The following is a 112,667-nucleotide window of genomic DNA, read 5'->3' on the forward strand; positions in this document are numbered from 1 at the left end:
CAGCCTTCTCGGATTAAAAAGACAATAACCAAAGGACAGACGATGTGCCATTTTGTTTCTTCATTAAAAATGAGTGACATGTTATCTACTTAAACCTTAAAAATTCGGGTTTTCGAAGTGAGATTTTAATAAATTTTAATTTGGTCATTGTTGTTTCAATTTAAGCTTAAACATCCTTAATTGAGACAAAACTAATTAATTTTATACAATTAGGTGTATTTTTCATAGTTTTTTTTTCAATTTGTTCAATTTAGTCCCTAATTAATCCTTAAACTTTAATTTTCTTCAATTTAGTCCCTGGAAAAGTTTTGTACAACCCCCAATGTTGCGCATCTTTTATAGACCAATTGTTGGTCTTAAATTTCTTCAATTTGGAAATTAATTGACCTTTAAAGTTTGATTTTCTTGCAATTTTATTCAATTAAGCTTGTAAAAATTAAATATAGTCCTTTAAATTCAAATTTTCTCAATTAAGCCCAAATTAAGCTTCCAAGCTTAAGTTTTCACTAATTAAATCCTTAATAAAATCAATTTGATCCATTAAAAATCTAATTAAGTCCTTGCATGTAATGAATTCTTTTAATTTTGGTCTAAATCAATTTATAAACTTCATTAAACCTTTAATTTGACCAATGATTAAATCAAATTAGCCTATTAAAAATCTATTTAAGTCTGGAGACTTAATTTTTATACAAGTTCTTCCAATATTTATTTTAAGTTAACCTTGAATTTGCATTGCCTTTCACATTTAGGTCCTTCAATGGTGCAATTAAGTTTCTAAAAATGTCAAAGATCAAGTGTGGTCCCTTCATCTCTTATTTATACATGTAGATCTCTATTCAATTTATTCTTGTCAACCAAATCGCTTGTCTTTCTGCATATTTTTTTTTTTTCAACCGTGTTTTCTTTTTTTAATTTACGTATAAAAGAAAAAAAATAATTTTGGGGGAATCCAAAATTGGATGGTGACAATAAAATGTAGAAAACTACTTACCTACTCGTGAGACTTGTATTTTGTTTATAATTAAGAAAAAATTCAGCATAGCCAAGTAAAACTAAGTTCATGAAAACTAGGATTGCAATAACTATTGAGAATTTGATTATAGCCAACTTTTTGACCTATAAAACATGAGAGAATGCAAGCTAGGAAATCCAAGCTTAAATCGTTTTCAATTATCATGCTTTTTGGAGCGAAAAAACAATTATGCCTTCAATTATTTTAAAGCTAGAAAAGGCTTGCATGACTCTTAAGCTTTCATATATTTTACAGTTTCTCAATTTAAGTATATAATAAAATTTTGATTTGGTGCATCCCTTGAAGTGAAATATGAAACATGCTACGAAAATAAAGCTCTACTAATATTAAATTAACCTAAAATTCAAAAAAGAATTATCAAAAGAATATCACTACTTTTTTCTAAATATTTTTGGATTTTCTCTTCATCTTTAATATGTTTTACTTTTCACTTATATCCTCAATAGTTAGATCCATGAATTCAATTTGTTATTTCCTTACATATATCTTTTTTAAAAAATAAAAATACACATAATAAATTGTTTTAACAATATCTTCAATTGATAATTTTTTATTTTTGTTGGTTATTGGATTAGACATAGTCTGTCCATAAAAAATGGATCTGGTCTAAGTATTTAGAAAAGTTACTAAAGAGAGTAACTAATTCCTCTACTTATATAAATAAGGACATAATCCATATGAGAAGTGATTTTTTTCATTTGGTTAAAAGAACAAACTTTATCTTTTTCTCTTCTCCCATCTTGAACTCTTTACATTATTTTGACAAGATCTATAAAGACGTTCGTACTAATAAATATTACTTTGGTTATAGTAATTGAAATGACACTGAAGTAATTGATCTAGGGACAAGAAAACAAATTCTCACAAGGAAGTTTCCTTCCGATTCTACATTGTTATCAGAGCTATGTTTTTAATATTTTTTTTGTGCAATACATTTGTTACTATATATATGTTAGATGTAGATTATGTGTTGAAAGAATGCTTCATTGAATCTTGGATTTACAAAACTTTAATAAAGTACTTTGTTTAAGATTTTATTTTTTCTATCATTCATTAGAAAGATTTTTCTGCAAAATAAATGGCAATTTTAGAACTGTTATTTGCTAACAACAAATAACGTGTGAGTTGTAATGGGACGCCATGGCAGTAGTAAATTATAAATGAAAACTGTTGTTTCCATTTAATTGCATTTCCAATTGACTACATAACAGTAGTCAATTATAAATAGAAACTGTCATTTAGCAGTTGAGAAGAAGAACAAGAAAGAAAAAACATGACGACGCATCTGGTTTGGCAAATTTGTAAATGCCATTTGGCAGTTGGAAAAAAAAATTGTATGAACACGTCGTAATTTGAGAGATGTGTAAAGTAACTGCCATTTGGCAGTTGAAATGGAATAATAAAAAAAGGGCAATTAATATTGATTCATTGTTAATATATATTGCTTAAATGTAATGTCAATTTATTCATTGTTAATATAAATTGCTTAATTATTGTGATAATTTAACTTTTAACAAAAAAAAATAAAAAATGATACATGACTTAATTAAATATTGATTACAATATTTATATGTTTATGCCATTAATCATGTTCATAAAATTCAAGAGCATATTGATTATATGTATAATTGGATGAGTAGACTAGCTATAAGTGGTGTTTATAAATTCTACATGGAACATCAAACGTTAATCGTTCTCAATTCTCTACTTGAGGAATGGATGTTGGTACGACTATCATTGGAATATAGGCTAGAATCCTTAGATTTCAACAATCTTACTGATGAAATGCTGCTTTAGAGGGAACATTAGTAGATCATAAGATTGAGTATCTCCTAAAAGAGCAAGAAAGGCTGGAGACAATCACGCAACCAATGGTTGAACATGAGCAAGGAAACATTGCTTAACACATGCTTGATATGGAAGCATATCAAACCTATAAACATAAGAATCATGCAACTCGCATTCTGATGTTGAGCAACATGAAAAATGATATAATGTTGTGTTTTGAAAGGCATCGTTTAACCCAATTTGTTTGGGACACATCAAAGATTCAATATAGAGAAACCTTCACTACTAGACTTCTTCAGTTAATCCTTAAATTTGATGGTTACTAAAAGCGCCAAAATTAGACGATGAGGCAGCATCTTACAGTCATGGCTAACGTGATTAGTGAATTAAAGGGTGCTAGGCATGAGATGACTAATGAACAACAATTCCAAGCAGTTATCCGTTTTTTGCCAAGCAATTAGGAACACATACGTGTTAACCTTACCCACAATGACAACATCAAGATATTTGATGATGTTGCTTTTCATGTCGAGCACGCTTTAAATACATTATCTTCATGATGTAATCTGCACTCTAGAAGTTTGATGGAATATTTGTGTGGTAAACTATTTGCTTGCTTTACTCCAATTGGACTTTAATATTGCGTTTGTTGATTGTTGTGTAAAAATATATCTGGATAATATTTTTTATGGTTCTGATTTTGTATTAAATGGTTTTATGGTGTTAGACATTGTTAATGTATTTGTTAATTATGATGCTTCAATTTATGTTGTTCAAAATTCCAGCATTACTAATGATAGTAATATCATAACTTGGAATGCTAGATTAGGACACATTGAGTAAGACCGATTATATAGATTGGAAAAAGTTAGTCTTTTAGGATCACTTACCAAAGAGAAATTGCTTGTTTGTGAGCATTGCCTTGCTAAAAAAACAACTAAATAACTATTTGGCAAAGCTAAAAGAGCTAGTAGTCTATTACAGCTTATTCATTCAAACATTAGTGGCCCAATGAATATGAGGGCAAGACATGGAGGAAATTATTTTATCTTATTTATAGATGATTTTACACAGTTTGGTCATGTTTATTTGATCTCACATAAGTCTGAAGCATTGGATTGCTTCATTCGATATACCAATTTAATGGAGAATAAACAAAGCACCAAGATCAAAGCTTTAAAAACTGATCGAGGACGTGAATACCTTTTGACATGGTTAGGTTAATGAAAAGGGTATAGCTAGACAAGTATGCTTCAGGTTACATGGTCCGTTCGTCAAGTATAAAATTCTTATACAAGTTTGAAATATAATATATTAGAAAGAACCAGTCTTTCATGGACGAGTGGGAGATGTTAGTTATTGGGTTAGGCTTGGTCCGCCCATGAAGAATAGGCTTGAACCAAGTATTTAGAAGAGTTACTAAAGGAAGTAATCGTCTCCTCTACTTATATAAATAAAGACATAACCCATATGAGAAGTTAAGTTTTTCATTTGGTTAAAAGAACAAAATTTCTCTCTTTCTTTTCTCTTATCTTGGACTCTTTACATTATTTTGACAAGATCTATAGAGACGATTGCACTGTGAAATATCACTTTGGTTCTACTAATTGAAGTGACATTGAAGTAATTGATCTAAGGACAAGAAAGTGAATTCTCACAGGTAAGTTTCCTTTTGATTCTACAATTTTGTTACCAAGTTAATATCACTTTTTTTACCTCATGTTTTCACATTAACGTTAATTAGGACTGATTTTGTTTCAATGATACGCAAAAAAAATACTATCTTGATTCATTTATTGTTATGTTTCATACTATCTTGCATTTTCTTCAAAAACCTCCATCACTTTTAATGATAAATGATACTAAAATTTTGATTCTTGTTTATCTTGGTTCCATTATTTGTATATTTGGCATAAAGAAAAAGAGTATGTGGATCTCTCTTTTCTTTTTTTTGTTGTTTCAAATTACAATTTCTCTATTTAAGTATGTCATAAACAAATATTTGCCCTCTTTAAAAATTAAAAAACAATACACCAAAAAAATTTAAAGATGAAATTTTTATAGGTTTTTGAAGAAGAAAAAGATAGCTATTAAAAATAACCAAAATACAAAAAAAATGAAAAGAATGAAAAATATGATTTGGAATAAAATTAGAAAAAAAAAATTTAAAAGAAAAAAGAAAAAACTTTGTCAAAATAGTACAATTTAGGTGGGGATAATTATGAGGAACAATTAAAGGTTTGCTCGAAAGGAAAATTAAAGAAAAATATTGAAATTGGCTAAATTTGCATGAATTATAAGACCAGGGGCCAAACTAAAAGAGTGAAAAAATTTAAAGGCCTTATTAATCCAATTAGGGTCTTTAGTGAAAAAAATAAAAATCTAAAGTCAATATGACTAGAAATAAATGAATTAAAGTTGCAAGCTCTAACAATAGTTTATACCTTCTTCTTCTTTTTTTTTCAAGATTGCTACTTTCTCTTAAAGTTAAGAAAATTTAGAGTTAGGCTATTGAACATTCACACTTTGGGTTTCTTTTTCAATATTATTATGTACTCTTTCTCTCTCCTTACTTTTTTTTTTCCTGCCCTAATTTTTCAAGGGGTATTTATAGGGTTTCAAGCTAGGATTTTTATAGATTTAATCAAAGATTAATCTTTATTCATCAAAGCTTGGCCCTTTGATCACGATGAGAGAGTTTTTGGTACGTTTTACATATGTGAGCTCTATAACTATGTTGGTTTTACAATGGTGGTTTTGTAGTTATCTTGGTTTTAGAGATTTTGGTGGTTTTCTCAAACTTGAAGACCAATGAGCTTGTTTCTAGTCATTTGATATTGAGAGAAATGCAGTTAACCTTTGATAAGAACCCACTAGGAAAGCTTGAAGTGTGAACACGCAAAAAAAATTAGTGGTTTTAAGAAATAGATATCACAATTATTGATGAGTGGGTTGCCCACTTTCGAGGTTTTGTTGAAGCAACTCTGACTCATAATTGTTGAAGACCACCTGAAGTTGGCAGGGGGAGCACACCTTTTGTTTGAATTTAACCTTGATTGATTTGGAGGTTTGTAGTTTCACATTCATTCTCTTATAGATGGTGAACCTAGAATCTGCCAATACAGTTATGGTTAATCAGGAACAAGTTGTTGTTGAGTTCATTGAAGAAAATTGGATGTAAATGATTGATGAAAGTAGTTAATCTTTGTAGAGAGAGTGTTTCTCAGTTGAATGGTGGTAATTACAATTCTTGAGGTGGTCGAAGACGCCACATTCATGCGTTTGAGAATGCCTACTTGATCAAGCCAAAAATGTAGAAGAAAAAAGGTGAACAATAGTTGAACGACGCGTCATTAATCCCTTCATTAAATTTAAGTGACGCATCATCGAGGTTAAACCCTAAAAGCTAAGGTTTTTAATTTTTTTTGACAAACTTCAATTTAGTCTATGTTTTTCCAATTTCTTTTAATTGTACCCGTGATTTTATCCCAACTTTTAATTGCATGCAATTTCACCCCTGTGTCAAATTCAATTATTAGCCCCAAAGTTCAGCGCCTTTTTCATCTTGTACTTTGGTTTCTGATTTGTGCATTTTGACCCTCAATTGATCAACAAACTTTTAATTTTTTTTAATTTAACCTTTAATTTGATCAATTTCAACCTTGCATTCACATGCCTTTTTCAGTTGGTCCTTGGTTTTAAAAATTTGTAATTAGGTCTTTAATTGGCCTTAAAACTTTAATATTTATGCAATTATGTCCCTGATTTGACCAAATTAACTCTTAAATATTGCAATTCAACCCTAGGACTTTAATTTCTCCAATTAAAGTCTAAATTGACTTCAAAAATCAATTTTTTGGCAATTAAACCTTCAATAAATTCAATTTAAACCTTGAAAAACTCTATTGTGTCCTTATTGACAAACTAGAATAAGACTTATTGATTCATCTTCTTCGGGCAAGTTCCAAGACAAAGATGATGAAAGGAAAATACCAGTGTGTTTACTAGTGGGTGTGGGAGGGGATCTGGGGAAGAGATGGTCTTGAGCTTAGAGGGAAATGTTAATCAGGCATCAAAAAAGTAAAGGGAGCATATCTATTTTCAGGAGAAACAATCAGAATCATGGCGAGCTGACAACAAGAGATCTAAATTCCTTGACGTTGTTATTGGCATTGTGTTCTTTGAGAATAATTTGAATATTGCAATGGCAACAATCCAACCTCCAATTCAGCTTGGAACATTTTCATAGTGTCTGTTTTCTATGTAAATAAGCAAGAAAATAATACCATGGCCTGAACATAAAATTGTCTTCAATTGTTCTTTGCTTGCTTTAGAACATTAGTAATTCTGAACAACTCATCTTCAGAGTTGATGTTTTTGTTGGGATGTTTGATCTTTCAACAGACGAAAGGTTCATGAAACTCTGTCTCATATGGTACCGTGTTTTTCATAGGATTTACTGATTTAGAGTAAATTATGATATTTACAGACATCATTTAGGAGGTTTTTGTCAAATTTTTAAATTTTTGATGATTTCTGTAATTTCATGATATTTGAGGGAGTTATTGTAATTTACCTTAGAGTTTAAGTTCCTTCTATTTTTCTTGTTTTCCATATTTATGTTTCAATGAAGTGAAATCACGAAATTAATAACAGCTAAATGCCATGTTGTACTCTTATTAGCTGGTTTCCTCTTATTTTTAGTTCACGGAAAGATTTGTTCCATGAAGATGTTCATGAAAAAATAATTTTTTTATATTTTAAAAATATTATTTTTAATATTAACACATTAAAATAATATAAAAATATTTAAAAAAAAAATTACCCAGGAACACAATACCTATCGAGACATAGATACAGTAGCTTACAATCCAAATAAATTTAAAGCGTTCCCTGAATTTAAAGTTAGAAAATGCTTACAATGACTCCTAAGCTTTCAAATTATTGTTTCTCTATTTAAGTGTATAACAAGAATTTGATTTGTTGCTTTTCTTGAAGTGAAATATGAAGCATGCTACCAAAAAATATATTAAATTCACCTAAAATTAAAAAAAAAATATATATATATATATATATATATATATATAAAGACTATCACTATTTTTTTCTAAATGTTTTTGTATTTTCTCTTCACCCTTGATTTGTTTTACTTTTCACTTGCATCCTTTATTCTAGTTTAAATATTTAGATCCTTGCACTCAATTTGGACTGACACCCTTGAGACACAATACTGAAAAAAGTATAACTTACTATTTGTAGCTTATCAAAATAGATTAATTATTTTTTGTAATATAAAAAACAATTAAATAATCAATTAAGCATTGCCAACCATGCTTAATTTTATAGTATTTTGTTTTACAAAAATAGTAAATTCTCTATCATATCTACTTATTTTTTTAATCCTTTCTATTTCCTAAAATAAAAAATATGAAAATAAAATAAAATAAAATAATTGTATAATGACTTGATTAAATCTGTATTTTGTGCTTGTCAAATTAGATTATCTACAATACTCGGATTGGCAAAACTAAATCCATTTAAACCCACCTAATGTATCCCTCACTTGTCAACTCACTTAGATTTTGTAATTATGATAATAAATGCTTGAGCTCCAAAGACTTAATTGTAAAGACTTTTTCGATTGAGGAACAAATTTGAATTTATCTTAAGAGTACGAGGACCAAAAACTACCAAAAAAATCCTAGTTGTACGAGGAACAGCTCCGAGATGCTTGGAACATACCAGCCGGAATGAGAAACTTAACCAAGACTAAATCAAAGGTTCAGACCATTCAGTAATCCGTTTCTGTCAATAGCAACGTTCAGGCCACCAACTATGCTTAACAGCATCAAATAACCATCATATCACAGCACTGCTCAACAGGCATCATCCCTTTCAAATTTCCTGCATCAATAATATTCTCATCGAATCCTAAAGATGAGCATGAACAGAATAGAACACGATTCCATTGAGCAGATTAAAGACAATACATGCTGACATAGGTTATTATAGAACAGAAGACAGTACATGTAGTTCCACAGAAGAATATTCACAGTCTACCGGGCAGGCGGACTGAAGGTAATTAAGAAATTGCATCTAAAAGATTACACATATGGAAAGAAAAGGACATTCTTTCCACTACCAGTATTTCCCAGCCAATCTACTCAAACCAGGAGCTGAAAATGAGAAAAGCATGCAATGTTTAGTCAAATTCTTTTATGTTCCTTTTATCCTCTCAAATCCCCCCCCCTAAAACTATGTACCTATGAAGTGTTTTCCTCCAGACCCATTTTAAATCATCTCTGACCTCCAATGCCTTCTCTACGCCTACGTCTCCTACCTGAACGCCCCAAAAGCATTCTGCCATGTCGACGAAGGCGGCTAACGAGTGACATGCCACTATCATCACCATTGTCATCATTGATGTTATTGCCATCATCTTCGTCGGACAAACCCAGCCCTTCAACAGGAGAAGTGTGATGAAAACTGACAGAACTCTCATCAGTCATTTGACGGTCTGTCCTCTCAGGATGCCTCAGCCGTCTGCTGTGATCATCCCCTGTTGGCCCAAACGCATGCAACAGCAGGAAGACATTCACCAGATTCCGATCAAAGCCCACCTCAAAACCTTCATTCCTCTCTGTGGCATCTGCATCGAAACCCCCATCTTCATCTGTATCAAAACCATAATGACTTCCTTCTATTACATAATCTCCAAAAACCATTGCGCCAGGCATTGTCGACCGAATTGTGCTGATTACATCGTCATGTTCACGCTCCCGCTCAAGCCTTCGCCATTTCTGTTCAAGAATGGGATCAACTGCACGTGGTCGTGCAGTGGGGTGATTTGTCTTCACGTGCTTCCTTAACTCCTTGTAAGTTCCAATGAATGAGCAGTCATCCTGCATGCAGCTTCTCTTTTTGGCATTTAGATACTCTCTTGCAGGTTCTACCACAGTCCACCCTTTCACCTGGCCCCTACAGAGTGGGCAAGCAAGCTCTGCGGCTTCACACTTCTCAGCAGGCTGGCTGGAATCGGAGACCAAGATTGGATTCTCAGCAGTACCAGTGGATGAGATAATTTTAGTGTATGCGTTCTTGTACTGGTCAAGGCAGTTGGAATAGCGGAAGCTGGTTCCACACATGTAGGGACGGCAACCTTTATCATGGGAGGAACAGAGCAGAAGAACAGCATTGTGTGGGCACTCCATGCAAACAGAACAAGTTACATCTACCCAGTCTTTCTTATCCGGAATTTTGGAGCAGTTCTTTGGGCACGAGTCTGAGGAAATATCCTGATTATAAGCTGGTGACAAGTAAGGTGCCTGCCTATATTGTCGAGAACCAAACCTACGCTTCGCCCTGCTACCTTTCGCCATTTCCAACTAAACCTGAAAACCCATAAAGTAGAATTCGAGTTAATTCCAGATATACAATAGTTAATCACAAATAACAACAAATTCATCACTAGTGTGACTAGGGAAAACTACTATGGACCTTCTCATTCCTCATACAATTACAAATGCACGACTCAAAGCTGAATAGCCTCCGTCGTTAAAATTACTTGGCATAATTATGTAACCACCCAAACAACTAATATTATTTTTTTATTACAGGGCAGAAACTTTAAAAAAAAAATGATACAGCAGTCTTTGCAACACTTCCCACATCTTAAATATCATGTTTCTACTTTACAGTGCAGTGAAAACTCACATGGCCCCATTGGTCCCTGAAGCTGTCAAATCATACAAAATTATCTAATAATACGACCACACTTGTTTGTAAGTCAATCATTTTCTCAGACAAGAAACTATGCTTGACACAAATGTGTCCATCTGAGATTTATTTTTTCCTTCAGAGAATCTTTATGGAACCTTAAGGCTTTATGTCACTAATATCCTAGGATCAAGGAAGAGCATGATGTATCGGATATAGATAAAAATCACTTCATGTTTAAACACTAAAACGGTCTTGTGTACTTAGAAAGATAGGACAACAAAATAACAAAAATTGACAATCTATCCATCGTTTCATGGAGATCATAATGATCTCAAAGTATTGTCGCGGTAACTGAAATAATATATCAATAAACACATAACAAAGCTAAATCTGCTGCTGCTCAATCTCAGCCGCATCAGCTGGAAAATACCTTGTTGCTACATTCAACAATAAAAATTCAAATTTTCCAACGAACCTTTGGGACCCACAAATAAATTAGGAGCATGTTATTATCATAAATAAGGGTTCAATTCAAAACACAAAGGTACTGGATGGAATAATATAAAACACGAAGCTATGCCGACATGCTTGAAAAGGAGCCCTCTTCAGATTTGATTGCAGTTTCGAGTTCCATTTAATCTATTATTTTTGCCAAGAAATATCAAAGGGTTCAATCATTATGATCATTATGCAATAAGAATATTAAAAAAATCTTCCTATACCCAGCAATTTCCACAAGTATATAACAGATTCTTGCTAATCACAAGAACTCTCAAATCCCAACAGTGCAATGGCAACCCTCCCTCCCTGTTCCCACCCCGCCCAAAACCATGCCCCACCATAATGAGAACACATGAAAGAATTTTAGAGTTTCTTTCCCTCTCTTTCAGAATCACTTTTCATCTATACAACCATGTACAAGTAAACAACAAAAATATAATGCTCAGAGAAAACAATAAATCGATACTGCCTATTTCAAAGTTAAAGTCCCCAAGACAGCAAGAAAACTTCCAGCTGATAAGGATACACTAATCAATAATCTAAGGACTACTGCGTATGCATGTCATATAACTGTTACAAAGTTCAGGATTTGGTGGTCACAGATTAGACAAACTGTATTCCAGATAGAAGCTGGAAATAGGTCGAGCAAGAGCTGTTTAAAAAACCTGGTCAGAATGCCGCATGACTTAAAAAGAGAACTTGAACACAAGGTGTAAGCCAGATCTGGTTATTTACTTTTACAGAATTTCCCAGTTTTCTAGAAAACAGAAAGCTATAAAAAAGTGTTTGCTAATTACTGTTTTCTTGGGATAGCATGTTTTCTATCTCCAACTGCTCAAAATTGTTTCCCAAATTCTCCATCTCCGAAAATATTGACCCTTTTTGGTTCACCTGTTACATAATCTCTCTAAAATGCATTATCTTAAAAGCAATCCAAACAAGGCCTTTATTTTCTATATTACAAGAGTTAGCAAACACATTTCCTTAAGGAAAAAATTTCTTTAGAGAAAAAAAAAGGATGAAAATTGGAAATTTGTTTTCTGAAAGTAAACACGACATCAATGTTTGGAACAAGAAAGCAAATTTGAGCTCAGAAGTAAAATTATATGTTACTTCTACTCACTGATTCTTCTTCGTTGTAATAACAAGGACCGCTCTACTGATTTGTCAGTCTCTCTCTTATAACTCTATTTTCGAATCTTTATTTATATGATTTGCTCATATTCATCACATAAGAACAAGGAAAAACTAATTATTTCCACTCCATTTCAACAGGCAGAAACTACTCCAAGCTCTCTTTATACAATGTTCCATTAATCATGCCACTTAATAATCAGCCTTGAAGTGTCAAGAAAACCACTCCATTCAAAACTGTTAATTAGCCTGAAATAGCACAACATGGAATTAGCTTGAAATTGATCAACATGCTAGCTAGGGACACACACTTGACTCCTCCATCACAGACAAAATAATTGATAGATTTGAAGCCTACTACTTGTATTAGACATTCCTCTTGGAAAGTAAGGATAACAGATAAGAATCACGTAATAAACTCATGCAAGAAATTTTAAGTTGCATTCAAGAAATTTTAAGTTGCATTTTTTCCATGTGACCAGTTCCACTGCCACATAAAAAATAGCCGTGGATAACTGCCCAGTAAACATCAAATCACTATGCGGCAAAATAATATTTATGGGCTTTCCTTCTCATTATTGTAATACCAAAAAACACATATAACTGAAATATGTATTACAGCCAAAACTACTCTCATTGAAGGCCAAAGTTGGATGGTTATCTAAAGATTAACTTGTGATGCTGATGACCTCATCAATCTCAATTCGATCAATGGTTTTAAGTAGCATTCATCCCTCATAAATTAACCGAAACAACCAGCAATTAAAACAAAATAAACCTAGTGCATCTACACCAACTCCAAAATCATATATTTGAAAAAAAACCCCAAAATCATATATTTGAAAAAAAAGGTCCAATTGAGTAGATGCACATTATACATTGTAGGAAACACAAATTACACAATGAGACCAGCATTAAAGTTTTGATAAATAGAAAGTTAAACCCCAATAAATTTTAAGGAATCAAGACAGAAGATTATTTTTGGCCTGATCATGTTAAATTTACTTCATTCAAGAGGAAGTAGAAAATCAAAGTCAAATATAAAATATCAAATCCAAACATCACCAACCAAAGACCAAATTTCACACCCTGGATTCAACAAGAAAACCAAGGAAATAGAGCTAAAACAAGATAAAATACAAAACCCATCTTCGAAATGAGAAAGTATTATGCACAAATGCACCAAAAAACAAGATTAAAAACGAAACCGATCTACAAAATGAAAGAATTACGTACAGGTAACAAAACCCATCTACGAAATGAAAGAATTACGCACAGGTGTAGCAAAAACAAGATAAAAAAAAAAAAAAAAAAAAAAAAAAAAAACCCATTTCTGAAATGAGAATGTATAATGCACAAATGCACCAAAAACAAGATTAAAAACGAAACCCATCTACGAAATGAAAGTAGGCACAAATGCATCAAAAACAAGATTAAAAAATAAAAAATAAAACCATCTACAAAATGGAAGAATTAGGCAGAAATGAACAGAGAAAAATAAACCAACCTTAGGTTCGTAAATAGTGCAAATCTAGATCAAAAGACGAGCAAGTTAGTTGAAGGGTGCAGCAATGGGCATCATCTGATTCGTTCCAGATACAAAAATTTATATATAAAAAAAAAATAAAAATAAAAAGTCAGAGATTCCCTTATTTTAATTATTAAATTAAAGCAAAGCCCAAGCATACTTTTGTACGAAACTGACACCTAATTTTTCATTTTAAAAAAATGAAGCTACGATTGCAGCCACATGCTCTTCTCTCCAATTATCTATCCATCCATCCATCTAAGATCCAGATTTCATCCAAAAATAATATTAAAAAAATACAGACACTCCGATATAAGAAAAAATCCATAAAAATTACAAAAAAAAAATTAATTAAAGAGAGAGGGAGAGACGTGCGTACCTTGAAATAAAAAGGAAGGAAAGTTTGTTGTTGTTACTATACAAAATCGAATCGAAAGCTAAGGCGATGAGATCGAGACTGGTAAGAGAGAGAGGTTGCTGGTTATAGGCGGGAGAGAGAGAACATTTTTTTTTCTTTTTTGAGGAAATAATAAAATTATTGGGGCATAAAAAAAGGAAGAGAGAAAATAGGGATGCTGTGGGATGGGATTCGTTGAGTCGTTTCTACGCTATTTATTTATTTTTAATTTTTTTCTCTCTCCCCCCTCTCTCCCTCCTCTCTGTTGCCTGTTTTCTCTTTATTCCTTTTGGCAGGCTAGAGGAGTTTGGGGAGAGGTGAGTGGATGGTTTGGATTTCTTAATTTAGTCCTTCTATTTTTTTGTTATTGACAAATCACCCTCGATGAGACATTTTTCATCACATTTACCCTTTTATTCGTTTGAATTTCGTCAATTCAATCTAGTTGGCCTGATTGTGTTTTGAGCTTAAAAAAAAAGGATTTTGGTTATTCTAAACGACCTCGTCTTCACTCAGCACGTGTCAACCACTTCATTTACAGCACAAAATTGTTAACTAAATAATTAAAACTATTTTTTTTCTATATATATATATATATATATATATATATATATGTCTAGTTTTGCATAATATATTTGTACCTGTATGCTATTTTTTTTGTGCACAAATATGATATGTAAGCTATTTAAATATTATTTTTTCTTTGTACTTTTATAAATTATATTTTACATCCTATATCAAATGAAAAATTCAAATAAAATACATTATTAAGGACTTAAATTGTTATTGAACATATAAATTACATTATGAAAAATATAATTTATAAAAGTATAAAGAGAAAGTAAAATTGTATCAAACTGTAGAAGTTTTTGTAATTATCTATATTATTAATTTATAAATATATTTCTCATTTCACATGCAATATTTTTTTTTTTTGTTATATTTATGGTTTTGGTTACAATTAGACAGGTGACCCTTATTATGCTGTGGGCTGCCCAAATTTTTCTCAAAGCAAAAAATAATATTCAAACAATGATAACTCGAAATAATTCGGGTTAAATTAACCAAAACACAACTCGTAATATAAGACCGAAACAACGTACATAAAGAAAATTAAAAAGAAATCATAAAGTTCATGATCTAATAATCTAATGTTATAGATGAAAAACAAATCTAAAAATATAGTGTTGAATAATTAAACCGAGTCAACTCGGCTTAACTTGATAAACCCACAACCCACAATATGAGATGGGAATAAAAAAAATCAAAATAAGCACCAAGCAAACAAAACAAAGTTCAACAAAAAAAAAAACTTTAAAAAAATTCCCGAACTAACCCGAGTTAACTTTACTAACCCGCCACCATAATAACCAAATAGAAAGAAAACCGAAAAAATAATAAAGCTCAAGTGCAAATTATTCCATGCAAGATTATGAAAATGATAATAATGAAAATTATTCCATCATAATAACTCCCAATGATATAATAATAAAAAATAATAATGAAACTGATAAAAAAAATAACAATCAAAAGAATGAAAACTGGATTGAATGAAAAAATATAATTAGATTTATTAATTAGGGAAATAAATTAAAAACAAAACAAACTTAAATAAACATTAAATCTAACAAAAATAAAAATAAAAAGAATGAGGGTCAAACCCAAAACAAATATAAACCAGAGGACACAAATAATTTTTTCAAAGCTTTGCACGTATACTGATGCCTGGGAGAGAGAAAATAAAGGGAGGAGGAAAAAGACCAAATGTCACCGAACTGCCGCTCAAATAACACAGCGTGCCACCCTAAAAATTGCGCTGCCACCTTCTGCATTGGGTGAGTAGGCGGCCAGCCTTGTTTACCATTGTATGTGCCCCCACGCGCCACCCAAATAGAGTGGGGAGCGACAATGCACTTACGTGCACACGCGTAGGCCAACTTTTTCAATTTATTAATATTATAATAATGCAAATTACTAAAACGACCATAAAGGTATACAAATATTATGAAAAAACCATGATGCAAATACAAAAATACCCTCGAACAACCTTTAATTTTATTGAAGTCAAATGGCAAAAGCAAAAAATTATTGTACATAAAATGTGCACAGATATAACAACCCTTTACTTAAAGGTCAATATTTCTCATACCTAAATGACACAAATGTTATTTCATTGTACAAATATACATGTTAAGATGTAAACGCCCTGAATTAAAAGCTAATTTTTTTGAGGCCCTGAGGTAATATAGTATTTTTATTGTACATAAAATATACAAAACAACAATTTTACCCCCCGATCAATTCTCAAATGGCATTTAAATCCCATGAAAAATATATTTATACCCTCAATACCAAAGCAATTGCTAGGAAAAATGAATGGCAAAATAATAATTATACTATTTGAATCCACAATGAATCTACTCAAATGTCATAATAAAACACTAAATCCTTTTAATTTTTTGTTAATTACACCAATAGCTTTAACTCTAGGTCATACACGTACTAAATTGTAAGTAAATTATGTCGAATTTATCATGAAAAGAGGCTATATTGCTCGTGGTTCAATATAATTATCTTAAATTTGACAAAGCATAATGGATATAATGATCAATTTGATATAAAAAAAATTATAGAGGTTACGATATAGATTAAAGCTATTGATAAAAAAAGTTTATTATATATTAACATCTTGAAGAACAAAAGCATAACTAAAATATTTAATTTTTATTTATTTATATCTCCACTTACTAAAAGATTATTACAACCTTTTATTGAAAAAAAAAACTAGAAAGCACTGATAATATTAAATATATAAAATAAACTAGGAAAAAATATCATTTAAAAAAAAAAAAATATATATATATATATATATATATTAAAAAAGCATTATAATAAATAATAGCAAAAACTAAAATTAAATAAGGAAAATATATATTTTTCTAATAAAGCTTCTACATCAATTTCTCTTAGTATAATGAAACTCTTCCTCAAGTTTAGTTTTTAATTAGAAATTATTCTTCATAAAAAAAAAAAAAAAAAACTATTATTTTATGTGTAGATCATTTTATCATGGGTCTCTAATACTTTTGAATTATAGATCATGATATCTTTACCCCTTCGTAGGTCTCTAATTACTGGAATTTTTTTATTTATTTTACGACCTTTTTTAGCTCGTATGTTAAATCTATCTATACAAAGCAATCCCAAATTTGCCCGTCAACTATGAATTGAACTTCAATTTACTCCTTAGCTGTCAATTTTTTATTATCATGCATTCTTTGATTGGTGTTTAGAGTATCTGCTTAAATTCTCCTTAAAAGTTTGTTGTTTTGTTGCATAACAATTTCAATTTAGATTAAAACACTAACAACAACAAAAGTACATAATTGAAAAACATGCAATGCTCTTACATCTAGTTGAGAAATTTGACAATCAAGGGATCTAGTTGAAAATTAGTAAAGTACTGGGTCTGATATTTTTTTTATTTTGAATGCTTGTATCGTTTCTTTCTTTTTTTTCTCTACACTCCAGATTTTTTCTACTTAGTTACATGTTTTTTTTTTCTGCTTTAAATCAAGATTTTTTTTATTTTTTTCCACTCCTTATATGAGAGTTTTGAACAAATATATATATTGTGTGTTTATTGTTTATTTTTTAGGTAGTTTTTGTGGTTGTGATTTAAAAAAAATAAGTTTAAAAAAAGTATGGTTAAGTGTAGTTAATTGGATTTAGATACGTGTTTGGTAAAAATTATAATTGAGGTTTATGTGGAGCAAAAAACATATATAAAATGTTTTGTTGTTTCTTTTCAAAAAGTATTTTTTACTTGGAAATGCATCAAAATAATTTTTATTTTATTTTTTAAAAATTACTTTTGATATCAGCGTATCAAAATGATCTCAAAATACAAAAAAAAAAATTGAAGTAAAGAAAAAAAATTTAAAATTTTGAAAAAAAGTGCTTTTGAAACGCAAAAACAGACAAAGTTTTATGATATTCAGTTAAAAAAACATATAAAAACTGCTTAGCAAAAATTGTATTTCAAACTCAATTTTTTTATGGGTTCCACGGTATAAAATGCAGTCTAGCGTATTACTAAATATCTAACTACGTTTTTTACACCATAAATACAAAAGCTAAAACTGAACAAACCCACCAGTTAAACAAATTTTTACAATACAGATCATTGACAAGAAAAGATAAATTGAAAAAATCAACAAGTAAATGAATCAACTTGGTAACTATATTTCACGAGGCCATTAAGTGTTCCTATGACATAAATGTGACTGATTTTCAATTGAATTGCAATCGAATAAAAAAAAAAAAAAATGGACTCTCAAGTATAAAAATTAAGTATAGACATCAACTAGATCATTTAATTGTTTTATGCTTTGGGCAAGATGAATTTTTTAAAACATCAAAAGAACTTTAGGCATCCCTACCATGTTTTTAAGAAGAAAAACAATTATACAGGATTGACCTGATCAACTTGAATAGTCTAGAAAAAACAATTTTGGCTAAAAAAAATTTAAAACAACATATTTTATATATTAACACGATAATATGAAAGAAATAAATTAATCCAATGGAATGAAAGAAATAACAATTTCCCCTCCTCGATTATTTATTTTCCTATTAATCATATTAATTTTATGATTAACTATTGCATCTTTTATAACCTCGAAAGACTCATGAAATTTCCTCTGAAAGCTGCAACGGTACAAGCATCTGTCTGTATCATCCACCAACCAACCATTTTGTACGAACAATGATCGAAGTCTAATTTAAATAAATCGTACAAGGACAAAAATGTAAAGCAATCGATAGTATAGGGACTAAATTACTTCTAACATGCGAGGCGAAGCTAAGGAAGGGTTTGTGACAGAGAATCGCCAACAATGCCATGTCAGGTCCTCCACCCTTTTCTAGCTATCTTCTTGAACGTGTAATCACATGCAAGTTCTTTTCTTACTGTTGTAGATTACAGAGCGCCTTCGTGATCCTCGTGGACTTCGAAGAGGAGGGTTATCCGCCGCCACCGACGCTCCTCGCAATTTCGTTGCTAACGGTGCTCGTCCTCGTGGCTTTGCTTGACTGGTACTCTTTTTTTTTTTTTTTTTTTTTTTCCTTTCTTCTTCTGTTTTTAAGTTTTTTTTACCTTCTGTTTATATATGAAAGCAACTTCTTTTCTTTCTTTTGGTTAATTTTTTGAATTTATAGAGTTTACAGCTGTTCAGTCGGTTCTTTATGTGTTTTGAGTTGTTGGGTTTTTTTTTTAAAGGCCGATAAGAACAATGCAGAAGATCAACCTCCTGCAAAACGGCGGCTATCCGGTATTATGTGAAATATTTATACATATCTTCTTGGAATATATTATGTGAAATTCTTTATCTTAAAAATGGAGAATTGTTGGAATTTTCTGAAAATTGAATCTTTGTTGCTATCCGGGATGGAAGGTGGAGCAGGATGGAGAGATCGTTGAGGATTCTGCCACGGCAGAGGATGCAAAGAACGAGCAAATGGGTGAGGTTGGAAATGTTGGGCCTGCTACAGGGATTCGGGGTGATGGAAAGCCTTCAAGTTGCAACAAAGTGGTTGGTCTAGGAGAGATTTTGATCTTAGAGCAGTGAAGAGGGTGAATTTTAACTCTTGTCTTGTTTCTGAGTGTGTTTTATGTGCGCTCATCTTGTAATTTTTCCCTTTTGTCATGATTGTTTTGTTTGTAGGAGGTTGAAACTCCAGTAATTGAGCCTGTTCCGAGGGCGTTGCCTAAGAATCAGGGCAACTTTTAGGTACTCTGGAGGTATGTGCAAGCTAATTCCTTGTTTTCGGTTACTTACTGGGGATTGAAACTGAAGTCAGTTGTTCATGCATTTTGACCAAAACAACCGGATCAAAACTTAATGGCATTGTTATTTTTTCCTTTCCATTACTTGAATTTTGTTGTTACTGTTTTTTTAATCAATCAGAACTTAAATCTTCTGAAAGATCTCTGATCTTGCTAATGGTCAAAGTGAGTAATTTTTTATGTCTGAGGAAATAAGAAAACCAAATTCACTAAGGAAATTAATTAGTTCCTCCAAAACCTCCAGCAACTGCTTGTGGCTCAGCATTATAGCGCCATTTTCTCTCATTAATTATTTGAAATGCCACTAGGAGGGATGGAGAACTGGGGGCAGAGTAATTGCTGATTGCATTGTGGAGGTTTACAGTATTTTGTGTGTTACACGCTGCCAGTGATTTCTCTAATTCTGTTGCTTGTAGGGTTGGCATAGGTCAGTGAACGATGTATTTGTTAGAATAAGCAAAAGCTCCTGATATTTTTCTAAACAAACTCTATCCATAGAAATTTAGAAGTCTGAGTTTTAGTTGGTGCTGAAAATAGTATATCTCGATACTTGATCTCTAGAAAAGGCCAATCTACTAATCTCTCAGCCTTTAGCCTTTAATAGCATTCACAGGAGTTGAATTGCTTGAATTTCAGACCAAAGGACAAAGAAAAGGAAGCCAGGGCTTTGAAAAACTTAACTTTCGTATGACATATAGAGTGTGGATCTGTCATGATCTTCACCAATTAAATGATGCTCCCATGGCTAGCAATCTTTTGAAGAATTATCAGGACAAATACATCTAAATTATTAACTTCCTTAAAAATGTAGTATCTAATTTAGGAATCTCTAAAATTTATTACTTTAAGATTTATAATCAATATAAATAGCAACTTGCATGTAATGAATAGCAAAACGAAGATAAAACAATCTGAATTACCCATGTCATCAGATATGATTTATGGTTGACAACAATTTCCAACCTGCAGTGAAGTCTTTAATACAAGTATCCTGTACAATGCCATCTCATACTCCAAATATGATGATTCAATCCCATTGAATTAATGCTCCAGTGGTAGGTTCTCAACTTGTTTGCAGAGTCAACTTTGTGCAATGACTGTTGTATTCTTCGACACATGGTTATGTGTGGGCTATGTTTGTTTCCCGGAAAGTGGTTTCTGGAAAATCATTTTCTAAACTTTCTTGTGTTTGTTTGCCATTAGGAAAGTTGGTCAACGGAAAACACTTTCCAATCAAAGAAAAATTTAGCTTGGTTTTCAAGAAAGTGTTTTCTTGGAAAATTTGGGCGGAAAACACTTTCTTGAAATTGTGAAAAATTTAAAAATATCATACTATTTGCTGATTATATTAAATTTAGTCCTCAAACTTTTGATTGCTATATATATTTTGTTTTGAATATTTATTTTTCAATTTCATCTTTTAAAATTTAATTTTTATGTTAACTTTGGTCTTTATTTTTATAATTGTTATTTGCTTTTCCCTTATCATTTTTTTTATTGAAATTTTTTATCTATCAAATTTGATCCTCATTCTTTTGATTGTTACTTATTTTATTTGAAATAATTTATGAAATGTTAATTATTATTTTATTTCGTCATCTTTCATTTTTATTTTTATTTTTTAGATTTGATCTCTATTATTTTGATTATTATTTATTTTATTTGAGATAATTTATGAAATTATATTTTTTTTTCAATTTCATTCTCATTTTACTTTTTAATTTGTGAGATTTGTTCCTCATTATTTTAATAAACTTGAGAAAAATAAAACATTAATAAGTTATTTTCCATGACATAACCAAACACTGAAAAATGCTTTTCAACTTATTTTACATTACACTACCAAACATCAGAAAATAATTCACTTTTCTGGAATTCACTTTCTAAAAGGAAACTACTTTCCAGCAAACAAACAGGGTCAATTTGTTTGGGTTTCCTTAATGTGTTTTTTGATTCTCTGGTTTGTTTTGTTAAGGGTTTGATGGTAAGAACCTTAACTAGTTCTAAATTTATGGTCCTTTCCAAACATATCTTTTGATGCATCTCACGCTGCGATCAATTTTGCCCCATCTTAAATTGGTGTTGACATCTTGACAGTTCTGACTAGCAAACCGCTAAGACTTGAAGAATGATGTAGATTTTGTATCATCTTCCAGCTGCAAGCTGAAATCACTGAAGTTTTCGAGCTTCAACTCTCACTAAAAATACTTCCGTAGAATACTCTTCATAAGCAGTAAATATGCTGTGTTGAGCAACTTTTTGCTACAATAATCTTTTGATTTTAGCTGAAATATTCTAATGCTGCCCTTTTGAATTCTAAAACATGTTTCGATTAGCATATCTATTAGTATTTACTTCTCTCTTTATGTGTGATCGCTACTTATTTTCTTCTCTATTTTTGTTATTGTTTAAAATTTCCAGAAATTCAGGAAAGAAGATATGAAAGTTTCAGGGACAGAAGCATTTATACAAAGGTCAATTGCTTTGCAAAGAGTGAGTACATCAGCTCCATCAATCCAGAAGTTCTGTTGCAATTTGAATTATTTGTTAAGTAAACTAAACCTTAATCATAAACTTGTTTGCCTATTGGTGGATAAATGCTTTCATCTGCTATTGACAGTCAATACTCTCAAAATCCTGAATTCATTTTTCTTACTCCCTTAAAAATCCAAGTCATTATTTATTGCAAGTCCTTTTTCCGAGGCAAGCTCAAACAAAGAAGAGCATATCTTGTATCATGGAATACAGCTCTTTGGCACTTCATAGAATGACTATAGGTGCATGGTTTTGTTTTTGAAGCTCCAGAAGTTTCCAAAGTGTGCATTACCTTTGATTTTTTTCCCCATTCTTCTGGTGTGGTAAGATTTGTCCTTTTCTCGGTAGGGTTGTGTTTAATACTGTGTTTTTTTTCTTTTGAAATCCTTCTTGGCCCTGCTGGAGACAATGTTAATATGTTGACATTTACACTGGTCTAGTGTGATAATTAAATGTCTTGAAACTCTTCTTAGGCTGAGCAAAAAGCACATGAAGAACATGAAAGGCTGCGACAACAAGAGTGTGAACAAATTGCTGAACAGAGGAGAAGAGATCTGGTTTGTTCTAATATTTGTAGATTAGAACCTGTGCTGGTAAAGCCTTTAATGGTTCCTGTTTTTTCTCTGTACACAAAAACAAATGATATTTTCTTACTTTATATTTACTTTTACTTAATCAGACTCTCAGTGCACGCATTGCTGTAAAGGCTGAAGAAAAGAAGTTGGAATTGCTGTTTTTTCGGTGGAATGATCACCACAAAAAACTTAGCAATTTTATAGGGTATACCTTCCATTTTACACAATCGGCCGCTAACCTCTCCCAGCAAAGCATTCAAATTATTTTTTTTAACTTTAGTCCAAAGGTGTCCGTATTCACAATTTATTGAGACAAGGATAAGTTTTCAAGTGGATAGTAGTGTTGAAAGAACTGGGCCAGTGAATCTTTCCTGCATCTTTGCAGGATTTTAGGGGGAATATGTTGTATTTTTCTGCTAACTTTCAACTCCCCTTGATTAGCTTGGGGGGTGTGTTTTTCAGGACTAAGGCAGAACCTCCAATTTACTATTTGCCTAAACAGCCATTGGAAAAAAATGCAACCTTGCTTGACCAGCAAAGAGAACTGGTAAGTTGACTTTCCTAGATTTTGGATGGTATGCCCAATTTATTCTTGGAATTCATAGAATCTTAATGCTTATAATTGGCAGTGTGTTTAATTATGTAGTTGTAACATTTCCTTCAGATATAGGGCTTTGGAATGAGCAGGTATTGTGTATCTGTGTTGTGTTACATATAAAAGCTCTTTGTTTCGCAAAGAATTCCCTGCTAAAAAAGAACTGTCAGGGGAAAATGGGCAGTTGTGTTTGATATAACATGTTGAAATTTCAACAATGATCTCCAAATCGTACATTTATGTGATCTGTAGATCTTAAACTGGGGGTTGAGATTTGATTTTGAGAATTATGGACACTTCGCCCGAGATCTATTTGATCTGAATCCTTTCTGTACATATGTTCTCATGAATTTGCACATCAGGCTTTTGTAGAATGGAAGGCTGGTGGGAGAGATGAACTATCTTAATATCAGAAGCAGATCGGGGACCGGCAACCTGGCTACGTCGAAAAGGAGTTGGAGAGGTGGCAAAATGCAAGAAAAGCGAGCGACAAAAAACAAAAGAGATTTCAAATTTAAGAAAACCTGCATTTGGACAATGTAAACTCTTTTGAATATTACAATTGCCAGGGTTGATTCATGGCTTGAACACCGAACACTTGCATGTGGGAACACTATATTTGAGAACCAAGAGGAGGAAAGATGTGATGAGGAAGAACACGAGGTGAAAGGAAATTACCCTATCCTAGGTGAAAACACAGAAAAAGAAAGTGAAGAGAGAAGATGCTGTTTTACATTGGAAACAACAAAAGAACTTGCAGTTTCGCAAGTTTCCCATTCATTGAGAAAAAAATCATCATCTTTTCCTCTTCGAAGAGCCAAGAAAATACCTGAAAACTTGGAAGTTGTGTCTTTTTCCCCCTCCACTCCCAAAAGCGTTGTTAGAGACATCCATGGTCATGGTGGGAACTTTCGTCTAATATTGTTCGACAAAGGTAATGAAATTTGATTACAAAAATTGTTTTGGAACTTCTAATTTATGATGTTGGAGTTGCAATTCAATTCAAAAATGTGAAATTAGAGGGGGTGTTTCGGAGTGAGTTTTATTTTTTTTTTTTGTTAAAATTTGATTATTTTTTGTTTCAAATTATATTTTTAGTGTTTTTGAATTATTTTGATATAGTGATGTTAAGAATAAATTTTAAAAATAAAAAATATTTTTTTAAATAAAAAGTACTTTAAAAAATAATAGCTAATATGCAATTAAGCTTCTAATTTAATAATATTAGAAAAAAAAATCAAGTGTAAAAAAACCAACTCAAATAGAAGGATATCGATGAAAGTTGAGTTTAGCCAAGGATCTTACGTGATTTAGGGCATGCATCATTGGATTGCAAAGATAACATATTGTTTATTATTTTTATTTAAAATAATATTATTTTAATTTTTTTAAAAGAAATTATTTGGTTTTTGACTTTGATAGATTTGAATAAAATATTTGTCAAGTCATTTAAATTTAGCTGTGTTAAATTAAAAAAAATCAAAATAAAAAATAATTCAATTTAAATTTTATATTATTGTCTAATTGAGATTTTAGTTTTTTTTTGTTTAAAAAAAAATAATGTTATTTTAGTTTTTTTTTAAAAAAAAAAAATGATTTTGACCTAATTGGATATAAATCAAGTCACGAACTAACTCATCAAATTATCTAAATTTATTTGGATTAAATTTTTAAAAACTAGTTTAAAATAAAACCTAAATCTTATCAAGTTTTATATCACTCGTGTACGTGTTAGGTTGGACAGTCCCTAAGGGGTGTAGCGTGGTGGTAAAGGGTTTGAGATTTGCATAGCAAGTCTTGAGTTCGAGTCAGGGCGTGCATCTCTTGTAAGAGTTTGGAGCAGTCGGAGTTTTATTCACTCACCTGGACTCATAAAATATATTTTTTAGGAGATAGAGTTTCCTCAAATTCAAAAAAAAAAAAAAAAGTGTTGGGTTGGACCGAGATTGAGAACCATTTTAATAACTAAAAAAAAGTTGAAACTGTTGATAGTATAATTTGGTTAAAATATCTTCATTAGTCAAAAGGTATTTTCGGTTAGTGGCATTTTATAACAACTTGTCAACGACTCGAGGTCAAATGGACAATTTGACCACGTGGATCCATGCCATGCGATGTGACCCGATTTCTTTCGGCGTTGCCCGAACCTTTTTTCGGTTCCTTTTTGCTGCTTAATGCTCCCTCCATGCCAAAAAAAGAAAATGCCAATCTACTCGCTAACCACATCACTCTTTTTACTTTTCCTTCTTTTTTTTTTAAAATCAAAACCCGATTTATGCGGAAAAGGATACGGGTGATTAGAAGTCATTGACCGAAGTCACATATTATTGATTATATTTTTCGAGCTGCAGGTTTAGTAAATTAATATGGTTGATTCAAATTATTATTTTAATTTTTTATAATTAATATTTTTTTAGTTTCATCTTTCAATAATAGGTTAATTTTGAGAACTGAAACTTAATAATTTATTTTGATTTATTTTCTATAAGATTATCTAGGATAATAGGTTTGATGGGTTAACCAAAATTAACTCGTGTTGTTTTTTTTATATTTTTTAATTGATTCTTTTTAATTTTGTATTTTAATATTGAGTGGATTAGAAATTGGAGTTTATAATTTATTTTGATTTGTTTTTTTGTGGGGTTATCTCAATTCATGACCCAAATCACGAGTTTTACAGATTAATTTATATTATTTTTGAAGTTTGAGGATCAAAATATTTTTTTATACATGCCTACACAATGAAAAAACCCATCCCTTTTAGATTTATACTTAATTAGACAAATAATAATACTAAAAGAGAGAATGCAAACTGGGTTTCATTTCGTAAGTTTTGAATGTGTGGAACTCGGTATTTTTTTTTCTTTGATGCACTAAAAGAGATAGAAAAGGAGAGGTGGTTTTTTTTATTTTTTTTTGGATATAGATTGAAAGTTAGAGTTAGAAAGAGAAAGATACCCAGTTTATTTTTTTGTTTTAAAAATATTTAAAAAAATTAAATTTTTTTTATTTTTTTCTTTGTTTTAAATTAATATTTCTTTATGTTTTTAGATCATTTTGATGCGTTGATTTTTAAAATAATTTTTTTAAAATAAAAAATATATTATTTTGATATATTTATAAATGAAAAGTATTTTGAAAAAAACAATCACAATCACACTCTAAAATAGTAAGTTGAATTGAATTCACAAATCATCTCCTTTTCTTTTATAATTTATTGTTGTTCTTTCTACGATTTTTACTTTTTTTTTAATTTAATGAAAGCATAAACTCCATATTAAAATTGTGATTTCTCTTGATTTTATCAAGTTTGAATAATTTCATTCTGATTTTATTAACTTTCAATATTTTAAAATGATTTTACATTACAATTATCTTTTAACTCATAAAATCCTATGATTTAATTGCTATTTTACATTCTATTTCTTTCTTTAAAAAAAAAAAAAAAGAGTTTGAATTTTGATTCATGTAAGCTTCAACTATAATGTGTGATGAAAATTGTGATGAAATCAATAAGTGAAACCTATAACCATGGTCTTTCCTAAAAAACCCCTGCCAGGTCAGCTAATTAGTGTGACATTAGGTTTAATTATGCATCATATTTGGGTAATTAGATTTTTATGGTTTGGTTTTCTAGGCATTAAAAGTCTCTCGGTCTATAACCAACGCAATTTCTATTAATTTTGACTTTTAAAATATGAAGTGACATGTGTCAGATTCATATTGGTCTGATTTTAGAAAAAATTAAAAATTAAAAAAAATCTATTTTTTCTTTTATACACGTATGATTTTTTTTCAAATTAATTATAAAAAGCCATAGAAAACCATTATTATTTTATTTATTTTATTTTATTTTGTGTTGGATTTTAAACTTCACTTTTACAAGAGATATGTCATGTTCCAAATCTCGTTATTATTTTATCGATAGATAAATAAAAAAAATAATAATTAAATTAAATATATTTCTATTATACACTGAATTATTCAATTTAAATTCAATAATTTAGATTTAATATCATATTGTTAAAATAACATGTGAGGATCTCAATTTATATTCTTACACCTTTTTTTTATTATTATGAACACAAAAATGGGTTGATAGTGGAAAAACAAGTGAAATTCGAATAGCAAGTCCCAAGACCACATCTCACTTATCAAGGCGTGATTGTGGTAAAAGATTAATTTATAAATATATATATTTTAAAAAATATATTAAAATAATTTTATTTTTATTTTTTAAAAAATTATTTTTAATACTAATATATCAAACTAATCTAAAAACATTTAAAAAATAATAATTTAAAACTAAAAAAATCAATATTTTTTAAAAAACACCTATAAAATAAAACCTAAATGATTTACCTTCTTGCTGCAAACATAACTCATGAATTATGACCGCCGCTGGCATCGTCCTCTCAAGCCATGCTACCCAACCATAATCACCACCGTCCCAGCCTCCAATTGGGGCCAGACTAAAAGATTCTCCATGTCTTTTTGTGAGATAAATTTAGTGTGTGTTTGTCGTTGTTGGCCACTTCAACTAACAAATATTTAGATAGTATAATTGAAATATATTTTTAAAACATCTGATTCGTTTTGTTTAAAATTAATTTTTTTATATTTTTAGAATATTTTGATGTTAAAAGTAATTTTTAAAAATAAAAAATATTATTTTAATATATTTTTAAATAAAAAACATTTTTAAACTACAATGGTTACTAAAACATATTTTAAAATGTGTTTGTAATTTGAATGGAATACATGCTATATTTATTGAAGTTAAGTCATATATATTAATTACTTAAATTTATATTATTTTTGAAGTCACCTACACTACTGTATTTTTATATTGCTTCCATGACCATAAGTTATTGAAAATTTAGTGAGATCTTATGGGATTGTAAGTTAATCATTGAAAAAAACTCATTTATTCAAGTTGATTTTGATTGTTATGTATTAAGATATTGTTTTGGAATGGGATGTAAATTATATTTTTTAAAAAATTATTTTTTTTTTTATTACAAATTAATTTTTTTTTAATATTTTGGATCGTTTTAATACGCTGATTTTAAAAATAATTTTTTTAAAACAAAAAACATTATTTTAATGTATTTCAGCATAAAAAATAATTTAAAAAGCAACCGCAACTACACTCCTATAAAGAGAAGGAAGAGAAGAATAGAAGGACCCAATTAATATAAAAAACAGTTGGAGGACCTAATAAGAATAATATAAGAAATAGAGGGACTACATTGGGTAAAACACAAAACAAACACATCTGGACAGAACAGCACCATATCATTGTCTAGAAAAAAGAGAAGAGAACACAGTCACTATGAACACGGTTAGTTCCACTTTTTCCTTTCTTTATTCTAATTATTGTCACTCACTCCCTCTCTTATCTATTAAGCAAACAGAGCCTAAAAGTCTCTCTCTCTCTCTCTCCCCCTCCCTCCCTGTCGCTGTCCCTCTCCCCTTGCCTTTCATCAAAAGCAGTGCAACAGGAAGGAAGGAAGGAAGGAAGAGGCATAATTTTCAAAATATCAAGTAAACAAGAGAAAAATGCCACCACATGGTCACCCCAGCAACGGCGAGAACCCTACAGGACAACGGCCAGAACCACCGCATTCAAACCACCAACAGCACCACCACCCGTACTACTCATCGGCATCATCTTCGTCAGCTTCCTTCAAAGGGTGCTGTTGCTGCCTCTTCCTCCTCTTCTCCTTCCTGGCCCTCCTAATTCTGGCCGTCTTTCTTGTCATAATCCTGGCCGTCAAACCCAAGAAACCCCAGTTTGATCTCCAGCAGGTTGGAGTCCAGTATATGGGCATTACAGCATCTAATCCTACAGCCTCCATGGACCCCACAACCGCAACCACAACCACAACCACACCTGCCACTGCTTCTCTCTCCTTAACCATTCACATGCTGTTCACTGCTGTTAACCCGAACAAGGTAGGGATCAAGTACGGGGAGTCCAGTTTTACTGTCATGTACCGTGGGATTCCTTTAGGGAAAGCTTTGGTTCCTGGGTTTTATCAGGAAGCTCACAGCCAGCGACAGGTGGAGGCCACCATATCCGTTGATCGGTATAGCTTGATGCAAGCTGATGCTTCTGATTTGATTAGGGATGCCTCGTTGAATGATCGTGTGGAGCTCAGGGTTCTGGGCGAGGTTGGTGCCAAGATCCGTGTTCTAGACCTTGATTCGCCTGGTGTTCAGGTCAGTCAATTTATTTATTCTTGTTCTTATTTTATACTAATAATAATAATACATAACATACCCTGCTTAGTGTCTACTATAAAAAATAAAAAATCCCCATCATTTATGCATTTTCCTACGTGGGCTCGCTTTCTTCTCCGCCCTCTTTATTTTCTATATTTATCTTGGTTTTGACACTTAATTTTCTTTATATATGTATGTATGTATGTATAAATATATGTATCCCTGCTTAATTTCCAGTCTACATTCTCTGTTCTTGGCATAAAAAAATAATTTTGTTCCAGTCACTATCATGTTTTGTTTTTTTGTTTTTGTTTTGGTAAACCTCAGTATGCTTTATAATCCATGTGTTCATTTTCAATAAGATTCTAAACCTATAAATTTTGTCAATGACGTCGTTGATGTTTCTTGCATTTTTCAATGGGGTTCTGTTGTCAATTTTTGTTATTATTTTCAGCCTGATATGTGATTTTTTAATGCTACAATACAATGTCGTCCCGAAGAAAATCTGATGGACAAGGTAATGAACATTAACAAAATATCATAACTGAGAACTGTCCGAAATGTTTCCGACCTTCTTGATAGAGATTTTTTGGATGATTTGGGTTTTAAAGTAGTGCCTCCATGTTACTCGGTTAGAAAACTATAGATGTATTTGGATGCATCTATGTATATGGCATGTGTTTGCTAGTTGGTGTCTCTACATATGTTGATGTTACTTGTGCTGTTACTTGAGCCACATGATAGTCTTTTGCATCTTCTACATTTCGTAGTATGTGTATACAAAAGAAAAACTTAAGATGCTCCTTGATTCTCTCATAGTTGCTTATCTTTCTTTGTATGCGGACGTTTTTGAATTTTTGGATTTTATCAAAATTATCACCTCCTTTTTTCGAGGACAAGGAGCCAAGCAGTAGCAGCTGCACAATGGAGTTTTTTTTTTTTTTTTGTTTCAAAATAGGGTTTTCTTTAAATCTATATTTTTCCCCGTGGTTTTATGCTGTTTAAACTCCTAAATGTACATGCTAGCATACATGTTTTCTTAGATGTTTTTATGTTCTCAGAACAAAAGGGAAAAGAAAAACACAAAAACTGATTCATACCGTCTCTCTCTTACACATTCTACTTTCAGGGTTAAATGTAACCTTGATTCAAAATACACTCCCTGCCTTCTCATTCATTCTTGTTTGAATATATTTTTGTTCACAATTGATTATTATATCCATCATGGAGCATCATAAAATCACAGATTCTTACCTCATCTCTATTTGTATCCGAAGATTTTTCTTAAGATGGTTGCACTCGTGTCTACATTGTTAATCTATTTCACCTTGCAAAGGAATGAGATATAAAGCAGACTAGAAACGTACTCATGCATTGCTGGATTAATATTTAGGCATCATAACAAATATCAGATTTAATTTGTTGAAACCCAATTCCATGTTTGAGTAATAAAAGATTGTTGAGTTTAAATAAATAAACTGCTTCCAATGATTTAGTTTTGTTACAGCTTCCTTACCCTTTTTCAAAACATAGGAAAACCTCAATCTTTTCATGATTTTAATTGTGCGTTGAATCAACAAATTTAATACAAAAAAACAATATTTGCCGGTCACTATTTGGAAAATCTCATAAGAAACATTACAAAATTTAGGGTTGTAGTTTAACAAAATCTCTTACTCTTCCAGTACTTCAGATAAAAGAGTAATGCTAACTATTGGAGTTATAGGATTCACTAGTGGGGACCGTTTAGGACCGAGCCTTTCAACAAATATAACTCATACTCCAACCCAGTAATTGAGTAGTTAGTAAATGATGAACTCGAACTTCCTCCTATTCAGGAGCTGCCTGTGTTTGTAAAGATGCATGGGCCTGTGTTCGTGTTGGTCCTGGGCGTATGAGAACTTAAACACAAGGATGCATATCATCTATGATCTAATATGGGATATTTACCACTCACATGTGCACCCAGCTCCAGAACAAACTAAAATCTTATGACTTGTCCTTTCTCATCACACATTTTATTTTGGTGTTTCTTCACATTTGGATTAAAAAGGAAAGAAGAAAGTGAATGATTGGTTACAATTGATGCAACTTTAAGAATTGGGGTTGTGGAACGAAGGAAGTGGCAATTTTTTGGTATTTGTGGTTTGTTTTTAGCTCAGGTTAATGTAATGATTTGTGGGACTGAGTCAAAGAGCTAGTTGGGTTTTTTGAATGGCAATTCTTTTGGTATTTGTGATTGGGTTTGAGTTGGTGTTAATGTGGCGATCTGCAGTGATGAGTTAGGGCTTTTGATTTGTAATTTAGAGCTTCTTTTTGTTTCATTGTCACGTTAATTTCACATGTGAAATAAAATTCCTTTTAGGTTAGCTTTTGTTTGAGACATTTTAAGGGCTCATTGGTCAGCTTGAAAAACAAATGGAATGATGAAGTGTGGTTAACTAAGGATATCACCTCCCAGTAGCAGTTAGCATGTGAGTTGGTGAGCTAGCTTCTTAAGATGGCATCCAATGTATATGGTTGGCTGGAATGTATTACGGTACCTTTTTCTTGTCATTTTGGAGGGATCCTATGATAATAATTTGCCATTTGGAATCCACTTCTAGGATTCATATCTCATGGGGGATTGAATGGGTCCATACACTTTGTTTCTCATAAATAGAAGGTCAAGATCCAGATGTGTGTGGTAATTCGGTTCAAACTGCTTTTCAATGCATTTTTCGTCTGAAAAGGCATCAAATTGATACATTTATAGGTGCTTCTCGATGGTTTTGATGTGCAAATATTTCAGTTGAAAAAAACCTTGCACTGCATTACCAAAAGTGATACATTACCAGACACAAGCTTTACATTGGCAAAATAAAGTGCCTAGATTACAGGGGCATGTCAGATAGGAATCCCCATTTTCAACATTTTCCAGCTGGAAATGTATCTATCTTGAATTTTTTTCGGTCACAGTGTGCTTTTGTTATACATGTCTCGTTGGAATTCCAAACTTGACTTTTTGACAAAGTGAGCAAAAGCAACAGTCCGAGATGCATTGCTAACCTAAATCAATGAACTAAACTTAGGTATATTTTTATATTTACTTTTATTTGGTGGCATGTTCTGTTTGCCTCTTATCAGTGTCTAATTTGAGTTGCAACTTGCAGGTATCAGTGGATTGTGCAATAGTGATAAGTCCCAGAAAACAGTCTCTTACTTACAAGCAATGTGGATTTGATGGATTGAGTGTATGAGGCACCACCCCGCCACCCCACCCCGCCTTCAGGGAGGGAAAAAACATCTTTTTTTTTCTTTTTTTCTCTCTACAAGCAAGGAGAGAGATAGGAGATGAGGAGGGTGTTACCGAGAAAACAAAAACAGAAGGGTTAGAAGGGTAGAAGGCAGAGCAAACCATTATCTTTCACATGGTTGGATTGGAGCTAGTTCAAACTTCGAAGGCTCGAGGCAAAGAGCTAGAGCTAAGAAGAGGAAGGGGGAGAGGAGGGGTAAATATTTTACACCTCTAAATGGGAGGCCAAAAGGTTTTCCACCCCATGATTTTACTGATTTTTGTATTCTTTTATGGAATGAGAAATCAAACTGCTGACTGCTTGTGAAATTCCAAAACAAATGTAGTGCTCTGCCTCTACCACTAATTGCAGCTGCCTCATTTTCGCAATCTGTTCCTTCTGTGGTATGTTGAAAGCTCATGCACTGGATATTCTCTCACCTGTGTCAGGACTCTCTAGGCGTAGATGTGGTGGCAGCACGCTCCCATGATCCCGTCGCCATCAATTCCTGTGAAAAAGCTAACACAGAATATCCTCTGAATTTTGCCAGACTGTTCATAAATGTGGCACAGCACTGTTCCTGGACTATTAATTGTCTTGTGTTGTGCTCCGGTGATCACCAACTTGAAAAACTGTTTTGTTCTTATTGCTTTTAAGCTTGTTTTTCATTTTAAACTTTTATAAAAACTTTTTTTTTTTTAAAACTTTTTTTTTAAATCGGAACCATAAAAAAATAACCCTTAATATCAATTACATGCACTTAATATTAATTATATTAAAATAATGCTATACTCAAATAAGTGATATAGTTGTCTTTAAAACCCTTTGAAATAAAGTATTCAAATTAAGAGTATTTTTTATCAACAAACTAGCATGATTTATTTCATGTATCAATTGGATCCATTAGGATCTAAGAGGATCAAATAGGTATTGAACTGATTGATTTATGATATTTGGGTTGAACAATTTTTAGAATTTTTTTAAAGATTGCATTAAACATGAAGTTGAGTTCTAAAAAAAAAAAAAAAATTGATTTAATATAAATGAGGTTGTTTAGTATGTACAATGTATGCAGATTTGTTCTCGTGAGTTTTTAATTTATTCTTGTTCAGTTTTGGATTTAAGTTAATTAATTGTGTAGATTGAATTCAAGTTTATTAGTTGTTAATTAGGGTTTATTTTGTGGGTCATATTATATGTAGCTGAAAATAACATTAAAGAGATAAATTTTTGTCAGTCATTAAAAATTGAAGAACATGAATGTATTTTTTTTTCATTGTTTTCTTCATTGAACTTTTAGAACTTATCAAAAATACTTTTAGTTCTTGGTTGAATAAATGATCAAGATTTTCTAATATAATTTTAGTTTGCTGATGAATATTATAATTTTTAATTATGGGTTTTAAGAGTACATTTGGAACAAGGTGCAAACATCATTACCTTAAATTTTGTATTTTTTTTTGTAAAAAATTATTTTTATATATGTTTTTAGATTGTTTTGATGTGCTGATATAAAAATAATTTTTAAAAAAATTAAAAATATTATTTTAATGTATTTTTAAGCAAAAATATTTTAAACCGCAACCATTATTATAATTCCGAACACATCTTAAAAATTAACATTTCATGTTCGCATCAATGCATCCACTCATGGTACTAAATGTCAAAGACTTTTGCTTGGTGGTAAGAGTTGAGATTAAGGGTTTTGCTTCTATGATGGTCTCAAGTTCGAATCTTATGATTACTAATATGATGGCCACTAAAAGTTTACATATTAGTTAACTTCAAGGCCCGTGAGATTAGTTGACGGTGCGCAAGCTGCCTAGACACCCCATTAATAAAAAAAAATGTTAAATAAATTATAATTCGAATCCATGTGATTGCTAATATGATGACCACTTAAAGACTTACATATTTATTAACTTTAGAGCTCCGTGAAATTAGTTAAAGTACGCGCAAGGTTAAAGTACGCGCAAGCTGGTCTAGACATTCACATTAATAAAAAAAAAAATTTGTTAAAGACTTTTGATGAAACAATGTCTTATATATAAATGTGATTTTTTTAAAAAAAGATGGTATAAATTATGAAATGCACTCAATAATATCTAATAACTCTTGAGCCCTAGGTAGACTTGGATCCAAATTCTAATCATGTAGGATATAAGCTGGTTTTTTTAAAAAAAAAAAAAATAATATATATATATATAACAATGGTGGTTTTGTATTAAATTTGAAGCATAATCAGTTACCAGAGAAAGAATCGTCACTTAAATGTTAGTAAAGTTATTTACTAAAATATGGATTAACTTGAACGGTTGATTAATGCTCAATGACAAAAGTATATTCTATACATATTATGTTAACATTGATGTTGATATATGTATATATTATATTGGATTAAGAAAATGTAAATGTTATATATATATATAGGTTAGATTCGAGTTGTGTTTTGGATTAGGGCTTAATAATATTCATATTCTATCAATTACCTATCAGGTAAAGGTAATAATTTATAAGAACCCATTCATTCATGTCGTATCCACTAGATTTAAATTAAATTATAATTCTCATTTAAAATATTTAGTTAATCAACACTTATTATAATTTCACATAAATTATAATAAAAATAAACTCTCTTGAAACCTTGATTATAAAATAAAGTTGAATTTATAATTTTTATTAAATTTATTTTTTAAAATTGCAACCTTAAAAACTACGATAATATCACAAATACTCTTAGGAATGTTTTTTTTTTTTTTACATTTCAACATGTTTTTTAAAGTGTTTTTTTTAATTATTTTTTCATGAAAATATCAAATTAATATTAGTTATTTTTAAAAGTTAAAAAAATAAAAAATATTTTAATTAAATTAAAAAAAAAAAGAAAAAGCTGGGACACGTTACCAGAAAAATCACTTATAAATCAATCAACGGCATCATGACAATGTAAAAGCCTTCAATCAACAATTTATTAATGCTTGTTGATTATGTGCAATCTTATATTAAAGCCTTTTTCTCTGTTCCGAGACAAAGTAAATGTTATTAAGAAATCAATAATGGCTCTCTCACAAAAATATCAATAACCAAAGTTTTTTTTTTTTTTTTTTAAAATACACTCAAATCTCAAGAAGAAATAATGATCCCTGAGTGTTAATTGATCTAGAAACACATTAATATAAATAACAATATCAAAACAAAAGGGAAATTTAATACAAAAAAGTTTAAAATATTGGGTTAATGACTCGTTATATATATGTGTGTGTGTCTATATATATAGAGAGAGAGAGAGGGGGGGGGGTTGTGCCTGTATTTTTGTTAACTAAAAGCTTACATATTATTTATCTATCCAATTAAATAATAAAAAATAGATTAATTACATGTATTAACCATATATGTTTACTATTTAACCATTTTGTCATTGCACATAATTTTTATAAATTCTTCCACTGTGTGTTTATACAAGATAAATAAATATATAACAGATAACAGGATTTAAAAAAAAAATAAATAAATTCTGGAAAAGAGCTTTAAATTAAAATAAAAAATACTTAAAAAAAAAAACAGGATTTAAGTAAGAAGAATTTATTGTTATTAAGACCCATTTGTTTAATGAAAAATTATTTTTTTAAAATTTTTTATATTTACTTATTATTAAAAAAATTTATCAATAAAAAATATTTTCCAGCAAAAACAAATTGGTTTGGTTTTTAAAAAAAATGTTTTTTTTCTTTTTATTTTGAATCTAAAATATTTTTTAAAAATTATAAAAAAATTCAAAAATATCTTATTATTTATTGAATTATATCAAATTTAATTTTCAATCTTTTAGATTTTAGTAATTATATATTTTGTTTTAAATTTTTTTTTTTTATTTTATTTTTTATTTTAATTTTAATATAATTTTTATTTTATTTTTTTTATTTACTTTTCTCTTGGTTGTTTTTTAACTGAATTTTGATCTACCATATCTAGTTAATATTTTTGTTTTATGTTTTTTATTTTAAATAATTTATAAAATTATAATTTTTTTAATTTTATTATTTTTCAATTTTTCTATCCATCGGATTTCATCTTCATTATTTTAATTGTTGGTATTGGCGGCAGCAATGGATTTCAGTCCGCTCACAGACGCTTTAGCTTCCAAATCCTACGAAAAGAGCGCTGATATCTGTGATGAACTTATGCTCAAGGTTTTATTTCTTTATTTATTAAATATGTTTTTAATTTTTTTTTGTTATTCTTCTGTAAATTAAGTTAAAATAAATAATTTCTGTTAATTAAATCGACCAGGCTACCGCAGAGCTGGAGGAGGCTCCATTCGAGGAAGAATGGCCTTTTGCTATCCATCTTCTCTCCCGTATTTAAGCCAACGATATGTTTTTTTTTCTTTCTTTTTTTGAGTTTTGAATTCGTTTAATTAATTAATTTTAATTAGATTTGATCTGGTGTAAAAAATTTACAGTAACAGCGCAAGATTTCTGTGGAAATCAATACCGTCAACGGTTAAAGAGAGGCAACCAGAAGTGGTCTCAACAAACTCAATCGCTTGTTGCTGCTTTCTCAGGCAAGTTTTTTTCCCCTCTTGAATTGTATGCTAATTTGAGCTAGCCAGCTAGCCAGCTAACATGTTTGTTATGGATTCATTTAGCTATATAGGGCACGATCGCGCCTCCATTAACATGAAAGGGTTAGCTTTAGGTTATTTAGATTGTTTGTTTGCTTAGCCAAATTGGTATTTGAGTTTTAGGCTGCAGTATTTTGGAGAGGGATGCACTTTTCTTTAACGAGTAGAAAATGATATGTTTGGATTCAGGGAAGTCAATAGAGAGGTTGGTAAATTTCATTGAAATATTCATATGCGCTTACAAATGCAAAAATATCAGACTTTAAGAGTAGTGGATATTCATACTCGTAGTGCTATTTTTTTTTTTAAAATGGATGCTTTGAAACAATGGTGTCTGCTATCAAACACCCTTTTTAATGGAAATAACATGAACAAGCTATGGAACTGATGCAATCTAGGATTCAGAAAGTATTAGTCTTCTATAATTTCATTGTAGAAATGTGTCCTCAGATGTACTGGATTTGTTCTGTTCAGAAGTCATCAGCCAATTTATTTGCTGCAGTCTTTGAATTTGATATCATAACACGGTAAACAATCCTTGTTTTCACAGAGATTTACACCGAGAGGATGTTTCAGCTTTTGCTTTCTGCTTATTCAACAGTAGGCATCCAAGATACAGCTCTCTTTCTGGGAATGAATGAAGATGCTGCTGCAAGTTGTAAGATTCGGATACTCCATTCTCACTTGTTTTTTCTGTTATGGGATGTCAATATTGATGAGTAGCGACTCGTGTGCTTTGGCGCTTTAAGTCATACAGGAGTGGGATTAGTGCTTAGTTTCAGTAATTTAGCTTCTCCATGGTAAAAGAAGAGAGAAAATAGAAAAATAGAATTACCACTAACGATAAAACCATGATAACAATACAGGAGAAAGTGAGAAGTGCTTTCAAAAGCATCGACGATTACTGGGCCAAACAGAAGCTGACAAGCTCTGATCAGTGTCTGACTAGAGATGACCAGGGGAATTTCAAAGGATGTCCCAACCATCTTTAAACCAAATGCTCAACCAAAGAAAGCTTTTCCACAGGAAGTTCAGTTAATGTTTGAAAAAGAAGAGACGAACTTCTCCAGATCTCCAACTGGGAGCTGGTTTTATGGTTTTCAGATTAGCACAAAAGACAAACCCTGGATCTCTTGCAATGTCAAAAAGGGCGAGTACAGCCGAAAAACAGTTTTGTTTTTGAATTTCAAAATAGAGAGAACTGGAAACACTATGCTAACTTTCTAGCTTAGTTGGAAGGCGTGGATATATTCGTGATTCAAGGTCCTGCTGGTCAAATCTTGATATTGAGATTGATTTTGAAGTCTCATAGTGGGCTGGCCTGTGGATTATGGTAGCGTCTACAGAAATCATGACCTTTCCCTATATATGGTGAAGGTTTAATTTATTGAAAACATTATTTCAAGCAAAGCTTCTGTCCTAAATAGTTTAGTAAGCAATTGATTCTCTTGCAGCTACAACATTGATCATGCTAAGAGCTCAGGATAGTTAAGACATTTTGTCTTTTACCTATTGCTTTCTGGCATAACAAACTCAGACACGGTCTAAACTCAATGTATGTATTCATGAAGCTATCAATCTATCCATCTTTCTGTCCATGTATGTAATGCATGCGTGTGCACTGTATGTTAGATTGCTGTATGCATTTGTCTAATGCATACATGCTATGCTGTCAACAGGGTTTCTGTTTTCGTTTGCAGCTGTAATGCAGCAAGGTTGGGCTGTCAATCCTGCTTCTCGAATGCTTATCGTGAAAAAGCAGCCTGTTGCAACAGAGCAGAAACTGGATCCCAGTAAACTACATCGCTTGACAGAATATGTGCTCCACTTTGAGCAGTAATAGAACTCTAAAACACTACCAACTTCTACTGAAAGTCTTCATGTTCTGATCGCTGGTTGTGATGGGTAAAATCTTTTGAGGATGCACAGTGCTTGAATGTGCAGCAAGGAAGCTGAAAGAACTGGTTTGTCTTCTAATTGGGGGAGCTTCCTTTGGTTGTTTTTGCTTGGAGTTGTAAACAGTTCTATAGTTGAAACGCCATTGATACAGAGTGAGTGAAAATTTTAGGAGATGAGCAACATGGTTCTTGGAATCATCTGGCTGATATCTACCCCATACAGTTGGAGTGAACCAGAAGCTTGGCCAAAATCTTCCTTCATTGCTAGGTTAAAGATGGGTCGTGCCTCTCGCTGTGTGTGTGTGTGTGAAATTGCGTTTGCAAGTTCTTACACGTTCAACTGCTGCTAATACCTACCAGTGCAAATTGTTTCTCTTCCACCCGTGTGAATAGATTTGAGGAACGGGAGCTGATTCAGGAAAGGGCTTGGGTTATTTATGTTTATTAAAATGATGTTGGTTGTTTTTTTTTTTTTTTAAAAAAATAAAATTATGTTGACATTGTTGGGCTAAATTTTGTTTGAAAATAAAATTTAAAGAGAAACATCATCTAGTTTAGCAGGTTGACTAGGAAAAATCTGGTTTTTCGAGTATGGGTTGAACCAAGTTTTTTTTAGTTTAAATAGAATAAGACATTAATTTGGTAAAATTTAATTGATCTAGTTAAATTTCTTTATTGACCCAAATAAATCCAAAGCAAACACCCGAGTGTTTTATTTTATATATAAAAAATAAAGAATAAAATGACATTTTAAATCAAGAGCTAGTGGTACACTGTGGATTTGTATTTTTTCCATAAAAAAATAATGTTTAGATAATGTAAACGTGTTTTGAATAAATAAGAGAAATTAACATTTTAGTTTTATTTTAGTTAAATGATATATTAAAAAAAACAATGATATTAATTGGATAATTACAAAAAAAAAGTTAACGATACCTTGAAGAAAAAATCTATAAGGCATAAAATTGGATAGAAAAGAAGCAAAAAATTTGGACTACGTCAACAAACGTAGAAGAACGTAAGGGAAAAAATTAACAAGGATCTAAAATAAAAAATAAAAAAGGTAAAAATTAAAAAAAAAAATAAATTAGATAGCAATTAAATTTTTTCGATTAAAAATTTAAATTAAAAAGAAAATTAACTCAAACAAAACGAAGAAAAATAAAAGAATGTTGGCAAAAAAAAAATTACACCATAAGCTTTGGTTGAAAGGTGAGATTAAAAATAAACAAAAATCTTTAAAAAAAATTAAGAAAAAAAATAAAAAATAAAAAGATAAGGATAGATTAAAAATATATATATGTGTGAAAAATTGAAACTAAATGACTAGATTTAAAAGAAACAATACTTACAAAAGAGCAAATGACAAAGAAAAGAAACCTGAAGATAAAGGACATAAATTTTTGTTTAGAGGGTTAAATTGAAAAGAAAAATAACTTTAACAAAAAAAGATTAAATTAAAAAAATAATACAAAATAAACTTGAAAGTGAAGGGTAAAATTAAAAAAAAAAACTTTTGTAAAAAGGTCAAGTAAAAAAAATCAAAAGTATAAGAACCATATTGAAAAGCATGATATATTACAAATTGGAATTGAAAAAACTAGATTGAATAAAACTCTTATTGAAGAGTTAAGAATAAAAACAAGAAATCAAAAGAAAAAGGATCAAATAACAAATATAAAAAACAAATGAGACTAATATGCAATTCTTGAGGGAGGAGAGAGGAAAAAAAAAAAAGACCCACTAGTGATAAACCACCTAACACTCAATAACATGTGTTATACTAGGAGAAAAAAGATGTGGCAATGCATGTAAAAACAAAGGAAGATGGACAATTTTAACCAACAAGAGGCACCGACTGAAAGGCATTAGCGCCTTCTGCGTGCTGGCGTGTGCAATACATGCTCCAAAAGTTTTTAAAATTTAATATTATTTTAGTATGATAAAATACAATAATTGAACTAAAGAATACAAAAATAATTTTACTTTAGCCCAAAACATTATATATAAAGCTAAAAGCCATCAACCTTTTAAGATTATCGCATGCTATCTCACAATTCACTGTGGATCGAAGTAGTGTATTTTTTAAAAAAATTTTCACTTTAGTCCTCAAACTTTTATTTTGTGCGATTTAGTCAATTAAAGCCCAAATTAGCCCCCAATTGCATTTTTTTAGGGGGGGTGACTGAATTTAAAGCTAAGGGATTGAAGTTAAAATCTCGAGTAATATGAGGGGCAGGTTGAAAGTTTTTTTGAAATATTTATTTTAATCTCTTATATTTTTTAGGTATAAGGGTGAGCAATCCCTTAAATTTCAACATATTTGAGCCGGGGAATAATTTTTTTCCAGGTTGATTTCAAGTAGTTTTTTGGCTTTTAGGTGGCAATTGAATGGTTTAACAAGGTCTCTGATGTGGTTTTTAGATGTTTTTGGTCAAAGTGGCTTGAAAATGAGATTTTTAGGTGAAAAAATGATGGAACTCATTTTTCCAGTCACCGTAGTGACCGAATTCTAGATTGAAGCAAGTGATGCGTTGGCTGCAAACACAAAAGACATGTTATTTAAAAAAATATATTTAGAGCAGATGAAGGTGTCATTCACACCCCATTAAACTTAAAAAGACCCTCACCTGGGCGCCTGACGTTGCAGGCCCGAGCGTGGGGCCACTGCTTCATTGGACTAAATGTTAGGCCTAGGCTTATTAGGCCCACAAATGCGTGGCTTGTTTTTTTTATATATATATATATATATATATTAGTTTTTTATAAAATAATGCATTATTTATGTATTTTTTTTTCAAATAAATTTTTGGTCCATGTTTTAATTAGATAGTAATTATTTTAAAAATGATAATGAGTGTGCTTAATTTTTAAAGAGGTGAATATGATTCATCTCTGGTTTTTTTCTTAATTTTATATAGATTATTTTTTTTTCAATATTGATTTTTTATAAGATTTTTCATATATGTAGCCCTGCATTATTATTTTTTTAATTATTGTTCAATAATTTTTTTTTGTGTTATGTGCATCATTGCATTTTATATATATATATATATATATATATATATATATATATATATAATTATTGTTCAATAAATTTTATATGTGTTGGTTTCTATTACAAATTTTATGTGTGTTGGTTTCTATTACAAATTTTATGTGTTTTTCTATTACAAATTTATTTTGATAGAGAAATTTATTAAATATGATCAGATAAATTATCCGTGGTGCGATGTGAGATATCTTGATCTTTATTTTTTGCTTGGTTTTCTTGATTTCAGTTTTGTTTATTGTTGATGAGTCTTTTCTTCATTATTTTACATAATGGTTATTGGGTTGTTTAATTAGATATGCACATAATTTTTTTTGATTTATAACTATTTGGTCAATGCTTGTCCAATAAAGTTTTAAAAAACTCTTTAGATGCTTTTAAGTTGCTATTTTTGAGGGGGAAATTTACCTTTTAAAATGAGGGTTTGAAATATATACAATATTCATTTTATACATTACATGTAGATGAATACATAAAATACTTTTGCAAACTCTTAACTAAGCTATTCAGGCCTGCATAGTAACAAAGAGTTGACAAACATTTGTTACTTTTTACTTGCTAATAGATGCTTGGACCTCACTTTTTATTTATAAGTTGAGCTTTATATTTTTTTTATTCATCATGTCACTTTTTTATTTTGAGTTGCTCAAACAAAATGTATATTAGATTGATATGCTTTTATATTTTATAATTTGATTCTTATACGAAATTTAAGATAATTTAAACAAGTTTATTTTGCATGTTATTTATTTATTATTTGAAAATTAAATTATATATCTTTTAATGCTATTAATTTTTAATTGCATGTTTATTTTTTTTAATTATTTTATAATTAAAAGTACAGTATGTTTCCAAAAATAGTCCTCCACAATACTCCAACAACCTATGTAGTATTTTACTGTAAATTAAGCCACGCCCTTTTAGTTTTTTAGGTAATAGCTGTTTATTTTATGGAAGAGAATTTTAAAAACATGGTTGTATTTATATTTTTAAAAAATTTATGTTTTTATTAAAAATTAATTTTTTTATATATTTTGAATTTGTAGTGTTAATAATAAAAATAATTTTTAAAAATTATAAAAAATATTATTTTAATATAAAAAATATTTAAAAAAACAATCATAATTATATTTTTAAATACATGATGAATTATCCGTTCATCGAAGATTTTTCTCAGAGACGACAATAGTTTGTAATGAAAAAGATATGCTCTCATGTCACGCGAGCTACCAACTCAGTTACGTGGAAGCAGCAGAAAACTTAGAAAAATGGTGAACGTGCAAAAGTACAGGCAACTCCGGAAAAGAAACAACATAAAGGCAAACCTTAAATTAGTGCCCCACTATATATATAATTTCTTTATCAGGCCCAAAACTACTGATTTTATCAATTACGTCCCCATTTATGTGAAACTTCGCAGCCGGATTTGTTAAATAACTGGTGACAACTAACAACATTAAGTAAATAAATAAACTATATAAATTGTATGCATGATAATTAACTAGGGGTAACTTGGTAATTACCATAAAAAAGATAGAAAAGAATTACCCAAATTAATTTGGCTTATTTTTGAAAATTATTAATTCAAAGAATTAACTAAATTGTTTTTGGTGATTCAGAAGAAAAAAAGGAGTTACCCAAATTATATTTTTGAAATAAAAAATAAAATAAAAACTGAAAAATATTATTCTATGTATTTTTAATTAAAAAATATTTTTACAAAAATACCTACATTACCAAACTCACACCGACTACTTCTCCAAACATTTAAATCGAAGGATTTGATTGAAAACGTATTTATAAATGGGTGCTTTAATTGATAAAATAGTCATTAAGGACTCGATTGAAAACTATATATAGTTGCAAGACTTATAACACAAACATATTTTTCTGTTGTTTACTTTATCTTTTATCTCCCAGAGAAGAAGAGTATATATTAAGTTTTTAAAAAAAAAGAAAAGGAAAAGGAAAAAAAAGCTGAAAGAGACAAATCTGAAACCCTAACGCCGAAGGAAAGAGGAGGAGGAAGAAGAAGAAGAAGAAGAAGAAGCCTTCGAAGCTGAAGGATCATTCCCTCTCCGATTTATCTAATTTAATTTAAAAAGCCATAAGAGCAATCTACTTTCTCGTCGACATGCAGGCGGTTAATTGTTTTTAAGAGAAAAAATAAATAAAAATAAACGGAAATGGCGTCGAAAGGTCCAAGGTCTAAGCTTGATCACGAGACGAGAGCTCGGCGTCAAAAGGTAAGTACTTCGTCACTCTTTATTTTTATTTTTCTTGTTACGGTGAAGTTGAAATGATTTTTTTCTTTCTCGATTTTGATGAGCTGATATTAGGGTTAAAATTTCAAAAATTTAGATTTATAATTTTGAAAAATAAGTAATTTTACTTAATTTTCATGCGACATTTAGGAAATTTTAGTGGAAGTTTGAGGTGTTGGGTTTTTTAATTATTATTATTTAGTGATAGATGGATTTTTCTAGGCACTGGAAGCTCCAAGAGAACCCCGTCGCCCGAAAACTCACTGGGATCATGTTTTGGAGGAAATGGTTTGGTTGTCGAAGGTAACTCATTGAGTAGTTGTTGATTGCTGCGTGGTTGGAAATGTTATATTTTTTTGTTAATTAAATTGCTAATTACAGGATTTTGAGTCGGAGAGGAAATGGAAATTGGCGCTAGCCAAGAAAGTGGCTTTAAGAGCAAGCAAGGGCATGTTGGATCAAGCCACCAGAGGAGAAAAGAAATTGAAGGTTTTTCTTTCCTATCTTGGACTTGTTTTCTTAGTTCTTTTCATTTGACAAAGAATGGACTGGTTTCATATGAAGGTTTTGTTGTATGTCTATTTTGATGTTAAAGTTTTCATTTCATTGGAATCAGGAAGAGGAGCAGCGGTTGCGAAAAGTAGCAGTCAATATTTCAAAGGATGTAAAGAAGTTCTGGGTTAAAATTGAAAAGCTGGTAAATTTATCTAGAATAGTTTGATCCTCTACCAACTTTTATGTTTCCTTTTTCTCTTTGAACTTTCCAAAACTGTGTCTCCAGGTGCTTTACAAGCATCAGATGGAGCTTGATGAGAAGAAGAAAAAGGCACTTGATAAGCATCTTGAGTTTCTTCTAGGACAAACTGAGAGGTGTTTTTTGTTTTACTTTATTATTGTTTCTAACGATGACTTGGAGCTTTTTCCTGTTAATTATGGATAGGCCATTGAATCTGCACTTCATGTTGCTAGGTACTCTACAATGCTGGCTGAAAATCTAGTGGAGAAACCACCAGAGCAATATTTTGCACCAGAAAAACCGAGTATGGCGGATAGGGTAGGAGATGATGCTAATACACCCCTGCAAGTCGTTGATGGTAAGCAGAATCACTTAGTTTGATTATTAAATTATTAGCTGGGCAATGGGTAGATATTCTTATCAAATTCTCTGCTCATTGTTTAGAGGCCCAAGTGGACACTGCAGACAATGACGATGAGTATGATGTGCAATCTGAAGATGAAGTGGTGAGTAGCCTTTCATTTCTGTGTCTTTATTATGTAAAATTTTTTTTCCGTTACTTTGTTTTACGCAAGATGTAGTTATAATGTAAAAATCCTGTTTGTGATCAAATTAGGGCTGGGCAATACTCTGTCATTTGATCTGTTCATTAATGCCTGGAGTGTGGCTTATATAATTCTACTACTAGGAACCTGCTGAAATGGCATAAAACTTGTGTGTTGTTTATATATCATGGTTGAATGGTGAGATTCTGTTTTGGGTATACCCTGTTGTTTCTCAGGTTCCTTATGAGCAGCCTTGGGCTGTATTTGATGCTGCCCCATTTGTTAGCTAAAAAGTTTGTGGAATTGTCATGGCAATTCCTTTGTTTGTCCTACATATTTGCAATCTGTATGCAATCACTAACAATCTCATTTACCGATATTGTTCTAGGAAGATGATGAGCATACTATTGAGGAAGATGAGGCTCTTATAACCAGAGAAGAAAGGCAAGAAGAATTGGAAGCTCTGCACAATGAAATGGATATTCCCCTCGAGGAGCTACTCAAGCGTTACACTGTAGAGAAAGGTAGAAAGCTGCTCTCGTGATTTTCTTTTTACTCCTGGGACATGCTATTTTCCCTATACTTTTTGTTCCATTTTCCGGGTTATGCTTGCTGTCTATGGTGATAACCACTTTGACAGTGATATATTAGTTGATGCTGTCCCCTTGTTAGATAAGGGCTCTCTTTCCCTGTCTACATGTGCACATATTTGTCTGGATGGTCTTGTTTGACCGTGTTTGTTCTATGCTATATCACCCCATTGATTATTCCCCCCTGTTTTTTCAGGTGGCAGGGAGAGTAGTGAAAATGGAGCTAAGCCATGTGCAAATGGGGAAGAACACTGTGAGAGTAAGCTGCTGTCGACGAGTCACGTCTCTAGCAAGCACTTTGATTGCCTGATACTATTGTTTAGTTATATGTTTTGCAGGCAAAGGAGAAGATATTTCTGCTGCTTGTGAGATGGAGATAAGCAGCTCGCCTGTTAATGCTGGTCGTCGTTGTGTAAGTTGTATGTGTTTATGGTTGCCATTGCTGAATTACCTGAAGTCAGCTAAAAGGGTTCAACATAATGTCTATTATCTAATAATAGGGTAAAAATAATGGTGCCTTGCCCATTCCAGACAACAATTTATTGGAAATCGGGGCATATGAAACCAGAAATCAGTTAAGTATCTCTGAGGATCCAGCCAGAGAACATGTGCCATATGATTTCAATGACGAACAGGTAAGATACTGTATATACAGACACCAATCTCTGAACTCTTTGCCTTCATACTCTATTTGTCTTTTCAAGTTTCTATGTCTAATTATAAGAGATTTAATTATCATAACAAAATATTTACACATGCAAACTTCTGTTTCTGTAGATTTTAATTTTCCATGTAGTTTTGTTTTCATCAATTTGGTGATTATTTGGGAAAGTAAATCAATTAAGAGTCGACCAACAAGAGACTTGGATCTCAATCTTAAAATCATGGCTTGCATCTCAACTTCAGAAGCAGATATTTGTTGCTTGAAGCTTGATCATTGTAAAAATACCTCAGAAAATTTGTTGGAAGTGTGGAGAATGGATGAAAGAGGTTATTGGCGATGAATAAATAAAGTGGTTGAAACTGAGTTTTCTTAGCATTCATTACAGCCATCGTTTTTCTGTATAATGGTAAAGGGACCCTAAGATGCTGTTAAAGATCTGTCTAATGGCAATATTTAATGGTTCCATTTTAGGGACCAGAGTGATGAAAGTAGAGTTGATGCTTTTTCCAACAATGCTGTTTGCAAAGAACCACTGCAATTCCTTACTTTCAATTATTCCTTTTCTCTTCTTTAGTATAACAGTACAGGTTCTTTCATGCATATGTATATGGCTGTCAAACCTTTTCCCCTTGCTGCTATTAATAAAGTCAGGAATCTCTCACAAATTTCTTTTCCTTATGGAATTACGGGTGGCTGATCTGAGTGATCTGGACTAACTATTACTAGAATTATCTTAAGCAATGAAAATAAAACAAAAAAAATCATTTAGATTAGCTATAAGCTTTAGGTAAACCCTTCTCTGCTGTTACAAAACTCATCAACCCGCATCTTCAAAAAGGAAGGCTAGTGTATGGGAGACTTGGTCTTGTTTCCACAATTGCTTCAATGGACACAAACACACAAGAATCCGTTTTGTTATTCCAGAAAAGGGGAAACTAATAACTGAGAAGGAAATCAATTAGTTATTAGTTTGTGTTTGGGTTATTGTCAGTGTTATAATATATGGTGTTATTATTTATTTGATATTTATGTTCACCTGTATCTTTGGTAATGTAGGAAGATGGTGATTTTGATCTTGCTGCTGAAGAAGAAAAGGTATATGGTAGCTATGATTTGGTTCTTTCATGCAGTTAGGATTTTTTTACCCTCCTTTTCTGCTCTTATGGTTTTTTCCTGTACAACTTGAGCATAAAATCTTATTCTTCTTTTCAATAATGAATATATCTGCCCAAATGCAAATTCAATAGAATCCATTTGTGAATTTACATGGGATAAATGAACTCTTAAGTACCTTTTCTGTTATATATTGATTGAAACTAGAGAGAACTATTTAATCAGTGTGTTGTTATGTCAGACTTTGATATAGCTCTTGGGCTTTTCTTGTTGTTGGGAGTCTTATTATTGCTAGGAGGATTATGAAGTCTGTGATACCTTCTGTTGAATGGAGGTTGCTAGGCTCCTATACCTTCTGCAGAGGTGTACCTGCTTCCTTGCATATAGCTTTGCAATCATAGTATTTCATTGTGAAATTGACATAACTGAAGACTGTTGTTTTCATAATATCCTAATGATTACTAGGGCAGTGGAACAATTTTTAAAAGTCTAAACCCACATGCTCACCCTTGCGTTATCCTAAATTTTTTAACTGAACTCCTACATAAATTACTTGGTCAATTGAAACCCTGAATTCTTCAATTTTGACCGATCAAGGTCAATTAAACCAAATTGATATGCATGTTTGTATTTTTTGTCATGGCATTTATTCCCCGCTCTTATGTTGTACATGACACTAACCTGACATGTCAGAGGACACATTAGTTGCTTATATCTAAATAAAGGTACAACTCATGAATAATAAAAGTTTGAAATAAAAAATTAACCAAAGTCATAGGAAATACTATATGCTTTGTTAAAACAGATGAAAAAGACTTACAACAAAAAGTAAAAGGATCCAGAAAAGTACTCAAACAAATAAAAAAAGAAGAAAAAAGACAGGTAAACAAACTATATATAGAAATAAATGAACGGTCACGGTTTTACATCTCAATTGAAATTCATTACGGTTTTTCATCTCCATTGAAACTGGTCTCTGCAAGTAGTGCAGGGTTTTTGAACACAAATTGTGTTTTGTGGAGTACAGCGTGGTTGGTGGCTGCAGTATAGGCTTATGATGGTGGCATGACCTGGAGTGGTTGTTGATCTTGTTTAGAGAGAGAGAGGGGGGGGAGAGAGAAAGGACTCTTTGTTTTTGGTTACAGATTGAAACAAAGAGAAGAACCAGATTTTATTGGAGAAAAGGGCTCTGCTGGGTCAAGTATCAAAGCCACCAGGTTATTCAAAGACCCATCTGTTTTTCAAAAGAAAAAAAAGCATTCTTTTTTTAGTATTTTTCACCAGTTTGTTTGATCAAAAGGTTTTGGTTTGGGTTAATGAAATAGATTTTGTTGATTTGTAATATAGTTAGAATGCTAAAGAGATTGGAGATCGGGACATCTATCCCATGAGAGAAAGGAGAAGAAATGGACTTTGCAGACTTTGATTTTTGATTTGCAGATGTGCAGTTGTGCAATTGTATTTTTGGATTGTTTGGTTATTATTAGAGGAAAATAATAGAAACAAAATGCTAAACTTAAGATAAAAAAACAAGAAAAAACTCAAGAAGATTATGAGCTGTTGGATCATAATCTTAATGTGGACCCAAATAGTGGGTCTCACTAATCCAATGGCTCATGTATTCTTGAAGTTTTTTTTCTTAATATCAAACATCAATCTAACTGAGAATAAATAAGAATGGTATAAATTTTTAATTTTTTCTTCTTATTAAGAACTCGAAAACTTTCTTTACTAAAAAATGGTATGTGTGTGTGTATATATATATTCCATTTTTCATTTCTGAATATACTAACACTCTAACAAACTGATGTTAATAATTCCTCATCTCATTTAATATCTTTCTTGTATTTTTGGATTGTTTGATTGACCAATTGATTGAATTTAAGGTTTGACTGGCCATTTTATCTATGGAAGGGCTTATTGAATGTGATGAATGTAATAGGGTTTCATTGATGTTGGACTTAATTGATTGAATTTACCGAATTTAAGGTTTGATTGACCAAGTTATATATATAGGGGCTTAATCGGCAAATTTTGGATAACACAAGGGCGTGCTTGTGAACTCTGCTAACTTTAAAGCATCCTACTTTGCATGGCATTTATTGCAAGGGTTTAGTATGTAATGTTGTGACTGTCTGATTTGTGTACATCTTTATTACAATCCCAAATCATACAATGCACCAAGTATTGATTAATAGGTTGTCTTATATGTGGTTAGATGTGATTATCAGGTCCTCTTTCTTTCACCAAGTATCAAAGAGGACAGTGTTAATGTGATCAAGTGAAGTTCAGATACTTCAATTTATGTGTATGCTCACCTGCCATGTTTAAGATTTCAAAGGCTGGGTATTTGACTGTGATTTGCCACTGGCTTCAATGTTCAGGATGATGAGACAACCTTGTTGGAGGAGGAAGAGATGGCAAAAGCAGATTCAAACAATCCCATAGATGAGGTAAAGAACAATTTGGATGTATCATATTTCTTTGTGTTCATTGACCTTGCATTTAGGTGAAGAATTCTATGGTTCTTCAACAACATTTTATTAGAACTTCTGATTTTCTTGCTAGTTTATTTGTTTATTTTCAATAGTTTGCCTGAGATAGCTGCTAATTCACAGATTTTGTTACTGCAAAAGGAGAGTGAAATTCCTTTGGAAGAATTGCTTGCAAGGTATACAAAGGTGGGTTAAAGAATTGCTTCTGTGCAGACCTTTGTCTCATATTGTATGTTGATTTATTTTGATTATCCATGTCTTCTTATAGGAGCCAAACAGTGAAGTTTCAGAGGATGAATCTGAATACGCACCAGTATTATCAAACAATATGTCAAATTCCCCAGGCCATGAAGAAGAACTGAAGCAGCTGGATAACTCAATGGATGAAATGGTTGAACATGGGGAACATCCTCTTGTAGAAGAACAAGAGAAGGGAAATGAAGAAAATTCAGAAGAAGGAAGGGAGAGTGAAAGTAAGATTGCTGATGCTGCTGCAGCTGCAAGATCTGCACAACCAACAGGCAATACATTCTTGACAACCAAAGTGCGCACAAAATTCCCCTTTCTTCTCAAGTATCCTCTTCGTGAATATCAACATATAGGCCTCGATTGGCTTGTTACAATGTATGAAAAAAGATTAAATGGGATTCTAGCTGATGAAATGGGGCTTGGAAAGACGATCATGACTATTGCTTTGCTTGCACACCTAGCATGTGAAAAGGGAATATGGGGTCCTCATCTGATTGTGGTTCCAACAAGTGTCATGCTTAACTGGGAAACAGAGTTTCTTAAATGGTGTCCTGCCTTCAAGATTTTAACATATTTTGGCAGTGCAAAAGAGCGTAAATGCAAGAGGCAAGGTTGGCTGAAACCAAATTTCTTCCATGTATGCATAACAACTTACAGACTGGTGATACAGGATTCTAAAGTCTTCAAGAGGAAGAAATGGAAGTATTTGATTTTGGATGAAGCTCATCTGATTAAAAATTGGAAGTCCCAGAGATGGCAAACTCTTTTAAATTTCAATTCAAAAAGACGCATCTTATTAACTGGCACACCTCTGCAGAATGATCTCATGGAATTGTGGTCACTAATGCATTTCTTGATGCCCCACATCTTTCAATCTCACCAGGAATTTAAGGACTGGTTCAGTAATCCAATAACTGGGATGGTGGAGGGGCAAGAAAGAGTGAACAAAGAAGTTGTTGATCGTTTGCACAATGTTCTCCGTCCGTTTATCCTCCGTCGATTGAAAAGGGACGTGGAGAAGCAACTCCCCATGAAACTTGAGCATGTCATCTATTGTAGACTTTCAAGGAGGCAGCGTAACTTGTACGAGGATTTCATTGCTAGTTCAGAGACACAAGCTACCCTTGCCACTGCCAACTTTTTTGGGATGATCAGCATCATAATGCAACTTCGTAAAGTTTGTAATCACCCTGACTTATTTGAGGGTCGTCCAATTATTAGTTCTTTTGATATGGCTGGTATGGACATCCAATTGAGTAGTTCTATTTGTTCAATGTTTTCACCTGGCCCATATTCATCTGTAGATCTTTGTGCTTTGGGGCTTATATTTACACATCTTGATTTTAACATGGTTTCTTGGGAGTGCGATGAAGTAAAGGCTATTGCAACTCCTTCAAGATTAATCGAAGAGCGTGCCAATTTGGCCAACATAGAAGATGTTGGGCCTGGGTCTAAACATTTGAAGAGGTTGCCTGGAACAAATATTTTTGAAGAGATTAGAAAGTCATTATTGGAGGGGAGATTAAGAGAGATGAAGCAACGGGCAGCATCTATTGCATGGTGGAATTCCTTGAGGTGTCGGAAAAAACCCATATACTCAACAACCCTACGAGAACTTCTCACAGTGAAGCATCCTATCTATGATATCCATTGCCAAAAAGTTGAGCGACTCTCCTCGTTATGCTCCTCTAAGCTTGGTGATGTTGTTCTTTCACCAATTGAACGGTTCCAGAAGATGACTGATCTCGTGGAATCATTTATGTTTGCAATTCCAGCAGCACGTTCCCCTGCACCTATATTCTGGTGCAGTCAGACCAGAACTCCTGTGTTTCTGCATTCAACTTATGAGGAGAAATGCTCTGAAATGTTGTTGCCTCTTCTTTCACCTATTAGACCTGCAATTGTCCGGAGACAACTGTATTTCCCAGACAGGCGCCTAATACAGTTTGACTGTGGAAAATTGCAGGAGCTTGCTATTTTGCTCAGGAAGTTAAAGTCAGAAGGCCATCGGGTATTAATATTCACACAGATGACCAAGATGCTGGATATTTTGGAGGCTTTCATAAACCTGTATGGCTACACTTACATGCGTTTAGATGGATCTACTCAACCAGAGGATAGACAAACTTTAATGCAGCGTTTCAACACCAATCCCAAAATATTTATCTTCATTCTATCAACCCGTAGTGGGGGTGTTGGCATCAATCTTGTTGGGGCAGATACTGTAATCTTCTATGATAGTGACTGGAATCCTGCGATGGATCAACAAGCCCAAGATCGCTGCCATCGGATAGGACAGACACGTGAAGTACATATCTACAGGTTAATCAGTGAGAGCACCATTGAAGAAAATATCTTAAAGAAAGCCAATCAGAAGCGTGCTCTTGATGATCTAGTTATACAGAGTGGAGGATACAACACAGAATTTTTCAAGAAGCTCGATCCTATGGAATTATTTTCTGGGCATAAAACACTTCAGATTAAGAACATGCAGAGGGAGAAAAACAATAACAATGGAAATGAGGTTTCTTTGTCTAATGCAGACGTGGAGGCTGCTCTGAAGTATGCTGAAGATGAAGCAGATTACATGGCATTGAAGAAAGTCGAACAGGAAGAGGCTGTAGACAACCAAGAGTTTACTGAAGAGGCCATTGTGAGATTGGAAGATGATGAATTCATAAATGATGATGATATGAAGGCTGATGAGCCCACAGACCATGAGATGACAACTTATTGCAAAGAGGGTGAGGTTAATTTAGATGAAAATGATTGCATTGAAGAGAGAGCTGTAACTTTTACTGGGAACAAAGATGATGTCGATATGTTGGCTGATGTCAAGCAGATGGCAGCGGCGGCAGCTGCTGCTGGACAAGCTATCTCATCCTTCGAAAATCAGCTACGTCCAATAGACAGATATGCAGTCCGTTTTCTGGAACTGTGGGATCCAATTATAGACAAAGCAGCCTTGGAATCCCAAGTTAGGTTTCAGGAGACAGAATGGGAGCTTGATCGTATTGAGAAGTACAAGGATGAAATGGAAGCTGAGATTGATGATGATGAAGAGCCATTGGTGTATGAAAGTAAGCAGTGTGTGTGTGTGTATTTGGTTCTAGTTTTTGGTAAATGAATCAAAATCTACAAATCAGTAACCTATAATACTACTCTCTAAGAGAATTGTAAGGTCTTTGTATCATTAGTCTGAATGGTGGCAGGATAGAAAGATTGAACTCATGCTTTTCTCAATTTATTCATTTTCTAATTTTCTTGATGAAATCATTTATATAACTTGTAATTTTGGTTTCAAGACTTTTCAGTTGAAGTTTATAATGAATGACTACATAGCATGTCGTATCCAGTTTCCACTGCAGTGGGCATCCATTGATCATAAAACAGAAAAACCATATTCAAGAAACCTTTTCACTGTGTACAGGGGTTATATTATATAGATGCAATCATTTGAATTTTTTAGGATAGACAATTTTATCACAATTATTAGCAGAGGTGATGATTTTTCTTGTTATATCAGGATGGGATGCTGATTTTGCGACCGAGGCATACCGACAAGAAGTTGAGGCGCTAACTCAACATCAGGTTAGTGAATTTTGTTAATGCTGCCAATTGTCTTTTCGTTAAATGTCTCTTAAAACTTATTTTTTTATTGTGTTTTTGTAGTTGATGGAAGAAAAGGAAGCTGAAGCTGAAGCTGAAGCTAATGAGAAGGAAAGTGCAGATGGACATTTAGATGCTACGGTGTAAGACAATTCTGAACCTATTGTGAAATCATTCTGCTGGCTATTTAACTTTATTTATTAAAAAAAATGAAATTAGGATGTAGGTCAGCAATTAGGTACTTGGCTTTGTTTGGCCTTTTAATTTTATTTTTTTTTTATGGCTGAGGGGTGTTCTTTTATTTGTTATTTACTATTTGTTTTGGCTGCATGTAACTTTTGGAAGTGAATGTCCTAGTATCTTTAAAATTTCACACAAGCAGTTCATATTTACCATGCAGTGCACTATTAGTGTGGGAGACACAAATCACACCATGGAGGTCTCCTGGGTTCAAACTACTGCATTTATTATATTAACTGTAAAAGATGTTAATGCTGAAAAATGCTGAACAGAATGGACACTTAGGTGTAGATTGAGTTTTTTGTCGATTTATGGTTCCACTGAAACATCCCTTAAAATGGTTACTTATTTTACTGTCGTTAATAAATATGGATAAAGTTGGCATTTGCTTTCTAACTGAGCTATTTAACTGTCTTGAGAGTGAAACTAAATAGTGCATGAGGGAGGGGTGAGACAAAGAGAAAAAGGAAGGCTTGTGCCACATCCTTGTTGCATGGATAGTGTTTTTGTCATTAAAAATGCAACAGGCACTGTTCTCCCACATTTCATGAATCTTCCTGACAAGCTTGCTGCCATGTAATCTGGTGGCAAACCTGGGAAAAAATCATTCTGCTTTATTGTCTCGTTGTCTCTAAAGGTGGCTATTTCTTGGGCACACCTGAGTGGCACTCTTTTTTATTGTTATATCAAATGCTCAGTTACTACTCTGTTTCATATCAGCAGGTGTAAAGTGCCACGCAATCCTAAATCGAAGTCTAAGAAGAAACCAAAGAAAACCAAGTTCAAATCCCTCAAGAAAGAATCTTTAACTTCTGAATTGAAACACATGAAAGTGGAGGCATCAATAGATACTTTGTCTGCAGATGATGATGACGATGACGATGACGACAACGACGTGATATATCCTGATGATGATACATATTCAGATACTACGTCTCCTTATTCAAGTGTGCAGAGAAAACGTAAGAAAGCAGAATTAGCAATTGATATAGACAAAAAGAGGTCAAGGAAGAATAGCAAGAAATTCAAAAAAGCTCCCGAAATGTGCCCTTTTGATGTAGATTTGGATCTCTCTGGAAAGCAGCATGGCAGGTCTATGGAATTAAAACCATATGAGGTGGTTTCTGATCTTGAGCAGAAACCAGCTGGCAGGAGCAAGATGGGAGGGAAAATCTCCATCAGTACCATGCCAGTGAAACGGGTGTTGACGATAAAGCCAGAGAAGTTAAAGAAAGGGAATGTTTGGTCGAGAGATTGTGTTCCTCCACCTGATTCATGGTTGCCACAGGAGGATGCAATATTATGTGCTGTTGTACATGAATATGGCCCTCACTGGAGCTTGGTCAGTGAAACTCTGTATGGGATGGCTGCTGGTGGGTTTTATCGGGGAAGATACCGCCATCCAGTTCATTGTTGTGAGAGATTTAGAGAACTAATCCATAGATATGTTTTATCTTCTCCAGAATACCCTATCAATAATGAAAAGATGAACAATATGGTCTCTGGGAAGGCCCTTCTCAAAGTAACTGAGGTAAGTCTGATTTCATTTGCATTCAAATGTGTTCCATATATTGGAGAAAATAGGGAGAGAAGATTGAGAATATGAAATGACACTCCTGAAACATTCATTTATTTATTAAGTCTAGCTAATTGAAACTGGATGCTTATTTACACCCTTGAACCCTGATCCAGGCACTGTCCTGAAGATATTAACCAACTGGTCAGCAACTCTTAACAATTGATTGATAACAGTTGGTGGTACTTGGATTTGATATCTTTCAGGTGTTCTATTTTTTTTTGTTCTTTATTTGTATTGATCTTTGGCCATAAAAAATTGCTTTAATTAGCTGCTAGTTAATAATATTCATGGTTTTGGGATTTCTGTTATACCATCGCATAGGGTGCAGCTAATGCAAGTTTCAGTGATTAATACCAGGAAACTTTATTAGCCTGCTTGCCATTATCTCCAAAACTGCAGGTTCACATGCATATACACCTGTTTTTTTTCTCAGAATAATCTAAAGTATCTGGTTAATCATTGTGAAATTACCACTCCTTAAAAATGCCTGCTGCACTGTTTACACTTTCAGTGGACAATTGATTTTAATGAATGATTAGAAATATAACAAGATTGCTGGAGAGAACACTAATTTGGTAATTCCTTAGTGAAATACACAAGACAATAATGCTCATGCTGAACAATTTTTTGTTGCATCAGGATAACATTCGGATGTTATTAAATGTTGCTGCTGAGCAGCCAGACCATGAGTTACTTCTCCAGAAGCACTTCACAGCACTGCTTTCTGCTGTGTGGAGGGTGAACTCTCGTGCTGAACGTCAACAGAACTTGTCATCATCTCGAAATGCTCTTTATAATCATGGAAGGGTTTTCAATTCTTCTGTCAATCAGTTACCTTGGAATTCCTCAAAGGAATCTTCAAAAAGAATGAAATTCACTAATTCGGGACATAGTAGCAAGTTGCTTGCTGCTGCACTCCATGATGCCAGCAGTAGAAGGCCAGATGATAGAGTTTCCTATTCCAACTTGAGCGAAGTTGCTCCTGCCATTGGTGAGCAGTTGGAAATAACATTGGAATTCCAAAAAGAGGAAGATAATTCTTTGATTCAATTCCCACCTATAATAAGTTTGTCAATACCTAGCTCAGCACCATTGACATCAGTAACTAAGGATAGAGCAGAGGCTCACCATCTCAGAGCATCCACAAGTATAGCTGAAAATCGATTCAGGTATGATTTCTTGCAATCAAGAAGATGACATTGATCCGCTTGTTTGGTATTAATAGTCTCTTGTTAATTCCTATTTGATGATGTTGAAGATAACAGCTTTAGCAGCATAGTATTGTTGACTGAGAGTTTTAGGTTTTACTCTTGTAATGCCTTCCAGTTTGTTAATTTCCTTGTATGAGAACTGAGTTGTCTGACTGAATTGTGCTACCTTTGTTTTCTTCCCTGCTGGAATCCATAGTGCTTGATGGATCTCTTGATTTAATGCATTTTATCAATTTCTTAATGCACCTTCTTGAAAAAATCCCAGGGATTATTATGAAGCTATTATTAAAATCCAGAAATTGATATGTGGTACAGATGCTGTTGATCATTCTATTCAGGTGCTAACAAATTGAATCCTGACTAAGCCAGTTAATTGACTGTTTAAGTTGCTGACTAAGTCCTTTTGTCCCAGGGATGCAGCAAGGGCTTGTGTTGAAGGGGATCTGGGCTGGGTTTCATCTACCGCACCAGCAAATGATTTCAAGTTGCGGCTGCCTTCAAAGATGCAGTCCTTGGGAAAGCACAAGCTCTCCGTCTCCGAGTCAACCAAGCCTCTGAGGTCAAAGATGAAGAAAACTTTAATAGAGCACAGTCAAGGACACCTTTTTGCCGAGCCAGTATCCCAGCCACTGCCTGTACTGTCATCCAGGGATCCCAATTTAAGGTTTGACCTGCCGCCAATAGCCATTCAGGATGACAAGGATGAATATTCTATCTCATGCATTGAGAAGGAGCTTTCAGCGGAAATGGGGACCTGGGATGCTGTCGCACACGACTATGTTCTTGGTTTCACATCGGGTCTTGATGATTTTTCATCGTTGCCGGAATTTACTGACATCGGATAAGGTCAAACCACAGAACAGAACATCTTTTATCCGGCCTTGGCTCCCACGACAAATGTGTACTGGTTGGAGGAGTGAGTGCCTTGCAGCTGGGCAACCAATAACCGAGCTCTTGTGGCGCATGGTGGTGTGGTAGGGCGACATGATTGAATCACCTGCCCATTTAGAGGACACCAATCAAGGACATGGTTGTCTCACATGGCGGTGGGAGCTCGTCTGTAAGGAGGATCTGAAGTGGCTTTGCAGGAAGGATCCCCAGGGTAGTGAAATTACAAATGTAACATCATTTTTTGAATTCGATTCTTATCGGGGGGATGTGCCAATTTTGTTGGGGTCAGTTGATTTATCAATTTATGGCATGCTTCCGCATATAAAGGAACTAGGCTAGGGCAAAAGATATGAATGAAAAATTAAATGTTGAGCATCTCTCTAAACCCTAACGACCTGCAATCTATCCCCATACAAATCCCATTGATTTTCAAGCTAGGTAGGGTGTGTGGAATGGTTCTGAGAATCCAGGACCGTTGCATTCCAAGCATATGAATTAATATTTCATATAATCATAGGATTGTAGTTGTTGGACCGTGACCTAGTTTTAGGGTTCATGTTGCTGATCGGGTCGCATCCACAGTCCAGTGACAAGCAGATAACAGAATAATTTGTTTCCAATTCCAATCACACTTTCTTTAATCGCCAATAATTTGATGCTTGATTTCTAAGAAACCGAAACTAATGAGTACACGAAAGACGCGTATTGAGTAGACAATTACATGGGTGTGTATTTCACTCAAGTCATAGATACAATTTATTGTACAGTATATATGGTTGAAAAAATAGAAACATTTATTGTGGGGGTGTTTTAGTTTTTTTATAGGCTCACTAGTCATTAAAAAATTGGATGGGATATGATAGTTTTTTTTTTTTAAAAAATATTTTTACAGTAAAATTACTTCTTTACCTTTGAGATCAACAAAATTTAGAATTGTTTATAAAATATTGTTTTTTTTTTTTTTACAAACTTTAAAATATTAAAAATTTTTCTTTACCTTTAAAGTCAAAATATACTTAAATGACCAAGGATTTTTTTTTTTCCCCCCCCCCCTTCTTAGGCTACAGTTAAAATACATTTTTACCCTTATAAAAGACAAAAGATAAGTTATACATTTAAGGGTGTTTTGGTCCTTTCACACTGGTTTATTTGTTATTTCCAGGGTAATAAGACTGTTTTAGTAATTTACATTGATTTTTCAATTTTTAATTCGAGAAAGTTGTTGGCATGTTTTCTTTATGTACCAGCTTGTGGGTGACGTTCATGCTTTATGGGTGACGTATTCGATGCCACTTGATGTTCAAATCTCGCCTTTTGCCATATCCTTAAAAGTGCCACCATATCCCTTTTTTCCCCTTGTGACGTGTGACGAAGGTTGTTAGGTGACTTGTCGTTTGTGGCAGTTTTTTTCCTCTTCTTTGTTTTCTCTCTTCTAAAGAAAGTACATGTTTGTTTACACACACACGCAATTTTAGTCCTTATATTTTTTATTTTTTGTTTTCATCATTTTCATCACTTTCCCTTTTAGAAAAGATTTTTATGTTTTTAATTTAGTCTTTAAATTACAATTTATCATATATTATTTTTTTCAAATTCACTTTTTATTCTTTTGGTTTCTCATTTTAACATTTGGTTTTTTTGTTAAAGTTTTATTGGTTTTTAATTTTATCTTTTAATAAAAATTTATGCAGTTTTGTTTTTTCAATTTAATCCTTGTTCTTTTGATTTCCTTTTCTTTTTGTTAAATTTTTTTTTTTCAATTTAACCCTTTAATTTTTTTTTTTAATGTTGGTTTTCACTCTCATTCTTTCAATTACAATTTTTTATGTGGTTGATTTTTTTTTTCTAGCTACATCCTTCAATGTTTGATTTGTTCGAGATTGAGTTTCATGATTTTTTCATTTGTCATGCTTTAAATCTAATGACACTAGTCTCAAGTTTAAGAGTTAATACAATTATAAATCCTTTTTCCCCCCCTCATTTTCTTCTACAATCCTATCATTGTACATATTTTTTTAAAAAAATTGTTTTGTGGCCACCTTCAATTTCTTTTCTATTGGTTTGTTTAAGTCTCATTATCTAGACCACGAGTTTTGCAAGTTTTTGTTTTGGATAAAGATTTTTAAAGAAACTGTTTGTTTTGTATTTAATTTTTGTAGATTTTTTATATTTTATTTTATATAAAAAAGTTTTGTTATGTGAAAAAAATAGTTATTTTGAAATAATAATAATAATATGTTCTGTTATGCATAATGTTTTTCCTTTTATTTTATGCTCTTGGTTTTATATGGGTTTTTATTTCTATTATCTTTTATTGATTTTAATAAACAAGTTTGGTAGAGACATACGAGTAAAAATCTCATTTTACGAGATTAAATATCTTGATTTACATTTATCTTTGAATTTTTTCAATTTATGTTTTAGTTATTGTTAACAATTTTTTTTTATATAACAAAAACATATCAAAAATAACTTGTATATTCATTTTTTTTTTTTAATTATGATGCACTATGAACGGGTTAAATAACTATATATAAAGTAAAAAAAGAAGAAGGAATATTCGTTAACATCATGGATTTTAAATAAAGGTGAGTTCTGAGTATCTATTCAAACAGTTTGATTTGGATAAAAAAAAGTTTGATCAAACCAACCTTTTTTTTTCTTTTAAAGTTTTGAACCAAATAAAAATAAGTTCAATTTAGTTAATGAAACTTTTAATTGAGCTATTTCTTTTTAAAAGGTTTTGATTTAGAGAGTCTTTAACTTATAATGAGTTTTTTCTATTTTGTTTTGTTTGATTGAATTTTGATTTCTGAAACTAAAATTAAATTAATTAAAATCAAACTGAGATATATATATTTTTTAAAAGTTCTAACCAAAATTATTTTAATAATTCAATAAAAACTCATTCAATTTGATTAATTTCAAGTCATTTTAGTTTATAATAAATTTTTTCAGTTTGATTTTTTTAGTTTTAATTTTTGAATCTGAAATTTAACCAAACCATTTTTTTTAAAAAAATCCTAACCAAAATTACTCAAAAAAAAAAAAAAAAACTTGATTTGCTCACCCCTAACTGCAAAACTGAAATGAAAATTGGCAGGAGAGGAAAAACGAAAAAAAAAAACGAAAGAAAGAAGAGGGAATTTCAAAGACAACAGACTTCAAGAAACGAAAAACTAAGTTCATTGCTGTGTCCAAATAAAAATGTTCACAAACAGTACTGTTAACCTGTCGAAATGATGGGCATGCATCTGCACAAGCATGCATTTCTTTAAATTTCTCTTCAAACACCAAGCTCACAACCGTGGCTTTCCCATATATATATATATATATATATATATATATATAATCCTCAAGTCGTTTTCTTTCTGAGCCTCTGCTGCCTCTCCTCTCCTCTCAAGTCACTCACTGTTCTTGTTTTTTCTCAGATGGAACTTCCTCTGCCTCGCCTTCCTTAGCTGATCCCTTCTTCATTTCATCCTGCAAAAGTATTAAAATGGCTAATCACAAAGATCACAAAAGATAACATATAGGATGAGAAGCTTATCGTAAGGTGTATGCTTACTTACTACCTCATCAAGCAAGGATCCAAGGGATTTCTTATCTTCTTCATTCTTTTCAACATTTTCTTCTGCAACCTTTTCTACGCCCTCTAGCCCAACCTCCACGGTTTCCTCCTTGGAAGGCTCAGGTACCGGGGCTGAGCCAGCTTCACCCTTCAAGTCCTTCGGTGCACTAGCACAGCCTCCCATGCTCGATGCTCAAATACAGACTAAAATTCTCTCCCTTTCCTTGTTTGATTGTTGAAAGAAGAGAGAGAATGCTAGCTTTTATCGATGGAGAGGGCTCTGTAGCCGAGTTACTCTCTATGGCTTGGAAAGATTTTAGGTGAATTCAGAAATAGTTGTCGACAACTTGGGGCTGATAACTATATCACAGGCTGTGGCTGTTCATTCTTATACATCGCACATAATTTATTAGCTGTGTATACTTCAAAATACATGACCCATTTGCTACATTCTTCCTTTTCTTTTTGTTTGCTGTCTCTCCATTTTTGTACGTCTTCAAAGTCACGTGTTCTTGGGTATTGGTTCTTATCATAGTTGTCTTATGCAATCCAGGGTTTAACCCAGTTTAGGGCTTGGATTACTGGATTATTGAATCGATAACCTAGATCAATTCTAAAACGGTGTTATTTTAAACAAAAATTAAAAATTAAATAATCACTTGGATTTAGTCGGATTAACCGAATTTTGATCAATATTCAAAATAATTTAAAATAAAATTTGATTTAAATTAAGTTTTTGATTGATTAGTTACGAAATCAACCTGCTATATCAAGTTAATTTTTATAAAAACTGTAATTTTTTTATATGGTCAATGTTTGAAATAAAATCTGATTCGAATTAAGATTTAGATTGACTGGTCATCAAATTAACCTGCTATATAAAATAAGTTTAATAATTATAATTTTTAATTCTTGTTCTCACGTGAAAAATTAGTGAAAATACTTGAAATTTTTAATTTTTTATTAAATATAACCCACGGTACAAAAACAACATATAAACTAATATTCCAAAATGAAAGTGTAACAGTTGCCTTGTTAAAAATAACAAAAAAAAAAAAGAAAAGGGGTGGGTTGCTATTATCACAAATAGTGAAATACTATTTTATTTGTGGTTGTTTCTTTGAAAAAAAACCTTTTTTTAAAAATAAATAAATAAATTGTGATGAGCACGAATGTGATGTACGTAATTTAATTAGAATTTTAAAAAATTACAAAAACAACAATAATAACTAAAGGCATTCAACTTTGGGTGCAACGAAAAAAAAAGAAAATATATTAAGGAAAAATAATTAATGATGCAAAAAATCCAAGACCTATCACTGGTCATGACAAGACTCACTCACTCTATTTCTAGATCCAACAATTCTTTAATTCTATGAATAAAAACATAGAATTTTTTTTTTAATCTTTCATAAAATGAATTCAATTTTTAAAAACTTTCTACAAATCTAAATATGGATATTCAAAACGACATCAAAATAGGAACTTTCATAGGCTTCCACACACTCCCATATGCCTTGAGCGCAGGTGGACATCTTTTTTTTCCTCTTTTTTTTCAAGACAAATGCTGAAACCTGCGTGTGCATACCGCACGCCTCCTTACAGGGCAGCTTCACCGCCGGACTGGTGGGATTCATATGGACTTCATATATGCTACTTTGAGGCTCCATATCTCCGTTTCTAGTGTTCTTGAACTCGTCAGTGAGCTTGCACTGCATACTATCTATAACAACAGATATCGAGCACAGACAATAAAGCATAAGAAAATTACGAAACAGAAAAACCAATTCATCATAATTCAAACGCTGAGATCTCTCAGAATACAAGTCCAATTTACACGCCCTTTCCCAGATTTAGTGCTCGTGGCAGATGCACATGAGGTAATCATTTCATGCAATTGATGCTTTCTAAAGTTACCATGTATGTCCATAATACGAGTTTGAAACAGAAACTGATGCAAACAGCCATATTAATCATCCACGAGCCAAAAATTAAGAACTGCAAGAGTAAAATGAACTGACTTCTTACTGCAAAATGTGAACAGGCAAACGGTGGATTTGGAAATCAAGGGGGCGAGAAAAACCTTGTAATTTAAGTAGGTGCACAGGCTAGGTGACAACCCTTTTAAGTACAAAATAATAATTAGAGTTGCTTTCCTAGATATTTTATATTGAAATCAAAATTTCATATGATCCTCGCTGCAGCCAGCCCACCAGCAAACAGTTTTTTAATCTCTTGTTAAACACCCTCAAACTCAAACATCATACCCTTCGTTAATCCCCTTGAGTTGGCCCTTTTTTAACCTCATAAGAAACACTCTTTTAAAGTAGTTGGACAGTACAAGTGATGTCAGAAATGAAAGAGGCAGTTTAAACTTTGAGATATCATCACGTACCTATCTAATACTTGATTTTCCAAAGTAAAGAGGAGTGGGAGCTATCAACTGCATATTTTAGATGAGACGATGTACTCCCACCTATTCTATGTTTTGATAACTTCAAACTCAATCGAGAGAGCAACTCCTTATACCGCGATTGTTTTCTCTTCAGCACTTGGATATAGGCATTCATCCCAAGCCATTCAACTTCTCCGACCTCCAATTGAAGAATTGGGTGGAAACAAGATCCAAGGTGCATAGAACGCATCCTTCTCTTTATGAGAACATACATATACCTAGTTGTGAATGAACAAAGAGAGAGAACAAGAGGTAATAGACATGAAAAGAATTAAAAAAAAAAAAAAACGCTAAACTATTCTGGATCCTACATTCAGAAACTGAGAGGGAGAATAAACAAAAGAGCCATTTTATTAGATCCAAACCTCAAGGACCTTTCAATCATGTTTGCGTAGAATGTTGCACTCAGATGGCAGTGGAACGACATGCTAGAGACATAACAATGGAACTTCATTGCACATAACAAAAATGCTTGGTAGATGTTTAATCTGACAACAGGTGCTGAGTTTATATTAGAATCGAAGAATATGGGATGGCACTTAGGTCTCATGAAGTTCCACAGCTTCCTCTTGAGATGTTGACAAGGTTTACCTTGCCAGCAGACAGTAAGAGTAGAGTTTAAATGGTTGTTCAGATACCTGTTAATAGATTAAACAAGTTATAGCTTGAACACATTAAACACAAATATTGAATGCTGTAGAATGTATAGTAACAAATCTGGGTGATGAATGCTATATGAAACATGCTGATGCAGAACCAAAAGGAAAGGTTCCATGAACAAGAGGAACCAACACCTTAGGGGAATCCAGATCAAAACACAAGAGGATATCCATCTCTCTTTGGTAACTCTAGTGCAAAATTTCATAAAAAAAAACAGTTTTAACTCACAAGACAGTCTTGGGTGCTCTATATGGGTGCCAAACCTTAAGAGTCACAAATAAATAAATGAGTCTAAATATCCTATAAAATTCATTAACTTCATGTTCTCCTAGATAATTCAGTTCACACCAAAAGAAGATCTTGCGTTTTTTGAACTGTAAAAAAAGGATCTCTTTTGGGTAATATAATAATAGAAATCTACCTCCAAAAATGAGAACATCCTTCGATAGTCAAATAATGTATAAATCTTCAACAGATTCTCCATCACAGTAAGATTATTTGGATCAATTTACAAGTCCAGAAATAAATCTCAAAGACTCAAAGTCTTTGGGCCTACAGCCTATAGCTACGAACTACATGGCATCCATTAAAATTACTAGCCAAACAACACAACAGAAAAGTCTAGGTAAGCAACAGGATAAGACCTATCCAGCATAAATTCTAAGAACGAACCTCGTATAATCTGCCTGGACTTCTAAAGTGCACGAGTTTAAAAGCAAGCCACTCCATCGAAGAAAGGAGATACCATCCTCACCAACATAGAGCTTGTTTGACTGAAGCCCTGATACTTGTTCAGTATCCAAATTAAGACAAAACTTTTCCTCATTCATGAAGCAGTTATAATCCCTAAATCCACTCCTTAACTGAGAGAAAAGGCCAGCAGCCTGCTTTTTAGATGTTGATATAAAAATAAAAATCATCAATGAACCTAAGAAGCATGTAATGAGGAGATGAGGCAACTTTATCCCTACTGCTACTTCCTATAGCAGAGGCATCCTTATAGCAATGTCTTCTTGATAGATCTTCAAGAAAAGGAAAGATCACATTCCTTTCAAGGTGCCCATAGTATAATGAGCAAAGCAGGGAAGACAAAATGCTTCCTTGAGGTATACCTTTTCTTTGCAAGTAAAACTTATCATCAAACTGAAGAACATTGCGCTTCACATGCTCAGTGAGATTGGACAGGAGTTGTTCCCTTTTCAGATACCTACTGTGCCCCTGCAACATAACAAAAGACAAAATTTTCAAGCAACGGTTAGCTTTTGACAAGATTGCATACCCGCATCAGTGAAATCTATATACCTCTGCAATCAACTGCATATGTTTGAAAGAGTGATTGGTTTATTACTCTGTTGATCTAAATGAGATCCCACTGCCAAGGCTATTTGCAAAATGGGCTCAAGAAAGTGAATCAATGAGAAAAGTGCATTGGTGGTTAATGGAATTACTGTTCTCAAGGGCTCAAATTAAGTAATGTAAGTGTTATCTTTTACCTAAAGAATCCTCGCTACACCTATGTCGAGGCTGAAATTTTCAGTAGCTATGATCACATAAAGATGTAGACATGCCACTAACTACATATTACAGTGGGTGAGACTCAAACTAAATCTCAATTCTCATCGTTGAATTCAAACTCACAATCTCATCGATGAATGTTCCATGAGGAGCTCACTTACCGCTACAACTATCCATTATTGACATTATTTAAAAATGAGAATAAAAGGCTCAATCTATCCTTGTATAATGGGACAATTCTTCAACATGCCCTTGTATTTCTAATCGTGTCTATTTAAACCCTGAGTTTTTCTCAAAAATATCATTCCATCCATTTTTTCTATCTAAATTAACAGAAAAGTCATTTGACTTGTACATGGATGGAAGGACATATTGAAAAACAATACTTTATTCAAGTATTAAGCAGGCACAATTAGAGATATAATGACAGATAAGAGAAATATTCTATTATGTAAGGATATATTGAACTATTTACCCTAACAATAATAATAAAACAAACTGAAATTAGAATAAAATGTTAGGTAAAAATATTAATTGACATTAGAGTAAGAAACCAGGTGGTGATACGGGATGGTTTTATTTCAAACTTTGTTATTTTTTTTATTAGTATTATTTTTGTCAACAAGTCATATTTTACCTCATTCACAGTAGCTGTAGACTCATTTTCGTGTTGTTGGTCCAAAAGATAACTTTCAGACATACTGTTTTGCAACAAAAAGAAATTATGGAGAGAGAGAAAAATAAGATGAATTCAACAAGGTTGTTGCATCTAAGGAGAAAAACATTGAATCTGAAGCTGGACATGTTGAAAAAGATGCTAAATCTATGGAATTTTTGGCTGGTGTATAAGAAATTCATGAGGACTCAAGAATTTGTGGTGCATGATGGATTAAATTTTGAAGCTGCAAATCAACCAAACGATGTGTGTTTTGAACAGGCCGTTGATTTTACCATTCCAAGTTTCATTCAAAGTTTAAAAGGCAAAAGGTTTCGTCCATCCTCTTATTTCTTAAAGAAGTGAAGTCATGCATGTTCCTAGATATTCAAAATACAAAAAGATTCTTAATTCAACACTTATGAAACTCAAGGAAGAGTTTTTCTAATGAGAGGATAATGATGAAATCAATGATAGATAAGTTTAGAAATTATAGTTATTTTTTTGTAAACTTAGTGCATTTAGGATTTTGTTTGCCGAGGAATATTATTAATTCATGTTTTCTTTTTCCTACTCAGTTTAGCACAACTGGCGTGTTTGATGCTTCTAAAAAGAACACGTACTTTATGTAATCATAGGACTTTGAATAATGAAATTTGAGTATTTTGGTGTAGTTTTGAGGGTTTTGGCCTTGGAATTTCTTTCTTCTGCTTCTCTTCTCTTTTCTCTTCTTTCTTTTATTATATTTCTTTCTTCCTACAGATACATCGGTTACCATTCACTCCTATGGTAAATATCCTCCTAAAACATATCCTCAATCCATTGCAATTCCACATACATCAAATCTTAACCCAAATCCCAATCTAAAATCCCTAGCCCATCACAAATTCAACTTGCTCAGTGTTTAACAAGATTCAGTTGAGTTTGCTATCGATACCTATAACTTCTGTTACATTTTTCATGTGCATGTTGTCCTTTGCAAGATTCAAATGGTCTTCTAAACCTCAATCCAAATCAATTTGCAGCTGGTTAGATGGATCTGATTCCTCCATTTACTTCTTCACAAGGTTTTATAGATGATCCTAAATGATTAAGTTGATGAAAAATAAAAAAGTAATTAAACATGTTTGAATTAATTAAAGAGCACTGGAAAAACAGAAGAGGGATTCAAATATAGTACCTGATTAACAAGGACAGTATGAAATGAACCAAAGCGGAGGGAAGAACTGAATCTTGTAAGACTAGTGGTGATGTTTTGATCTCTTGACATGAGGCGCTCATGCACCCACAAAGATTTTTTTGTACTGACAACTTGACAAAATCGCTTTAGAAGATATTGATCCTCATATATGACATCTTCCATGACACAAAGCAGCTTGTCCTGATCTATGGAATCAAATGCTTTGGATACATCAGAAACAACAATGAACACATCAGGCATGATATTCAATCTTTTATTCAAACAAATTTTAAATTGGCATAACTTTCGGTAGATATCATTATAGTCAAACACTGATGACCCTAGCTTGTCTGGTTCTTTCAACTGTATACCTTTCAGAACAGCATGTGTTTCACGTAGAACACAATTTACAGACTTAAAATGTTCACATTTGACCACCTTGGTAACGAATTGTTTTTTTCTCTGCATTCGAAATGACCTGAGTTCAGAAGTGGATTTTTTAGCAGGCATTTTTGATGATGCTTTAAGATTTGCTATCATCCTTATTCCATTTTTCTTTGGAAGAAGCCTGAGCTTTGAGAAACCAAACAACCTACAGCCTGTAATACTTTCAGCACTAGCTTCATCCAAGCACTGATAGTTCTGGTCTTTCAAGCAAGAAATGGCTCTATTTCTTAATTTCTCCCAAATTGACTTCCTGTAATAATAGATTTCATGTTTCCCATGCTCACTTTCAGTTACATAGAAGTTGGCTTGTACCAATGGCACAACCAGAGATGAAAAGAACCAATATATCCATTTCTGTACAAGTAGGTGTTTCAAATCATTTGCAGCACCATTACATTTATATAAATCCTCATGCAAGCCTGCAGTATGACCTGGCATATTATTCAGCATATGAGTATCCAAGAAGCATGAACAGTGTTTGTCTGACAGAAACGGAAACCCGGAAGTCTTCAACTTATGCATACATTGCTTCAGTGAGAATTTTTCAAACTTTCTGAGCCAAATAAATTTTGCTAAATTTCTCCTTAGAATTCTTCGGTTGACATGATTTCCTAGCAACTCAGGAGGGACTACATTTCTACAAACAGCCCATATAAATGACACAACCTGACTTTTTGAGCAATAAGATTTTAGTGTCACTATCTGAGGATCAGTTGTATCCAGAGTTTCATCACAGCGTTCGTTAACAGCAGCATGGGATTTCCCAGAGAATTCTCTCTCCAAATTATACCCCTAAAAGAGAATTTTCCACAAAAGGAATAAATTTTCTGGCAAGCAAAAGGAAATTAAACTAGTCACAAACCTCTCAGACTTCACGGAGGTCCCAGGATGAAAACTTACCTCAAACACTGAGTTTGAATTTTCTATGGCATTTTGATTCAATGATGAAACAAAGCAGTGCCTATGTATTAACCTTGCATACTTGCAGCATTGAGTTTGTCTTACAAGAACCTTAACCAATTTAACAAGGGAATGGTACCTAGGAAAGGAAAATAACAATAAATTAGTACATTGTAACATAGAGGTAATTTGGCATCCATTCTGCATGTAACATATTCCTATAATTTCCTAAGTACCCATAGTTTTGCATAACCTACATATTTGTGCTTTAAAGGACCAAATAGCTTCCACGAAATACTATCTATTTTTTAGCAGAAGAGAGGAATTTTTGGCAGCATGCAGTGTTTTCAGATTATTTTTTTGTTTTGTTTGGCTAGACAGAAATTTCAGAACTGTTATTCTTTCTTGGAAAAGTTCCCTCTCTCATCATTAGTTTAATAGAACGATCACTTATCTTCCTCAGGGTATCCTCTATTTGAAGCTTTCTGAAGTTTACTTTAGCTGGTATTAAATGAGATTGGAAAGCACATTCATATCTGAAGCACTTTCTTGGCTTCCTTATAATTGACATTCACAGAAAAGAAAGATAAAAACTATCAGTGTTGAATGAATATAATCTTATGAAAATTCTGACTCTGCGGAACCCTTGTCTATGGATTGGCTTGAGGCAGATCCCATGCCTCTAGTGACGAGGCTTTTGAAACTGGATGAGATGGAAAGTTTCTGCCACAAAAGTTTTGACAGCATGCCAGATCGCATTTCACTATATAATATCACATTAGAGGCTCTATTAGCATTCAGTATCAACATCATGCATTTCCATCACTCATCTATTCAGTATTGCACCATCCATAGCAGCCATATCAACTCTATTAAGCTATTTGGTAATTCCTGCCTTCACAGAATTCCTACTTCCATCCCCTTGACCAACCCCCAAACCCCCCTCTCCAATAAAAAAAGAAAAGAAACGAAACGTAATGAAACAAAAAGAAATATAGTGAACCAGTCTTACAGAGAATCACAAAATGGCTTGCGAACCCTCCTTCCCTACCACACCCTTTTTGAGCCTAACAATTTCAAGGAACTTATCTGCATTTTTGCTCCAATTATGCCTAAAACAATCTAAGCCAACTATCTAATTGTTCAATCTTGGATCAACTGGAAAATATCACACACATTGAAGTTATGTGTAGGCATAGCTTACAGAATGTTCTACACTTCAATTAACTGTTCTGAGTAGATTATGGCAAATAGACTCTAGCAAAGAAAAAAAACAGAAAAGCCACCCAGCCCCATTGTTACAAGCTAAGTCAAGTATTGTATGTTGGGTTAGTTTATTTGTCCATAGTAGCTCGAAGAGGTGAATAATTGCAGAGTTGTAAACAGAAGAGGTGGTGCAAATGTTATAACGAAATTACTAAACATGATTAAGAAAACAAAATAGTTAAGTGAATTCTTTACATCAAGAAAATATCACATATAAAGCTTGACTCACAGGCATGTGGATCCCAAGAGACAAAAGTCTTTGCTGTAGGAAAGTGGCATTGACGGAGCACTTACATCTTCATCAGATAGGCCAAAAATACTCTGAATAAGAGACTTTGAACCAATCAAATTAGGCTTCAAGCACATCAGTACATCTAAATATCATTAAGGTCATACAATAACCAAGAAAACAGGAGCAGAAGCAACAAGTTAACTTGTACCATGCTTGAGGAGGGAATAATCAACTTTGAAACAAAAGCACATTACTGTCCCACATAACAGCATCATTAGGGTAAATTAATAGCAAAGAACTATATAGTATATATAAGCAATTTGTTTATGGATTGAAGAATTTTAAATGATAACTATTATAATTCTGAAAAAAAGGAGACCATGAGCAAAGAGCACATGTTTTGAAACATACGAAAGGATACGGTTTTTTGGAAGCATTGATGAAGGATGTTTTGAATTATAAAATATTGGCCGCCTATCAATCTGTATACCTTTCATGTTAGGAGCTTGTAACACAAGATGACAACAGCATTTTGGCAGCATCTGCAGCTACATAGAAAAGAAATAAACATATCAAAGAGAAAATATAATTAACTTGAGGAAGCCATCTGTAAGAACCACGGAAAACAGTTATGACCAAACATGATCTTCAAAAGAAATTACCTTTCCAGGGCTTAAACTGTTCCTGAATTCAAGCGGAAGCCTCTCAGGTGAGCTACCTTCATTCATAATGTAACAAGTCTTACCATCAGTTTCTTTAGCATCCAAAGACCTCTGCTTTTTGCAGCGGCGTCGCTGCCACCCAAATGGTTTCCTGGATCGCAATGTACACTGATACAAGCCTGGAAGTTTTTCATTCGAATGCCCTTCACGGTTAACAGCAGCAACTCCAGTTTTTTCAGATAAACCCTTGTCCTGATCAAAATCAATAACAGGATATGTCCTCCTATCATAACTTAAGGAAGCATCAGCAGTAAGTTGGTGTCTTTTAAGCATTAAGCTAGCAGCATCAGCAGCCTTATCATCCCAATCCCTCTTCCTCTTAAGCCCTGAGTACAAAACCAACAATCAATAATCACTGCAAAATTAAAATTCCCCCAAAACAAATTGCACAGGTTATGAGGATAGGATCAGGACGTGTGCTGTCAAGTTACCAACAAGATTGGGGGAATGCCCCTTCCTCCGAGACGACTGAAAGACAAAATCAGTGATAGGAGGACCTGCCACCTGCTGGTGTTGCTGACGAGGCAATGGCAAAAACATTGACGAATACTTCAAAAGGTAATTCATAAATTCATCCCCAACCCTTTCCAACAAAAGGGTCCACGCTGAACTCGCCAAAACCTCCGCAATGGGGCTTGAACGAAGACACTGTAAAACCAAATAAGGGCTTATGATTTTTTTTAAAAAAAAAAAAAAAAACAGGAAGAAATACTAGTCCAAGACTCCAGGTACTTGCCTTGTCATAACCGCTGCATAAAACATTACTCGACAAAGGTTGTTCTGCGATGATGAACTCAATGATGCGGCTCACGATAAGAGGTTGAGGCCATCTGTTTTCGAGATTGAAGTGAACCACAGGAGGTGCATTGTCGTTGAGGACGATGTAGCAGTCTTTAAGGAGTTTCCGGTAATTGGCGGGATCATCAGCCTTAAAGAGCACAAATGATGATGGAGGATTAGTGATTAGGGATGTCACTGTGTTGCTTAGGGTTCGAGCTCGATATCGGAATACTCTCCATAAAACCTCTGGGACTCTTCCTTTCGTCTTCTTTTTGGACATTTTTGTTTTTCTTCACAGTGTAGTGTGTTTGAGAATTTTCTTAGAGGAAAGGGACGATAGATGATGATTACTTCTTGTAATTTATGTTTTACAATATTTTTTACTTAAAATTATATATTTTTTTATTTTTTTAAAATTTATTTTTAATATTAATATATTAAAATATATGAAAACACTAAAACTAAATTAAAATTTTTAAATTGTTTTTAAAAATATTTTTGAAATATTAAAACAAAAATGCTTTTAGACTTGTCTATTCATAATGCTTGATTTATCTTATATTTTATCTGTATTTTAGTATTAAAAAGTAAAATATTTTTTTATTTAAAAATATATTAATTTCTTTTTATATTTTTATTTTTAAAATATATTAAAATAATTTTTTATATTTTTATTTCTAACTCAACATATTAAAATTAAAAAAAATATAAAGTTAATAGTTTTTTTCAAAATAAAATACACTCAAATATAGGTAAAACTTAAAACTCACTTTCAGACAATAACTTTTATGTTTTATACATGACTAGTTCATGCCTTCATGGTGACTGCCTGGACTCCTTTGTGGGCACTAGCATGACAACGTAAAAAAATATGAGTATTGTTAAGGGGTTTAAAAAATAATAATAAAATGTGAATTAACAATTTATTATTTATATTTAATAAAATTAATCTATAATTATATATGTTAATATATACTAAAAAAATCATGAAAGCTAAGAGGCGGAAACAAATATTAGAAAATCACCACCCTGACTCCCCTTTCTACCTGATAAATCTTCCTTCTGAAGATATCGCTCGAAAGATTGTCAATCGAAGCATACTTGTCAAAGGAATGTATGAACTTTGGTGATAAGGAAGTAGCTATGAGCAACTGGAAGAAGCTATAAAGAGTTATCCAGGCGATAGAAATTTACCTTACTTGACTTGTTAAACTAATTTCAAAATCATTGTTGACAGCTTTGGAAAGGAAATCAGCTTCCAGGAACAAAATGACCGTATCAAGGGTCTTGCGTACCTCCTTTCAAGGTTTCTTTCTTTTCTTGCTTACTTTTTTCTAATCTAATCTTGCCAACATTGATTATTAGAAAGATTTAGTACTGTTCGTAACGATTATGGTTTGTTTTTTTGAATGAGAGATAGGGAACGAGAATTGCATTGAACCCTTTAGTCACTTGTCATGCTTCTAGGTTTATTGTCATTTGCCAGGGTAGAGTACATTTGAAAAACCCAGATCGCAACTTCTGGCTTATGGAAACCGATGACCATGGAGCTCACATTGGGCTTCCGCCGGTCGTCCAAAGAAGAATCTTTTTTTGCCGACAAGTTGGTGGTGCTGAAAGGAAGCTCTTACCAACTTATCCGTTAAAAAGCCTCAAGTATCTTGGCCCAGCAACTCTGGATGCAGAGATGGCTTTCTTGATGGCCAACCAAGCACAGGTCACCCCAGGGAAAGCCGTCTATGATCCTTTTGTTTGATCTGGCAGCATTCTCATTGCTGCAGCTCACTTTGGGGCAATCACCATGGTTTGCGTTTTATTGCCCTTTTCTTTCATGTTAATTTACTTTCCATCTGCTACTTACCTTACGAAATTGAAACATCTATTTGCTGCTTCTAGTAACATCAACCGCTGTAAATCTTTCAGGGAGCTGACATTGATTTAGGGCAGTACCTGATGGTCGTGGTCCTAACTGTAATGTTTGGAGCAATTTCAGGCAGGTGATTGAAAGCACTTTATGCAATGCTAAACTGTTCTTGTATATAAAATTATACATCTTAGAGTGAAAATATCTTTTTTCCTTGTAATTTTGTTCGGTTAATAAGTTATCTGAGGAAATAACTCCATGTTTGCATAAACTATGCTTATTTCTTAATGTATTTTTGCAGTATGGCTTACTTCCCTTGCCAATTGCTCTTTTAAGGGGAGACAATAGTCTTCCTCGGCATTCTGGATTAAAAGAGGTAATCCTCTTTGAGATTCATTCCACCCGTGAGTCTTTATTTGAGTTATAAGGAGGCATGCTTGAATTTCTGCAAAGTTTTTGAAATTATGTCTTCTTGCTGAAGCCAAACCACATACTATAATGTTTCAAGACAATATCTTTGCATTCCTTGATTATTTTGCTATCTAAAGTTAAAAATTAATTTCGTTACGTGGGTGCTTGTAATTTGCACATGTAATGATGGTGCTCTGTTCACATTTAGCAATTAAGTTTGTCTGGTTTGGTTTGAAATTTTCTTTCTTTCCCCCCTTTTGGTGTAGAGACATGTCCACTGTTCAAAATAGAGACAGCTGTCTATTAAACATCTTATACCACCATGGCTGTCTTAAATTTGTTTATGTGAATCATGCATACCTTTCTGCATTAAGATCATGCTTATAAACCATGGGTTTGTTTTGATTGTTGGCTAATGAAGCACCTTGCAGAGTGATTTAAATGTGAAGGAAGCCTTGTTGTTGAGGGCTTTTACAGTTGACGTGAGTGTGCTATTTGCTTCTGTTTGAATAATCTTATGTTAGAAAACAGTATCTAGTCGTCTTTCCATGAATATTTGTTTCTGTGTTTGTTTAAAGAGTTTTAAAAATCATTGGAAGTATCTATCTCCTAGTTTAAAAACAGCAAGGAGTGCTATGCACGAAGTGACTGGATAACTGATCCGAAACAGAAGGAACTTTTAGAAACAGGAACCATGCTAGTCGTAAACATCTTACTTGCCTCGTAGTGTTTCATTTGAATTAAGAATTAAACCGAAGCTGATGTGCTGAAAAGAAAATGAGAATGAATCTCGTCCGAGAAGATCATTAAAGAACAATGTGTTCAATTGGGTAGATGGGAATGGCCTAGCTGCCAAAGCCTTGTATTTGTTAAAAGGAACCCCTTGTGGGTAAACTTTGGAAATCTTGCACCACCCTACATGGAGGGGCATGTATCAATGAGTGCTAGATACCTAGGAAGAAATTGAAAACCAAGTCATGTGTGTGGCCACACTTCCAGCCACAAACCTTTTCTGCCAGACTAAGCCTGTGGAGACTCAAGTCCTTGTGAAACTTGATGAAAATAATAGTTGAGGGGCTTCAGAGGTAAAAACTAGTTCTTGGGCAAGGAAGAGCTTGCTAGGATGATTAATCCCTGTTCTGATATTGTTCTCTCGACATGCTTTTTATGTTCAATGCTGTTGACGTGTTTTTCAACTTTGAGACAAACGACTTCAGGTTCTTTATTTGTAAATTTTCTTATCATTTCTGCTCTTTTTCCCTCGGGAGTGAGTAGTTTTACTCTTTTGAACTTTTTTCAAAATTGCAGGGAACTTTGCCTATTATTATTCTATTTCAAGATGAAAACATGAATGATTGCTCTAGTTCTATGCATGGTGGTTTCTAAAGTATTTTGCTTCATGGAAATAATAGGATGCTGGTTTTGGTACCAGCTAACTTATTGTTTCGACATACTTGTTTTCTGATTGTTGAATTGATTCAATTAAATTCTCGTTGATAGATTTTTGATGCCATAGTTCATGACCCACGTTATGGGGTTTCGTGCTGGAGGATGCAAGTCTGGTGGCTGAAAATTGCTCAAGGGAATTGTGCCCATACACTGTTCCTGATGACAAGAGAACTGACCACGTACCTTCAACTGCTCCATACAGCTTAGCTGAGTGTGTCCATGACCTGCATGACCTTGCTGCTAGAATGCTAGCAATGGGTGGCAGGCTTGTATGCTTTTACCCTGTGTTGAGAGACGATGATGCGGGAAATCACTTTCCAGAGCATCCATGTTTGAAATTGATAGTGTCCTCTGAACAGATTCCAAGTTCACGTTCCAGCCAGGTATTACTAACCATAGTGAAGAAAGTTTCATACACCGACAAAATCGCCGAGGCAGCCAAGATCAAGCACCAGGAGTTCAAGGAGAATCATGTGAAGTGGTAAGAAGATGGTAATCTTAATTCTTCTGTTTTCAGCCCAGCTCATCCCCAGTTATGTGAAACAACTGATTCTAAATTATATAAAGAACTGAAACCAAAACACAGGAAAATATGCATGACTTTGCTGCAACTTCATGTTGTTTATCTAGGACATTACACCCCCAAAAAAGTGAGCCAGGACATTGTGCCTTGATGACTGCATTTTGCTTGCTCATGATTTTCATCTTGGTGGAGAGAGAATAGATAGATGGAAGGATAGAATATTTATGAAACCAGGAATAACAAGCTTGCTATATTTTCCCTTTTCTGACAAACACGAATCAATGTTATGTCTGCGTTTTCACCTGTACCATAAGAATCATTTGCCCTTTTTGTTTTGTTTTGTTTTTTTTTTTTTTAAGTGGCGTTACTAGGAATAGCATAATTATTTATTCTTTAATTTTTTTCTGCTGTTAGGTTGCTAATTATTTTTGTGAGTGCCATAAAAAAAAAAAAAAAAACCCTTCAAATCATATAATACAAGGTCTCCTATCTTCGTCTCAAATGCGTTTTTCAGCCTGCTCACCAAGTTTCCTTTTCATCTCTCACCTTTTCTCAGTGAAACGATCGTGAAGATCTAACAAAGACGAGAGGAGGGAGGCATCATACAAGAGACCTAGAGATGCATAATACTCCATGCTTGTGCAACACTCTGTTAAGCCTTCAGCCCTGCACGTTGCCCTTGTGCAGTATTTCAATGTCTTTTTTTTTTTTTTTTTTTTGAGTATCAGGAAAAGGATTGTCCCTGTAACTTGCAATCTTCCTCGTTTACTATAATGATTTCGAGTTGGGTTAGACCTTACATGTTTTTTTTTTTTTTTTTTTCCTGTATGAGTATCAGGAAAAGGATTGTCCCTGTAACCTGCAATCTTCTTCGTTTACTATAATGATTTCGAGTTGGGTTTGACCTTACATGGTGAGATCATGAGGTAGGTGAGGATATCTGTCCATTTCTGGATAGAAGTGGAAATGGAAGCCATTTTCTTCATGCAAGGGCTCAGAGATGACTGGTTTACAGCACGTGATACTCTCCTGTTATAGTTTGTGGCTTATTAGGAAATGCTGGAGTGGAGCCAACGTCTTCATACTTGCGGTACGGTAAAGTGATATTAGATACGATAAAGAGATATTTGCTCAACTACTTAAATCATGTGTTCTTTTTTATTTTCAATATTTATTAATAATTATTGCAGGTTTCACAATAACTTCAAATCAACTATTTTTTGAAGGTAATAAAAAATATTTAGGTTGTAGAGAGGTATTTGATATTAATATTTAAATCTAGCCCAACAAGGTAATCTTGAAATTTTTGATCTGATTTTTTTATTTAGGCTGAGTTTAAAATAAAATCATGTTGGAATTGTATTATTGTGATTTAATTGACTTGATTGGTTTAAAAACAACTTAAATAATTGTAAAAAAAAATTAAAATAAAATTTTTTAAAAAAGAATGCTTGTTATAGGGTAAATTGTAAAAAATAAAATAAAACAACTTACCCTAAATTAATAAAGTAATGCTTCGTATCACATTTCGTTATCTCTTCCGTGACATATTAATAATAATAATAAATTATCCTAATTAGTCATAGATTAATAAACATATAAAAAACATTAATCTCATTGAACATCAATATAATTATCCTAATTAGTCATAGACTAATATAACTCTTTACAAAATAATAATAATAATAATAATAATAAAAAAAACATAGAAGGAAAAGCCCGCCCGCCCACCCCCACAACCAGCAGCGCGGTGCGCAATGGGCTCCACTGCTCTTTCTCCAGTAATGTCTTTTCGCCACCGTATCCCAAAAAGCGAGGATTTATCCAATGAAAAAGAAGAAGAAGAAGATATATATATATATATATATATATAGAGAGAAAAAAACATAGATTTTTTTTTGTCTAGGGATTTTGTTTTTGCTTAAATTGAAAAGTTTTTTTTTATTAAAAAAATACATTTGAATCTTTTTTTTTTTCATACATTGATATTAGATTTATTCTTAGTTAGATCTTAAGCATGTTATCCATATACAAATTAATATAATTATTACAAAGATATTGTTTTAATCTTTTCTAAGATTATAATCTTAAATGATGATATAGTAAACAAACCCTTTTATCAATTAGGTTAGTGTCCTGTTTGGTATGATTTTTATAATTATTTTTAATTTTATTTTTATGAAAAAAAGTTATTAATATACAACTTTTTCAATCAATCACTTGTTAAGAAATTATGTCAAAATATTGCTTTAATCTAAGGTTAAGTCTTGCAATTCTTATTTATAAATTCTAGCTTATAATATCTTCTTTTTTCAAATGAATTTTTTAAATAGTTTTTTTTATTAATGTTGGTGTCCGAGTCAGCTTATGCGTACCTTGACTAATCCTACGGGTTCTAAAGTTAACGATTATGTAAATCTCAAGTGGTCATCATATTAACAACCACATGACTCGAACCTGAAATTATTAGGGGAGCAAACTCCTTAATCCCAAAGCTCTTATCACTGGGTCACTATTAGATAATTATTTTTAAATCTATTTTTATTAAATATACTTCTATCATAAATACTCATTAATTTTGAACACTCAAAATAATATGTATTTTTTTATATATAAATCATGTCAAAGCCCATTTTAAGTTTTCAAGGTTGAAAAAATTGCATTGCAATGCCACTATATATATGAATATTAGTTTACAATTTTTAATCGGAGCTTAATATATATACACAACAGTATAGTGTTAGTAATGAATTTACGAAACCATTTTAATAATTATATGACAACATTTTACATCTGGATCTAGCCTCCACAAATAAGTTGAGGACTTGTTGAATCTAATTTAAATAATTAATTTGGCAAGCTTATTTCATCAAGATCCTCCAATGATAAGAAAACTTCGTCTAGACATGAGAGTTCCTTTCCTCCGTCCTCCTCCTCACAACTCCGCTCATAGACCCGACATATAACCCATTTACTATAATCCTGAGCATAGTAGAATCCAAAACAAAACATCCCAAAAGTTATCATATATAATATTATAGAAAATAAATAAATAAATAAATAAATGGAAAACTATATATATATATTCACGTACTTGCTTTGAACGGGCTCTGGTTTTGGATGATCTTGTAGAGGGAGAAGAGTCATTAGAGGTGCAATGTTCCGAGAGAAGATACTCTTCCATTATCCAATTAGTTTTGATGCCTTCTGCTGCATAAAATATAAAATATTTCTTGATCCCAACTAGTTTGTTGTTCCCACTAGCAAGTATAGGTTCTTCAACGTGGCCAACCATCGGCTTCCAGCACCCATTATTAGTAATCCTGTTTTGTGTTCTTCGGCTATAGAAGTAGCATTGTTTACCCTCCGACAATGCCTTGCCTTTGTACAATTAACACAAGCTTAGAACATGAAATTGTACAGTTCTTACAGTTGTATCGCGTTTAAGAACATGTTAAGACAATCTACAATACGGATTTTAGATAGTTTTGATGCGGAGATGTTAGAACCCTTTGAAAAACATATAAAAAAACATCAGATTAATATTTTTTGAGCTGAAAACCAGTTACAGAAGAACTTGAATGACATCGATTCATAGTCAATAATATGTCATGATTCATGATGATATATAGACATCTAGAGATTATATAATTTGATTGTTGGAAGATGCAAAAGAAGAGGAATAAACGAGAGCAGCTAATGTGGAACGTACCATCAAGCTCCCATGGATCATAAGGATAAAGATCAAGATCCGGGATGACATCTGGATGGCAGGGTAAAAGAGATGCTTTACGATGAAGAAAATGCACTACAAGCTCCTCATCACTTGGACAAAATCGAAAACCAGGAGGAAGATTGGCAGCCATGATCTTCAGTTCACTAAAGAACTGCGTAGCTCTAGCTGGTTATAGTTCTAGCTAGTTATTTATGCTGTCAATGATGATGTTTGGGAGCTAAGATGATGATATAATTTATAGAGCAAGAGAGAATTATATGAGAGAGAAGGTGAGTGCCTGTGACGTGAAAAGGAAGGCGTTTTCAGTCACCAATCACAACTTGGATCACACTCGGTGGAGCTAGGGTTGAGCTTTTATATATATATATATATAATCGAAGGTATACTTCCCATCGAAATAATGTTAAATAAATGAGCTTTTTATATAAAATATTTATACAAATATACATGGTAATCTAGAATAATACTAAATATTGAGAAAATATAGTAACAAATTAAGAATATATATAGATCATTGATGTTAAAAAAATAATATAAATCATATATCTTAGGATATTATCTAACAATTTAAATTTTTGTGTTGAATTGGTTCTTTAACATGACATCAAAACTTTAATGAACAAGTGGTCACGAGTTCGAATTTTACCATATCTCTATTTATTTAATAAAAATCAACATAAAATAATGTGAACCTCTATAAATTTTAAGTAAAAGAGTTTTGATCACTTAAGAAATTGTATTAACAAATAATATAAATTATATTTTAAAATTTTAATTTATTAACAACTTAAAATTTTGAGTTGAATCGGTTCTTTGATAATTTAATTAATTAAATTTACAAGTGAGTTTTAATTTAAGATTATTGTGATGCACATGTAAATTATTGGAGTTTTTTCTTATCATATTTTCTATATTTTTAATATCACTCATTGATTTTATAAAAATTTGTAAAATCTATACCTTAGTATTTAGAGATTTATACGAAAATTCATACCAAGATTTATATATATAGAAAAAGTTTGCACCGCGCATTTTTTCTTTAAAGAGATGGCACGTGTTTGCCCAATGTTGGATGGAGCTAAAGAGAGAGAGGCAGCCACATTCATTTTTTTTTAGAAGTGGACTTTTTGTGGAAGAATTAAATAAATAAATAAAAAAACACAAATATTCATCTCACCATCATCACACTTCATGCTTATGTCACGCACTTGCGATCATCCACGTTTGCAATAAGAAAATGGGTTTGGTCTCGGGGCATTCATCGAGGAGGGAGGCCACATTTATAACTATAAGCCTGCTATTTTCCTTTTATATATTTCTTAATGTTTCTTTTTGTTTTTATATTAATACTTTAATAGCTTGCAAGTTCAACCTTTGCTTGTGTATGAAAATTGTAATTCCATCACGATTCTTAGTGCATTTATCCTACGTGCATCTTTGCCGATCAAAGTTAATGCCTTTTTTTAGCTTTCTATGACGGATTAGACGAGTTAATTTAGATTATTTAAAATAGATTAATTAAATTAAATTTTAATATAGTTAAGTGATTTATAGATAAACCTATCAAGTTATTTGAATTTGACCAGATTAACTTTTACTTGATTTTTTAAAAACTCATCTCAGCCACACTAATCTAATAATACATATAAATTATAATCCATGCTATATTTAAAATAGGTAAAGGAAACAAACCTCTCTCACTACCAACTTTTAGATTGTACTAGAAGCTTAAAAAATAAGGGAAAAAAAATTCAATAATTTACTTTTGAGCCTTATTATTAAAATGAAAGGATGATTTCTTTTATATATATATATATATATAAAAATAAATCCCAAATAATGAAAAAAAAGTTTTCAACTCCTACACATGTTTTTTTGGGTACAAAATCTTGCTTAGCTTTTTAAACTTGGATTTATCATATTTTTGATTCTTCTGATTGGAAGTTAGAGGGCTCTTCCTAAGCATATTTATTATTCATAATTCGATATAAATGCAACTGGAGTACATGTGTGCCCTAGATGGGGCTCGCTTTGTTTTCACTCCACCCCATGGTGAGGGGAAGGGAGCATGCTTGGAAAAAGGTTAGCTCGTATATGTAGCCCTTTAGGCATCAGACACCCTTGCCCTAGGGTAATTCATAATTCATACCATACATTAGATGCCACACATTCTCGTAGCCTCACATAATTCAATTATAGGCTGCCCTTGTCAAGGGAAAAATTCCCTATGACATCAACATTTCACCTTCGAAACTACCCTATGAGTGTAGGGTGCACAATATTGAATGATGGATGTGACACTTCAATCACGAAGGTTTTGAATATATGAAAAATAACTATAAAAAAATAATTAAAAAGTTTAAATTTTTTTTTATCTATATTATGACATTAGAAAATTTAATAATTTATAAAATTTTTGATAAAGAAACTAGTGATACATGAAAAAGACACATTATTATCTATGATAAGCTTGTATTATTGATTAATTGTTTTTTCTAAGATTATGTTTCTATTTGTTGATTTGCAATTTTTGTCAAATTCTAATAAATAATCACAAACTTGTTGTGATACTCATTAATTGAATTTTTTTTATATATATTTTTCCGAACATAGTATGTTTTTGTAAAATGCAATATTTTTGTCAAAAAAAATGGAACGCGAAGATCAAAGAGGGAAAAACATTTGAACTCACTCAAAAACACCAATAACTCGTGAAGAAACCTAGAAAATAAAATTCAAAACAAGAGTAGGTCATATAAAATTGAAGGCAAGAACATATGTAAAACCAATGTTTAATAAAAACATTGGGGTTGGAATCATACCTATACACACTCAAATCATCACGATTAATTGATTGTATACAAAGATAAAGGGAAAGAAATGAAGATTAAATGCCATGATTTTAGTATGTTTAGGTCATTAAAATCCTAGATTAGCGATAAACAAGATTGTACGCATGCTTAAGAGTAAAAAAAAATATGATCAAAATTAAATAAAAATTAATGACCTAAGGCAATGTTCAACACAAGAACATTCGAACCCAAACATTCAGCAAACCTAGAAACCTAGCAACAAAGGCCAAACCTAGAAAAAAAAGCAACCTAAATATAACAACCAAAACTTAAACATGCTTAACATAACTTGTTTGAATAATCAAAAGAACAAGAAAAAAAAATCAAAATCAAAAACAGAAAGCAAAGTCAATGATAACAATAAACAAAAAATAACATCTCCATATACATAAAAATTATTCCATTAATTAAACTTTTTGTCCTTGAGTTCAAATATCATGCTCACAACTTCAATAAACTCAACAAGCTACGCTAAAACAATCTAAAATAGAACAACTTCAATACTTGACACATCTTACAATGACTTTAAAAATTGATTAACCAAACATCAAAGCATGCAAAAAAATATTCTATGCCATTCCATTATCATATTCTAACACATTGGAAAAAGGTAATTAGACAAATTGAGCATATACATGCTTTATTCAAGGCATGCTTAAACATCTCAAAATAAGAATCATAGCTTTAAAACTAAAAATAGCTTCAAAGGATGCTTTAACAAATATTATGAGCAACAATTTAAAAGATAAAATAAAAAAGGAGAGGATGTGCTCATTGAATTTCACCCCTTATCAAAGTTTGAAGGTTTACATTTTAAAGAGAATGTTGATTCCTTCTCTGGATTATTTGCTTCTTTCCTCTTGATTTTCAACTTCTTCTTCTTCATCTTCATCTTTTTTTTTTTTTTAAATCTTAGATTGATCTAGATTCCCCTACTTCATTTTTAAAACACATTTTTTTTTTTTTAATCATTTTTGCTTCAATTCCATTTTAAGTATTCTATTGATTTCTATGTATTTTATTCTTTTTTTTTTTTTTAATTTCTCTCTTCAGGATCCCCCCTTATCTATGTGATATTTTTTTCCTTTTTATAGTCTCAAAATGGTTGGTGGTTGAGAAACCATTTGTGAGTTTGAAGGTAGTTTTTCATAACTAGGTCATATGAGATTTTTTTTTTTTTTTGCCTTTGATATGTTAGAAGACCATTCTTCTCTCTTTTTCTCATGTTTTCCCTTTCTTTAGATGTCTAACAAACTCTTGGGACTTTTAGAAAAAGTTGGAAATTTCATAACTGAAACCTTGGTTGAAAATGGCTGACTGGAGATGTATCTTTCATATATTTATTGTGGCAAATAGGAGATCATTGAAGCCAAACTAGCCATAGATCTTGCAAAGGGGCTGTTGTTTTTCAACTAGGATCAAACTATGCTTGATTTGGTGCCTTGTAGCTTTCTTACTATTAATCTAAAGTTGGGTGTAACATTGCTAAATTTTATTGAATCAGACAAGGTTGTCTTGAAATAAGAAGTTAAGGACTTCCACGTGACATACAGAGGTACAAATATCAAACAAGGGTGACACAACCTTGAAGAGGGAAAGCTTCTATGTCGAATAGTTGTGGTTAGAGACCCTGAGATATTTAGAAATGCCATGTTCATTCGCTTGAATGTGGCAACTCGATCAGTCTTTTCGGCTAAAGAAAACAACAAAGAGAGATAGATGACATGTCACTTTTTTTTTTTTTTTACTTTTTAAAAAGTGACATGTCATCTGTTTAAATCCTAAAAATTAGAGTTTTCTAATTGGGATTTTGATCACTTTCAAATTGGTTCCTATTGTTTAAAATTAAGCTCACACATCCTTAATTGAGAAAAAAAATTGATTAATTTTATGCAATTAGGCTCTTGTCAAAAATCAATTAGGTCCCCTCAAGTCTTTCTTCTTTTTCATAGTAGCCATTGGTTTCTAATTTGTTCAATTTAGTCCCTAATTAAGCTTTAAACTTTGATTTTCTTCGATTTAGTCCCTAGAAAAAGTTTAGTACAACCTCTAATATTGCATACCTTTTACAGAAAGGTCATTAGTCTTGATTTATTCAGTTTAGCCCTTAATTGACTCCTAAACTTTGATTTTCTTGCAATATTACCCTTGATTCCATCCAATGAAGCTTGTAAGAATTCAAATTTTCTTTATTAAGCCTAAATTAGGCTTTCAAACTTAATTTTCACCAATTAAGTCTTTAATAAAATTAATTTGATCCATTAAAAATCTAATTAAGTCCTTTTAATGAATTAATTCTTTTAATTTCATCCCAAATTAATTTATAAACTTAATTAAAATTTTAATTAGGCTCATAATTAAATCAAATTATCCTATTAAAAATCTAAATACATAATCAGATTTAATTTTTATGCAAATTCATCAAATTTTCACTTAAATCAACCTTAAATTTGCATTGTTGAAGATCCAATTCGGTACCTCCATCTCTTATTTATACATATAAATCCCTCTTTAAATTGTTCTTTCCAACTAAGTTGCTTGTATTCCTGTATTTTATTTTTTTTTTATAAAAGAAAATGATAATTTTAGGGGATTTTAAAATTGGGTTATGATAATCTATTAGATCTTTAGCTAGTGCTATGATGCAAATTGAATCAATTTATTTTTTTTAATGTAAGAAAAAAATTTAGGTGCTACTAATGTTTTTTCTAGTAGAATTTTTTTTTCATCGTGGGGATTGACCTGGTCGAAAGTCCAAAGACAATTCAGATGACCGGAAAAAATATAGTTTAACTCAAAATAAATAATCATGATAAATTTTTTTTATATATAGATATTGAGATAAAAACATGTTGGATCGATTCAAATCAACCCAGGTTAATCTACTAATTCAATTTTTGGTCATGAGACTATAATAACCACATAAAAAACAAATCAAAATAAAATATGAAGCTAAATGTATAATAAATCCAATATTGAATTATGAAATTGAAAAAAAAATAAAATAAAAAAAATGACCCGAGTCAGTCTAGGTTAACTTGCAAAATCCACGACATGGGGCATGAGATAGAATAACTTTATAAAAAATAAATTGAAATAAATTATGAAACCAAATTCTCAATCAACCTAGTGATGAAAGATAAAATTGAAAAAAATATTCGATTATAAAAAAACAACTCGAGTCAACCTCGGTTAACTTGTCAAACTTGTGACCTGAGTCATGAGACGAGAGTAATCTCATAGAAAGCAAACCAAAATATATCATGAAGCCTAATTCCTAATCAATCTAATGTTGAAAGATGAATTTGAGATAAAAATAATAATAATAAAAAAAAGGAAATCATTGAGTTAAGCCATCAAACTCGTGATCCAAGTTATGAGACTAAAATAACATTGTAAAAAATGAATTGAGAAAAATTATAAAGTATAATTCTCTATAAACCTTACATTGAAGGATACAATAAAAACTGAAAAAAAAAACCTTAGATTTAAAAAAAGCAAAGAAAAAAAAATCATTATTATAGTAATAAAATTTTATGAAAAGGGAACTAAAATAACCCCTCCTCGTTTAGTTTTTTTTTTTTTTTTTTCGTTCATAAAAACTATCACCCAAAATAAGGACATCTGATGATAGATGTTCAAGTTAATAGACATGTTTTCCCTTATTCATAACAAATGGTGATGTGATGTCTGACTTTTTAAACAATTTTAAATTCATCATTTATTAGTTTTATATTTTTTTTATACATGCACATAAAAATCATTAATTCATAATTTTTATTTTTTTTTATTAAAAAAATGGCTTGTAAGATCATAATAAGTTTTCATTTTAAAAAAAAACTTCTAATAAAAAGGATATTTTCTTTGAAAAAAAAACAAATACATGAATAAGAAAATGAAATCTTGATTAAAAAAGATAGATTTTTCCTCTTTAATCCAAATCATTAGAAATATTTTTTTTTTTTCTGATTTTTATTCAATAAACTATGATGATAACAAAAAAAAAACATCTTTTATATAATAAAAAAAATACATGAATGAGAAAAGAGAATCTTGACAATAAAAATACAGAATTTATATTATTTTATTTTCTTTATGAAATCCATTTTATTTTTTTATCTAATTAAATAAAAATATATTTTAAAAAGCATTTCGCAATATGGGGTAAGCACTATATCTGGTTTCAGCTAAATGATAAAGAAGGAGTTTGTAAATGGATGTTGTCTACAAGGATGACTAGTTATTTAGTTTTTTAATATGCTTAATATTTTATTCAATTTTTTTCATTTTCATTTTATCTGTTTATTTACTATTGTTTATATGAAGGAAAAAGCATATTATATTCAATCATTCTACTAAATCAATATTAAAAATTTTAATTAATTAAAAAATATATAAATTTATCTTATATAATTTCACATAATTTCATACGTCCAACTATACAAATTCATGCTGAAAAATAAATAATAATACTTTATATAGTTTAATATGCAATGTATAAGTAAAAAAATAATTTTCTCTTTCTTAATTATTATCCCAAAAATATACGTGAATAATTTTAGTGACTATGAATTGGATTCTAAAGAACAGTAAAAATGATGGTCTTGTGGAGGCAAAGATAATTGTACCCAATAAACTATTAGAGAAGTATTTTTTTTTTTGGCATCCTTTATTTTTTTTTAACTATATAAAACTTAATTTATTCATACCTTTAATTCAAATAACTTTTCAATTAATAGATTAATTTATTCATACCTTTAATTCAAATAACTTTTCAATTAATAGATTGGTGTGAAACTGAGTACCAAATTATAGGTTTGATGATATTGAAGTCTAAATACAATTTAAGGAGTGTTTTCATAATTAGAGATAAAAGTGTAAGTATAAGAAAACCGATGGAAAAAAAGTAAACTAAGATCTTAAACTAATTAATGGATGGAATGAAAAAAAAAATTCAAGAAAGGACTCATTGTTAGTAATTTATTATAATAAATTTGAAATATTTTATATAATTATTTATATATCATTAATGATGTGTGAAATTAAGAGAAACTAATAATTTAAGAATAATTAATTGTTATTAAATAAACATCTTAATATACTTTTTAGGATGTTTTCTTTTAAATCAACATTCAATACTTTTAATGATGTGTTCTAATTAAAAATTTAAAATATATCATATTTGATAAAGTTGTAAAAACTTTGAATTGAATTAGGCCTTTCTATGATGATGTCTTGGATTAAAGTATTGAAACTTTGAACGTGAGAATGTTATAAATAGTTGTTCAATGGTGTTATTGTTGAATCGTTGAATGGCTTATTGAATGAATTTATTTACGTTGTAACCCAAGTTATTTATAGATATTTTTCACATTATTTTATCTCATAAAGAGTATAGTAATAATAGAGAATAATTACTTTTACTCGCAACACCTTATGAAAAGGAAAAAAAAGTTATTGGTTGTTGTATTGTTGGTGGGAAAGATTTGTGTTTTTGGGTGATTTGCATAAAAGGTTGGTTAAGATAGGTTAAGAGAAGATATCCATTTATGCAAAAGATAAGGGAAGGTGGGAGTTATACTAACAATTCATGTGTAATCATATGAAAGTGTAATGTTGTACTGGTTTTCTTGGAAGAAGTAACTCTTCATTATGATGTGTGCTAGTTATTGAACTTCTTTGTGATTTTCATATGGGGGTTCAATCACCCTGGGATAAGGCCTAGTTTCATATGAGTTTTTGGGCTAAAGAGTAACCCATTGAGCTAGAGAGCATTCTTTTGGACTAGAGAGTAGTCTTTTGGGCTGGAGAGCAGAATAAAGTTATAAAAGATGAATAACGTTTATGAGAAATGAATAGTGAGTGCGGGAAATAAATAATGTTATAGGAAATGATTAATGTTTTTTCCTTTCCTCCCATTAATTCAATTTTAGAGACTGAACTGGAGAATTGAATAAAAATTAAGGACTGAATAGTAAGGGCTAAAATGAAGAAAATATGGAAAAAAGTTTTTGGTGTGTGTATTACATGTGCCAACTTATGGACAATGTATCTTGGTTTATGACAATGTTTATAACATTATTTAGCCACCGATTGTGGCCTTTCTTGGTATTGTTGGATTTGTCTTGACAAGATCTTTATGGTGATGCCACACATGTGCTAATATGAGCTTTGGTGTGTCTTCGATGTTCCATTCTTTTCTTCTCCTTTTTTCTTTATTTACCTCAATTTTCTTGTTTTTTCTCTTATTTTTTCAATCAGTTTCATTTAGGCTTATCCTAAATAAAGTGGTTGTCTTGCCTCATGGTTGACCTAAATGATAAGGATTATATTTTTATTATATGCATCATCATTTCCCCCCTATATGTGAATTTGTGTAAAATCTAAAAGACATATGAATTTATTTTTATCAAGTTATAAAGTGTTAATAGTGTCCATTGTGCTTTTATGGTAAAAAAACACATCTTTATAAATGGAGAATGTTTTTATGACCATGATAAAGCATTGTGTATAAAGATGTTGCATGAAGATATATATATATATATATATATATATATATATATATATATATATATATATATATATAATTTTTTGGAGAGATATGAAGATTTTATTTGGAGATATATTGATCTTTTGTGGAGGCACAAAGATTTTTGCTTAGAGACTTTGAGATTTTTCTTGAAGATAAATATTTTCATTGGAGATATTTTAATAAACAACACCGTTGAGAAAAACATATGAAGGCTACTTGGAGAGATGACAAACATATGAAGGCTACTTGGAGAGATGACATTAATTTGTTGATTGAAAAGTTTAAAATATTTTCTTATGTAAGTGAAGATACAATCCTTGTAATATATCTAATCTCAATCAACAAATTATGGGATACATTTATTTTTTTCTCGTTATATTCAGGTTACATTTCCTTCATTATAAATTCTCTAAGGTAACATCTAGAAATCAATATTTCTATCTTTTTTAAGGCATTATAGTTCTTGGTATCATGTTTATGGTCACGATGAAAGAAATAAAATTTATTAGGGTTTTTTATGTTCGTTTCATCTTTCATAGAAAAAAAATGATATCACATAAATTCTTTTTTCTTAATGGAAACCAATACCTTTGTACATGTAGTGGTCAAAGGTGTGGTTAGGAGCTTAGAAAACATTTGATGGTTATAAATGATCCCTCAGGTGTTCTTCTTATAGGAGATCAATTATGCTTATGAGGTTTTGCTCTTTGTGACTGATATAAGGGTGTTCTTATCTTGTTACACACGCTTCTTCTACTTGAATATGATTTTCCCTCATCTTATTCACACTTATGAGAGTTTAATTAGGAATAATGTATAGTCATTCTCATAAATAATAGTTTTAAACTCCATTAATCAGGGCTTTAGTGGTAATAAGTTCAAGTATACTTTTTATATTAAGCATTTTCTTGTTAAACCTTTAAAGATATGTTTTAATGCTCTCAACTTCTCATCGTGTAATGACAAAGAACTTTGTCGTGCTATTTTTAAATGATATCCTTATGCTAAAGTAGAAGTTGAGTTTAGCATAAATATAGTAAAAAATCAAGGATGAAGCCATGCTCAAAGATATGATATCATACTCGAATAGATCCATGAAATATTGTTGAGAGGAATTTACATAATGAATTGTTGTCTTGTGTTACAAGCTCTAGGATGTTTGTATATTTTTTATTTTCTCTATTGAATTTGTAATTCCATCATAATTGTCCAAGTTTTCTTTTATAAAGACATAATCTTTATAGAGACGAGAGCGCAACACTCGATGATAAAGTTAAGAGTCTCCCACCTGACGGGCTTGTTATTCATTCTTAAGAACTTCTAGAGTTACTAATCTCATCTTATATCATGGTTTTATATATATATAGTACATGAGTGAGACTTGGAGGGAGATAAATGGTGGTAGCTTCTAATGAAGCATGTAGTATGGGAACGTTCTTCATAATGAGAGTGGCTCTTTCTTAGAGTTAGAGTATAAGTGTTCTCGTATCTATTTTCTTACATGTCATTCTAGAATGGAACTTGTCTATGTACATTTAGTAGTGCATATAATGAAGCTAGTGATGGTGTTTCTCATTAAGGAAAATGGAATAGTGCAAAGTTGTTGTTGTATAACTAGAACAACAATATTGAAATCTTTCACTTAATAAGAGAATTGTTGGAGATTTAGAGAACCTGGAGTACTTGCTGTGGAAAGGTTGGTTAATCTCTCATATCTTAGAGTTTTTAATTCGTTAGCTATGAAAATAAATGTCGAGTAAGGAGTGAAACAAGATTGAACTAACTTTTATTTAGTTTCCCATAAATAACACCATTAATAAAGTCATAATAATTTTAGATTGGATTAGGCCTTTCCGTGGCTATGTCTTGGGTGGAAGTGCTTGGGATTTGAATGCAAGCTTTATCTTTAGGCTTGGTATCCCTTGCAAAATATGTCCCATATCAAGATAGGTGATAACTCAATGCTTAAGTTAGTAACTTGTAAGACAAAAGAAAAATATTAAAAAAGTGAATGTTGTGTGTGGTTATTTTATGATGTTTTTATTAAATGGCTTCTTGAATGAATTTGCTTACCTGGTGACTCAAGATATTTATAGACCTTATTCACATTAGCTTATGCATGGACAATATAGTAATAATAAAGAATAATCACTTTTTTCTCACAAGTACCTCTTGAACAATGAAAAAAAAATGATGTTGGTTATTGTGCATCGATGTGCTATACGTGAGAAATATTTTCACTCATGAGTGAATGTCATAAAAGGTTTGCACCTTATGAGGAGATTATTTGGCAAAAGATAGTCATCAATAAGATGTTGTATTAATAATTTCTTTGTAGACACATAAGATGGTAACATTGTACTGACTTTTTTAAAAATAATAACTCTACATTGTGATGTGTGCTAATTACTGGGCTTGTTGGGAATTTGCATAAGAGGATTTGATCATATTGGGATGTGTGTTTGGGTTGGAAAGCATTCTCATAGGTTGGATAGTAATCCCTGACTAGAGAGCATTTTCCAAGGTTGGAAAGCATGATAAAGTTGCGGAAGATAAATAATATTTATGAGAGATAAATATTGTTTCTAAAAGATGAATACTATTTATGGGTAATGAATATGTTTTCCCTCTTTTCTTTTCCCTTTCCTCCCATTAGTTCAATTTTAAAGACTGAACTGGAGAACATTATAAAGATTAGGACTAAAATGGAGAAAAGATATATAAAAAAAGGTTTATGGTGCGTTTATGACATATGAGAGCATGTGGACAAGCTACAGCAACTTGTGATGGTGTTTTTGGTTTTGTCCCCCCATCAATGAGGACCTTTTTTGGTGTCATTGGATTTGTCTTCGCAAAATCTTTTTAATAATATCATGTGTGTGCTGATTGAAGCTTTAATGTGTGTCTGATATCCTATTATTTCTTTATTTTTCTTCTTTTTTCTTTATACTTACCTTGATTTTTATGCCATTATTTTTATTTTCTTCTTTGATGTGCTTGTGATCTTCCTTTATTCTTCTTCTCTTAGTTTTTTTTATTGGTTTTGTTTGATCTAGGCCTAAACAGAGGGTCTGTCTTGTCTCTACATTTAGACTAGCCTAAACAATAAGGTTTTTTTTTTTTTTTTTTCACAATTCTTTCTTTTAAGCTAGTCTAACGACAAGAAATTTTTTTTTTTATCACCAACATTTAGTTTATTTTAAATTTTAATCAAAGAAAAAAAGCTTACAAAGATTAAAGAGAATAATAATAGAATTTTTTTAAAAAATTAGCTAGGCCACTTTGCCAAGCCTTCCACTAACAAGTTGCACATACTCTTGCATTGGGTGAGGAAGGACCAACATGGTTAAATTTAAAAAAAAAATGATACATCGCTTTTTGAGTGATACATCTTTTCCTTGATAACTTTTTAACAATAAGAAAGTCACCTTTAATTTTTCTATTTTTGAAAAAAAACTTCTCAATTAAATTCAAACATCCTATATAAATTTATTTTAAGGCTCAAATCTTTTTTCTATTCATTTTTTCTTACAACAAAATATCTACTTGACTTTCAATTTTCCTTTTTCAATTAGTAACCAATCTCTTGTTTTTTTCATCTTAAAGGTTCAAGCAATCTCGAATCAATTCTATAAGTGGAAATCTATTATTTGAAAGCCAATTTTCTCTTTTCCATAGCTGGACGGGGATGGTTAGACAACTTTGTCTCTCTCTCCTTCCCTTCCTCGCTAATGTCTCTCCTTCCCTCCCCCCTCCTAAATTTTTAAGTAATGAGTTTTTCAACATTTATTCCTCATGTGATAATGTATACCTAATTTTTTTATTTAATATATTTTGAAATCATTTATATGAGAGAAAAAAAATAATTAATCCCTTTATCTTTTATTTAAATATATGAACTAGTAATATGTCCTAAATTAAAATCATTCTATAAATGGTTCCCTTACATTTTTAACTCAAATAATTTTTTTATAATTAGTAACTAGATTTGAAATAATTATTATTATGTACATACAATTTTGATGTCTTTGAATTTATTAGAACCATAATATTTAGACCCGGCCCGGTCCAAGACTCGAGTTCTGGGTTTTGACCGGGTCACCGGGTCGCTTGGGTCATTTTTTTAAAAAAAATCAAAACAACGTTGTTTTAAAAAAAAAAAAATAAAACAAAAGTCAACAGGTTGCAACCGGGTTTTTTAACCGAGTCTTGCTGGGTCAACCCGCCAGGTCAGTCGGGTCACATCGGTTTTTTCCTTCCCTTGTTTTTTTTTCAACTCGACCCGGTCATCCAGCTCCGGGTCGGTTGGGTTCCCGGATTGACTCGCTGGGTTGGGCCGGGTTTTAAAACTATGATTAGAACTAATATTTTAATGAATAATATAAAATATCTTACTTGAATATATCATTATATGGATTAATTTAATTTTGGGTCTAAACCTTTAAAAAAAAAAATATTCAGAGATGTGATATACCATCTAACAAAATCATGAGTTGTCAATTTTAACAATGATTTGGACAGACAACAAGTGCCAAATGACAGTGTTCTTAGTATCATTTTCACACCAAAGTGCCGAAATAACAGTGGTCTTAGTGATTCCATGATCATTAAACCGACTTTATTTTAGTATATTTATTTTTGTAATAAAAAGTAAATATTGTAATCTTAAAAAAAACAGTACAGCTAACACTAGAATATATTAAAATATAAGAGTACTGACTCAGTGACTCAAAAGTTGATCCAATAATTAAATAACCCATAACGTTTTTTTCAAGCCATTAACTTCTTGGCTGACAAGCACGATTAAATGTTCCGATTGGAAATCATGATAAAATTTTAATTAATATTATATTTTACAATTATAATATTTATTTAAATTCAGAATAAGTACTCCACCTATTCAAAACAAAAAATCATAAAACTGCTAAAACCAAGGCTCATGAGCGAGATTTTTGAAATTTAAGAATTTAATAGTTAGAATAGTGATTTCATGGTTGCTACAAAGAAATCAGCCTCTAAAAAATTCTATAAAAATTTAAGTGTAATTCAACAATTGAATCAAAATTTATTATTTTTTTAGCCATCATTCTAGTCTAATGTGATTACATCTTCTATTGGACCTAGACTTATCTTATTGTTCCGTAAATGCATATGCTAGAACATCCTAATGATTTATCTAGAGCAGATCCTCATCTAGTTATGACAGATTTATACCTGACTACTTAACATCGCCTATGAAAACTACTATGTAAACAATGTATTTTTAAGATTTTAATTGGTATATGATTTTGAGTTTACAAGTTGGAAAATGAAGTATATTTTTACTCATAAAACATATTTAAATGTCATTATTATGAAGCATAACAACTATCTTGTCATGCTTAGAAATAACGACATTTAGTAAATGTCGCATTTCAGAAACGCAACAAGGTGAAAGTGTGCAATTTCGCTGAATGGTTTTTTTTTTTTTGCAAAAAAAAAAAAAAACTTTAAATTTACTATGCTAATTTTTTAAAAAAATCCACCAGAAGAAGATAAATCACTCATGGACTCGCTCGTTGTTAATAACCTCTCATAAATTCTTGAACCAATAAGATTCCATGTATTTGGTCATATACTCAAAAGAAAAAAAATTCATAAAACTACGGTTTTCATGTAAAATAGTCGACTAGTTATACAACTGTATCCAACCAGTCGACTGATTGATAGTTGTCACGCTTAAAAAACACAACGTATTTAAATGTCGTTATTCTAAAGCACAACAACTATTTTGTCGTGCTTATAAATAACTACATTTAGTAAATGTAGCATTTTAGAAATGCAACAAGGTGAAAGTGTGCTATTTCGCTGAATGGTTTTTTTTTGCAACAAAAACTTTTAATTTACCATGCTAATTTTTTTAAAATCCAACATAGGAAGATAAATCACTCACGGACTCGCTCGTTGTTAATAACCTCTCATAAATTCTTCAACCAATAAGATTCCATGCATTTGGTCATATACTCAAAAGAAACAAAATCTATTGGCCATTTTGGCAATTTATTAACAAAATAAATCACTGGTAATTCCATTAATGATCATATACATATTACTAATAGAATTAAACTATCGAAGAATTACATCTAATAGTGGCAAGTCCTGTAATTTTTTTCCAACTCTTTGAAACTTTTTGATGGAATTAGTCCGTCAGTAATTCCGTTTGTAATTGTTAGTGACAAAGTTTTGTAACTTCTTTCCAACTCTCTAAAACTTTCTGAGGGACTTAGTTCGTTAGTCATTCCATCTATGATTCAAATTTTGTCGTTAAGTATGTTAGTATTGTATTTAATATTTCTTAAAAAACAAATTAGAATAAACAATACAAAAAATTTAAAAAACAATTAAAATAAAAAAACCAAAATTTTATTATTAATTTAAAAAAAATTGTCAAATATAATTTATCTAGTGGACAAAGGTAGAGGAGAAGGCACAAACAAATCTTCATTGAAACCAAGACGATGATGAGGTTGACCATATGTATCGATGAGGGTTGCCAACAACTTCTCAAGGAAATTCACTTTATCCTTAAGGTCGGTCATCTTATACCTAAGTTGAGTTGTCTCAGCAGTAAGTCAGGTCATCTAAGCTTAAATCTATTCTTATACAATCGCCTTGACGATTGAAGATTTTTGGCTCAATCCTAATTGCAAGGATCCAATAGTTGATACACTATGGTCCATTCATATATCCTTTTTTGTAGTGTTGGATATATCAGCCTAATTTTTATCAGATCCATTGACACAATCAAAGAGTTGATGTCTTATCCTAAGTGTAGGCGTGTCAAAATAATAAATAACCCAGGCAAGACCGGGATCGATCCACAGGGAGGTTAACTATATATATATATATATATATAATTTAACAAAGAGTTAAAGAGATCTTTGAGATGCGAGAAATTAATGTGAGGATTAAACAATGATAAAAACAATTGTCAAGGTTAGAGGATCCACTAATGGTATTAGAAATAAGTATAGTATAAACTCTTTTTATTACTCAACTGGAAACCACACATAAAAAAGGTTCCAATCGGATGATTTATCCTTAATAGTTCATTATAAATTTTTAACATTATCATATTAATTATCTTTTAAATATTAACAATAAAATATCATGATGCTAACTTATGTTAACAACAAATCAAGTTTCTCTCATAACAACGATGTCGATTAAAGATTATAAAAGATCAAGCATTTATTGTACCAAGTGTCATACAATACAAGTCTAGATTAATTATTTAACAAGCAAGATATTAAAAATTAGTAAGATAAAATGATATGACATATTAATAACAAACTTTCTTGGATATAAACATTGAAGTCCATGTTGCGTTATATTATACATATTCTAACACCGTTAGTGAAACCTTTTCACCTTGACATAATTAGCTTAGTTAGACATAATAAGGAAGAAGAATATAAATAAACAAAATAAGAACATAATTATGTTATAAGTTAACTAAAAGTAGTAAAGAAAATGAAAATCATAAACAAGAGATTAATAAAAATAAAACATGAAATTAAACTTGAATATTACAAAGAGAGAAAACAAGAAAATGATCTTGATCTGAAAATCAAGATGCCTAAATGAATGGAAAATGCCTCCTTTTATAGGCAAAAAAAAAAAAAAAAAACTATTCATTTGGTAATTAACTATTGAATTAGTGGCCAACTAATGACTTAGTGAACTTGGTGGTTTAGGTGTAGATTTGTTTTCTAGATGAAATGACATTTCTACAATCAGAATTTGGCAAAGTGGTTTTTATGAATATTTTAGGCCTATGTCTTAGCTTTTTATTCATATAAACCAAACTGAAAGCAAAGATCTACAGCTCCAGATATGACCTAATGATTGAATGGTGTTCCAATTTGAATTGATCCAACATCTCTTTTCTAAGCCTAGCCTTTCATTTGTCCCTTTATTTTCAATAGTTAATCACATCAATCAATCCTTTGAATTGTGAGATTTGCCTGCATTTAAAATAAGCATTTACCATAAATGAAAGTTATCTTATACTATCAGATTTGCTATTATAAAACATGCTTAAGTAAGGGAATTTAATGATACTAAAAGTACAATATGATGATATAAAGCCTTAATAACAATGCACTGTTAAGTACTAATCATCCACCAAACGATCTAGTCTTTAATCATAAATCTCAATCGAGTTTCAAATGGGTTAAAGGATTGTCCTTGTATTTGTCCTATAATAGTGTTATATATTTTCTGAAAAAAAAAATGAATTAAAAAATAATAACTTTTGAAAAATATTATTGAAATCGAACTTATCATGAACTTCTGAGTCGGTTGTCCACGAGCTGTTGCACTCCTTTTCAACGGTCCTTATTTTGCATGTGAGTTTCAACAAAAAGCTCTATCAATCTTGAATTACTTCCAAGCACCATAACTTGTAAAAGAAAGCTATTGTTAGTTAAACATTTTCATAAAACACAATAATTAAAAAAATTATTTTAGAAAATAAAATCTTACCATCTGTTTTGCATGCAAAACAAATAGAATGGATACACCGATATGTTTTATAATGGAATCATGAATCTTCTTATTCTAGTTGTACATACTAGACCATGACTGCTGCATAAAATGTTTAGATGTCATGTACTAGATATAAGCATTCCAGATAGCCTTTGAGATGTGCGGGGTTTGAAATTCCTCCACACGACCATATCTTCCTAATTTGGAAGGCCTTTTTTTTATTGCATATTTCTTTTATTCTTTCTATGCTTGTGCCTAAAATCATGCAACCTAGTTCATGGAAAAAATTACCGATTAAGATTATGAAAAATAAAATTTAAACATTTTTTTAAATATCACATTTTGAATTCAATTTTACCTAATGACGTTTTGATTCTCCCACATTCTCTTAGTATCAACGTTGGTAGCCTCCTTCTAGTAAAATTTTTCCTTGCATATCAATTTCATAAAATAATTGATTTATTAAAATTAAAAAATTGACCAAATTAAATAATTAAAAAAAAAACTGTTAATGCATATACTAACCTTTAACTTTCCAAACTAACCATCAATCATAGCCTTCTATTCAGAATTTTTTGAAACCTGACTCTACTGAAACAAAAGCACTTCCATTGACAATTCCATGACCAATGTTATTATTAGGGGTGAGTAAAAAAACTGAAAAATCAATTAAACCAAAAAAAAATTAACTTAATTAAAAAAAAACTGAATAAATCGTTGAAAAAGCCTAAGAAAAAAACCAGTTCGGTTAGATTTTGGTTTCTGAAATCTTAATCGATTGAACCAAACCAAACCAAACCGGTTCAACCAACATCTAAACCCACTATAAAAGGAAACCCCAGACCTAAACTTCACAATTCCTCACCCTAATGTCTTAGCCGCCTCCTCTCTCCCAAATGCCTTTCAAGTTGCCCTTCTCTTTCTCACCACTTTCCTTCTTTAATTCTCATTGTTCTTTAATTCTTTATATCAAAACTTAAGCCTTCAAAGTTCAAACAATTATCACCACAACTTTCAACACCAGCATCACCCTAAAATTTCTATATTTTCCTCTTTTAGACTATATTTATCTTGACTCTTGACATGTGAACACTGAACACTTTATGAAGGGATAAAAAACTTTCTTTTGCATAAAAAAGATGTTTGTTTTTTCCATATATTTTTGCATAAAGGGGATTTGCACTTCTTTTATCTATCTTGGTTTCATGGATTTTCTGGGTTGTTTTGGTTTTTTTATGAGTTGGTGGAAATCTTGTTGGCCAGGATCATTATTTTGCACTTGTAGATGGCTGAAATTCTTGGCAGCTAAACTAAACAATTTAGCATCCATCTTCTTCACTTTGTTGTTGTTGGCATCAACTTGCTCTTCACATGAAACAAAACTGGATTGTCAGTTTTTTCAATTTTTTTTCTTAATTAACCGAACCAAACCAAAAATGGTAAGTTTGAATCGATTTTGATTTTAAATTAAAAAAAATAAAAATTTAGTTTGGTTGGTTTTTTAAGTAAAAACCAAATCTAATTGAAAATGCTCACCCCTAGTTATCATGTGAACAACCTCTACATTTGTAAACCTGAAATCTCATTCATTTATTAAAATTAATTATTCAATAATTATCCATTGATTTTTTTTTTTTTTATCATGCAAGAAAGGATAACTAACTGACATGTTGTGGTCGGGCTTCTATTGAGTACTATACTTTCCAATGTATACATCCTACTCAGATAAGACACCTCTTTTACGAGTTGCCCTCGCACTTGATGGGCCTACGTCAAGAAAGGATGCATGTGCCTAAGGTGTTTAGTAATGGTCAACACTTAGTGACTCATGGTCATCAAATACGCCACGAGAAAAACCAATAGCACTCATGTCCGTATTACTCTTTAATGATCTTTTTTTTTTCACCATCTAAACAAGTTAAGTATAAAAAAATAACAACATTATCATTATATCCTATTTTTAAAAGACAATTGGAAGTATCTCTTCTATATACAAGATTACTTAAAATTTTATCACCTGCAAATAAATAAAGTTAAAAATCAATTGATTTTATTTATGACTACTATTTAATTTATTTATTTTGAAATCTACGTGAACAACATCTCATTACCCAAAACCTAATTTTATCTAAGAAACCTCTTACAAAAATTATCACATTATCTTTTTCTTTAAAGTTTACACATACCATATAATTACTACTCCAAAATAATTTATCGTTGCCCCTTAAAATTAAACAAACTTATATGATATCTTGTTATCTTGTCTTGTTCATTAAAATATATTCAACATCTTTGAATGTAGTAACCCTATTTAGCAATTACACATTTAAATTGTTTATATATGATGTATTCACATGTGCATTTGCTTATGTAATGACCCATATACATATAAAAGCAATTACACATTATTTAAGTTACACCACAAACTAGGATTTCAAAGACACTTCGGTTGGCAGCCTATCACTTGAGTCCTCTTTCATTCTCACTTTGATCTTTTGAAAATAATGTTTCAACTTCATTTTTTACTATAAGCTAAATCATTTATTTTTAGCAATTTGCAATTTTTCTAAGTACTTACATTTCACTATTAAGGAATTTACTTTAATCTTCAAATAATTTAGTAAGGTTTCAAACTTTTAACTTATTTTCGCTACTTAAAGGACATTTTTAGTGAAATGTTTTTGAATTTTTTTTTTTCATATTTCAGTTATTGCATAAAAAACTCAATAATTATGCTTTTCTTTGAAGTCATTAAAATCATTTTATTGTAACATGTATGCTTCTCTTATAACAATCCATCATAGGACAAAAGAATGATATTAAGAATCCAATAAACTTTAAACTAACACATGCCACCACAACATAAACAAATAATTAAATTTCTTGGTAGTTCAATTATGAACAAATAGCAGTTGGATTGCATAACAGGACAAATAACAAATACCACCGTAAAGAGGTATTATTACCTTAGATAAGATCCCTTCTTATGTTATGAAAACCCTCAAAACAGTAACAAGAACAACAAATTTCAAGAAATAATAATTTGTCATAGTCAACTATGAGCTAAATAATAAATAAATAGAAATTATATAAAAAAGCTTAAATTCAAAAATAGGAACAATCTATGTATGTTAAATTTCATAGTTAAAAACCTTTGTAGTTGTTTTTCAAAGTGCTTTAACTTGGAAATGCATTAATATAATGTTTTTTTATTTTGTAAAATTATTTTTGACATCAACATATTAAAATGATCTGAAAACATAAAAAATATTAATTTAAAGTAAAGAAAAAAAATTATTGTTTGTTTTTGCGTTTCAAAAACGCTTTTGAAAAAAATTGAAAATTTTTTTTCTTTAAATTAATATTTTTTTGGTGTTTACAATTTATTTTGATGTGCTGAATGTCAAAAATATTTTTTAAAAAACCTACAAAGTTCTCCGCATATTTATAGTGTTTGCGATTGCTTTTTATACTTTTCCAAGTCGGAAAAGTGCATTTTTTTAAAAAGCAACCGCAACCACAATCTCAGCGGGAGAACTTTGTTAGGTGTGTGTGTGTGTTATGAGTCCCTTTATTGCGAGTTTAAAAATGTATGAACTGGTTCTCTATCTTCGCATGCTTTAGAGAGTAAATTATATATCAAGAAACATAAAGTTATGAGACTTTTCTAGGTTAAAATATACACAAGTCCATTGACGTTAAAGCTTGAAGACAATCATGCATGGATTCAACTTTTATATATAATCAATAGAACTGCTCCCACAAAAGTATAGATAAAAAATTATATAATTCTTAGAAAATGAATCAGAGAGATGCCATTAATTTCCATTAGCTGTCAAGGAAGGTAATATGGAAGATAGCTAGCACTCATCTCATTTCAATTCCTCAAAATTCAAAAGGAAGGCAAACCAAGAACGAAGCAAAGCCTGGAGACCACGCCACACATCGAAACACTGCTGGCACTAATTAATCCACACCCAACCAAATCAAAGATCAAAAGTAGCTTTGAAAACCCAAAATGGCAGGAGATTTGTCTGGCGTGGAGACTTCTCACTTGTTTGGCGTGGAGGCGTTGAGGATGAAGAAATTAAAAGGAAAAGAAGGAGACAAAAGATAGAGAGAAGAAATTGTTTGAGAGAAGAGATTCACAGAGAGGAAGAAGACACTATTGTTCTTTTGAAATTAAGGATTCTGGTTTTCTAATGGGGGCTTTTTACCAATAAAATTATTGATGAACAATTAAATATTTATTTATTTTTAATGTTTGTTGGTAATTTAATTAGTAATTAAGATTTAAAATTTTCAATAAAACCTAAAATTTTCTGAAACCCCCCTGAAATTCTCCTATGAAATTTCATTTTGTTAATTAGTTATTCTTCGATGATTGTTAATGGCAAGGCCTTGTAATTTTTTTCAACCATTTGAAAATTTTTGAAAGATTTAATCTATTGATAACTTTATTTATAATTGTTAGTGGCAAAGTCTTGTAATTTTTTTTTAAACTTTATGAAACTTTTCAAGGAACTTAGTCTGTCGAGAATCATGTTGGTATTTTACATTTCATTGGTATAAAACAATTTTTTTTCTCAGTATTTTTGTATTCCCTATCTTTTTAACTTGTAAATACAATATAATCACAATACAATAACACAATTTCTATTCAATAACATAACAATAAAATCACAACAATAAACGTTTCATCAATGTTAATAATAGTTCATTGTAAAGAAAAATTATTATATTAAAGTCAATTTCATTAAACATTGATGTTTTACATTTAAAATTAATTCAAAATCTTTTTAATAAGAATTGTTTTCTTTTTCTTTAATTTCATCATTGTCGTGCTCATCATAATCTTCTTCATTGAATTGAAGCTCGTCAATAGCATTATTTTCATCGACTTCTGTATGTCTATTAGTTTTCAATATATCATTTAACTTTTCAGCATCAAAATCAACAAAAATATTATTACAGTTATATGAAAATTTAAATTTTTTTTAAATCAATAAACAAAGTAACTTGTATGCATCAATCAACTTATCTAGTTAAAAAATATCGTTTTTTGTAATTACTGCATGATTACAATCCCGAATAACTTGAACACTGAACCTTGAGTTTGTTTTCATTATAGATAACTAATTAACCTTGCAATGATGCTTTCTAAAAAAAATTAAAAAGTGAATATCATCTGTTGTTATTACCATAATTTTGTGACTATTTTTTCCATCGATATTTCTATTTATTTATGACAATTTCCTTTGTGTCATCATCTCATCAGTCCCTTTCCAATATTTATCTATCACGGGGCTGCAAGAAAACAATGCGTGTGCCTTTAATTATTTTATGTTACACCCTACTATCATCTCTCATCATTTACTATAAAACAACACAGCTCTTTTCTTTTAACAAGCTAGCTAGATTGTAATGGCCATGGCCTCAGTATCTCCTCAAAACAGCGTGCCTAAGGTCCCTGTTTTTCTTTTGTTTTGTATGTTCTTAGTGTTTTTGTCGACCCATGTTTCGGCACAATCATCACCTGTTTTTGCATGCGATGTTGTGAGCAATCCATCTTTGGCAAGTTTAGGGTTTTGTAACACGTCTTTAGGGATCAATGACAGAGTTGCGGACCTGGTAAAAAGGCTCACATTGCAAGAAAAGATATTGTTCTTGGTGAATAGCGCAGGGAATGTGAGCAGACTTGGTATACCAAAGTACGAGTGGTGGTCTGAGGCTTTACATGGAGTCTCCTACGTGGGTCCAGGCACACATTTCTCTAACAATGTAGCTGGAGCTACCAGCTTCCCTCAGGTCATCCTCACCGCTGCTTCCTTTAACACCTCTCTCTTTGAAGCCATTGGAAAGGTATAGTATACTCTGTTTTTTAGCAAATATTTAACATTTCTTAGGGGTATGGTTTTCTTTCACCACTTTCTCTTTTCCTTCTGACTTCCTCAATCCTAGTAACGAGATTTTTAATTTGTTACCACCTCTTTTATGTTCATGTGTTCATGTATAACACTACATTCTTCTTTGAGAGAAGGATTTGATGAAGATTTATATATTTCGTTACAAACGAGAGTTTTGTGCTTGAAACCTCTTAATACAAATTGAGCTACGAGCAAGCTCATTGATAGTGTTTGTTTTTAGTAAGGAAAATCTTGATTTTTCATCCATATGCAAAAAGATCAAGCGCACAAAATTTTGCAATATATATATACTCAGCCAGTAGTAAATGCTATATATATAATATATACACATAGGGTTCTTTTAATGCTTACTTTCTGAACTTTATGGTAAGGATTTCGGTGAAGCTACAGCTAGGCATAAATCAATGGAATTAGGTACAACAATAGAAAAAATCAGAGACCTTATGCATGTGATGATGGTGAGTAAGAGTAGGTGGAAGTGTAATTGTGTCCCCTGAGGCAACTTGCAGATCTAAGGACTTCTTTATTCCATTTGGTGCCTTTTTCTTATGGATTCCAGCTTGCAAATTGCATGATTGAGTAACAATGAAGTTATCGGCAACCTCTGTGATTAATTGAGTTGCCACCAATATTATTTTGATTCCACCTTAATCATCTTGAAGTTAATCAGCTAGCGTGGAAAGCAGGGTTTTATCCTTTTGCTTCGGCCCTTGAATATTTACTTCCAATTCTAAATTTTACTGTGTACATTTTCTTCGGACTAGAATCATGATTATCTTCCACGTATCAAGACGGATATCTTGAGTTAAGAGAAGGATTTACTCCATCAAAAAAAATGGAAACAAGGAGAAAAGTTATGATATTTTAATTTCATTTTTAATTAGCTTGTCTCCATTGATTCTTGTGTTCTTGTACGGTTGTGTTTTGCAAAATTCAACTGACTATACCTCGAGTTGTGTTGTGGAAAATGGCAGTGGCAGTTGGTCAAAGAAACCGATACAAATTTCACTGTTTCGCACACATGTGTATGTATGTATATATATATGTGCTGAACAGATGTCTTTGCAGGTTGTTTCAACGGAAGCAAGAGCAATGTACAACGTGGGATTGGCAGGGTTGACATTTTGGTCACCAAATATAAACATATTTCGAGACCCTAGATGGGGGAGAGGCCAGGAAACTCCAGGAGAGGACCCGTTGCTCTCAAGCAAGTATGGATCATGTTATGTTAAAGGACTGCAACAAAGAGACGATGGCGACACAGAAAAACTTAAGGTTGCTGCTTGCTGTAAACATTACACCGCCTATGATTTGGATAACTGGAAAGGGAGTGATCGTTACCATTTCAACGCTGTGGTAGTGTTCATTTTATTTAATCTAACAAGCTTTCCTTCTTAATAGGAAGGTAATTTTCTTTCTTAATTATAGTTTTTTTTTCTTATATATATATATATGACGAGTCAGGTGACAAAGCAAGATATGGATGATACGTTTCAACCACCATTCAAAAGCTGTGTGATCGATGGGAATGTTGCTAGTGTTATGTGTTCTTACAACCAGGTTAACGGTAAACCTACCTGTGCTGACGCAGACCTCCTCTCTGGTGTCATCAGAGGGGAATGGAACTTGAATGGGTACGCATGAAATCTCAAGGATGTTCTCTTGATTGTGTTTTACGACAAATGTTCTTACCTGGAAATTCAATGGGGCTGCTGCAGATACATTGTTACTGACTGTGATTCAATAGATGTGTTCTATAACTCCCAAAATTATACCAAAACACCAGAAGAAGCTGCTGCTGCTGCTATATTGGCAGGTAACTCCCTGTTCGTTCTCAGGTTTCTAGGTAAATTGATTTTACTCTTGTCAACGATGGTGAAATCATAATTTGGACATATATCTGTGGATATTTCTCATTTTTAATTAATATTAGGGTTTCTTGTATGATAAATGTGAGATATCCAACAAGATAGAATAATATAAAGTGTAAGTTTAACTTCGGGTTAAACTAGATTCTGATGTGATATTAACAATTAAAATTAATTAATAACATAAGATAATCGTATATATAAACTTGTCAGGTTCGAAGTCCAAAATAACCTTTTTTATAATCAAATGTTTTGTTGTACATTAAATATACAAGAATTTTGGACATGTCTTCTGGATATTTGGTAAATTGGTTTTGCATTTTTTTTTTCCCCTTGATATCCAACATTAGAATTAAGGTTATGTTTGTTAGAGAATAATACATCATATCTTGAAACGTTACCTAATAGTTTAAGTTATTGGGTTGAAATGGTTCTTTAACATTGTATCAAAGTCTTGATGACCAAACAGTCACGAGTTCGAATCTCACCATCATTATTTATTTGATAAAAATCAAGCATAAGGTAATGTATGTATGTATGTGCAAGTTTCAAGTTCAATGCACTTTCACTTGAAGGGATGTGTTAGAAAATAATAAATTATATCTTAGAACTTCACCTAACAACTTAAACTATTAGATTGATATGGTTGATTGAAAATGTTGGTTGTTTGAAAATGTTGTAATCCTCATTGCTGAATGTTTCAATCTGACAGGGGTGGACCTCAACTGTGGATCTTTCTTGGGCCAACACACTGAAGCAGCAGTAAAGGGAGGACTTGTGGATGAGCACGCCATTGATATAGCAGTCTCCAACAATTTTGCCACTTTGATGCGGCTTGGATTCTTCGATGGCGATCCCAGCAAACAACTTTATGGTAAGTTAGGACCAAAAGATGTATGTACAGCAGAGAATCAGGAGCTGGCCCGTGAAGCTGCCAGGCAAGGAATTGTGTTGCTTAAGAACACTGCGGGATCACTGCCTCTATCTCCCACAGCCATAAAAAACTTGGCAGTAATTGGACCAAATGCCAACGTCACTAAAACGATGATCGGAAACTATGAAGGTAAAATTTAATAATTTCATCCAGCTTCATTCGTATTACTAGGAGATGCTCACAAATTTGGTAAACGATACACTTTGATGTGATTTAGGTGCCCCCTGCAAGTATACGACCCCTTTACAGGGACTCGCAGCTTCTGTTGCAACAACATATCTACCTGGCTGCTCTAACGTAGCGTGCAGCACTGCTCAAGTAGATGATGCCAAGAAACTAGCCGCCGCAGCTGATGCCACGGTGCTTGTAATGGGCGCCGATCTATCGATAGAAGCAGAGAGCCGTGACAGGGTGGACGTTCTTCTTCCAGGACAGCAGCAACTTCTAATAACAGCAGTTGCAAATGTTTCATGTGGACCTGTAATTCTTGTTATAATGTCTGGAGGGGGCATGGACGTATCGTTCGCAAGAACTAATGACAAAATCACAAGTATCCTATGGGTTGGCTACCCTGGAGAAGCAGGTGGAGCTGCCATGGCTGATATTATTTTTGGTTACTATAATCCAAGTACGCACCAACTCCCAGAATTCTGTTTACTTCGTTTTCCACATCTTTTCTTCTGGTTCTAAATCCTTACTGCTCAGCTTGTCCGGCTTAATTCTTAATCAGTCTCTGTTGTCGCTTACAGAAACATATGAGTTCTTGCAGTGGAAGATTAAGATTACGAGTTTGAATCTAACTAAGACTTTCTCTTTTAGGTGGAAGACTACCGATGACATGGTATCCACAATCATATGTTGACAAAGTACCAATGACAAATATGAACATGAGGCCAGATCCTTCCAATGGCTACCCTGGCAGAACCTACAGGTTCTACACAGGAGAAACTGTTTACTCATTTGGAGATGGACTAAGCTATTCCCAATTCACCCACGAGCTAATCCAGGCGCCTCGACTAGTATATGTTCCTTTAGAGGAGAGTCATGTCTGTCACTCTTCAGAATGCCAATCAGTTCTTGCCTCTGAGCAGGCCTGTCAGAACTCAACATTTGATATGCTTCTGAGAGTTAAGAATGTGGGGGCAATAAGTGGAAGCCATACAGTGTTCTTGTTCTCTAGTCCCCCAGCAGTGCACAACTCACCACATAAGCATTTGGTGGGGTTTGAGAAGGTCTCATTGAATGCACAAACAGGTAGACATGTGAGATTTAAGGTGGATATTTGTAAGGATTTGAGCGTGGTTGATGAGCTAGGAAGCAAGAAAGTTGCCTTGGGAGAATACGTTCTTCATGTTGGAAGCTTGAAACACTTCTTGTCTGTAAGGATTTGAAAGGGCTTTCAAGTTCTTGCTTGTCTGCAAGGATTTGAAAGGGCTTTCAAGTTCTTGCATATTTTTTATTTTTTTGTATTCCTTCTCGACCTTCAGAAAGGCATTTTTCATAAAGGAATCATTGACCTATGAAAAGGTTGAGAGGTTATGACAAATTTATTCAACTATTTAACACAAGCCCGATTAATCAAAGCTAAATTTGAAACGGCATGTTGTCATGTAAGGCTTGGGAGTCTTGAGCTGTCGCAGATGGAGCTTCACTTTTCAATCTTCTTAAGGCGCAATTTGGAATTATGTTACAAAAGTATTTCATTAAAAATTGAGATTTTTTTTATTTAAAATTATTTTTTTTACTTTTAAATTGTTTTGAAGTCAAAAATAATTTTTAAAAATAAAAAAAATACTATTTTGATATATTTTTAAATAAAAAATATTTACAAAACAATCATCACTATACTCTCAAACACTTTATAAGTTTTTGATAATCCGTCATGTAATTATATCACAAATTACAATTACAATTACAATTACAGTAAATTACAAAATAAATTGAAAGATGCATATTATATATATATATATATATATATATATAGGGACATTTCACTATCCACTTCACTGTTCCATAATCACTCTATCTTTATAGTCCTTAATTTATTTATTTTAATTTAATCCTTGCAAGTTATATTGGTATGGTTTTATGTGCTGGCATCTATTTCAATTTGTATGCTCTTACTTATTCTAATGTTTCATAGTGTTGTTATTCATTTTTTACACCAGAAAAACTAGAAGATAAAAAAATATAGAAAAATAAAATTCAAAAATACAAGAAGATACACATAAAGGAAAGCATAAAAGATTGTCCAAGTTGGTGATAAAGGATCAAAATGATAAGTGAAAAGATTGGAAGACCAAAATATATAAAATTGGAAAAAATTAACAACTCAATTCTGATTGACAATAGACCCAATTGAGCATGGAGAGCTTCAAGTTCTTGCTTGTCTGCAAGGATTTGAAAAGGGCTTCAAGTTCTTGCATATTTTTTTATTTTTTTTTTTATTTTTTTTATCCCTTTCTTGACTTTCAGAAAGGCATTTTTTATTAAATTAAAGCATTGTTTCTAAAATATTTATGGTTGATGCTTTCTTAAATACTGGATATTTATTAGAACCGTAGATACTGGTACATATTATGTTTTTTTTTTTATGAAATAAAATAGTTGTTCTCATAAGCTGAGGTATAAGGGATATTTAAAACTAATATATAGGTGTTTGCCATAAAACATGTATACTGAATTGACCCGCATGAGAATTTTATATGAAGAGATCACTTATGTTTATGAAAAGGCTCATATAACGGTTGTATAATTGATCTTTAGATTTGTGATCACTAAGTTATCTTATATAGAGAATGTTACGTTTTAATCCTTTTACATGTTATCTTAATCGAAGTATAGCAAAGAGGCAGACATTAGGTATAACATGAACTATATTAAAGGTATTTGAGTGATCAAAAGATGATTCATCACTTCTAGGTGAATTAGAAAAAATATTTTTTGTTCTCAAATAGTATTAACTAAAAAATTATTGGTCAATGGTGGAATGAGATTTATAAAAAGTTTCAAATCTTATTCAAACGATTAATGAATATTATGCAAAAAATAAATATTATTTAACATGAAAGACATGCTTCATGTTTTAATGTTAAATCAGAACATTATTGACAAAAATATACTAATTACATTGAGAAATCGGTTACTGAAATGTTAAGTTAAACCACTAATGACTTTTCTAATATTTTGGGGATCATGACACATTATTAGATGATGTATCTGATCTTTAAATATAAATAAATTAATTATTAAATTGATAATAGATTAAATTATTTAATTCTATCTATATTTAGAATTTAATTCATATTTGAGCCAACATATTAGGAACACATTAAAAATTATTAGTTTGAAATTAAACTATGATGATTTAATTAAATATGACTTGATTAAAATATATTTTAAAAATTAAAGACTATAATATAATTAAACAAAGGATTATATTTCTAGACCTAGAAAAATCAAGGAATTGATTAAATTAATTTCTAAAATTATTCCTAAATTAATACATAGATATTATTCAAAAGGTAAATTGATATTCTTGCCAACTTATAAGGCTTTTTAGATTTTCGTATAAATAATAAGTAATGCTTTTTATTTTTTTTGTAGTTATCTATTAGACAGAAAAACTATGTAAAACAGAGAGCTAGTACTCTAAGTATAGCAATCTCTCTCTCTTAAATAAGGATTTAGGAGATTTCTCACTAATAGTTCGTGTGTATTATCGTTGGAGACCGAATTATTAGATGACTTGTGGTTTTCAATAACCAACCTTTAAATAATTATTTAAAATCGAAGAAGATCAAATCTTCATGTAATAAATCTCTAAACTATTTTAGATCTGTTTAACGGGATCCTAGAAACTCTTAAATAATTTTTTATTATTATTTTCTCTGTATGTATGATATTAGAGAACCCAATAAAAAAAAAATTCATTTTCACTATTTAATTAAGATCAGTATAATTCTTACTAATATTTCTTCTTATTGCCATTAATTTTTCATTCAATAAACCATTTTACTAATATAAAAGACATTATTGTCAAAAAAATATAAATAAAAAAATATAGTTTTGATTAAAAAATATATTTTTTCTCCAAAATTTTATTCATTAATCATTATCCTTCTTATGATTAATTATCTTAATTGTTAAATAATTAAATATTTTTAATAGATCTTGAAAAGTGTTCCCAACAAAAAAGCGAGCATTATTGCTAGTTTTTCCAAAACTTATTTAGATAAATATTTATATTTGATAATTACATGCAAATTATTTTTGTAATAATAATTTTAATTAAAAATATATTAAAATAATATTTTTTTTATTTTTTTAATATCAATGCATTAAAATTATAAAAAAAACACATGAAAACATCAAATTAATAATTTTTTATATATAAAAAAAACATTTTAAAAATCAGTTAAACCACATTACATCGAGGCTCTAAGCCTTTGGTATCCAAAATAATAGAGGTCAGCTCTATAATTTTTTTGGTTTGTCAAAAAAAAAAAAAAAGTGAAGAGTTAGGAGGCTTTCAATAGATACTGGGGAATGGAAGTGAAGAGTTGTTGACTAAGGAACCATTTGATTTTTTGACGAAATCGTGTTTTGTAATTTTTTAAAATAAAAGTTTTTATTTAAAAATAAAAATTATATATTTTCATATATTTCCAAATTTAAAAAATTATTTTAAAAAATAATCACTATTATATTCTTAAATACTATCTTAAAGGAATCTTTTCT

At 31.6% G+C, this 112,667-nt stretch overlaps 8 protein-coding genes, 1 non-coding gene and 1 pseudogene across 33 annotated transcripts; 7 read left to right on the forward strand and 3 right to left on the reverse strand.

Annotated features, from left to right (window-relative positions):
- Positions 1 to 8,801: 8,801 nt before the first annotated feature.
- LOC118029258 (uncharacterized) lies at positions 8,802 to 14,378 on the reverse strand. 2 transcript variants are annotated; one of them, XM_035033103.2, is made up of 3 exons: positions 14,086 to 14,378; positions 13,686 to 13,760; positions 8,802 to 10,215 (listed from the first exon to the last, which is right to left on the reverse strand). In XM_035033103.2, exon 3 carries the CDS (start codon positions 10,201 to 10,203, stop codon positions 9,121 to 9,123), a length of 1,083 nt encoding a protein of 360 aa, XP_034888994.1. In that variant the 5' UTR covers positions 10,204 to 10,215; positions 13,686 to 13,760; positions 14,086 to 14,378; the 3' UTR covers positions 8,802 to 9,120. The 2 variants fall into 2 exon arrangements, with proteins under 2 accessions (XP_034888994.1, XP_034889011.1); XM_035033120.2 differs by lacking the exon at positions 13,686 to 13,760.
- Positions 14,379 to 18,864: 4,486 nt separating this feature from the next.
- Positions 18,865 to 24,791, forward strand: LOC118029288 (uncharacterized). Of its 12 annotated transcripts, none has more exons than XR_012169378.1 (8): positions 18,865 to 19,013; positions 19,091 to 19,200; positions 19,324 to 19,436; positions 19,560 to 19,738; positions 19,830 to 19,906; positions 22,373 to 22,444; positions 22,960 to 23,608; positions 24,019 to 24,791. XR_012169378.1 is itself a non-coding variant. In XM_073407986.1 (8 exons), exons 1-4 carry the CDS (start codon positions 19,002 to 19,004, stop codon positions 19,731 to 19,733), a joined length of 348 nt encoding a protein of 115 aa, XP_073264087.1. In that variant the 5' UTR covers positions 18,867 to 19,001; the 3' UTR covers positions 19,734 to 19,738; positions 19,830 to 19,906; positions 22,373 to 22,444; positions 22,960 to 23,608; positions 24,019 to 24,788. The 12 variants fall into 12 exon arrangements, 6 of the variants coding, with proteins under 6 accessions (XP_073264087.1, XP_073264083.1, XP_073264084.1 ...); XM_073407986.1 differs by having other exon boundaries at positions 18,867 to 19,013; positions 19,385 to 19,436; positions 24,019 to 24,788; XM_073407982.1 differs by having other exon boundaries at positions 18,876 to 19,200; positions 19,385 to 19,436; positions 22,960 to 23,043; positions 23,166 to 23,608; positions 24,019 to 24,787.
- LOC118029323 (small nucleolar RNA snoR135) lies at positions 23,742 to 23,888 on the forward strand. Its single transcript, XR_004684154.1, has one exon. It is a non-coding gene; the product is annotated as a small nucleolar RNA snoR135 (small nucleolar RNA).
- A 4,211-nt stretch (positions 24,792 to 29,002) lies between the features above and the next one.
- LOC118029060 (uncharacterized) lies at positions 29,003 to 33,548 on the forward strand. Its single transcript, XM_035032870.2, has 2 exons — positions 29,003 to 29,881; positions 33,037 to 33,548. The coding sequence occupies exons 1-2, from the start codon at positions 29,219 to 29,221 to the stop codon at positions 33,121 to 33,123; spliced, it is 750 nt and encodes a 249-aa protein (XP_034888761.1). The 5' UTR covers positions 29,003 to 29,218; the 3' UTR covers positions 33,124 to 33,548.
- Positions 33,549 to 37,185: 3,637 nt separating this feature from the next.
- On the forward strand, positions 37,186 to 40,155 carry LOC118029094 (COP9 signalosome complex subunit 8). Of its 9 annotated transcripts, none has more exons than XR_012169364.1 (6): positions 37,186 to 37,349; positions 37,450 to 37,535; positions 37,622 to 37,723; positions 38,334 to 38,441; positions 38,650 to 39,338; positions 39,463 to 40,155. XR_012169364.1 is itself a non-coding variant. In XM_035032901.2 (5 exons), the coding sequence occupies exons 1-5, from the start codon at positions 37,333 to 37,335 to the stop codon at positions 39,621 to 39,623; spliced, it is 474 nt and encodes a 157-aa protein (XP_034888792.1). In that variant the 5' UTR covers positions 37,194 to 37,332; the 3' UTR covers positions 39,624 to 40,155. The 9 variants fall into 9 exon arrangements, 2 of the variants coding, with proteins under 2 accessions (XP_034888792.1, XP_073264044.1); XR_012169362.1 differs by having other exon boundaries at positions 37,188 to 37,349; positions 38,334 to 39,154; positions 39,238 to 39,338; positions 39,484 to 40,155; XR_012169361.1 differs by having other exon boundaries at positions 37,189 to 37,349; positions 38,334 to 39,154; positions 39,238 to 39,338.
- Positions 40,156 to 44,634: 4,479 nt separating this feature from the next.
- LOC118029020 (protein PHOTOPERIOD-INDEPENDENT EARLY FLOWERING 1) lies at positions 44,635 to 59,336 on the forward strand. 5 transcript variants are annotated; one of them, XM_073408163.1, is made up of 21 exons: positions 44,635 to 44,979; positions 45,220 to 45,300; positions 45,379 to 45,486; positions 45,614 to 45,694; positions 45,779 to 45,867; positions 45,967 to 46,091; positions 46,178 to 46,239; positions 46,667 to 46,802; positions 47,065 to 47,127; positions 47,207 to 47,280; positions 47,369 to 47,503; positions 48,589 to 48,627; positions 51,030 to 51,098; positions 51,264 to 51,326; positions 51,409 to 54,469; positions 54,916 to 54,980; positions 55,062 to 55,141; positions 55,959 to 56,200; positions 56,300 to 56,769; positions 57,457 to 57,986; positions 58,441 to 59,336. In XM_073408163.1, the coding sequence occupies exons 1-21, from the start codon at positions 44,920 to 44,922 to the stop codon at positions 58,871 to 58,873; spliced, it is 6,066 nt and encodes a 2,021-aa protein (XP_073264264.1). In that variant the 5' UTR covers positions 44,635 to 44,919; the 3' UTR covers positions 58,874 to 59,336. The 5 variants fall into 5 exon arrangements, with proteins under 5 accessions (XP_073264264.1, XP_073264263.1, XP_034888703.1 ...); XM_073408162.1 differs by having other exon boundaries at positions 47,207 to 47,287; positions 47,400 to 47,503; positions 55,959 to 56,769; XM_035032812.2 differs by having other exon boundaries at positions 55,959 to 56,769.
- A 4,427-nt stretch (positions 59,337 to 63,763) lies between these two features.
- On the reverse strand, positions 63,764 to 73,647 carry LOC118029102 (telomerase reverse transcriptase-like). The gene is given in 12 exon segments (XM_035032913.2): positions 63,764 to 64,213; positions 64,886 to 65,163; positions 65,311 to 65,583; positions 66,278 to 66,519; positions 66,521 to 66,823; positions 68,956 to 70,194; positions 70,303 to 70,441; positions 71,798 to 71,942; positions 72,222 to 72,348; positions 72,463 to 72,848; positions 72,954 to 73,170; positions 73,259 to 73,647. Coding segments are annotated over 11 exon segments (3,669 nt in total). The 5' UTR covers positions 73,583 to 73,647; the 3' UTR covers positions 63,764 to 64,213; positions 64,886 to 64,889.
- A 641-nt stretch (positions 73,648 to 74,288) lies between these two features.
- Positions 74,289 to 78,822, forward strand: LOC118029298 (uncharacterized; annotated as a pseudogene).
- A 1,467-nt stretch (positions 78,823 to 80,289) lies between these two features.
- On the reverse strand, positions 80,290 to 81,574 carry LOC118029084 (NAC domain-containing protein 104). The gene is made up of 3 exons (XM_035032892.2): positions 81,262 to 81,574; positions 80,644 to 80,930; positions 80,290 to 80,531 (listed from the first exon to the last, which is right to left on the reverse strand). The coding sequence occupies exons 1-3, from the start codon at positions 81,413 to 81,415 to the stop codon at positions 80,397 to 80,399; spliced, it is 576 nt and encodes a 191-aa protein (XP_034888783.1). The 5' UTR covers positions 81,416 to 81,574; the 3' UTR covers positions 80,290 to 80,396.
- Positions 81,575 to 104,492: 22,918 nt separating this feature from the next.
- Positions 104,493 to 109,597, forward strand: LOC118029111 (beta-xylosidase/alpha-L-arabinofuranosidase 2). The gene is made up of 7 exons (XM_035032926.2): positions 104,493 to 105,060; positions 106,194 to 106,481; positions 106,590 to 106,759; positions 106,844 to 106,941; positions 107,706 to 108,056; positions 108,145 to 108,555; positions 108,747 to 109,597. Exons 1-7 carry the CDS (start codon positions 104,623 to 104,625, stop codon positions 109,316 to 109,318), a joined length of 2,328 nt encoding a protein of 775 aa, XP_034888817.1. The 5' UTR covers positions 104,493 to 104,622; the 3' UTR covers positions 109,319 to 109,597.
- Positions 109,598 to 112,667: the final 3,070 nt, after the last annotated feature.

Source organism: Populus alba, chromosome 3, assembly GCF_005239225.2.
Source record: "Populus alba chromosome 3, ASM523922v2, whole genome shotgun sequence".
NCBI classification, from domain to species: domain Eukaryota; kingdom Viridiplantae; phylum Streptophyta; class Magnoliopsida; order Malpighiales; family Salicaceae; genus Populus; species Populus alba.

What these genes read in the sequence shown, in the direction of transcription:
- LOC118029258 (XM_035033120.2), bottom strand. Translation starts at nt 10,203, where the DNA reads ATGGCGAAAGGTAGCAGGGCGAAGCGTAGGTTTGGTTCTCGACAATAT.
- LOC118029288 (XM_073407981.1), top strand. Translation starts at nt 19,007, where the DNA reads ATGTCAGGTCCTCCACCCTTTTCTAGCTATCTTCTTGAACGTGTAATC. An exon ending in CTCGTGGCTTTGCTTGACTG is followed by an intron (nt 19,201 to 19,384) that starts GTACTCTTTTTT and finishes TTTTTTTTAAAG; the next exon opens with GCCGATAAGAACAATGCAGA. An exon ending in TGCAAAACGGCGGCTATCCG is followed by an intron (nt 19,437 to 19,559) that starts GTATTATGTGAA and finishes CCGGGATGGAAG; the next exon opens with GTGGAGCAGGATGGAGAGAT.
- LOC118029060 (XM_035032870.2), top strand. Translation starts at nt 29,219, where the DNA reads ATGCCACCACATGGTCACCCCAGCAACGGCGAGAACCCTACAGGACAA. An exon ending in TTGATTCGCCTGGTGTTCAG is followed by an intron (nt 29,882 to 33,036) that starts GTCAGTCAATTT and finishes TGCAACTTGCAG; the next exon opens with GTATCAGTGGATTGTGCAAT.
- LOC118029094 (XM_035032901.2), top strand. An exon ending in CGTATTTAAGCCAACGATAT is followed by an intron (nt 37,536 to 37,621) that starts GTTTTTTTTTCT and finishes AAAAATTTACAG; the next exon opens with TAACAGCGCAAGATTTCTGT. An exon ending in GCTTGTTGCTGCTTTCTCAG is followed by an intron (nt 37,724 to 38,333) that starts GCAAGTTTTTTT and finishes TTGTTTTCACAG; the next exon opens with AGATTTACACCGAGAGGATG.
- LOC118029020 (XM_035032812.2), top strand. Translation starts at nt 44,920, where the DNA reads ATGGCGTCGAAAGGTCCAAGGTCTAAGCTTGATCACGAGACGAGAGCT. An exon ending in CGAGAGCTCGGCGTCAAAAG is followed by an intron (nt 44,980 to 45,219) that starts GTAAGTACTTCG and finishes GGATTTTTCTAG; the next exon opens with GCACTGGAAGCTCCAAGAGA. An exon ending in CTTCTAGGACAAACTGAGAG is followed by an intron (nt 45,868 to 45,966) that starts GTGTTTTTTGTT and finishes TCATGTTGCTAG; the next exon opens with GTACTCTACAATGCTGGCTG.
- LOC118029084 (XM_035032892.2), bottom strand. Translation starts at nt 81,415, where the DNA reads ATGGCTGCCAATCTTCCTCCTGGTTTTCGATTTTGTCCAAGTGATGAG. An exon ending in TGATCCATGGGAGCTTGATG is followed by an intron (nt 80,931 to 81,261) that starts GTACGTTCCACA and finishes AATTGTACAAAG; the next exon opens with GCAAGGCATTGTCGGAGGGT. An exon ending in CCAGAGCCCGTTCAAAGCAA is followed by an intron (nt 80,532 to 80,643) that starts GTACGTGAATAT and finishes TACTATGCTCAG; the next exon opens with GATTATAGTAAATGGGTTAT.
- LOC118029111 (XM_035032926.2), top strand. Translation starts at nt 104,623, where the DNA reads ATGGCCATGGCCTCAGTATCTCCTCAAAACAGCGTGCCTAAGGTCCCT. An exon ending in GTTACCATTTCAACGCTGTG is followed by an intron (nt 106,482 to 106,589) that starts GTAGTGTTCATT and finishes ATGACGAGTCAG; the next exon opens with GTGACAAAGCAAGATATGGA. An exon ending in TTTTGGTTACTATAATCCAA is followed by an intron (nt 108,556 to 108,746) that starts GTACGCACCAAC and finishes TTTCTCTTTTAG; the next exon opens with GTGGAAGACTACCGATGACA.